General features: G+C 33.4%; 1 protein-coding gene across 3 annotated transcripts; it reads right to left on the reverse strand.

Moving 5' to 3' along the window:
- Positions 1-15,608: 15,608 nt before the first annotated feature.
- LOC118181840 (uncharacterized) lies at positions 15,609-86,144 on the reverse strand. Of its 3 annotated transcripts, none has more exons than XM_035351041.2 (5): positions 85,913-86,144; positions 47,983-48,126; positions 42,866-43,380; positions 29,263-29,364; positions 15,609-19,005 (listed from the first exon to the last, which is right to left on the reverse strand). In XM_035351041.2, exons 2-5 carry the CDS (start codon positions 48,123-48,125, stop codon positions 18,857-18,859), a joined length of 909 nt encoding a protein of 302 aa, XP_035206932.1. In that variant the 5' UTR covers position 48,126; positions 85,913-86,144; the 3' UTR covers positions 15,609-18,856. The 3 variants fall into 3 exon arrangements, with proteins under 3 accessions (XP_035206932.1, XP_035206931.1, XP_035206933.1); XM_035351040.2 differs by having other exon boundaries at positions 47,983-48,129; positions 85,913-86,143; XM_035351042.2 differs by lacking the exon at positions 85,913-86,144 and adding an exon at positions 85,805-85,908 and having other exon boundaries at positions 47,983-48,129.
- Positions 86,145-144,179: the final 58,035 nt, after the last annotated feature.

Below are 144,179 nucleotides of genomic sequence, written 5' to 3' on the forward strand. Positions count from 1 at the left end.
TGCCGTTTGGCCTTTCAGGGGCACCGCCAACATTTCAGCGATGTATGGACATTGTGCTAAGGCCTGTTCTTGGAAAGACCATATTTATCTATTTAGACGATATCATTATTACTAGTGATAATCTGGACCAACATGTACAGGATTTAAGACAGGTGTTTTCATTATTAAATGAGGCCGGTCTAAAAGTTAATGTCGAAAAGTGCACATTTGCAGCCCTTGAATTAAAATACTTAGGTTACAAAATATCTCAGAAAGGAATCGAGACAGACGAATCAAAAATAATCGCTGTGCAAAAGTATCCGCCGCCAAATACGGCGAAGAAGCTCTCTTCTTTTCTAGGACTTTGTTCATATTATTGGTCCTTTATAAAAGATTTTGCAGCTATTGCTGAACCATTGTTAAAATTAAAAAGGAAAAAGGCAAGATTCTCGTGGACGGCCGAAGCCAATAGTGCTTTCGAAAAATTAAAGCAAGCATTAACGCAAGCCCCTGTTTTGAAATTTTCTGGAAACGATGAGAATTTAGAAATTTCAGCGGATGCTTCGGATTATGCGGTAGGAGCGGTACTTTCGCAAAATCAGCAGCCTGTGGCATTTTTTAGTAGAACTTTAAATCAAACACAAAGAAATTATTCCGCGACTGAGAGAGAGGCACTTGCAGTTCTCTTAGCAGTGCAAAAGTTCCGAGTCTATTTTGGAAGGGCACCAATAACAATGCATTCTGATCATGCGGCGGTAACTAGATTGTACTCAGGGAAAAACTTATCCCCAAGGTTAATAAGATGGGTACTCAAGTTACAAGAATATAATTTGGTAATTAAGCACACCCCCGGAAAGGAAAATATCGTAGCAGATGCCCTATCCAGAATTAAAATAGATGAAGAAGGTAATACTGTAAAGGTGGCAATGCTCACAGCACGTACGATACATTCCCGAGAAACTGTAATAACCGAACTGGGTAAGGATCCTGAATTTAAAAATATTTATGAGTATTTAAAGGATCCTGAAAATTTTAGCCACAAAGATATTGTGGCGATAAGAAATAGGGCGGCCCATTACGAACTAATAGGTGGTCTATTATTTTATACAAATACTACAAATTCCAACAACGAATTTCGACTGTTATCCCAGCTAGTCTTAGATTAAATATACTGCAGAAGTTACACGACTCCCCTATAACTTCTCCTGCTGGTATTCGAAAAACCATCCAACGCGTACGCGAAGCAGTTTATTTTCCTGAGCTGCAAAAGTTAACAAGGTCGTATGTCCAGTCCTGCCCAACATGTCAAGCAGTTAATTATATTAATTTCCGCCCGACCGGGTTTCTAAATAGCATTTAATCGGAATTTCCAAATGAAATAATTGGCATCGATTTATTGGGCCCTTTCCCAAAAATGTCAGTTAAATAAAAGTCGGTATCTCCTTGTTATGGTTCATCATTTTAGTAAGTGGGCCGAAATTGTTCCCTTAAAACGAGCCTCTGCGAAATTAGTTACTGATTCTATTTTAAATAAATATATTTTAAAATACGGAGCGCCCTTAAAAGTTATATCGGATAATGGTCCTCAATTTGTAAGTAATATATTTGAAGACATGTGCCAAAAACTGGGCATACGTCATTTAAAAATGGTCCCGTATCGGCTGCAATCAAATATAGCGGAACGGGTCAATAGAAATATAGTGAAAATTATCCGTAGTTATGTTAAAAAGTTTCATAAAAGCTGGGATAACTATGTCAATGAATTTGCTTTCGCCTTTAGGACCGCAAAACATGATACGACGGGCAAAACTCCTGCTGAGTTATTTTTAGGCAGAAAGATTATAACGCCGTTAGATAAATTATTTTATGTTCAACAAAGAGCCCCAGAATTTAAAATGGGTGATATAGAAAAATTAATTAAAGAAGCAAAAAAGAACACTGAAGTAGCACAAAGAAAACAGAAGCTCTATTATGATATGAAACGACGGGGAGAAACTTATAAAGTAGGGGATGAAGTGTTAAAAATTAAGCATTCACTTTCTTCAGCACCAGAAGATAAAACTGCCAAATTTTATCCACGATTTGAAGGACCATAAGTCATAGAAAAAGTAACTCAGGCTGTAGTGGTGTTAAAAGCCAGGAATGGTGAAACCTGCACCGCAAACGTTGACCAGATAAAACCATTTTATAATCGTAATAAAATGCCAATATTTCAAGATCTTTTGCAGGATCCGGCACGGCAGGCACAAGCTCCAGAGGTGGAACAACGACAATCACAAGGGCAAGCCATTAGTAGACAGGAGCAATTGAAAAGAAAGTTCTCCCGTTGGAAAACTGAAGGTAATAAGAAAAAGAAGCCGTTCCACCGACCAGAAAAGAGAGGGCACGACCACCCCCAGAATGAAGAAGGGAGAAGTACGACTAATGCAAAGAGAGCCAGGAGAAATGGCAGCAACTATAACACGGCTCCAAAACGGAAGATCTACCCATCGGATAAGAGTCTACTCAGCAAATGTCGACGAATTGATGAAGGAAGACCAGCTGCAGATGCAAAGAAGCAAGAAAAATTTGAGCAGTCAGCAACGAGATCCAGGCAAGAACGAGAGAGAGTTGTTCCGGTTCCGCCAAGACTAGCTGCCATCAAACGGCCGAGACCACAAGCAGATGCTAAAAAGAATGTCTTCAAGGGTGACCGAACTGGAAGAAAAAGAAAGCTCATGGAGGAAGGAATTGAAGGGCGAACCCGCACAAGAAGGAAGATAAACCAAACGCTAGTTTTCGCTACTTTCCAGGACAGGGCAGAAAAAAGGATGTCTGAATATCACAAAGATAAGTAAAACTTTATGTTACTTTGAAACCTTAAGTTAATTTTTCATTCTTACTGCAAGTGGCAGAATTCAAGAAGTTTTACCTCATGTGAGGTCTACCTTAATCACCAAAAAGGCGAGAAATGAGTTGTTACCTATTTTGGTATTATGTTTTTCAATTACTCGCGAGTAAAACTAAAATTAATGTATAATAGGAATGTGTAAATACTTGAATATTGTAAAAGCATTGATAATCTTTGAGAAAGGTACCTTAAGAAAATCGTAAAAATTATTGTATAAAATTTTATTTAAAAGATTCTGGCAAGAAGGAAGTTTTAGTCTGAAAGACTTTTGAAATGTTGTATTTCAATGTAGAAGAATTGGCACTTCCTTGGAAAGAATAGAAGTTAACAATGTACTACTAATGTATGTTTTAAAATGCGTAAAATTAACGGCATGTTAATATGTCCTTATATATACAATGTGAACTGTTATCTTAAAAGTTAAGAAATACTGTGATATGTTAAAAGTGAAAATATTAGAGTAATGCCAAAAAAAATTTTTAACTTATTGGTGTGACTGTAAAAAGAGCAAATTATTGTAAATATGTGCTAAAGGTTGAATGAATGTAGTTAGGCTCTCTGACGCTACACTTCAGAGTTAGCCATTTTTGAGAATAGTACCTCAGGGTTTAGAGATGAATATAAGGTGTGTTCTGAGGTCTTGTTATGTTGAATTTTAACACGTTAGTGTTTTGATTGCAGGCGGTAGTGTTGAACACTTGTACATAGACACGCTCGTGTTTGGTGTTTTTCTTTACAACACATGTCAGAGAGCACGGGAAGATAATTAAATAACGTCATGAATGAAATAAGAATTTTAAAAGAGAAATATAAATATTCATGTTACTTGCCATTTGATTGTGTAACATTTCATTAAACTAGTTTTCCTTCCAGATCTCTGGAAGGAACCAGATTTCAACTAAGAAACTCCTGTTTATAGATGCAGTACAGATGAAAATGACTTGTCCATGGAGTTGATAATGTAAAAACGACTTTTTAATTTCTAGTTTCTAGAGAGAAATGTTTGTAAAAGATTGGCCTCGCGTTGGATTCTAGAGCTAAAAGTTTTCAACAAGGTCGTTTTAGACCTCAGTTTCAAACTAATTAACTCTGGCGGGAAGTATGTAAGGATCCTAAATTTTACTAACGTTTATTTTATTTTTAAACCTTTACTATCACTTCTTATTTTCTACTTCCGGCCAGAATTAAAAGCTTTAACTTATTTATGCAAATTTGTCTTGCTAACGCCAAGTACTTAAGTTGTGGCTTTTTGCCAAGCAAGAGAGAGGAAGGAGTTATTAGAAGCAGGCCGCTTGCCATAGGAGTTTTTACTCGGTTGCTGGTTGCCTTCAAGGCTAGAGCTTTAGTCCTCTTGATAATTTCAAACGTATCGTAGTTTTAGCAGCCCTCTGTACTACATACGGATTTTGTTAAATAACGGCCAATCTTAAAGTTAGGCACTTGTATATTAATCCAAAGTTAGTTTTAGTTAGAGTATTAGTTAGTAGTTTTATATTCTTACGTTCAGACCACAAGTGGTTGGTCTCTGTATTCCGAAGTTCCGAAAATCTCTGCAAAGATAGAAAAATAAAGGGTTTCGTATACCCTTCCTGTGTGTATTGTCTACTTCACAATTTATTGAACATAGCTTGAGTAAGCTCCCTGTTCCGAGTCAGGACAGTTCATGTTTCCAAAGCAAGTAAAGAGGAACACAAGTCCTGATACATTAACTAGAAGAAATAAAAAGAATATGCCCAGCTTCTCCACGCGACCTACAGCAAAGCCAGTATTGGGCGTTTCTGGAGTAGCAGCGATACAACTATAGCAGCGTGGCAAATAGTTATAACAATAAGCAGCTTAGTTTGGCAGCATGGGATTAGCTGTACAGTGTATAAAGTCTATGTCTCATTGGGAACATAAACTTTTTAAAGGACTATTGAAGAATTATCTTCTAGCCTTGTGAAACAAAACAGAAATCAGAAAATAGGTTTATAAGACCCTTTTATTCAAACATAAATTTAACAAATGACCCAACTTTGGTTACAAGAAGCCACGCTTAACAGAATAACGTAACAAATACTAAATTTCAAGGTGTGGTAGATTAGCCTAACGGCTCACAGGATACTTTAATGCGGAGGAAGAGCTCTGATTTGTAGTAAAACGACGAGACAAGCCTTATTGGCTAGAACACTCAACGCAAATCGCTAATAATCACAGCACAACGTGGCCTGAAATAGGCAGACACGCTCTAAAACTAACTTCCGAAACACTTCCTTAAATAGTACTTCATTCTACCTTTTAATCTGAATAAACTCTCGCTATATCATTTACATTCTGGCATGAAAATTATTAGTCAAAACAGAGTATTAAGAAAGGCTTTTCAACTTAAAATGAACTATTGGTAAAAAACAAACAGATAAACTCACAAGTGAAATATAGGCACTGTCCCCAAACAGCATTCCATTATCAGGTTGCAATCCCACGCGGCACTCCACCATCACTCCCATTCTCAAGAACTGGATTCATGACACTTAGGCAAAAGGATCAGCTTGCTTACAGAGAGCTGGAACTCGGTTTTAGAAATCTGAATCTTAGCTACACAGATAAAGCTATCCTCTTCTGGATATACCTCCACTATTTTTCCTAATGGCCATGTAGCTGAAGGAACATCTTACTAGAACGATATCGCCAACTACTAGATTTGGTAGATCAATTGCCCATTTTGATCCAGACTGCAAGGTATGTATTCACTGCGCCAAAATCCCTGCTTTATTTGTTTGCAGATTCCACCAGGAACCAAGGTCTTGAAGGCTGGTACAGCTATATTCGGAAACACGTGTAATGAGCTCCTGCTCAAAAACAAAGAAAAAAAGGCAAAACACGGAATAAAAAACTATTAAATGGATATGTGTGAAATTGATCCAAATGACTGGTGCGACATTACTACACCACGCAGTAAACAATAAAGCAAAGGCATACAAAAACACATGTATCACAACCATCACATCGTAAAAGACCAATTGGATCCGAAGAATGTGCAGTAGAAACATCGCTAATAACGGGTATGATAATCTCTAGCTGAAATGCATACTTGACATCAGGCAAGCTGACAACAATGTCGTTGATCGCTTATTGTGACAGTTGAGCCCATTCCTATAGTATGTCGAAACTCCTGGAGGTTGTCTGGCAGCACATCGTGACCTGCTATATTTCGTCCCAGAATGTGCCACATACGCTGTACAAAAATTCAACACTGGTGATCTAAAAGTCCACGGCAAATGTAGAATGGTTTTACTCTCCAGACAACTCCGCACCACTCGAGCTCTGTGTGGATGGAGGTTATCGTCCATAAATATCCCATCGGACCCATTACAGCAATCAAAGGGGGCACCAGATGGTGTTAAATTTCGTCGCGATATTGGACGACTGTGACAGAACCACCAGCAATCATGTAGAAATCGTTGCTATCCTAGCTCATACAAGTACACCTCCCCGTCTGTAATGGCTCGTTTCTTTGGACTCCAATAGTGCGTCTTTGGCTCTCACAATATCATTGCTGTTCGGGAATCGTTCCGTATTCAGCCTCATCTGTAAAGAGCATGTGGCCCACAGGGGCGTAGCTAGAGTTTCGAGCGCCCGGGGACAACTGAAAAATTTGCACCCCTTTCTGTGCGCCAAGAATGGAAAACATTTCATTAAAAAATTTCGTATCATCAATTTGGCGCCCCTTGGATGCTGCGCCCGGGGACAGATGCCCCCCTTGCCCCACCCTAGCTACGCCACTGGTGGTCCAAGTGCTCTGGTATTCAAGTGCGATGCTCACGGCCAAAACCGTGCTCTTACATGAGATGAGGACAAAGGAACACAAACGACAGGTCGTCGGGCGTATAGTTCACCCTCATGCAGTCAACGCTACACAGTTTGCCGGGATTGGATTGGATTGGATTATTCAATTATGGCAAAGCACACGAGGGCTATCTGCCTAAAGGGAGAGATGCCTTAGCGGAGAACTTTCTAAGGAAAAATGACTCGTATACACTTTACACATGGGGAAAACCGCAGTTTTTCCCATGTGTAATACCCGCTCCGGGATACGGAGCGTCCTGCAGCAACAGAGCGATGGAACCCCAGCTGTCGTGCTGTTAATGATCTACGGCGGCTTGCACATAGTAACAGGAAACTATCGTCCACCGGCGTCCAGACCCACGTCTTCTACAGGAATTTTGATCACTTTGGTAAAGATTTCCCAGCCTTTTGATGACACAGCGAAGCACATTCAACTCTCTCGCAACAGCAGATAGTCTTGTACCAGCTCGCAACATACTGACAGCCCTCCAACACATTTCATTGTGCAAATGGTGTTTTCGGCTCATGCTTTCCACTTTATTTATCTCAGATTACACGGAACTATCGCTCCTTGAGAAGTGACGCGTAGGTACGGCATACCGCTTTTTAACACGTTGAGAGCAACGTCAGCCATCTGTGGCTGACACTAGAATTTCCGTTTAGGCCGCGTCAGCCATCTGTGGCTGACACTAGAATTTCCGTTTAGGCCGCGTCAGACGTCTGTGGCTGACACTAGATTTTCCGTTTAGGCCGCGTCAGCTATCCTTGGCTGACACTAGATTTTCCGTTTAGACCGCGTCAGCCATCCGTGGCTGACACTAGACCTTTTCGTTTAGGCCGCGTCGACCGCCGCTGGCTGACAGCGTGTAACATGATATATAACTATAAAATTTACACTGTTTTATGAAATTACACAAAATTTGTTTAAAATTTACTTAATTTTGATTCATGATTTAATTTTGATTCATTGGATTTCATTGAAACACGGTAAATATAGAACGGTTGTCCATTACAGCTATTACAAAATGTGACAACACTGTTTTAGTCTTTTTTCTGGCCATTACTCTACCAGCTTCTGTTGCATTTTTATCATAACATAATTTACAATATTTTCGTACTTCAGAGGCTTTTCCCGGTTTTCTTCGGAGTTTATGTTGTCGTTTTCTAGATATTCTTGCATTTTTGTTCGACGGAATGTCTTCTTTTTCACAACTTGTTGCTATCTTCTACCGCGATACGAATCACTGGCCCTACAATACCAGCGCTTTTAAGCGAAGCTCGTGGCCTGAACGGGATTGCCTAAAACATACGCGTGGCGCTCGACGTGTTAAAGTATCGTGATGTGATTGTGGGATTGCGTTTTATGCTAATTTTAGTTGCCTATTAGCATTCAGCGATGCAATCTCTACCTCATATGTAAATTGTATGTTTCATTTCCCCTTTTTTACATACATACCTTTTCTTTTAGCGTTTATTGTTTATTTTTTTTAGCAGGAGTATAGTTTCGTCTAGGAGGAAATGAGGAAGGGCTAGTACATCTATATTTGATACAGTCCCGGATCTAGCGGGGGCCAAGCCGGAGTTCCTGCTTGTAGGCGGCAAATTCAAATATAACGCTGGGTCGTATTTGGTATGTTGTTCCCTAAAACAGCTCTCTAATTTTAATACAATGTTAATAGTTTTAAGGCCATGTTTAAAAACCTCTTTTAAGAAGATTTATAATTAAATACTAGGAACTCCTTTAAAGGAACATGCATTAAAATAAAGTTAACCAAGATCTTCTAAGCTTTTTATTATTTACTAATGTTCTGTATCACATATCCAGTCTCTGCCATCACTTTCAATGGGACTTAGGTTTACGTTTTCTGTATGTTTACCGGCTAACAATACTGACTGACTGCTTCAGAAAAATTGTTGGTGATCGTTCATTTTTTTCTATGACTAGCCGACTGCATGGGTCCGTACAGCCGATTACAACTATATAAGATCAAAAAGAGGCCAATAGAAGGACTCCAGGCGTCATGTTAGAATCAGACTGACCCTATCAGTAACGTCTGAAGTCCATCGTTTCCGGCCCGGGCGGACTGTATTCAAATGAGAAATAGAACGATAGCTTGTTGAAGAAGTCGCCTGGTTTCCATAGCAACGTCTGCTGGGAATTGGAGAAGCATAGTAACTATTTTCTAAGAGCTAACTCCAAAAAAATAATCTTGGGACATCCCGGGCAAATGAAATAATTCAAATTAGTATTCGTCGAGTATATACAAGACACCGTCATTATGTCTTCAAGATGAAGCAAGGCATTTAGATTTTTTTGCAGCCAGTCGGCAACTTAGGCTCTTCTTTGGTTTGTTTCGGAACAGTTGATCGCATTTTGGATTTTAAAGCTACATTTATTATTTTTATGCTTTCTTTTTAGTTTTCAAGTGTCTTCTGTACTCTGGCCCACCAGCGACCGAGCGGTAAAGTCGCTGAACACTGGTAGTTCGGTCCAAGGTACGAATCCCGCGAACGGGCTGGCTGCATGGGCGTTTTCGTGGTTTTCCCCATGTGTAACGTGTATATGAGCCAGTTTCCCTTAGAAAGTCCTCCACGAAGGCATTCCTCCCTTTAGGCAGATAGCCCTCGAGGCTTTGCCATAATCCCACACACACACACACACTTCTGTACTCTTTTATCGGTCCTTTTTTTTTTTTTTTTTTTGTTTTTTTTTTTTTTTTTTTTAGATATGCTTGCTTTTAATAGCCCGCACTACATTTAGCGAGACGCGACCATTTATTTAGGACGGTTCAGTGTAATTACGTCAGTTCTTAGTTATTCTTATTAAGGAATTCATAGCGAATTTCATTAAGATTAAAAGAAAACATCTGCGCGCCGAGGCGGAGAAAAGAGGAATATATAAAACGAGCCAAAGATAAGGCCAAACAGAGAAAACAAATTTCAGCTAAGATGAAAAAATAACTCCACGGAAGAAGTTAACCGTCAGACTTTGCCGCAATTCCGATTATGCTGAGATTCTAGACGGCATTAATATTTCTTGCAATTTGCACGATCAAACATGTCTCCATATATCATCACCAAACAATCTACAAGTCAGCATTTGAAAGAACAACCTTCTTCATCGACATCAAACGAATAGCTGGAGGACATGAAACCATGATATAAATATCTCTTCATTTAGATGGGGACGGGCAGCAGAAAGACGAAAAACTAAAAATTTTTTATTTGTTGGACCCATGCAGTCGGCTGGTCAGAGAAAAAAATGAACGATCACCAACAATCTTTCTTAAGCAGTCAATCAGTATTATTAGCCGGTAAACATCCAGAAAACGTAAACCTCAGTCCCATTGAAAGTGATGGCAGAGACTGGACATGTGATACAGAACATTAGTAAATAATGAAAAGCTTAGAAGATCTTGGTTTACATATTCTATAGACAAGAATGGAATTTTTTGTACACCCAGCAAGATTTATCAGAAACATGGTGCTGCCGCTACACCATACTACAGGATTCATTAATTGGAAAAACGTTCTAGCAAGATTAACTGAGCATGAAGCGTCTGGAATCCGCAGAGGTGCATGATTAAGTGGAAAATTCGAGTACAACAAATGAAATCGTGCCAAGGCATCGATCACGACACTGAGCGACTCATTGACACAGAGAAAGAAAAATGGAGCGAAATTCTATATAGTCACGGATGCGACCCTGTATCTTTCAACAAACTGTCGTTCTTTTTTTGGATCTGATGAAATCCCAAGTAGGCTGTTCACAAAGTGTCCTCGACCTAGCCAAGAAAAATTTCTGAATTTGATCTCTCTGATTGCCAAACATAATTCAACTCTTAGGTACCAGTCAAAGCACCTAACAAAGGGACAGGAATCATATTTATCAAAGATAATTCAAATAGGTTATTAACGTAAAGGCAAAACAGTCTGAAGTAGCATTTTAAATGATATTAAAGAAACCAAATACTACACAATAATGCTCGATTGCACTCCATATGTGTCTCATACAGAAAAAAAATTAACCAGGTGATTCAATACGTAAAAGGGCATGATGATGTGTGTGAGATAAAGGAAAATTTAATTGATTTCATAGAAGTTGGTGGAAAGACAGGAGAATGTATTTCTAAACGCATTGTAGAAATCTAGTGTCTAAATTGACATTTAATGGTTTAGTTATTGGACAATGTCGGTATCAGTCTTACGATAACGGGTCTAATATAGATGACATTTCTAAATCAGTACAAGCTAGGATTACAGAAATGAATAAGCTGGAGGAATTTGTGCCATGTTTGGCTCGCTCCTCGTATCTTGTCGGTGTGCATTCTGCTTCTTCGTGCACGGAAGCAGTTAAATCTGTTTGCAATTACTCAGAAAATACTTCGCTTTTTTGTCGGATGCACTACTCGATGGTGTATTATGAAACAATGTAGAAACTACAACTTAAAAGGAAGCAGCCAGACGAGATGGTCGGCAAAATATGTGGCTGTGAAAGTCATTCTAATAAATTTACCGTAAATATAAAATATTTAAGAGAAATTAAAGCTATTTCTCTCGATGCACAAGGTAGGACATCTCGTACATGCTGTGAAAAATTTTGAATTTACTATCAACCTGAAAATTTGAGCTAATATTTTTCCAGAATTCAATCGAGTAAATATAGATATTCAAAAGGAGTTCCTCTTCCGCATTCTGTGTAGTTAACGAAAGAACTGACCAAAACTGAGGATTTATAAAAAAATGAGAGGAAAATCCTATGGAATATTAGATACAAGAATCTGAAACAGTAGCTGAAAGAAATGCATTTGAGTCTATTCTGACAAAAAACGATTTCCAAAGCACAAAAAAGTAATCTGATGAACTGTTTGAGGAGAATCACGAACACTTCAACCTGTTTAGATTGAAGTTACAGCAAATTAAAATATACTAAAAAATATCTACGATCATCGGTGAGCCAGGAGCGTTTATCAAGTCTTGCGATTCTGGCAACCGAAAATCAAACCGCAGATCAAATTATGACGATTCCATACATTTAGTTGCAGAACAAAAAACTTAAGAGTAAAATTTTAATTTTCGTTACTAATTCCGTGATATTTTAATAGCGTTAAGGTAAGAATTAAAATTACTTATGAAATAGGAAGTATGAAAAACAAGAGAGAAGCACGAATACTCTCGGTAATAACCCATATTCTGTATAATTTCAGAATATTTCCTTTCAGCGATAGGCATTTCTCGGCGATTTTCCCATTAGTGGCTGAGCAATAAAAGCTACTGAGCACTAGTAGTTCGATCCGAGGGTCAAGTATATGTGAATGTGCTGGTTGTATGAGCATTTCCGTGATTTTCCCCGTGTTTAGCACAGATACGAGCTAGTTTTTCTTTCAAATTTTTTCCACTGGGCATTCCTCCTTTCCCATGCGGTGCTTAATGGCGAAATACATAGTAAATAATCAGACAAATGTCCTCAGCAGTGCCGAGTGATTAAGACCGCTGAATACTGGTAGTTCGACATTGCCTGGGTTCAAACCGAGGCGAACGGGCTGGCTACATGGTTTGTTTTCGTGGATTTCCTCATGTGTAACATGAATACGAGCCAGTTTCCTTTAAAAAGTTTTTCCACGAAAGCACCTTCCTCTAACAGATACGAACCAGTTTCCCATAAACAATGTTTCCACGGGGCAAGTAGGGAATGGGGAAACCGGTTTAGGGCCACTCCATCTAACTTCCTACCTCCATGGCGAGGACTGGAGGGTTAGAAGCACTCAGGATTAGAGTTAGGATTAGGATTGAATCCGAAAGTAAGCTCAACAGAAAGGCGATTCTCCTAGGAGGGGATGATTTTCTAATTATGTAACTTTGGTACGTATTTTTCCTTTATAACAAAAAAAAAAAAAAAAAAAAAAAAAAAAAAGGGCATGTAAAGAATTTAGTATAAACTGCAGCTTAGGTTTTTATCTCAAACCCTATCTATTTCTGTATTTATTAAACACATTAAAATCTGTTATAGAAACTTAAAGAATTATGGGTGAGGGCGGAAGTTTTAGCTTTTGCCCCACATCAGAAAAATCAAAGATCCGGCACTGATTTGATACATCTGAATAAATGAATAATGTTTCTGCAAGTAAAGTAAAAAACTCATTAAATATTAGAAATAAAATTACATTAAATATTTAATATTCTGAGATGAAACTTAGATTTAGAAAGATTTAACTCCGCTTTCGCATACACCGCTAAAGTGTCGAGAGGCAGGAGGATTCGTTATGCCACTGATTGGAAAAAGTGGCCGAAACACCACTGAATTCTTCTGACTTACTTAGTTCCCTTAAAGCTACTTCCACTTCACGCAATTTTCTTTCCAACAAAATTAATCACATTATCAATGAAAATGTTTTGCGGTAGCCATCAACGCTCAGCAAAACTCTTCAATGCAGCAATAAAGGAATAAGTTGTTAAATTTGAAAGGTGATGAGCTTTTACTGTCATGCAAACGAATAATACAACATAAGCCTTAGTAGTCCTTGCACCACGTCCTTTGCTATTTTTATAGTTATTGTTCCTGCATAGTTTGACAGTACATTTGAAAAATGACCTGTTCCTTTGGAAAGCCAGCGCACACTACAGTGAGCAGTTATTCACCATCCTGTTCCGGAAAAAGGCTTACAAAATCGTAGTTGATTCAAAACTCGAACTCGTATTTTGTTGATTCAGTGCTCTACAGGACCATCAACAGAAGACAGGTTTAAGGCCCATTGGCACAAAGAACTTCTTGATACAGTGATATACTTAAGAACTTTTCTTCCCAAATAATTTTCAAAAAATGTAACAAAACCTTTTATTCTAACAACCATTATCCTACCAACCATGCAAGACGCCCCATCTGTGTAAACACTATCTAATTTTGTCCACTCTACTTTGTCAATTTCAATTACATTTTTAAGTTCTTCACAAATTTCCTCCCGAGTTAAATCTAGTTTGGCGCAAATCAAGATCGTTAACACAATATCGAAATTATTGTTCATGTAAAACCGCTATCACATATGCTATTCCTAGACAGAACACGGTGTCGAAAGTAACGTTTCACTTGGTAAACACAATTGAAAGCCAAGAAAAAAATCGGTTATCGCTCAGATTGTCAAAAGGGACGTTTACTTTCAAATTACATGTTGTATCTTATATCGCACACACTCTTTTCATTTTAAACTTGTTTGTTATTTATGGAAGATAATGGAACTGTAGTGGAAAGCATAAAAAATAAATAAATAAATAAACCTTTTACGACAAAAATCTATATGGCTGATATTTACATCCTCATAGCCAGCAGATACTATACAGCAAAATGAAGATTAAATAAAGCATATAAATACACGAACACTCAAACATGTGTGTTAGTTACTGTCCCATATGAACACTCGATAACATACCCAAAACACATTAATTTTACCACCTCTTAAAATCAGGAGATGTACACAGTGCCCTATATGTTTTAATTGATCAAATGCTTTATAAATGCATAGCTGTTAAATTTCTTGTTATTCATAAGCCATGCTGATACTGTGTGAATCATACGTAGGTTATAATTGTGTATTATCCCAAAAATAAAAAGTGTACATTCTTTTGTATCTATGTTCATCAATTATCTTTCAACTGTGTATTCTATAGCCATGATAATGAGCAGAGAACTCATGAGTTCACTTGCTGTCAATTACATCATCATTATATGAATTAGAAGTAACTTCTGTCATTGTTTCACAGAAGATATCTTTACCAAATTATCATTCAAATTCATCTGGAGACATTCACTTCAAAAGAGTGGCCTTTAAGATCAAATCAGATAATTCTTGATTTTCTGAGAAAGGGCTTAGCTCAACCAATCCTTCAACTGTTGGCTTTTATCCTTTCAGCTTCGGTATACGTTTCATTTAACAAAACTTTAAATTAGACCGACTTTTTTGTTTCAAGTAAAAAACTTTATCCCCTTTTTTTGTTTAGTTTCTTAATGAAACTTTTAGATTCTTCTTTTTTTAATTAAAGTTGTTTCTAAGCATTTAAATTAAACAAAAAGCAACATCAGGTGGACATTTTATTGATTTTGAGGGTGTTCAGACTCTGCTTCAGCAGGGGTTATGGGTAAGATCTGCATTGTAACAATTACTTTCACTTTGATTTCTTGTTCATATTGAAATGCTGATAACATCTCATCATCATTCAAAACCTCATATTTAGGATCATTTGAAATAAAATTCATTAATTTCACATTTATCATAGTTTAGATTCTTTCCAATCCTCTTTACATTTCTGAATCATTATCACATCCTTCCCCTCTCATTTAAAATTCCATTCCAGGATTTCGAAATGCTTTATTAGATTATCTTGATTGAAAAACATCAGCTTCTCTTCATCTCAATCTGATTTCAGTTTGACTTTAAAACTGGAGTGTTTGATTAATTGACATTCATTTATATGTGCATAAGAGTCAAACTGTTCATTTATTAGTTACACTACAAAATACTAATATCATAAAACTAAGAACTGTATATTAAAAAGGAGGCAATAAAGTTATTAATTAATTCAAATTCCTTAAGTTCATAATTTCTAACCAAAAGAAAAACATCACAGCTTGTACAATGATTAACACTTAAAAAATAATAGTAAATTAGAGGACATTTATGATATTCTCAAATACATATGTGCCAAGTGTGGCCACTACACCATGAAGGCATATTTTCACATACATATTATCTACACCCTTTATTTAATTTTAAAGCTATATCTATATAATTTTCTTTTTACTTATGTCAAGACCGATTACGTTATACATTTCCATCAGTCTTAAGATTAAAAAATAATTCCTAGTAATTCTTGCCTTCTTCTGTGAGTTGAAAAATAAGGACTTAAACAAAATACATAAAACTCCTCATTATATATATATTTATTTAAAAATGCCAAAAATAATAACAGCAGTTCTAGTACATACTACAAACATCTAAAACACAGCAGAATGCCAATCTAATTTTTCCAAAACCAAAATTATGATATTTGTTAAATACGTCGAATGGAATTTCACCTGACAACCTTTACAAAAAATGATGATCTTATAATATATACATATATACAGTTGCTACATAGCTTTAAGGCAAGTGTTTTTCACACAAGTTAAACAAAAATTTCTGCAGAAATTTCAATATCCAAAATCTTGCAAGATCTTTATGGATTTCTTTTGCTTTCATTCTTATGAAATCTTCTTTAAAAAATTCAGTATTGCACATTTATTATTTTTATGCCTTGAGTTTTATATTTTTAAATGCTTTTTTTCACTGTATCTTTGTATCACAAAATAAGCACATACAGCAAAAAAGCATAATAGTTTCAATATACTATCAAGTATACCATATTTACATTAAGAAATAATACCACACAATGCATTTCCAAGATTTAATATTTCAGTAATTTACATAAAGCAATTCAAATTTACTTTGAAATACAATATTCTCTTGAGAATTTTATTACATATTATAAATAAAATTAAATTTTTATAAAGTTAAGCAAAGAGCAATATATTTCCTTAATATCACACTATCAGAAGGCACTAAAACTTACAGACTACCACTTTATAGTTGAACTATGACAATTTTTTAAAGCATTTTTCAGTGTAACGTGCATGCCACGACATTCCACTAAACAGAAAATAAAGGGAAGCTTACATATATAAGATATTACCTAAAGCAGGATTTCTCAAAACTTTCTTCATTTGTGACTTTTTTTGACTAGATGATTTTTTAATATCCCTTCACTCTGTTTACTTGATTCCATATGAATAAAAATTTAATATACTAAAAAGGTTTATGTTGAGATTAAATTTTAAAAAGTTACCAAGGTCACTGAAAAATGAAAAAATAACTAGCAATGATAAATCACACACATGCAATGAAATGCTAATTATGAATAACGAATTGTCTTGTGTTTTAATATATTATAAAATTATACAGTACAGGTAAGAATTTTAATAACCTAATTGCTTATTTAAAAACATTAATGCTTAAAAAATCACTTAATAATTTCTATTCAAGCCCAAATTTGATAACCCCTCATGCAAACAATACTAACTTTAAAAGATTGCCATACTTTCTAAAATACTAATGTTAATACATAAAGACCAACAAAACAATTCAACATTAAATCCTTATACATGCAATATATATATATATATTATACTAAATGATAATATATGATCAATCAACATCTATTGAAAAGATAAAACACAAATTAAAATATTCCTTACAGTGAACAGATTCTTATATGGTAAAAAAAAGGGGGGGCCCTCAGATGAGAAAAATAGTAAATACAATAAAAAATTTATATTATAAATGTATAGCTTCATTAATAAACTGCATAATTTAAGGAATCACGAAAACAGAACATTCATTCAAATAAAAATACTATTTCTAAAGAAAAGAAATATTTCAATGCATATTCATTATCATGGAATTTCACCCTAAAGAATATGGAAAATAATACTTTGTGCATGGGAAAAATTTACAATATCCAGATACGTATTACATACAGAAAACCAAAATTCTTTTAATCAAATGAGATTAAAAAAAAAGAACTAAAATCCACAAAAAATGAATAATCTAAAATTAACTTCATCTTTCAACTCCCAATGTACTTACAGTTGCATACAGTATTGTTACCAGTGAATATAATCAGCAAACTGGAAAGATTTCTGCTCATATTAATAAAAAATTTTTTTAAAAAATACAGAACAATGAGTTATTTTGTACTAAAAAAAACTACAAAAAATACTAATTTTTCTTAATTCTACAAGCACATGCCTGTTGTATGGCTTTACACAACCTTTCTTTTCCCTTTGCATAACAATATTTCACTCGAAATTTTTAAATTATGTAAGCAACGCATTTGATTTCATGAGAAAAAATAATCAGTAGCAAAAATTTTGCAGTTTCAGAAACTAACTTTTAACTATCTGGCTAGGAAAAATATATTTTGTTACCTAGACTATGACAACATGCTTCTACAAAAACTTGTTTTTAAATATGCACAGAAACAAGTAAGATTTATTCTATGCTCATAATAACACATATTTGTTCATCTTAAATAACATTTTTACATCAGTAAAATCTACATTGCACGGTACTACAAACACATGCAGACTTTGATTTATATTTAAAACAATATGCAACATCAACACTATAGAAAAAAATCATGCACTCATAAAGGATTGCAGACAAAATTATAAACCGTCATGACAAATGAAAAACATAAAAATTTTAAAAGTCATTAATACAGCACTGCAATTTAAAACATTAACAAAAAGCTATTAACAGCTCTAAGAAATTCATATGACAACCTTTTGGCATGTACAAAGTAAGATTTTAAAGAAGCTTGGTAACAAAGGGAGAATGTTTGCTCTGAACTATTTAAATATTTTTTGGATACCTTCCAGTGTTTCCCCCCCCCACACTTTTTTTTTAACCAATCTATATCTGAAAATAAATCTTAGGAAAATGTAAATATTAAAAACAAGAAAGTAAGGATACATTTTCATACATGAAAATTACTCAATTTGCATTTCATTTAACCACAAGTACCTTCTCAAACCTCAGAAGTACCAAGAAAACAGGTCTGAGTACCAACAGTTTATTATTACACACATAGTTAAGATCAAAATCTAGATTTAAAAAAGTATTATTGAGAAGTTTATAATACTTAGAAGTGCTGTTAAAACATTAAATGTGAGATATAGTTAACTATTGCTTATACAGGAATGCCATCCAATGAAAGACTTCTAATGGGATTGTGAGATTGAAACAGTTCTATAAATCTGTCTCAGAACTTCTATTATAAATGCTATAGAATATAAATGGTAATTAAAAAAAAAGTCAGTTTTCATAATGGTAAGACACTAACAGTATATAACATACACTTTTTCCTTAAAAATAGTTATAAGCAATTTTTAATAGAATTTAAATTATGGCTTCCAACATTACAAATAAAAAACTACCCCTAATTCAAAGTTAAAAAAAAATAGGAATTCTCTCATCTGTGTTCCTTTACCAACAGCAGCAGTATTAAAAGAAACATAAAAGCTACAACAAATATATTAATACATAATCAGTTTATAAATAAATATTTCTAAAATTATGACAAAATCTCTGGAGTCTGATGCAAAAACTGAGGCTGCGGTGAATTTGGAGAATGAGTTGTCCTTACAGGATCAGTTGCAACTGTCTTTGATTGTTGAAGTTGGTGCCATGTATCTCCTAACGCTTTTGCAAAGTGATCATCCACTGAAAATTTTGAAATTTAATCAAGAAAGAATTCAAAGAAAAAAATTACAAGACTAGATATGTCTATAAAAGATCACTTTTTTAATTAAATGTAAACATTTTACATCCCAGAAATTACTTTCAAATTATTTTTAACATAAATGAATAATTATTGACAGTTTATTTGTCTGTGTACAGTTGCATACAAATTTCTGGAGGTAAGAATTATGGAAATTCTATCCTCTACTGTACATTATGAATATAAGAGTGATTGTAGTAAATTTGACTCTACGGTACAAGTACACTTTGCCAGAATAGCCAATTCCTAAATTTTCTGGTAAATATAGCAAATGGAAATCGAAATTTTTATTGTGGTTAATATTCAGTTAACAGAAGTATTAAATGATGAAGGGGAAAAAATCTTGAAACTGCTCATGAACTTTCAGAACTCTATTTAAAGCTCTTCAAGATGAGTATGAAAATAAAAGAATCTTAACCGAGAGGCATATAAAATCAATAATGGACTTACATAAATTAACTTTCGAATCATTGAAGGGGATAAGATATGTATTAGATAACGTTACTAAAAATGAAAAGATTCTGAATGCATACTTGCCAACCTATAACACTCAAAAATCAGGAGACTTTTTAAAATGTTACAAAGACTTTTTAAATGATAAAAATATAGTTTTTAATAATGAATTAACTTTAAATAGTTACTAATTCTTAAATGCAAGCAACACAAAAATAACTTACACATAAGAAACATTTTTAGTACTTGCATCGTTTAAGGAAAAAAAAAAGACACTTTTCGTACAAATGTTATGAAAACTGGCAGATTTTGCTTTCTTTAAGAAAGAAACTTCATAATTTTGTTCATAGCAACTGCCACATAGGCCTGTTTTCGCTAATAAAAGTTTTTCTAATGTGTCATCACTAATATTAGTTATGCAGCTGTTGGAACTGTTTCAATTTTTCCTTCATTTTAAAACTCCTTTCAAGATAATAATAAATATCAACAATGTGATCATCCACATTTATTTGTAAAGAAGCTGCCCCTTTTTTCAGCTGCTAAATTTAAGAGGTGACATGTGCACCTCATAATCTGCAAATCTGAATTTTCCTTTCTTAAGATGATTGCAACAACAGTCTTCAAGCCTATCATTACTGGTGCATTATCGGCACCAAGTGCTAAGCAAATTATCCAGAGGAGCTGCTTTTTCTTTTAAAGTTTTAATAATTAGCTATGCTATATTAAAGCCTATCAAATCTCCTTCTAAAGTGGGGACAGAAAGTAAACTACACTCAACTTCTGAAGACTCTGAATTTAAAAAAAGAAACAACTGGATACAGTTTTGAATCCATCCGAAATTTGGCTATTATTGCTTCCATCCGAAAAGAGGCAGAACGGAGCTGTTTTAATGCAATCAATAACTGAAGATTTTTTTTTCAAACCCATTTCTTTAACAATTGCACCTGTTTTGGTCCTTGAACTTGAGTATTTCTTAGCGATTTTACTATCAGGGAAACATTTTTTTAAATAAAGCTGCAGCGTATGCATTCAGTGGCAGGTTAAGGCAGAGAACAGACATTCTGCATTAATAACTTTTTGGTCCTTTGTTTCCGAAGAAAAATTTAATTTTTCGCTTTTTTCAAAACAACTCATGTTGTCCTTGTGTTTTTGTGTAGGCACATGTTTGAGAACATCCGCCCTTCCACCATGCGAAGCCGAAAAATCACAACGACAGGCAGTACACATCGCAAATTTCTTACATTTCCTTGAGGAAATAATGGAAGGATAGTCAACTGTGTATGATTTTTGAAACATACACGAGCATTTCACCTTTCTCGCAGACATAACAAAAGATGATAATTTCTAAAACTATTTCCCGAAGGTACGTGTACTCTCACAACTCAGGACAAAATGACCAAAATAACTAAAGAACATACAAATAACAGCCTTGAGCTTGCTTTGTGCTCATTAGCTGATATGTGCCAGATGACACGTAGTGGAGTTCAATGCCCATTGGAGAACTGGAGAGACGTTTTTGGATACGTATGCTGTCACTCACAAAGTAGAAATTCTCATCTGATTCACAAGGTTTTGTTTTAGATATAATCTAGATAAAATTAAACTGCTTTCAGACGTCCAAAATCACTTTTTTTTGGGGGGGGGTTCATATAACGAAATATTAAGCCAAGTTCCATAAAAATCGCGAGAAATTTTAAAAATAAGAAAAAGTCGGGAGAAATATATTGTAAATCGGGTTGGCGGGAGGGCAGTCGAAAATCGGGAGAGTTGGTAACTCTGTGAATGTTTTAAAGTATGAAAAAATAATTTATTGAATATTCTGGTTATTAAATATTATACTTCAGAAACTTATTAAACTTAAATTTCATTTCTAGAAAAAAGATGTCAATTATTAGATAACATTAATTGAAATACTAGCACAGTGAAACATCCGTTAGAAAAAAGTTCAAACTCAAAGGCTCTGATGATATTGATTAAAATATTTCAATTGGAATTAATGGTTTTTGTCAATTGGAATGATATTATTCATCATCAACTATCCGGAATAGTCAGCTCCTATTAACAGTCTGATATCTGGCGCATCTCTACCAGAATCATCGATTGATTTAGTGTTATTGATTAAAATCAATAACACTCTGACCTGCCCCATATGCAAAAATAATCATCATCTTCTACAAAAATATGACTCATTTTTAAAATTAAGTCCAAATCAAAGATATGAAATTGTTAAAAACAATAAATTGTGTTTAAACTGTCTTGGTAAGGAACATTTAATCATAAAATATAATTCAAGTTCATATGTTCCAAATCCCATAAAAACTTCATTTATTCATCATAAAATATAATTCCAAGTTCATATGTTCCAAATGCCATAAAAACTTCATTTATTAATCCATCACCTACTCAACAATGGTGCCATCAATCAGCAGTAAACCAAAGCAAAGATGGAAGCATCGAGATTATAAATAAGAATGCATGTATGTGATTTTCACAAAAATCAATCAAGCTGTCTTTTGACATGGAGGAAAAAAATGTGCTATTAGGAAATGCAATAGTATGTTAGTAATTCAGAAGAAATAAGAATTCCAATTCGCACCATTTTAGATGCTGGAAGTCAGAGCCAGGAAAGGGGTTAAGCATGTGAGGCACTTGCCTCAGGTGAAGATATAGAAGGGGCACAAAATTAGCTGCAAAATTTTATAAATGTATTAAAATATAAATTATTGTCAACATTCATTCAATTTTAAAATGTATCGAACGGCAGTGTTAAAATATTGTAAAAGCAATAAAAAAGGTGCTATATTTTTGAGCATGTGTACACTCAAGTGCTTTTATTTAATCAATAAATCAAATCAAAAGATTAATTAATTCTTAATGATTTAATATTTAAAATGAGACAGAAAAATCCTTACCACATTTTCTATAACTTTCAGCTCATTATTACTGTTTTACATTTGTATAAATCCCTTAAATTTATATAAAGGATCAAATGCTTATATCATTGCAATGGTTTGAAACTAAGAGCCTCTTTAAGCAAATCAATTTAAAATTTTATGTGTGAAATTTAATACTGCAAGAGATAAAAAAAGGCAATTAAGATACCACAATCTAAAACTTAACTGAACTTAAAGCTTTATGCTTAACCTAATATCAATTCCCAACAAATTAGTTAGCTGCAAGGGTATTTTTATCGTTTTACCAGTGTGCAAATTAACATCAGCATATTTCTTGTAAAACGTCCTCCACAACGACATCTCTCTCCTTAGGCAAATAGCCCATATCTTGCTATGCCATACTGAACCAAACATGTAAACACGATAGAATTATCTCTAACTCTTGATCAATATATCAGCCAAATACGAAGAAAATGAAAAACAAAAAAATTAGTAAATCAGGTGATCAAGAATCAACTGATAAAAGAACTAATACTTTTTTTGTAGTGGAAACATAAGACTATACGAATATTAGTTCACAGCTAAAATGGAGATGAAAAATTTAATGAGACAGCTTCCAATTTCCAGTTTCTAAATGGTGCAAATTTAATATTATTGGATTAAAGTATTTTTGAAGAGCATCTTAGCACTTGAATATCCAAATGATATAAATGCTGAAGGTATTCATTCCTGCAAAAATACCTAGTTTTCAAATACCACATTTCAATAACTCTCATCACTAAAGCAAGATCAGATCTTTTAAAGATGATTCAAGAATACTGTTTAGTGCAATCATATCTGAATTCGGAGCTTGCATTAAGACTATTTTTAGCATTGCTATTTACTGTTGTTTCGGTAAGAGAACTTCAGAAAGCTTAAAATTTATTACAAGATTACACCTATGCTATGATTTAGTACTCTTATCTTTGTTCAATATAAAAATGTAAAAGACACAGTTAATGTTATTGTATATAGGGGTACACATTTACCTGTTTGCCTCAGGTGAAAAAATACCTAGTCATGGCTCTGCTGGAAGTATGTCAAGTTTTATGACACAAGGAATTGCCAGTTTGTTTATTATAAAGAAATAAAAAATTTATCATACTTGCCAACCTATGACACTCAAAAATCAGGAGCTTTTTCCACAATGTTAAAAAGACTTTTTGATTTTAAATTTTGAAAATATAGTTTTTAATAATGAATTAACTTTAAATAGTACAGTCAAAAGTCGTTAATACGGACTCATCGGGACTTCAGCGATTCCGGATTATCGATTTTTCCGGATTATAGATCATCAGTTTAAATCTGGTAAGATGGCATGCAGAAATTACAAAATTAAAAATATGAAACCATAATTTATGAAATAAAGAACAATTATGATCTAAAGGGTATCAAAATTTACAAAAAGAAAAAGCTTAATATTTATTTGTTTACTTTATTAAACATTTCTTTCAATGTAAGTTGTTTCGTTTCATGTGATAATACTTTCTCTTTGATTCTATTAAACAGACATAATTTCTTGTTTAGTTACAAAGTTCTGCTGTTCAAGTCCTATAATTGCCGTGTTGAGAATACCGACTAATTTGTCAATCGAAATTTTTTCGTTTTCAATAACCTCTGGGTCACTTTCTTCACTATCAGAAGCGAATTATAATGACGAGGAACTTGATTTAAATCATATCAAAGACGGAGTACATCGAGATGAAATACTACATTTAGTAAGGAATTATAAGCCAAATAAAATAAAAACATCTGCCCTGAAGATAAGGATAGTGCTGACAGATCAACTTCCAATTCATTGCGCGCCGCGGCGTGAAATTGATAAACAGATTTCGGATTTTGAAACATACTTTCGCTTTGTAGATCTTTTACATATTAGTAAATATATATGGGAAATTCTATTTGACATAATCGAAAGTTCAAGCTTACTCTTATAAAATTGCTCTAACAGTCTGCAAAAATAATAAGCCAGATCCAACTTGAAGATTAAGGAACAACGCAATCTGCAACATTAACTGAATTACATAATTTTAGCTTAGCTTATACCGTCCGTTACACATTAAACGCACATGCATATTCACAGCCGTAAAGGTCTTACACGCACTCGTAAACGCCTCTGCACATCCGTGAATGCGACACATGCGCAGAAAGTCTGTAGCTTTGAGGTCCGGATTATGGGTGTCCAAATTTACGACTTTTGACTGTAACTAATTCTTAAATGCAAGCAACACAAAAATACCTTACACATAAAAAAAATTTTATTACTCACATCATTTAAGAGAACAACGAAACAAAAAAAAAAAAAACTTTAATCAGTTTTTGTACAAATGTTATAAATAGTGGCAGATTTTGCTTTCTTTACCAAAGAAACTTCATAATTTTGCTTATAGCAAATGCCACATAGGCCTGCTTTCACTAATAAAAGTTTTTCTAATGTGCGATCACTAATATTGGATATAAATTTAGTCCTCGTTTTCGCAACAATACTGAAAATCCTTTCACACTCTGCATTACTACGGGGAACTATCAAGATGGCCAACATAATTCTAGACAGTTCACTATATTTTAAAATTCCATCAGCATCTTTCAGTTTTCCAATTAAACTCCACTGGGTGTCAATCCTAGCTGATTTTATAACTTCCTCCAAGTTTTCTAATTGTAAACTGCTGTTGGAACTGTTTCAATTTTTCCTTCCTTTTAGAACTCCTTTCAAGATAATAATAAATATCAACAATGTGTTTATCCATATTTATTGGTAAAGAAGCTGCCCCCTTTTCAGCTGCTAAATTTAAGGGGTGACAGGTGCACCTAATCTGCAAATCTGAATTTTCCTTTCTTAAGATGCCTGCAACACCAGTCTTCCCAAGCCTACCAATACTGGTGAATTATCGGCATTAAGTACTAAGCAATTATCCAGAGGGACTGCATTTTCTTTTAAAATTTTAATAATTATCTGTACTATATTAAAGCCTGTCAAATGTCCTTCTAAAGTGGGGACAGAAAGTAAACTGCACTCAATTTCTGAAGACTCTGGATTAAAAAAAGAAACAACAATTGGATACAGTTTTGAATCGGTATTATTGCTTCCATCCGTAGAGAGGCAGAATGGAGCTGTTTCAACGCAATCAATAACTGAAGATTTATTTTTCAAACCCATTTCTTTAACAATTGCACCTGTTTTGGTTCTAGCACTTCAGTATTTCTTAGCGATTTCACTATCGGGAAACATTTTTCTAAATAAAGCTGCAGCGTGATCCGATGCATTCAGTGGCAGGTTGTGCTCCAGTAAAAAGACAGAGAACAGACATTCTGCATTAATAACGTTTTAGTCCTTTGATTCCGAAGAAAAATTTAATTTTTCGTTTTTTTCTCAAAACAACTCATGTTGTCCTTGTGTTTTTGTGTAAGCACATGTTTGAGAACATTCGCCCTTCCACCATGCGAAATCGAAAAATCGCAACGACAGGCGGTACACATCGCAAATTTATTACATTTCCTTGAGGAAATTATGGAAGGAAAGTCAACTGCGTATGATTTTTGAAACGTACACGAGTATTTCACCTTTCTCGCAGACATAACAAAAGATGATAATTTCTAAAACTATTTCCCGAAGGCATGTGTACTCACACAACTCAGGACAATATGACCAAAATAACTAAAGAACATCCAAATAACAGCTTGCTTTGTCCTTATTGGCTAATATATGGCAGATGACACGCAGTGGAGCACGATGCCCATTGGAGAACTGGAGAATGTTTCTGGATACATATATGCTCTCACTCACAAAGCAGAATTTATCTAATTTGCAAGGTTTTGTTTTAGATATAATCTAGAGAAAATTCAATTCCTCTCAGACTTCCAAAATCACTTTTTTTTTTTTTTTTTTTTTTTTTTTTTGGGTTCATATAACAAAGTATTAAGCCAAGTTCCATAGAAATCGTGAGAAATTTTAAGAATAACAAAAATTCGGGAGAAATATATTGTAAATCGGGAGTCTCCCGCCTAAATCGGGAGTTGGCAACTCTGATTTATGCTTCCATATCCAGAATAAATGAGAACGTTATTAAATATTAATTATCAACTAGCTGCACGGATTTCAAATAAGGATTTAATGTGTTAAGATCAATCAACAGCTTGGTTATTTATAAAATTACCAATGTAATCCCATCAAGGAGTTCAGATGCATAGTCTTTACATATTTGTACTGATGTTCAATAAGCTGATCTCCAATTTGGAAGTTGACATGTTACTAGAGGCCGAATAGTTGCAATTTTCAAAACTGGAAAATTTTGATCGAAAATCAACCATTAAGATTCCAAGAAACAGTTTTTGGATGCATCACATCTAGTTCATGTAAGAGTAATTCTGAAGTAAATTTACTGTGGCTTAGTTCTAAATAGTGAAGAATAAAATTTTGGAAAGATTTCGAAAAGCTGAATGCACAGAAAATATCAAGGATGTTTTGAGTGAAGAAGAATATACTGTGAAACATACATTATCAACAAAAGTGACAGATGGAAGATGACTAGTACAATTAATTAGAGAAGATATGATTATTAAGAGAATCTAAAATCCTTTCTGAGAAATGACTACATCAACTGTGGAATCAACTAGAAAGTGATTTGGACATGAAAACGTGGTATAAGGATTTTTTCAAGGAATATAAGGATTTCAATCACACAGAAGAAGTTAGATAAGTTGAAATATTGACCTGCAATGATCTCAGTTATCATGGAGTTTATCGACTGGAGAAAACTTTTACCAAGCTCTGCATTGCATTTACTGCATCAACAACTACTACTAATGGCAAGCCACTTAATTCAATATTAATGTAGGAATGAATACCCCACGTTCATTTATTTTCTATTATTATTAGATTTGAAAGGGTAATTTTGCACTAGGAGCTATGTTCAGAAGATGTGTAGACAAATTCTTATTGCACCATCTTAAAGAAACCTACAGCTGATCTTACAGAGAGAATTAATTAATAGGCCAGTGCAGATTTATAGTTCGAAGACTGTAACATACGGAACAGCAAGTGCACCATTCCTTGAAATAAGGTTCATGAAGCAGTTAGCAATGGATGAAGTGATTGAATTTCCTTGTGCCTCAACAACCATACTCAGACTTATGTAGATGACATTATAGCTGGACTAACACACTGGAAGAAGCCAGAGAGTTGCAGGTAATCTGTCTTCCAGAACATAGTGGAATGCAGTTATACAAATGATGTTGAAATAATGCTGAACTATTGAAGAATAGAGAAAGTGTAACTCAGAATTATTCTCTTCAAGTTACTAATAAGTCTCAGGTTACAAAGGCCTTGAAAATGTCATGGAGTATGAACACAGACAGTTTCTCTTATGATTTAAAGATACCTAAAACTGAAGAGACAGTAACAAAAAAGGATGTCTTATCAACTACATGATAGCCTCTTTGATCCATTAGTTTTAATTGGGCCTGTTACTAAACTATTTTTGCAAAAATTGGGCCTGGTACTAAACTATTTCTGCAAAAATGCTGGCTCTTGAAATAAACTGGAACACACCCCTTCCTAAAAATAATTCTGAAGAATGGAAGACATTTTCTGCATAGTCTTAAAATAGTCAACAATTATCGCATTCCTAGATTTGAGCTAACTGATGAAGTACAGTAAACAGAAATAATAGGATTCATCAATGCTAATCAAAAAGGCACTGTACTTAAGTGTTAAATATATGCCATCTTCAAATGAATGTACATCAAGTCTTCCTGCAGCAAACCTTGTGTTTCACCTTTGAAGTCAATTACCAATCCTTGTTTGGAATTTTGGTGGTGCAGTACTATAGGTAAAATAGTGAATAGAATATTAGAGGCCATTAGTCTCTCCATAGACAAGGTTAATGATTTATGGTGGTATAGACCAATGTTCTTAAATAAGGAAGTAATGTGAAATAATTTCATCTGATACAACTGATGCTGAATATGTCAAGGAACTCAAAGCTAAGGACAATGACTCAGTTAATCTGAATGTGAACTCTAATTCCCTTATTTTAGGCCATACCCTTAATGTTAGTAATAATTATGTTCACATTATATGTGTATTTTGTTTGTTTTACTTTTTCTTCAAAACACAACAAAATTTTCATGTCTCACTGTGAAAAAATGTTATTTTGATACTTTTAAATCAAAACAGTTAAAATATTTAGCCTAGTAAAAGTCGAAACTGAAATGAAAAATAAAACACTATTAAAAAAAAAACTAAATGCCCAGACTTTGCACCACTATTTTTAATACTATACTAATTTTGAAATCGTAGCTAAATATTTCTGCATATATCTTTAAAAGTTTCAATTAAAAAATATCTCATTTTGTTGCAGAGGGAATTACTAAAAACTATTTTCTTTGAGTGAATAAAATTTTTATACATAATAATTCAAAATTGGGGAGAAATTTATAAAAATTATTTTAAATTAAAAAATCTAGGTACCATGAAAAATGGAAGTTCAATTTTGTCAATCAGTTTATTAAAATCAGGTGTATAAAACACTACTACCCCTTTTTTTGTTTAATGCACCCAAAATTAACAAATACAGAAAAGTGCCATAAGTTCATTAGGAATTTATACCACTCAAAACTTGAAGAAAATCAAATTTTCAGTCAAGCAACAAAACAAAAACAACACTAAGAAATTATTATATTAACAGTAACATAAAAATAATTACAAACTAAAAAGTTAGTGTTTTAAATTTTAAGTTTTCTCCCCTTTTCCATAAAAGATTAATTTCAAGACACTTTTTTTTAGATCTTTTAAATAAAAAGTATTTTTTTTACCAGTAATAGAAACACTATTTCCTGATGTCTTTGAAAATATATGTTGATAATCCTTTCCTAATGAACGTCTAAAATGTTCATCGATGACAGGATCACAGGAACCTGCAAATATACAAATTTAACAACTTTTCGACACAGTATATAAATTATGAGTGAAAGCATACAAACTTGCACATTTTTATGTAATAAAATGTGTCAGAAAGATGACATTAATTTTTTTAAAATAATAAAAGCCTCATACATCTTTACATTACAGAAACATCCATTACTAAGATCAAACATATTTCATTTTTAACTGCCATAGAAGACAGAATTGATTAAATATTCCTTGTTACTACGCAAAATTTGCTAATACTGAAAGGAAAGTGAAGATAATCTTTTAAACTCATAATTATATGAGCTCAGAATTAGGCCTATCATTTACTTTCTGCAGAAATTATCCATGATTCATCTCCTTTCCTATAAAAAAATCATACATTTTCTCACTTTAGAGTATAACATTAATATAAAAACAAGCATCATGTACTTCAGCTACAGGACCCAAAAAAAAAGCTGAACTCCCCCCCTTCTGGAGAGCATGGAGGTTGGAAGTTCGATGGAGTGGCCCTAAACTGGTTTACCCATACCCTGCTTTGAAACACTGGCGATCCCTTCTTTGGTGACCAAAACATTGGGTAATTTACCATTGAGTTCAATGGGTTTTGACACAATCGAATGTAGATATTTTGTAATTACGTCGTAAATATGCATATAAATAGATGTATTTTCTTTTTCTACAATACTTCAGAGTCCTAAGTATATGAAAAGAATACATTTTTAAACAACATTTCGTTCTGAACGAAATTAAATGCTATACTCTTCACAGAACAGATTGCTCAGAACAGTTTAATTTGAAATATTTTCACACGTTTTCGTTAATTACATTAGAAAAAAAAAATTAAGGTAATTCAATTTGATTCGGTTAAGGATTACAAAAATTAAGATCAAAGTTTATTGTATTATTAAAATTATGCATTATTTCTTTTCAATTTGTAAAGCTCCTTCCTAAAATACTTTTTTAAATAAGACATGATTTTTTAGCTTCTAAGGCATCTTTTAAATCGAAAACTATAAGTCAATTTATAATTAATGCTCCATTCGGTCCATTTCAAATTAGAGAAACTTTTAATTTAATAGCGAAATACTTTAAATAGTACTTCACTTACTCTGAATATTTCTGAAAGGGAATAAAATAAGGATTATTTTTAAAATATTATTTAAAACTTGTAAATGACTTATTATAAAATGTAAGAAGAATAATTCTTTTAATTATACTTATTAGATTTTTTTACCCTTAATTTCAACAATAAATATTCCAAAACTCTTCTGTATTACATTCTCAAGTACACATCTCATATAAATTACTTTACAATACCTTTTAACACGTTGCTTTCCAGTACAAACAATTCTTGCTTAAATAGTTTTATAACATGTTTGTCAACAGGATGTCAATTTATGTTTACAATTCAATGTTAAGGTTATTATATTTTTAGATAATATTTATAATCATTATAAATTTAGATACATTTAATAATTAGATTTCTTCACAGTAACTTTCACAGTTATTTATGAAAGAACGAATCCTTCATTTCGAATACATTTATAAATAATATAAATATTTACATATTTTGTTAAAGGCAGATACATGCTTTTTGGAAGCACATGCATAAATACCCATACATATTTCATATTTTTCATTTCCAGCATGTGGAAATCTTTAATTTCTGTGCATTCACTATATTTTTTGAGTAAAGTAATTTACACTAATTTTAAAAAGTACATGTTACAATAATATGTGGATGTGAAGCATTTGAAACATAAAATAAAATCGCTGTTGTTAGTTATCGAAAATTAACCAAGATGTGATTTTTGCATAAATGTCGCTAAACTATACAAATTGCTATTATCCACCATACTAGGAATGTCTTTTTTATGCAGAAGTGTCCCGTTTTTCGATTTGTATGGAACTGTCATGTGTCGAAATACTATCAGAGAACTGTCAAGCGAGCTTCTGAATGTAAACAAAAAACACCCATCTGGTGCCGAAGATTCAGAGCAGTGCTTCACTTCTAATGCCGGTTTGGCCACTCCTTCCTTTCTTACCTCCATGCTTGAGAGAAATACTTGAGGATGATTACTTTTCTGTAAGACTTTTAAGAAACTACAAAAGTACATAGTTGAAAAATAAGTTTCCCCTGCCAACCGTGGTCAGAGTTGTGTATGAAAGTCAAAAAATAGAATGAGACATTAAAGATATGACATACCTTTATTTCATTATTCTCGTACAATTATGTTGAGACATTTGTCATATCGCTTGATAAGCTTCAAAAAGACCTCCAAGAAAAATTCACGCTTTGCATATGGAAGAAGCGTTGAACGGCTATGGGCGAAAGGCGACACAGCAGGAAAACGTGCAAGTCACCGATACACCATTGGGTAGAGGTCGCTGCAAATCAAGCAGATGGCGCTGTTGCAGTGCCTGTGCAAAGTGGAGACCAGCCTCTCATTTGAGCCCCAGTATGTATGGAGAGAAGGTGCGTTTTGAATTCGTGGTCAAAGGAGGAAGTGAGAGCGGTTATCCACTATGAATGGGCACGTGGAGTATCAGGAACAGAAATTCATAACCGCCTCGTGGAGGTCTATGGGCCAGGTGTGATGTCGAAGCAAATGGTGTGGAGATGGTGTCGTACATTCAGTGATGGACGTCAGCAAGTGGAGGACATACCGAGAGCTGTACGGATGCGTACGGCCACTACAGATGCAAATGTCAGGAAGGTGGATGACATGATTAGAGCGAACCGGCGTATCACCATCGATGAAGTAGCAGAAGAACTTGGAATCTCACATGAGCGAGCTCAAAACATCATCCACGACATTCTTCGGTACAGAAAAGTGTCAGCACGATGGGTGCCCCAACAATTGACCTCGACACAGAAGGAACAACGCATGGGGGTCAGCATGGAACATCTCGTGCGTTACCATGAAGATGGCAATGACTTTCTGTTTTAGATTGTGACGGGTGATGAAACGGGAGTCCACCATTTCGTGCCAGAATCGAAGGCCGCATCTATGGAGTGGAAACATCCGTCATCACCTGTCCGAAAGAAGTTCAAGACAACTCCCTCTGCAGGTAAAGTGCTCCTCACAGTTTTTTGGGATGCCCAAGGAGTTTTGTTGCTGGACTTTTTGGAGGTTGGAACCATCAATGCTACGTGCTACTGTGACACCCTATTGAAATTGAAAGAGGCGATTCGGAAAAAGCGGCCTGGCCTTCTCACATCTGGCATTCTGCTGTTGGATGACAAAGCCAGACCACATTCGGCGATGGCAACGCAAAACCATATTGCAACTCTTGGTTGGGAGCGCCTACACCATCCGCCATACAGTCCTGATCTCGCACCAAGCGACTTCCATCTGTTTCCGGCTTTGAAGAAAAATCTCGGGGGAAGGTGCTTTGGAAGCAATACTGAAGTGAAACAAGCCGTTCAACGCTTCTTCCATATGCAAAGCCCTAAAGCTTATCAAGCGATATGACAAATGTCTCAATGCACTTGGTACCTATGTGGAAAAATAAAGGTATGTCATATCTTTAATGTCTCATTCTATTTTTTGACTTTCATACACAACTCTGATCACAGTCGACAGGAAAAACTTATTTTTCAATTTACCCTCACCTTGAGAAAATCTTGAATCTCCGAATTCTGAGAAAAAAGACAATTAAAATATACAGTAGTCTTAATATTATTTCAGCTGTTACCAGTCAAGTGATACTTCTTGCTGCAGTAGCAGAGGACATACTTCACCGGTTGCTTAGTTTAAAGTAAATAATGACATTGCTTTAAAAAATTTGCTCATCAAATTCTGATCTCATAAACTCTTTATGACTGTAGACGGAAATATACTCGTGCTTCTTACACTTTTTTCATTCCTGACCCCTTTCATAATAGATTTTTTTCGCAACACCAGTCATTAAATAAAAAATAAGCATATAAAAAAAATTTCAAATAAATAATTTACTTCTTTCGTAAACAGTACACATATGGAAAGTTGTAGTTTTAGGCATTGTTTGAAGTGTGAAAAAATGAACTAAAATTCTTGTTTTAATAAGATAGATATGCTTGCTTTTGTTGCATAACAAACAAAATTTTGGTATAATATTTGATCTGCTGAAGGTGATGGAAGAACTTTAATGATTTTCAACACTGAACGATTTTTTTTTTTTTTAATTTTATTTAAGGTCTTTAAAGCTGAAAAAGTTCACTTCACACAAGTATGTGGTGCTGAATGGTAAAAGAATATTTAACCCTCTGGCTGCTCATCACGCAATTTCCACGGGCAACTCAAATGTAGCAAAATCTGCTCATACCGCTATTTCCGTGAGCATGTGTTTTCTTTCCTTTATTGATGAGCACATCCCATTTTTTCCCTGTTTGACCACTGAAATAAATTATACACAGTATTAGACGTTTAGTTTACGTTTCAGCCAACAAATATCGTTAGTTGTCCACTAAATTGTGGTGTTTGAAGCCATGTGATATTACCGCTCAAACTCGACATTTTGCCACTTTTTTCTTACAGAAATGGCTGCTAGAAAACATTCAACGATTATTTAATTATTTAATTAAATTATTAATTATATTTTGATTAGATTAATAATTAGATTGATTACTAATTAGATTTATTGAATCTGGTGCAAAAACTGTAAAGTTGGACTTTGCCTTGAGCCCTATTTTGAACTCTATCATACTAAACTGCATTTCTAAGGTATTTTTTCCTCAGAGCCTTTTTTTTCCCTTAAATTTTATAATTTCACTTTTTTATATTATGCAATAAATAGAAATTAACTGTAATTCGACTGAAATTTATTTTAATTTTTTTTTTTTTTTTTTTTTTTTTTTTTTTTTTTGTGATAACATCTGAAATTGGTATTTCTGGCAACTTAGTTTCTCATGATAAAAATCTATATACAAAAATATTTTCTAGAAAGGAAAAATGCATTTTTCAATTCTCCAATATATATAGATTTAAAATATGGAAAAAAAAAATTACACAATTTTTGAAGTGATTTCAGTCCACAAATTGAGCAGTCAAAGGGTTAATGCCATTTCAAAAATTCCTAGAAATCCAGTTAAAGCTCAAATCCAGAATTCAGACAGTTCTGAGTCTTTCAGTAGTTCAACAAATTCCTCTTGGGCTTTATGTAACAGATGACTAATGTCATTAATGACAATGGAGAATGGTTTTAACATCCAAAGTAACGTTTTGAAATCGTAATTTGAAATAAAGTATTTTCAAAACTGTTCTAGGGGTTTGAAGTGATCTATAATATTTTTGCAATTAAAGTTTTATTTATTTTTCAGTTAAACTATGCTTATCAAAAATATTTCAAATTAATCCTTTTGCACCTTATTCTTCCAAATGTTGATCTTTTTTTAATAAAAACCTTCATTTCTATCATTTGCAGTAAACGTATTATTTTTCCCCCTTGAAGAGATGAATTTAAATCATTTAGTTTCTCAAATAGCATCACTTTGATAGCACTAAGTGACTTAAAACACAGCAAAATCAAATTTTTGCTCGTTTAAAATTATTTCGTCTTATAATAACCTTCTTATACTTCACTGTCAGAACATTCATGCTGCTTCTGTATGTAGTAATAAATTTTTGCATTTGGAGCCCATGTCTTCACAGAAATTTGAAAATAAATGGCTGTTAAGGCTATTAAGAGCACAACTTTTAATAAAATGCATAATTTCAGCATCCTGAAGCACATCATTTAATTCCATTGTTAATTTTTTTGCTGTAAGGGCCTCGAGAGATCACAAAGAGTGTAATATTACAAAATCATTACTAACAACTTAAGCAAAGGCCATGAAACCAATATTTTTGTCCCATACCATTTTTGCACCATCTGTGCATATTCCAATGCAATTTGCCCTTTTAAACATTGTTTTAAAAAATTCATCAACTTCATTAAATGTCTTTCTTTCTTGTGTGTCCTTCCAAAAAGTAAGAGTACATTTAGGGTTGCCACTCAAACAGGAAAATGAAACTCCCTGACTTTTCCACGTTTTCCAGGTGTGTTTTAAGAAAATTCGAGTCCAGCTGCGTAATGCACATTGGCTGTGCTAAGAGATAAATTAATTATGGTACCACTTGAAAACACAAAAATTTGCCAATTACATATGACTTAGAATATATATTCCCCAAATCATTGCTATTATAGCTATAATAGGAATTGTTTTCTCCACTGAAGATTGAGATTAGAATCTGTGCAATCTGGATTAAAAAATTTCTTTCTTTGCAGACATTTTGCAGCTAAGCAAAAGAAAAATCTATTTAATGATATTTTTTAATAAATTCAAATATTTTATATCTATTTAGTAGCATACATAAGCAAAAAATATGTGCATTAAATTCCGTGATGGTATGTCATCATACAGCTAGAATTAATTTCAGGAGTATGCCAGAGAAAATTTCCTGAAATTTGAAAGCATTATTTACTAATAAATAATAGATAGATTTAGAGAGAAGCAGCAACATTAAATGACACAAATAACATCAAAATAAAGATAATTATCTAAACATTGAATTAGAATAATCAAAGATGACTAAATCTATGCTGACTAAATTTTTACTGAGGATATCTACTACGTGCAGCTCATAACCATACACTACTTGGCGAATACTTCACAGGTTCAAGAAAGAATAACAGACAAAATTCTTTGATCTATTCAAACAAGTGAAGCTTTTCAAAATGCTAAACAATAGTCACAAAATGCTACACTAGCACATTCCTTCACCAAATGCATCTCATAATTCTTTTACATTGATTCATATCACTATGCTATTGGTGGATTTCTAAATCGAGCAACTATCACTGGACTCAAACTTCTAGCACGTTTTCCTCAAAACTCACAACCACTAAGGCAAAACATACTGCACATGATAGGGAATCATTAGCAATCCATGCATCCATTCAGAAATTTGGATACATTCTAGAGGGACACAAATTTACGCTGTTTACTGATCACATCTTTGCATTCAAATGAAAACCTGAAAAACGCTCCCCATGTCAAAATCATCAACTAGACTATATTTCACAAGTCAACTGATATCTAATACATTGAAGGAACTCATAATGTTGTTGCCAACATACTTTCTCACATCCATGAAATTAAAATGATTGGTCCTATTAATTGATTATGAAAAACTGCTAAAGCACAAACAGATAATGCATTAAAAAGAAATATTAAATAATAACAATTCTTTGCAAATAAAAAAGGTAACCTTCCAAATTCAGAAATAAAATTCAGATAAATCTACTAGAATAGCAAGACCTTATACTCCCCAGGTATTCTGAAAATTTTGCTTCATGTTCATAATTTCGCTCATCTACTCATTCAAACCATGCCAAAATTAGTCCACAGCTAAAATGTGTAGCTACATACTGTTGCGTGCATACAGGTTTATAATAGATTGAATGGCCACGAGTCCGATGATAGGTTAATTATTTTATCAAAAGACACACTTCCAAGTTCTGGAACTTTCCACAGAAACAGTCACACAAAGCTTCACAATATCACAGATTACAATCAGTAATTACACTTCAAACTACTGTGAACATTAAACACAATGCAATGCAAAATGTAAGCTAAAGAGAAAGCTACCCGGAGATATCTCAGTACTTCGAACTCACAGTGAAATAACAACAGCTAAACAACTGACAGCAGATGCTCTCTCTCTCTGACCTTATATAGTTTTCACCTGACCGCTTCTCAAAATTATTGGAAGTCAATATGAATAATGGTTGCAGCTAATATAGCGATCAATTACATTCATTCAGTAACAATACTTATTATGGTGTACAGGGGGCTGGACCAAATTGTTTCCAAGTCTGGAGAATTTTGGTGATAAATCGCCAAATTTGCCGACAAAATAAGTCACTAAATCTGCTGCCAGCTTGGCGATATATTGCCAAATTTGCAAGACAACCATTTCTTCATTGTTAATATACTTTCCCCTGTACTTTTACTTTTCGGGCAAACTTCGCTCCTCTACATTCTCATGTTAGATTATACAAAAGAAATACAGTCAAAAGTCGTTAATCCGGATGCCCATAATCCGGAATGATCTATAATCCGGACCTCAAAGCTACAAACTTTCTGCGCATGCGTTAACGAATAATGCGCTCATGCATGCACGTAATACCTTTACGTATGCGCATATGCATGCACATAATACGTTTACACATGCGCGTTTAATGCATAACAGATGGTATAAGCTAAGCGAAAATTATCTAATTATCTATTTCAGTTAATGTTGCAGATTGCATTTTTCCTTAATCTTCGAATTTTACCCGGCTTATTATTTTTTGCAGACTGTTAGAGCAATTTTATAAAAGTAAGCTTGAACTTTCGATTATGTCAAATAGAATTTCCAATGCTGGATACTGCCAAAAAAAATGGATAAAGGCATATCCTTTGTTTCTCTAACCATTCCGAAATCTGTTTATCAATTTCACGCTGCTCTGCGGGGGAGGGGAACGTCGCGGTGCGCAATGAACTGGAAGTTGATCTGTCAGCACTATCCTTATCTTCAGGGCAGATGTTTTTATTTTATTCAGCTTACAGTTCATTACTAAATGCAGTATTTCATCTCGATGTACTCTGTCTTTTATATGATTTAAATGATATTCATTATAAATATCACGAATACACATCAAATAGCTTTTTGGTTGCAATTTTCTAATTTCGACTATGCGTAATGTACGCTTTACGCATGAGCGCGTTGAAAGAAATGTTTAATAAAGTGAACAAATAAATATTAAGCTTTTTTTTTTTTTTGAAAATTTTGATACCCTTTAGATCATAATTGTTCTTTATTTCATAAATTAGGGTTTCATACTTTTAATTTTATAATTTCTGCATGCCATATTACCAGATTTAAACTGACGATCTATAATCCGGAATCGGTGAAGTCCCGATGAGTCCAGATTAAACACTTTTGACTGTATAACAATTTCACATATTATATATTGTATTAAAATCATCTATGTACAGATTTGTAACAATATCAACAAAGATGTTGCGAACTGGGCAAAATAGCACATTACATGCCAAAAAGTTAAAATCCACAAATACACCTTTCCCCATCACAATAGTTTAGTGAAACTTCTAGAACTCTATTTTAACACATTCATCTAGATTAGGAGTCAGCAACCTATGGCATGCATGGTACAATTCTTAGTGGCACTCTTCACCACTCTACAAAGTTATCAAGGAAAGATAAATCACCCCATCTCTCTTCTCTGCACCATCAGGAAAATTTTGGTGCCAAAATTTCATTACAGCACTTAATTTCTGTAATGAACACTATTGTTAAAATAGTTTCATAGTGTCTCGGTTCTTCATTGGTACACAGGCAATTTAAATCTCTTTTAGAAGAAATGGAAAGCAAATATGTGGATCTTCCCTTACACAGCCATATTTAGCGGATTAGTTGAGGGGTAATGTCTTGACTAAAGTTTATGTCATGCTTGGAACACATTAAAGTTTTTCTTAATGGGAAGAATTAGCATTTAACTGAATTGAACGATAAAGAATGGTCATCCAAATTGATATTTCTGACTGATATGACTAGATATCTCAATGAACTAAAGATTTTTCAATATTAAAAAATTATTATTATTTTCCTATATTAAAAAAGTTCAAGGTCCTGAACTTTTGAACTTTTTTAATATTGGAAAAACCAATGCCTTTCTACAAAATTAAGTATCTTCTTCCATGATATTAATACTAGTACCTATAAATACTTCTGAAATGCAAAGCGCTTCCAAATACATCAACCTTAGACAAAGATGAACTTCAAACATACGTTGAAACAGTCAGCAGGAATTCTCCAGAAGATGAAAAGACTGAATCTTGTATGCCTATATTTTCCTTCCTAATCACACCAGGTTTTGTAGACCGATTAATAATCCCATTCAATTTGTCAATTTTTGAGTGGCTGGAAGTTGATAATTTTGAAATGGAACTTGCTGAACTAACATTTACAGAATTGTGGCAAGAAAAATTTACAGAATTATGAAAAAATCTGGAAGATAACTCTAATGATAAGTCGACAGCTATTTTAAATTGTTGTATGTCAGTGCTGGAGAGATTTAATTGTTTGAAGAACACTGTACATGCTCTGCTTTCTACTTTTGGTTCCACATATTGATGAGAACAAATCTTTTTTGATATAAAAAATACTTCGAATCCACTAAGAAGTTGTTTAATAACTGAATATTCAGAATCATGTGACAAACTGGAAGTCACAAATTATGCCCGATATTGCAACATTAAATAGAGTGGTACAGGGAAAAGGTTTGCATTACAATTTTTATTTAACTGTATTGAAGGAATACTTATATTTCATATCATTTCGCTTTATTTTAATAAATACATTTAAATACATAATATATACATACAATTTTATGTTTTATTTATGTTGAAGGAATAGTTAGTTTTTTTTTAATGTTGTTCATTTTTACGTTAATAAATATCTTTAAATGATGCATAATTAATATATAATAAAATTGAAAATCTGTATTCTTGCCCTCTATTACTCTGCATACACTGCGACAGGAATTGAATTGTTTCAAATATTTCTTATGGTGCAGCACCCCAAATCATATTGGTAGATTGGTTTGGTACATGACAGCTACAAGGTAGCAAACCCCATATCTAGATCATATCGGGCCATTTCTAGCTTCAAATGGATTCACATATTGTGCAACAGTTCTGATCAGTTCACTAAATGGACTGAAGCTACCCCTATTATCGATATTCAAGATACAACAATACCGGAGGCTTTCTACACAAACTGAATCTCTCGCTTTAATGTTCCGCCTATCATCACAACTGATCAAGGACAAAAATCCGAATCTTGTTTATTTAGGCTCTAATAAAACTCCAAGATATACAAGGAATACACACAGCTGTTTATCATCATCAAAGTGATGGCTTAGGTATTTCATCATCATTTAAAATCTAGAGCAATGTGTTATGAAACTACAAAATGGATTACCAGCTATGCTACTTGATCTGAGAATAGCTGTCTAAGAAACCACTGGTTGCACTCCTGCTAAACTTGTAAATGGAACTATAATTAAACTTCTGGGTAACTTTTTTCGATAAATGAAATGCTGATACTGATCCTGCTGAGTACATCAAACAACTTAGAAGCTGCATGCAACAGAATTAATCAAAAAACTGAATCACATGCTACAAAAGAAGTATTCATCAACATAGATCTGAAAGCATGTTCACATGTGCTAGTGCAACGTGATACAGTACGACGGCCTTTACAACCATTTTTATGAAAGCCCTTTTAAAATGAACAAACATGGTGCAATTTCTTCCAATTATCCATTCACAGAAAAACAGTTTCAGTCTGAATTGACCATGTGAAACCAATATTCCTGTCTAATACGGGCATAGATACTTTCTCTTCTCATACTTTAAAAACACCTATAAACCTTGCCTAACAAAGTATTTGTCAAACTCACTACGGCAGACGTGATTTTTATGTATCATCATAATGATACTGGATGGGCAGTATGTGGCAGACTACACGAAATTTATGTGTGCTTTAGTCGCAGTCTTTGAGCTGTTTTGAAGTGCAAGACAACATGCTTTCACACTGCAGGAACAGTAAATTGAGTGCTTACATATTATTGCAATCTTGGCGCAATTTGATGATTTTTTACAGATGAAAATGTAAAAGTTGCTTAGCATGTGCGAGCTGGTGGCTTTTGCACTTTCTTTTTTTAGAAAGATTCCCAAACTACTTATATTTATTTATAGCAAGTTTGGTAAAAAATATCAACCTAGGAAAAGAAAACATACTTTACCAATTTAAAATACAAATTTGAATTATTAAATAGGGATTAACATCACATATTTTAAAAAAAACTTGTATTCTTCTTCAAATCTTTATTTTTTCCTTTTTTGTCTTTCTTCTCCTACAGTACACAGCGATCTGTTTTCACTTGAAAAAAATCAAAGATTTGCGAAGACTCAACTTTATGCAATCTTAGGCAACAGCTGCTATCTAGAAAACACATTTTCTCGTTCCCTTTACCTAGTTTTCAGCAAAATTCTGTATTACTGGGGAAATTTTACTATAGTTTCTTCCACTGCTAGTGAATTCCACCAGCTCATATTTTAAAACTAAGGCAAAAAATATCACGTTTTGTGTACAGAAACCATTGGAACGTGGAATAAAACAAAACAGAATGCATACGAAAATGGCAGCGTTGCTTGACTGAAATGATTGTTATCAGCATGGCTGCTCGAAGAACAGTTATGCATGCAAGGTTGCCAGAGTTTGGCACTTTTTAAAAATTTGGCTATTTCTACTAAGATAGTTGCAACAGTACGTGAGAACCATAAAGTTTAGTAATGACATTACAAGAGTCATAATTTCACAGCCAGTGTTGGGGAATTCCAGTGATCTAAACTATGTCATCAAGGCCTCACAAATTCAGAGGGTCAACTGACCAATGATTAGTCTTCAATTATAACAAATGATAGGTCATAAAATACAACCAAAAAATTAATATGGTATAACTAATTCGGTCTACAAACTGTTTCAGACAGAGCAAGTACCAAGAATACTCTAAGATTCCTGACAGAGAAAGATTTGCCACTGGCAAGATCCTCAGATAACAAGGACAATAATTTAACATCCAACTAATTTTCCAATGCATTCAATATTCACTGTCAATTGTCATTATTGTACTGTTAATAGTTTCTTGTAGATGTATAAGATATGTGTTTTTAGTTCAACATACAGTTTACATGCAACCTAAACAAAATGCAAACCAGTCAGCTACCTCCACTATCATGGAATTGCCCTAGCACATTACAGTCATTTATTACCATAAATCTGTATGATCAATAATTTGGCTTAGATGCAAATATTTTGCTTGGCATACATCTCAGATCGAAACATTCTACTAAAGTTAACTGCTGATTTTATACATATTGAATAGCATACATCCCAGATGGCAACCTTTTTTTTTTTTTTTTTTCTTTTCTTAATTTTCATCACGACTCTCAACTCATACCAACTTCAGCAATGACACAGATAGTAATACTTTATCTTTTTCTTAACAAAACAAAATATCACTAACTGTATGCCAAATAGCATGGTAAAGCAGCTTTAAACAACTTACATTGAAATAAATATTTAATAAAGCAAACATATAAATACTTTGTTTTAATTCTCATTCTCTTAAGATCATAAATCTTTCATTATTTTATAAACAGCTATTTTATGCATTTAATTTTCTAATTTCAACATGTCATCTTATAGATTTTTTTAACCTAGTAAGATGGCATGTTGTGATGGTCTAAAATTTCAGAAAATTCCTAAATTCGGAATCACTGAAGTCTCACTAAGTCCAGATTTTGGACTTTGTACTGTATTATATATATTTTATACGTAAATTTTCATCTATATATATAAAAGCACTGTTTTAAATATTTATACGTAAATAAAAAGGAAAAATGTCTACCTGATACAATCTCTCGTCGATGTCCTGGTCTCACACCTTTTATTTCACTATTAATTCTTTTACTGTTACGATGATCGGTTATGCACTGATTATCATCTATGCCGTTGCTGTTACAATCATTCACATTTGCAGTACACATGTGATGAGCCAAGTCAGAAAGATTACATTGAGTTCTGAGTAATGCCGAAGCACATGTTATCACAGATGGCCTCAGTTGCTGCTGATGGGAGTTCTGACACTCCGTGGATAAAATTTGTGAGCGCTTCCTGCTCATGTCTAATGGCTGATCATAATCTTCATGCTCCACAAAAGCTGAAGAGTGATGAGCAAGATGTAATGCTTCACATGATTCATTATTGGATTCACTTGCAATAGGAGAAGACGGTAAAGAGTTTATACTGGTAGAAACTTTATACCTAGCAGGTCCAAAAACTGGAGAAAGGTCTTGGCTTACACTGTCTGGAGAAGATGACACTGATCTATCTGAGAAACACTTATCAGTATCCGTCTCGCTACTGCAAAATTAAAAAATAAGATTTACAATGAATTGCTTATTCAGTAACAACATCTCTTTCAACAAACATTTTATACTGATGTGATATATTTTTCAGAAAAGAAAAGGAAAAAACTTATCACGAAATGGGAAGTTAAAATGGAAGTTGAACACATATTTAAATTATCACACACACATATTTAAAAAAAATCATCCTTCCTGTTTACATCACTAATTATATAAATCGTCCCCTCTTTTGGTAATCAGCAGCTTAGCTTTATGTGAACAGAAGAGCAGAAAAAGTTATTTATTTCAGTCAAAACTTCAGTTCAATGGCTCTCATTCAGCACTCCATGCATGTCTTACAGGCTCCTCAGCCACTTCAGGAAAATGAAATAAGAACTTAATAAAACTGAAGTATAAGATACAAAAGTAGAATTAATAACAAATTTAGAAATTACATTCTGAAGGCAGAAATTCGCCAAGTTGAATTCTGTACATCCACTAGCACATGATACTTGGCCATTACTTGGAACTGCACATTCAAGAAACTTTTCATTAATTCTTGATTCTTTGAAAATTCTTGGAATCTACTAGAAAGCATCTTGAAACTTAACCTCAAATAAAAACAAGGAGCTTGTCATTTTGGAGTCAACTCACACTGAAACTTCATAGTGATATTGTCATGATTTCTAAGCAATTTTCTCATGAGGTTTCTGCACATTTCTTTCTTTGTGAGTGTAACTAATAGGTGTTCATTAATAAAGATGATAGGAAAATAATAAAATGTAAAAAACTGTGACATCATAAAAGTTTATTCTATATACTAACACATGATCACAAAAGAGGTAACCGCCGATGTCTTAATAAATATGTTTATGTTATGTATTAATTTACATCTACAGTGCACTATAGTTGTACAGTCAAAAGTCTTTAATCCGGACTCATCAGGACTTCGGCGATTCCGGATTATAGATCATCAGTTTAAATCTGGTAAGATGGCATGCAGAAATTATAAAATTTAAGATATGAAACCGTAATTTATGAAATAAAGAGCAATTATGAACTAAAGAGTATCAAAATTTACAAAAAAAAAAAAAAAAAAAAAAAAGCTTACTATTTATTTGTTTACTTTATTAAACATTTCTTTCAATGTGTGCATGCGTAAAGCATACATTACGCATAGTCGAAATTAGAAAATGGTAACCAGAAAACTATTTGATGTGTATTTGTGATATTTATAATGACGAGGAATTTGATGTAAATCATATCAAGACGGAGTACTAGAGATGAAATACTACATTTAGTATGGAATTATAAGCCGAATAAAATAAAAACACCTGCCCTGAAGATACGGATAGTGCTAACAGATCAACTTCCAGTTCATTGAGCGCTGTGACGTTTTTATGCCCTTTTTATGAAGTCAATACAAATTTTAAGTACACTGATGCATCAAAAGGTGTTACAAGTTTATCCTATGGTATCTTTCCATTGAGATTTTCTTTTAAATCCAAATGCGAAAGCAATACATGACTTCCTTAGAATTTTGAATGCTCTTCCTTCATTCTCATTTCGATCTTGTCAAACTAAAGTATTTTAATGCTTTAATACTACTAATTTATGAGCCCAATTTTATGTAATCTACTTCTTACTTTAAGATCAACAATTTCTGTGTCATTTCTAATCACAAAACATTCACTTTTTTATAGAACAGTATCAGAACAGAAAGTGTATCAGAACAGACAAAAAATTATACATTCTATAACTGAAAAACTTCTGCACATGTGAAAAAAAATGTCTGAAAACTTGCATGAAAATACCTTTTACCCAGACATTCAAATGATAGAACATTGCTAAAGAATGCACAACCAGCTCTAAAGAGGACTAGAAATAAGCACCTCAACAAACACTTAATTCCTCAGATATAGTTAGTCTGTTTATACCAAAGTGCTGAATTAGCAATAGGTTATTTTGAATAAAGTAAACCATATGAATGGTATTTGCTTAAGGTGAGTGAAGCCTCCTCCATGGAGAGCTTTCTAAGGGAAACTAGCTCATATGAACTTTACACATGGGGGGGACCACAACCATCCATCTGGGATTCACAACCATCTGCCTGGGCACATCATCCACCTGGGTTCAAACCCAGGCCAAATTACCAGTGTTCAAAAATTTTAACCACTTGGCTACTGGTGAGGCACATTAGTAATGAAAAGCCTAGGATCATAGCACAACAAAACTCAGAAAGTATGGGAGAAGTCACATTACCACCTTCAGAAAAAGAGTATGGTAGAAATCCTCATTGCACTGAGTGGCAGAAATTATCTTTGCAGTGCAATATGCAAGTGCTTGCCATAGTGTGAGGATAAAAAATTGAAATTTTTTGCCAGGACTTGCTACTTATTTCTCACTTTTTGTTGCCTGTTTGTGGACTATGTCTAGCATTGACTTGTGTGTGTATGTGTTAATGTTTAAATATTTAGCCTCTTTGAGATGTGCTTTCCTCTTTTCAAACGTTAAATAAAATTGATTTTAACTGTTAGCCGAAGTTTGTGATTTTGAGGCCTTTCTAATGAAATCTATTGGCAATAAAGCATTGCCATATTTGGTGATCTAAAATAAGAACTGCACTAGTGCACCATACATTGTAGCTATACATGCCTTGAAAACTGTTTGTGACTTTGCTCATGCAATAGAAGATGCTTCTCCAGTTATAAAATCTTGTAAACCAGAACTTATCCAAATGAAATATGCTGCAGTTTTATGTACTGCTGGAGGAAGTTTTTGAGCAACCCGGATGGTGGGCTTTCAATCTTTTAAACTTTTTTTCAGTCCTCACTTAACAGAGCAGAAGTAATGGGAGAAGAATCTTTAAGAATGTCATCTCAAATTAACAAATTGGTCCCTGCATTTCACTATGAGTGGGTCTTATTCATAAACCTTTTGCAAGTTCTATGATAAGTTCTTCTTTAGGTACTTATGCATAAACACAACCACCCTGGCACTCACTGGCAGTCTTACTGATGAAAAGGTAAAAATTTATCATGTGAAAGAAGGTGATTTTCCAGACTTTTTAAAATATTACCTAACAAGGCAAACATTATCATATCATACAAAAAAAATTATTACAAATTTTAATTATTACATAAGGATTATATGAATTGATCATTTTTCACAAAATCCTCCTTTAATTTTTTAGTACTGCTGTTCTCCTCATGTACAGAGTGATCTGTACACACACACACACAAAATTGCTTAAACTTTGCATTGTGCAGTGGCTATCTACCAAACTCACCTTCTCATTGTTCCCGTTAGTGATTTTGCAGCAAAATATTGTATTCCTGCAGAACTTTTATTGCAGTTTCTTTCATCAATGGCAAATTCCACAAGCAATATTTTTAAATTGAGTTAAAGGCAAGACATATGATTTGTCTATAAAAACAGTTGGAACTTAGAATGCAATGAAATGAGCATGTACTAATATGGTGACATTACTTGAAGGTTTGTTATGGGCATGGTTGCCAGAGTACAGCATATTCTGATTTGGCAATTTGTACTACGGTAGCTGTGATAATAATTAAGTAACCTTCTAAAATTCTAGCTGTTACTGCAATAGCGGTTTTCAAAAATATATACCTAATACAATTTAGTACTGCTCCAGTTGCTCTGTCATTGCAATGTCTCATTAACAAATATTTTTTCAAAAATTGTAGAATGTGCAAAAGACCCCCCCCCATAAAAAAAACCTTCCGCTAAAATTGGGAGTTAAAAACATAATACTAGTAAGAAATAACAATACAGCAAAGTGATGTTTTATTCTTTCACTAAATTCAACGCCTTCTCAAATCATTCTTCTCACTTTATTTAATGCCATTTTTTATACATGCCTTTTCAAATTTCACAGAAAGGTGTGGGGGGGATTCTTTTGCATGAGAAATGGCCCAAGTTTTTTTAACAGAACTAGAAATGATATTGTAAGTGTAAAAACAGTAATAAAGAAATAACATATTGAAATGACAAGAAAAATATTTAAAAAATTACATCATAACAAGAGTGGCATGACCCGTAAGTTCCCAAAATTGCACAGCTGGGAGATGCCAAATATCAAAATACAACAAATTTGGATAAAATTCATAAAGAGCAAGAAAATTCTAACAAATTGGGTACCACTGATATTGCTGCCAGAGTTAATGAGCAGAAATAATATGTGCAGATGATGTCTCGACTGAAAGGATTATTAAAGGACCTATCACAAAGAAACTTGATTGGTGTTCAAGTAAAAGAATATCTTGAAGATAAAACAAACTGCAAATGAAAAACCTCATGGAAGTAATAAGTTAAGCACTTTAGTCTTGAATATTCCATTTCTTTTAAAACTATTCCCTAATAAAACAAGTAATTCAAGATACAATGTAAATTCACATATATAAAAAGGAATATATTCAATACACCAAACAAAACAATAGGAAATATGCAAATTTTAGACAGAAAAATTTACATAAGTTAAATTTCCGAACTGTAATATTTAAAAAATTTCAAATGATGTAAACATGATAACTTTACCCCCAAAACACAAAAATTACCAGCTTATATGAACTTTAACAAATACAAAATACAAGTTTACTTCAGAGGTGAAGTATTGCTTTTCAGTCTCAGTCTAACTGGTGGAATGGTTGGAGAATCTCTTCGCACTTTGTGACGTTTTAATTTCAGTTCTCTTGTAGGAAGCTCCTTAAATGATGACTCCCGACCATCCACAGTATCCATACTGCTGAAATATGTGAAAAAATTTAAGTAGTAACAAAACAGAAAAGTGTGCAAAATATGCAAGCAAAAATTACTTTATAGTATTTAGTATGTAAATTCTTGAACAGTAAAATCTCAATTACTTGAACTGTGTGTAAAGAAAACGCTCAGATAAATTATTTTTAGTTAAAAAAAGTAGTTATACCGAGTAAAAATTTATTAATAAACATTAAACTATTTAAATTATTATAATTTATTTGTCATCTGCAATTTGTGAAAACTGTTTCAGGACATTGCATTCCATATCGAGACGACCCACACAAGGTCAACCAAGAAACATAACGAATGAGGATCATTATTTGTCACTTCACTCGTCTGGTTAGTAGAAGGGACCACACCCCATATTAGACTCATTTTGAATTCAATATCACAACATGGATTTTGGACATCGCTAAACTATGAACTTAACTCAAATCATGTGGATATAAAATGAATTTCTAGTGGTACATCTCTTTCTCTGTTGTGTGTGAATTCTCTTAATTTTGCACACAAGTGTACCTTAGGTACTAGCAGAATCGAAAGTGTAAGTCCATGAGTTATTTATGTATGTATGTATGTTACGGTAAAAGTAATAAATTCAGTGATTATATAAAATTACCGGTGATTATACATAATCACCACTAAATTTACCAGTTAGTTTATAAAATCCCCAACTCATAATAAGGAATTTGATAAAAGTCCCAAACTTTACGAAAATTCTATTTCATATTTATCAAATTTACCAGTTAGTTTATAAAATCCCCAACTCATAATGGGGAATGTGATAAAAGTCCCTAACTTTACAAAAATTTGTTCAGTTTGCGCAACTGCTTGGCTTCTATCAGCACGTGACAGCCACGTGATTTCAGAAGTAGTTATCATTTCGTTGCACGTAGACGTTTCGTCACTACCCTCTCGTAAAAAATAAAACATTGAATAATGGCTGATATGCTTGAGCGTTTTAATTCCAAATTACTTAATATTATGGATACTAAGAAAACAAACAGTGGTTTTCTGATGAAAGAAAGATATGATGATTTGTTAAAAAAAGTGAATAATAGTAAAAACAATAGTGGGGAAAAACCGGGAGATTATCAGAGACTAAACAGATATGATGTAATGAAAGTAGGCAATGTTGAAAACTTATCTTTCCTGTAAGTGAAGACAGCTCCAATGTTAGATTTTACGTGTACTTTGAAGAAATTTTTACCATAATTCATGAGGTACACTTATCAATAGGCCATGGTGGTAGAAACAGGATGTTAAAAAGAACTTCAAAAAAGTACAAAAACATTACTACCGAAGAAGTCGTGATTTACTTAAATTAGTGTGAAAGCTGTCAAAAAAAAAAAAAAAAAAAAAAAAAAACCACCAAGGTACCTAAGAAAAGACTTGTTGTTAAGCCAATGGTCTTTCAAGAGATGAACTTGATGCCAGGTGGACCTAATTGACATGCAGTTCAACCAGATAATGACTTTAGTTTATATTTGTCTATCAAGACCTATTGACGAAGTTTGTACAGTTGCGTGCTTTAAAAAGCAAACGTGCAGAACAGGCTGCATGTCATCTAATTGATATTTTTACTATATTTGGAGCCCCTAGTGTACTCTAAAGTGACAACGGTCATGAGTTTAGTAACAAAATCATAGAAGCTTGTGCAATGTGGCCAGATCTGAAAATTGTGCAAAGAAAACCTAGGCACAGACAGACTCAAGGTTTGGTTGAACGTGCAAACCAGGATATTGAAAATATGCTAGGTTTTTGGTTGGAAAACAATCACACCAGTAAATGATCCGAAGGGTTACGTTTTGTGCAACTTATGAAAAATAGAGCATTTCATGAAGGCATCAAGTGTTCTCCTTATGAAGCAATGTTTGGGATGCCTGCAAAATTTGGCTTGAAAACATCTTCATTCCCAAATGACTCTATCGAACATCTTAGAACTGAAGAAGAGCTTCAGGCATTAATCGAGACAGTTAATAATGCTCCTGAAAACACCAATAGCGAAACAGAAAATGTTTCTAATATGGAGAATAACAATCTATCTCAAAATGACCTTCCATCTGAAGTTAATTTTACGACTCAGAAAGAGCATGAAGCAGCAGTCACTCTAATCCAGACAGATATTTTATGCAGGCAAGAGCAAGTAAGAAAACATAGAATGAGTGCTAAAGAAGGTTTAGAATTACAAGCAAAAAAAAAAAAAATGTTGAAGGTTTCAAATCTTAAATTTCCTGCAGGTAAAGTTGGTGACACAGTGAAACTACGAATACCAGATGCTGACAGAGCAAGAAGTGATCCCCAAAATTTATTAGTGGTGACATCAGAAGTTCAAAATGAAGAGTTTTATCAGTTAAGAATGACACAAGGAAGACTTTCACAGTTGTATACCAGAAATCAATTCACAATTTGTGAAGAAAAATTTATTTTACTTGACGATGTTCCAGATCTAGCAATATCACTTCGAGAATGCGTTAGAAAGACATCTGTATCTGGAGGTCAGGGATATCAGCGATGTGTTTGTAAGAAACAACGTGAGTCTGATAGGTGCAAATGTAAAAAATCTGGCAAACTTTGTAATTCTAAACATCATAATAGTCTAATATGCTTAAATAAGTAGACTTAAAATATTTAGTAATTTGTAGTAATAGCATTTAATGTTATTTGAAGAAATGCTTTTTTTTTCCCTCTAGAATATGGGCTTAGTTTGTTTTTTATATGTAACTTCAGTTTGTTTTTTATGTGCAACTGTTTTGTACAAGCTCGTGTAAATTGCATTTTTTTCATTTCACACCTGTCAGACCCTTATTCAAATTTTGTTCAGGCTAAATAAATGTGTGACCTAAAATAATTTATTGACTTTTTAATTGTAAAATATAAAATATTGTAATTTATGGTCTCTTACTCCATATTGTCCAACCAAAAAATATCTTTCTGAGTAGTAACTACTCAAAAAAACCTGCACTCTATTCTACTGGCCCAATAAGTCATGATATTTATCACATTTACCATTATGAGTTGAATATTTCCCAAATTTAGTGGTGATTATGATGATCAGTGCAAATGTAAAAATTCTGACAAGCTTTGTAATTCTAAAACAGTCTAATACATCTAAAGAAGTAACCTTACATATAAATGCAAATAAATGATTCTTCCCCCATAGAATATGGATTTGGTTTGTTTCCACAAAATAATCCGAATTTATTACCTTCCCCATTACAAGTTGGGGATTTTATAAACTAACTGGTAAATTTGATAAATATGAAATAATTTATCATATTTACCAAATTCAGTGGTGATTATGTATAATCATCGGTAATTTTATACATTCACCGATTTATCATTTTTGCTGAAACATATACACACATACAAACACGTATATACATAAATATGCACAATCTTTCACTAAGTTCCATTTCATCAGTTAAGCACTTTTCTTCACAGGAATAGTATGCAATCATATCAGTCCAACTAATTCGTAGAGCTTCTTAAAAGAAAACACAAGTGTTAGGAATTTGTGTAGTTTCCACCTCACCAACTGTTTCATGGTCATAACTAGTTTTGTTACACATGACTCGCCTGCTCTAATATAACACCATGACTTTTTTATGAGTAATATCTCTACAAACCACTAATTTTTTATCTATCTCCATCATTTCTTATCATCTTCAGTTGGCAACAGATGGACCTAACTCGTTAAATGCAGGATGGGGCTCATCCCCAAGTGCTAGTTTACATGAACATGTTCACCAAGTCTATTGGTTTTATTCTAATTCTGGAAAGCTAGTTTTTCCTTCCTCTATCAATAATTGATGAGAATTACAAGTGCTTAGTGATTACAAGAAATAAAAGATATTGAAGAAGTTATAAAATACACTAAACCGTATAACTGTGTAGAGTTTAGGATCTTCAGCATAAAGATGCAATTGTAAATATACACACAATATATATCACCTCCTCCCCCCAAATTTAATTGTTACACTGGTCTGCATTAAAAAAAATATAAAGTATATAAATAGATTTATAAACATGTTAATAAATTTGGTATATTATGTAAAGCATATTATCGAATGGAAAGAACATAAAAATATACTTCCATATATTGCTTTTATACAATGAGTGTTCTAAAATTAGCTGAATGTGTTAAAGCTTCAAAGCATTAATTGAAGGCAAGAATTTTCTTTTGGTTGATTTTTTTCCTGCTTGCACTTTCTATCTTTTCAACATGCAGCAATAATCTGCCATCGTGTTTTTATTCTACTTTCCTTGGTACCATATTTCAATGTCTTTTATATCCAGATGAAATCGTTTACCTTGTTCTTCACCAACTTTTCCTACATTTTCTGGAAAGTAATCAATGTGTTCATGTAACAAATGTAATTTAATACTCATTTTGCATCCAAGTGACCTTAATTTTTTTTTGCATGTCCTCTACAATGTAATCTGAATGTTTCCTGTTCCCTAAAAAATGTCCATTCTTCTTTTTCACTTTTTTTTTTTCCCCCCACAATCATTCATTGTTGCTTCAGATTTTGAATGCAACATAAGTTTTTGAATTTGCGGTCAAACAAAAATCCCCTCCTTAAATTTAGCATCAGAAATAGAAGGAAATTTGCCAAATGTACTTAAATCTCTATCATTTTCTTTATTTAATGCTTTGACAAACTGTTTTATAATATTTATATAAATATTTTTGCATTCCACTAGTGGTTTGTAAAGAATATTTTTAAAACCAGGTGATAAACACTCTCGGGAAAACCTTTGTTTTTTTTTTTTTTTTTTTTTTTTTTTTACAATGGTTCTTTTTATCCTGACTAGCCCAATTGCATGAAAAACATGGAAATTTAATGTACAGATTGTTGTTGAACTAACATTCTAATTATGTTGAAGTGATTACATAAAAGCCATTGATGTTAGTTATAATTCACCTTGTCTAATAAAAATGTGCTGTTTTCATATGTTTCTTTCAAATAAACAGAGTGTGCCACTGGAATTTGATGCATATCGATTTCCATTATGAAGTAAAACTCCCTTCAAACTTCGTTTTTGAGGAATCTATAAATAGTCTCCCATCAGAAGAAGTGTTATTAATAACAAAAAAATTCATTATTGCATTTACATCAATGCAGAACAGAAGTGAGCCTTCTTCTGAAAAATATAATAACAATTCTTTAATTCTTTTTAACAGTGTCTATACCATGAAAACCGTATTTGTGGTAGTAGTAAATTTTTAGCTTTAAGGCATGAATCAAGAAGTTCAGCACTTTCCTTTGGAAAGTTTAGCTTTCTTACTAAATCAAATAAGTTAATAAAGAAATATAAAAAATACTGTTGTATTAAAGAAATTTACAGTACATATCAAGCAATTTACTTTTTTATTTTGCTTTATATTCTTTTTCTTTTGCTCTTTGATAATTTAGAAGCACTGTAAGTGATTTACTTCAAAATAATATTGGTATAGTTTCACTCACTTTGAAATAATATTGGTATAGTTTCATTTGTTTCAGGTATATACAGATCTTCCTGTTCTTCAATTACTTCCAAATCTGAATAAATTTCTATATCACTTATGTTTTCCATATTAGCTTCAGGATGAAGAACAGGTAGGCACCTATAGGTCTTTTTGCTGAAGGTAGGTTTGGATATACAATACCTCCTTTATTTTTTGCATTATAACCAGTAACATTTGTCACACAAAAATAACAATCATCATAATGATTTTTTGTTCTCTCCACACCTTGGAATGGCAAAAGGCATTGAGTTTTTCTTAGTCCAAAGGTACAAAGCTTCAGCACAAGTTCAACATATTTGACCCATGATGTCTCTTGATCACCTAATGTAATCCCAAAATATGCAAAGTATAAATTTTTAACAAATTCTGTGATATTTTGTCTTTGTTTTATAGGTACATTTTGCCTTTGTTTTAGCGCATAGTTTCCTCAAATATAACTTGAAACTTAGCAAACAATTAATTTAAGGCTAAGGAAAAAATATGACAATTTAAAAAGAGTTGAGTGATTAAACTATTCTAAATAAATTGTTGTAATCTATTAGAAAGAAAATTAACTGCAAATGTATATTTTCCATATAAATCACTCATTAAAAAAATCTTTAGGATAGGGAAAAAATATTTATATTTTTGAAATCAGCATCAAAAATATTTCTAGGAACAATGCAAAATACAGAAACACCAAAAACCATGCTGACCAGTGTTATCTTTCCGATCATGTAAGCAACACACTGATGCATATTTTGTATAACAACAAAGCAAGCTAGGGGAAAAAAATTACAAGAGAAAAATACACCAGTAAAAGCTGTACAATACCTTTAAGTTATTTGTTTCCAAAATAAATCATCTATCATATGCTTACATCAGTGCTGACTTACATGATATAAAATACTGTGGGAATAACACATATTGATACTAATAGTACTTTTTAAAAATATAACGTGAAAAAAGTTACTTTTTTTATTACACTGATATGAAAGAAAGAGCAATATAATTTATTACAGCAAGGCAAGTGCACCTAATATACTTGTTATGCAATAGTTTAGCCTAAACAACATATAATAAACTACCCAAACCTAAATAGTATTTAAAGCTTACCTTGGCAACTACAAAACTGCCACCAATCACAGCAATTTAGTGCCAATTATGGATGTATGATATAACTGTACACTCAGAACATCAGCGCTTTTATCTGATGCAACCATATTCGATTCTTGATTTTAAAAAAAAAATTGTTTTTAATCACAATGATATAAAATTGGCAGTTACTGCAATATTTTTCCCTTGCACTCTGAAAGAACTGATTAAAATTTGGGATCCTGTCAGAAAACTGTGCGTTATAGACAAGATATGATCAGCTGAATAGGTCGATAAAGCAGTAATAGATTGGAACAATTACCTGAAGTTTTACTCATAGCATCCGAAACAGTTTCTGGTAAAATCAGAGTGCCTAACAAAATAATACAAATCAACAGAAGACTTTCTAAGAACAGCAGATACGAAGTGGGTTAAATAGTGATTGTTTATTAATGAAGAGGTACCAGTTCCCTCAGAAACAAAGGATGTAACTTTGTTGGAATCTCCTCCAACTTTCGTGATCGACAAGAGTATATATATACATATATATATATATATATATATATATATATTATAGATATATTTAAACCCCCAAAATTTCCCATAAAATTTTTATGACAGGCAACACTAAATTTATAAGAAATATAAAAAATACTGTTGTATTAAAGAAATTTACAGTACATATCAAGCATTTCACTTCTTTCTTTTGCTTTTGAGGTTATTTCCAAGACAATTTAAAAGCACTGTATGTGATTTACTCTGTTATTTAAGGTTTAAAGTATAAGGCATCCTATAAATTTGGAAAGATTTTTAAAAAGCATATAAAGTCAGCAAAGTGGCATATATAAGTGTAGTTTCCACCTAAAGATTTATGATATAAGCAGACTTTTGGGGGCAGAGAGTGCATAAGGTAAATTTTACTTCATATTTTCACAGCTAGTGGTGTATTACCAATGATGTGTAAAAATGAAAAATATTTTAAATAATTACGTACAGGTAAAAGTTAAAGACTGACTCCTGCATTTATTATAATATGCTTTTACAGGCAAATAATAATAATAAATATAAATAAATGCTGTAAAATTTATTCCTTCTATTTATAGTATGATGCTAGGCTATGTGATGCCTAAAAAAATAATAATCTTTGGTTGCAGAGACAAGATTGATACACCTATCTGATGATGGCATTTTATTTTTTGAAAAATGTTAAATTTCTGAAACACCCTATGCACTAAACACAATGAAACTAAGCAAGAACTACAGAAGATAATGTCTTGCTGCTTAATTTTATACAGATATGATTTATTCATCTGTTTATTTGCATCTTTCTCACTGCCAATGGCACTATGTGAATAACCTTTAATAAGTTATATATTTATTTTATAGTAGTAAATAACTAGACTAACATATACATGCATTTTGTGTATTTACAGTATACCTAATTTCCAAGTTTCTCAGTGTTTGTAAGGCATATATATGCCTTGTCAAACAATTTTTTTTTTTCAATAAATTTACTGGAAAAAAAAACATGCTTATAAATGGGCCTATGCAATTTATATCAAGGTTTAACTGGAATAGAGAAAGTAATAGAACATTTCATCAGCTTTTACTCACTGCAACCATACCACGTTTTGCATGCATTTTCCAAAAACCTCTCTGACATCTGTCCAAACAAATTATCAACAACATTCAAACACAAAGTCTAAACACTGAATGTGGAAACTACTGAGGATGCACTATCTCTAACATGAAATTAAGTTTTCTACATGAATTCAATGGCAGGGATAATATAAGAAGAAAGAAAAGAAAGATAATGATTTAAGCTATTGATAATACAAAATGCAGTTGGAGAATTCTTAAAATTTCACAGCTACGGAACACCAGAAAGATTTTAATTTTTTAATAATAATTTTTTTTTCATAGTGTCATTTGCATGATGTCTGGAAGGCAAAGCAGATCAGACAATTTAGTTTTGAACAGCTGGTCTCCTAGTGTTAGAACCCAGCCTCATTTGCTATTTTCTTTTCATAGTTTGTCACTGCAAGAGTGGCAACCATCTGATCTTTGTTGTAGTTTGTTGCAGTTCTACGGATTTTGAAAATAAATATGACGCTGTAGAATTTTATATGTAAAGTTATTTTATTTTAAGTTTATTAGGAGAACGGTTAGTTCTTACAAATCTCGAACAATTTTGGTGACGACGGACGTGATCGGTAAAACAAGTCAAGGTAATTTTGTTTGTTTTATCGAATTTAATTCTATTTGACTTTATTGAATTTATTTTTATTGAAATGGAATCGTTAATTGAGAAACGAAAACCTGTCAGAGCATCTTTTACGAGAACAATTAATGCAATTTTGCAAGAATTAGAAAAGGAAATTCCTGATGCAAAATACGAAAAACGAAACTGTAAAAACGAAACTTGTTACTTTAGAACGTTTATCTGTTGAACTTAATGCATTTGATACTCAAATATTAAATTCAGAATTTTCTTCAAAAGATCAGTTTGAAAGTGAATGGGCAAAAATTGAAGAATACAAAGAAAAATTAGATTTAATACGAGTAAACGGAATTATTCTTCAATCGCCAAACGAAACTATTCATAGGGAGTGTTCCGCCGAATTCGAACAAGCGGAAACTGAAATTACCTAAAATTGAGTTAAAACAATTCGGTGGCGAAATTAAAGATTGGTTACCATTTTGGGGGCAATTTCAGCGAATACATGAAGATAAAGAAATTCAAAACGAGGATAAGATGCATTATCTCGTTCAAGCGACCGTACCCGGTACGAGACCACGGGATATTGTAAACAGCTTTCCCGCAACTGCCGAAAATTATGAAAAGGTTATAGAAAGCTTAAAAAATACGTTCGGCAGGGAAGAATTGTTGGTAGAATTCTATATTCGGGAATTATTAGGTTTGATTATTAAAAATGTCACTGATCAAAAGGGAAAATACAGTATATCAGAATTGTATGACAAGTTAGAGTCGTATTTGCGTTCGTTGGAGTCAATAGGAATGACAAGCGATAAATACGCTGCAATGCTGTTTCGGCTCGTGGAATCTTGCATTCCCGAGGAAATTTTACGAGTTTGGATTAGAAATTATGCACCAATAATTACAGCAGAAAATTCTCACTCTGAGAAATTGAAACAATTATTATTGTTTTTAAAGAATGAAGTGGAAGGAGAGCAGAGAATTTCTTTGGCAAAAGCTGGATTTAAATTAATTGATTCGGGTGGCAAGAGAGAAAGTAGAAAAGATAAAAAGTACCAGAGTGAACATTTCGTGCCTACAGCAAATGATTAATTCTCAGGCCAAAATAAAGCAAAGAATTATAGTGAAAAGAATTCTTGCATATTTTGTGGAAAATTTCATGAAAGTCGAGATTGCTTTGTTGCTCAGAAGATGCCTCCGAGTCAAAAGAATGATGAAATTAAGAAAAAGAAGGGGTGCTTCTTCTGCCTCAAAATTGGGCACAGGGCCAAGCAATGCAAGACAAATGTACGATGTTTGATATGCTCGAAAAGACATTGGGGGTGTCATGTGTCCAGATTTGCCCACCAATCAAAAGAGCAATAATGTTGAAAATAATAAAGGAAAGGAAACACAAAATGTATCACTTGCGAGCACTAATTTCCTAGATGAAGTGTTTCTTCAAACACTATTAATTAATATAGACGCAAACAAAAAGCAGAAGACAGTAAGAGCACTTATCGATACAGGATCGCAACGCTCATACATATTAAAGGACACTGCTCTAGACATAGGGTGCCACACAATTGGATATGAATCTTTAATCCATGCACTTTTTGGAGGAGTAACAACAAAGAGAGAAATTCACTAACGCTATAAAGTGAACGTTAGAAGCTTAAGAGGTGATTTTTCTAGACGACTAATCTTGTTGGAACAGTCGAAGATTTGTGGACCAGTAGTCAGTTTACAGCCTGGACCATGGATAGAAAAACTAAGACAGAAGAATATCCATGCATCTGGTGTAGGAAAAAAGGATTTGAAAATAGAAGTTCTTATTGGAGCTGACGTCGCAGGTGTTCTGTTAACCGGAAGAATTCAGAAATTAGAAAATGGGCTGACTGCTGTGGAATCACTACTTGGATGGACAATCATGGGAAAGATAAAAGATAACGTTTCAAAATGAAACTCCTTGTCCATGTCTTCAACCATAATGTCGATGTTGACTCACAGCAGTGACATAGAAAACTTGTGGAAGCTAGAAGCACTGGTAATTACAGATGCCAAAGAAAGTAAAACTGACTCAGAGTTAGAAGAAGCAGTGTGGGATCACTTTCACAAGACTCTGAAGAGGGTGGATGATCGCTATGAAGTCAGTTTTCCTTGGATCAACGATAAAGAAGCTTTACCAAGTAATAGAGAAGTTGCTGAAAAGCGATTGATTTCCACGACAAAGAAGCTCATGTTGAAAGATAAATTTGAAACATACAATGCAGTGTTCGAAGAATGGCTCAAATCTGGAGTAATAGAAGAAGTAATAGAAGAAGAGGAACGAGTTAACAATCATTATCTTTCCCACAGACCGGTCTTCAAAGATAACTGTACAACAGCAGTAAGGCCTGTATTTGATGCTTCGTGCAAGCAAAAAGATTTCCTGTCACTTAATGACTGTTTAGCAAAAGGTCAAAATTTAATTGAATTAATACCTAGATTGCTTCTTGAATTTAGGCAAGGAAAAATAGGGATTATCTCAGATATTAAAAGAGCTTTTCTTCAAATATCTGTTCAAAGATCTGATCGTAATTTCCTAAGATTCCTATGGTGGAAAAACACTCGGAACAAAAGGAAATAAGAAAATTTCGCCATTGCAGAGTAGTCTTTGGACTAAAATGCAGTCCATTTCTTTTAGGAGCAGTGATAAACTCTCATTTAGACCAATGTGAACCTTCTTTGAAGGATGTGGCTACAAAATTGAAAAATTCCATGTTGACAACTGTGTCACTTCAGTGAATTCGAATGAAGCAGCAGAATACTTTACTGCAAAATCAACTCAGTTAATGGCAAGTGCTAACTTTGACTTAAGAGGGTGGGAGCAAACAGAACTGAACAGTGGAAAATCTACAATGAGCGAACCATTGAAAGTACTTGGTTTTCTGTGGGATAAATATGAAGATTCTTTGTTTTGTAACATCCCTACTATCAACTTGATTGATCTCTCAGTGACAAGACGAAACATTCTATCGATTGTAGAGAGAGTTTTTGACCCAATAGGTTTCACATGCCCTTTTACACTCCTTCCAAAGTTATACTTGCAAAAGAGCTGGGAAACTAAACTGAGCTGGGATGCAGAGCTACCTGAAGATATTAAAAGAAAATTCTTGAAGTGGGTCAAAGAATTGCCCTTGTTATCCTCTGTGAAGATTCCCAGACTACTTTCATTGACAGAAGGACAATCTTTTAGTTTGCATACGTTTGCCGATGCTTCACAGGGATCTTATGCAAGTGCAGTATATTTGAGAAGTCAAAATAAAGAAATCAAAGTGACCCTAGTGCAAGCCAAAGCACGAGTGGTTCCCTTGAAAAAAATAAGTATACCACGACTTGAATTGCTTGCTTGTCTTATTGAGGTGCGATTAGCATCATTTGTCAAGAAGAACCTTAAGGTCGAAATTTCAAAGGAATATTACTGGACCGATTTGTCAACAGCACTGTTCTGGATAAAGAACGTAGAAGTTTGGAGCACTTTTGTGAATAACAGAGTTTCAGAAATTAGAATTCTATCAGATCGTGAAAATTGGCATCATGTACCAGGTGCGGAAAACCCAGCCGATATGCCATCAAGAGAATGCTCTGTGAAGAAACTCATTGAATCAAGATGGTGGGAGGGCCCACCTTGGTTGGCACTGCCGGAAGAAGAATGGCCTTGTTCTATCCCAATCGATAATAAAGAAGAGGTTGATACTGAAAAACGTAAAGCAGTTATAGTTTCGTTAAGCAATGTTAGCGATATGTCTTCACAATTCATTGGCTATTTTTCAAAGTATAAAAAAATACTTAGAATGATTGGGTGGATACACATATTCATAGGAAATACCCGAAAGAGGAAAGAAGAAAGAGAATCAGGAGAGTTAAAAGTTTATGAATTGATAAGGGCTGAGAAATCTATCGTGAAGATTATTCAACATGATTCTTTTTCATCTGATGATATTAAGAAGCTGAAGTCAATAAGTGTGTTCAAAGATGACGAAGGCATTTTACGTGTCAGGTCTAGGTTGACTGAAAGGAAAGACCATGAAAATTTTATTTATCCAATGTTACTTCCGAAGAATCATAAGATTGTGGAGAAATCGATAATTGATAAACATCTCTATGTCTCATGCAGGAATTCACGTACTGATGTCAACACTTAGAGAGACGTTTTGGATCCTGAAGAGTAGAGCTACGATTCGAAAAGCTTTATATGCATGTGTCAGGTGCAGGAGACATGGAGGTAAACGACTACAGACTGTGTCTGCTACTCTACCAGAAAACAAGAGGCTCGTGTTTTCGAGATTGTCGGCGTTGATTTAGCTGGCCCATTAATTTTGAAGGATAAAAGAAAAACTTGGTTTTTACTTTTCACATGTGCTGCTTTCAGGGCGGTCCATTTGGAACTAATTTTGTCCCTTTCAACTCAAGGATTTTTACTTGGTCTTAGAAGATTTATTGCTCGTAGAGGGAGGCCATCGATAATTTATAGCGATAAGGGAAGCAATTTTGTCGGATCCAATAATCTCTTGAGATCGATTAATTGGAATACCATTGAGATAGAAGCCACCACAAACAAGATCGACTGGAAGTTCAGTCCACCCGCAGCATCATGGTGGGGTGGCTTTTGGGAACGACTTGTTCAAATGATTAAGAAGCTTTTGCGTCGAGTCCTAGGCCAGTCATGTCTTAATTATGAAGAATTGATGAGTGTGCTGTGCGACTGCGAAGCAACTGCAAATGCCAGACCACTCACTTATGTGTCAGAAAACTCTGATGATCTCATCCCTTTGACACCGTTCTTGTTTTTAGGTGAAATTCCAGTCTTTGGAGTTCCTGACTTGGATCATCTTGATAAAGTTGATTTCAACAAGAGACTGAGACATTTACAGAATTTACGAGAGCTCTTGAGAAAGAGATTTAAAAATGAATATCTCGGCCTGCTAGTGCAACGTCCATATACAGTGCCGATTTCTCAACAGATAAAAATCGGGGATATAGTTCTTATCGAATGTGATGACAAATGCAAGGTGTTGTGGCCTCTAGTAAAAGTAATTGAACTCTATCCCGGAAAGGACGGCAACATTCGAGTAGTTTGTGTCAAAACCATGTCTGGAGAATTAGTTCGACCAATCCAGAGAATATTCCCTCTCGAAATACCTTCATCTTTGGAGTCAGATGAGGCAAATAAAACTGAGACACAGGGTGAAGACAGTTTAGTCTCAAAATTACCAAAGAATAATTCAGCAGCAGATTTATCAAAAGACATTAAGACTGTCGTGACTAGAAGTGGACGACAAAATAAAATTCCATCTAGATTTCTAACTTGAACACTACTTGAGTTATTTTAGAGTAGAAATTTAAAACCTTAATTTTTTCTTTTGTTTACTATAGCCTTAATATTTGTATGGACAGTATTTTTTATTATATTTTGTTTTGATTGATTAAGTATATGTCATCAATCAAAAGGTGGGAGTATTGTTAGAACCCATTTGTTATTTTCTTTTCATAGTTTGTCACTGCAAGAGTGGCAACCATCTGATCTTTGTTGTAGTTTGTTGCAGTTCTATGGATTTTGAAAATAAATATGACGCTGTAGAATTTTATATGTAAAGTTATTTTATTTTAAGTTTATTAGGAAAAAGGAGAATGGTTAGTTCTTGCAAATCTCGAACACCTAGGTCTCTAGACATTATTCCTCACAACTTCTTCCTTTTGAAGTATTAAAAGATTGTGCACTTATGCCATCTCTAAATCCACAAGCCTAAAACAAATGTAAACGAAGTACTCTGTTGCTTTAAAAGCAGTTACCACTGCATACTAGAATATATAATGCAGAAATTCTCATGCTACCTCACTTCAAAGTTAAACATAATGAGTTATTAAATTGAATCCGTTTAACCTATCTATGCTTAGATGAATTCTAATTTCAACACTTGCTTCAACAATGCAGACCAGAGAAAAAATAAACTAAAAGGTCTTGTACTACAATTAAAATTTGTTCTGACTTATCTCACTTGTCTGACAGTAATATCAGAACATGCCTACGACGTTCATCGTGGCAAGGAGTACAAGATTGCACCTGTTGTTGGCAAAAGCCCTTGAGCACCATACAGGTGACAGTACGACTTCGCTCAGTTCCGCCCCCAATTCTGATGGAAAGCATCCCCCAGGGAGAGGACAGGTCCAAAAGTCTCCCACCTCTCTTCCCATACCATTGATCTCTAAAGAGAACTCTTTGCTCACCACATAATTCGAGTAACCCTATTCTGCACAGACATATGACATTTACAAATATCCATGACATTTCCAGGATTCGAACCTGGGCCCTATGGTACTGCAGTAGGCTCCCCTAACCACTATACTGTCCGAACAGCACAATTAAAATTTAGTAAAAACAAGCCTTTGTTACTTGCAGGTCTCAAAAACTAAAATATTTAAATTGTAAAATAAAGAATATTTTCTTCAGCACCTCACTAGCTCAGTTCTAACTATGATGGCTTTTTGCATGAGAGTTAATACAAAATTAATTATTAAAATACAAACTGGCACACACGCATATGTCTAGGATAAATATCTTTCTGGTAAATGGCTACAGTTCTTTCTCTTAGCTATAGATTTACTTACTATTTAAATTTAACCTAATCTGCACTCTAGATATGCCTGATGGAAGAAAAACCAAACTGTTCAGAAAAGAATAAACAAAAATAATGTATTAGCTAAAATAAACCTTACAGTCACTACCACAGAATTTGGCTGATTCAAAAACATAAGCCTTTAGCAACCTTAATTGAGAATTACTAATACTAAAACTTTTCACAGGGAGCCATGTTTTATAAACAAATTTATATACAGTCAAAAGTCGTTAATTCGGACACTCATAATCCGGAATGATCTATAATCCGGACCTCAAATCTAAAAACTTTCTGCGCATGCGCCGCGTTGGCACATGCGCACAGGCGTTTTACGCGTGCGTGTAAGACCTTGACTACTGCGCATATGCGCGTGCGCAAGTGCAGAATACGTTTTCGCCTGCGCGTTTAATGTATAACGGACGGTGTAAGCTAAAATTATCTAATTATCTATTTCAGTTAATGTTAATGATTGCGTTGTTCCTTAATCTTCGAATAGGATCCCACTTATTATTTTTTGCAGACTGTAAGAGCAATTTTATAAAAGTAAACTTGAAATTTCGATTATGTTAAATAGAATTTCCGAAGCTGGAACTTCCAAAGGATCTACAAAACGAAAGTATGTTTCGATGTCCAACAAACAAAAAGTGGAATTGCTGCAAAAAATGGATAAAGACATGAAGAACATGACAGAGAGGTTAGTGAAAACGAAAAAAAATTCGATTGACAAGTTAGTCGGTATTCTTGGCACAGCAATTAACGGGACTTGAACAGCGGAACTTTGTAACTGAACAAGAAATTATGTCTGTTTATAGAATTAAAGAGAAAGTATTATCACATAAAACAAAGCAACTTAAACAACTTACATTGAAAGAAATGTTTCATAAAGTAAACAAATAAATATTAAGCTTTTTTTTTTTTTTTTGTAAATTTTGATACCCTTTAGATCATAATTGTTCTTTATTTCATAAATTATGGTTTCATATTTTTAATTTTAGAATTTCTGCATGCCATCTTATGAGATTTAAACTGATGATCTATAATCCGGAAAAATCGATAATCCGGAATCGCCGAAGTCCCGGCGAGTCCGGATTAACGACTTTTGACTGTATTCCCTTTGGAATTAACACTTTTTTTTTAATAAACACTTTTATTCTTGATTAAAATGCATTTGAATCACATTCTTCCATGTTTTCTGGTACCAAAAAAAAAAAGTTATTTAGTGCAGTTTTATGCTAAACACATTAAAGTAACTTATTTGTTTTAATTAACAGTTAATTTTATTTATGTGCATTGTGGAGCTAAAATTATATCAAAATTCTTTTTCTCTCTGCCTTTCTGAGCACAAACATGTGTGTAATCAGTCGTATGACATGAAGCTTCTACCTCCTAACATAACTGAAGTCTATTACTTGAAAATAAAAATCTGATGTGTACACCACATGACTTCCTTGTACGGAATATTAAATTATACACATTTTTTTCTTGGATTTCATTTAAAATGATTGGATTGAATTAAATCTACTTCGTCGACAGCACATAAACCACAATAGAATAAATGCACTGTTTAAAATTCACTATATTTGTTTACTATAACGACACTCTGAATGTACAAAATTTATATCATCGGAAGAATTATCTTATCGTTGCCACATGTTCTATTCAAATACTATAATAAAGCTAAAACGATGTATGAAAGAAATTAAGCAAACAAAACAGAAAAGAACAGTTTTTCACAGATGATTTAGTATTTCTCATTCAATTAATTCAGTTCTCACTTCGCGACAAGGCAAAAATACATAAAAACTCAAAATATCTGTATTAAAAATTACGAAGTAAATCTTAAACACTTATTTCCTCGAAAAAATTCCTAAAAGAATTAAGCATGATTTAATTCGCAATAATAAATGAAGGCGTTACTTTTGTTGTTGCGAAGCTTAGTCTCTCTAAATTGGCCACAAATCTACAATTCTGCTGTTTCAAATGTAAACAAATATGTCCGCCATGTTATTTAAAACTTAACTGCACTTAAATAGCTTTTAAATTCTTGATAATTGTACAAATATTGCTTCCAGAATGACGAAAGATAGGGAACCGGAAGATACGGAACCTTAACCGGAAGATAAGCACTACATAATTCAATCATTTTTAAAGCAAAAAATGTACAATTTACAAACATATAAGAATAAAGAAAGTGAGATCATTGTGCCGAGTAATAGAGTTGATATATATATATAAATATAGTATTTATATACGTTTGGTGCGGCCGATAGCAACCAAAATACAAGGTGCACATCTACATGTTATAGCAATCCTATATACAAAATTTCAACGTTCTGAGGCTACTCGTTTTCGAGTTATGCGAGATACGCCACGAAAAATTCTCTTCAGAATTAATTTTAAAGCTGTTTTATAATTTTTTTGGAGGAAACCAGTCTTTTATTCTGTCCTTATGTACAAATATCATGCAAAAACATCATTAAATTGCATTCGATGGTGGTCAAAATGGATATTTTCGTTGAAATATGCTGCCTAAAACTTTTCGCGATTACAATACTTTCTTTTTACTTCGTACAAGGAAGTAAAAATAAATAAATAAAAAAGAGGGGGGAAATTTAAAAAAAGAGAGAGAGAGAGGATGATGAAAATCTCGAAATTTCGGCTGATGCTTCGGATTTCGCTGTAGGTGCAGTCTTGGCACACAATAAGCAGCCCGTGGCGTATTTTTCAAAAACCCTGACTCAAATGCAACAAAATTATGCTGCAACAGAAAGAGTACAGAAATTCAGAGCTTATTTTGGTAAGGCACCGATAGTTGTGTATTCAGATCACACTGCCGTGAGACGACTATACTCCAGCAAAAACTTAAGTCCACGACTCATAAGATGGGCATTAAAGTTGCAAGAATTCAACTTAATAGTTAAACACACACCGGAGAAGGAAAATATCATGGCAGACGCATTATCTTGAATAAAATTGGACGAAGAAGGAAAACAAATAAAATGCGCCATATTAACATCAAAAGTATTACATTCCAGGGAAACAATTATTTCCGAGTTAAAAAAGGATCCAGAATATAGGCATATTTATGCATACTTGCAAAACCTGGATAATTTCGAGCATCCGGATATAGTGGCTATAAGGAATAGAGCAGCAAACTATGAAATAGTCGATAAACTATTATTTTACACTAAAACAACAAATTAGAATAGTGAAATAAAGCCAGTCATTCCAGCCGGGTTGCGACTCAGTATTTTAAAGGAATTGCATGACACGGTTACAGCTGGACACCAAGGTATTCGTAAAACAATACAAAGAGTGAGCAAGGCGGGTTTTTTTCTGCAACTTCAAAGAGTGGTAACCGAATATGTCAGCTCCTACCATACTTGCCAGTTAGTAACGATGTAAATTATAGCCCGGCCGGGTATCTAAATAGTATAAGAGTTATTTTTCCTAATGAGTTAATTGGAATAGATCTACTGGGCCCATTTCCAAAAAGTGAAAGTAATAGATATAGCTATTTACTAGTTATAGTTGAATGTTTCTCAAAATGGTTAGAAACAGTCCCCCTTAAAAGAGCCTCAGCAAAAATTGTAGCCGATTCTTTTTTAAATAAATACATTTTAATATATGGTGCACACTTACGGTAGTATCAGATAATGGCCCACAATTCGTTAGTCAAACTTTCGAGAAGCTATGTGCAGGGCTTGATATCCGCCACCTTAAGATTACCGGGGTCAGACCGCAGTCAAATATTGTCGAGCACATGTACAGAAACATAGTTAAAATCATTCAGAGCTATGTAAAAACGTATCACCAACGCTGGGATGACTGTGTAGATGAATTAGTGTATGCCCTCAGAGCGGCCAAGCATGATACCAAGGTAAAGGCCCCTTGTGAACTTTTTCTGGGGAGGAAGATAATTACCCCTTTAGATTTTTTTTTTTTTTTTCCAAGAAAAAGGAGGCAGAATTTAACTCTTTTGCATCGAAGTCGCCTGTAAAGGCCGTTCATTCAGGCAACGGCAAACCGCCCTAACGCCTCGTTTATTTTCTACCTAATGCTTTCCCCCTCCACGTTAGTGTATGGCTCATTGGTTTCGTGAGTTGTTAAGAGACATGTCAATCATTCTTTTGAAGCAAATAAAGGAGAAATACGGAAAGCTATTGATGTTCGCAGGTGCAATCCGGCCCTAAGGTGAAACTGCATACAATGGATGAAACCGCAGAAAAACCAGCAGAGAAAGAGAGCAGCAGTCATTTCACTTAAGTAAGTTATTGTTAATGCTGTAGCTATCTACCAGGCAGGGGGAAAGGAAAACTATTCCAAGACAAATTCATAAACACGGGCGTTTTCAATGTTTGATGAAAACAGATTTGGTCGTCTCTCGATGCGAAAGAGTTAAACAAAAAGATATCCAAAAATTAAACTATTCCAAGACAAATTCATAAACACGGGCGTTTTCAATGTTTGATGAAAACAGATTTGGTCGTCTCTCGATGCGAAAGAGTTAAACAAAAAGATATCCAAAAATTAATTAATGGTGCAATCAAAAATTCAGATGTAGTTAGAGAAAAACAGTCACTCTACAATAATAAGAAAAGAGTTTAATTTTAAACCTGGGGATAAAGTACTGAAAAGAAAATATGCATTGTCTTGCACCCCACTCGGAAAAGTGTCAAAATTTTTCCCGAGATTTGAAGGCTCCTACGTGATTGAATATATTTGTGGATCAGTTTTATATTTAAAAGGAAGCAAAGAAGGCAAGATCACTGCCAATGTGGATCAAGTGAAAAAATACCATGATCATAACGACATGCCTATTTTTAAAGATCTTTTTCAGGAAACTTCAAACATAGGAGAAGGGTCCTCAACAGCACAAATCATTCTTCCAGGAACCAAAAGGAATGAAGACAGAGTCTTGGAGCCAGATGGAAAGAAGCGTCGACTAAAGAGCCTAGATGTATGAACAAAGGCAAAATAGAAAAGCCCCATTATAAGAGAAATAAGGTCCTGAGAAAGGAAGGAGAGACTACACCCCACACAAGATCGACAAGCAGGCAAATGGAGAGGAAACAGAATTTGAGACATCAGAACTTACGACGCCAGCCACTAAGGAAGTCAAGAATAAGTTAGCACCTCAAGTTCCACATACGAAACGTCCATTAGACGAAGAGCCGTTAAACAGAAGGAAATACCTAAGAAATGGAAGAGAGCCTACGGAGGTCCAGCGAAAAATTCCCTGGCCAGTCCAAGGAGGTTCCGCGGCCACAACCAGAAAGCATCCAGCATAGCTGAAAGAAACCTGCGTAGGGCCGAGGTATCAAAAGAAAATGGCCGACAGCGGAGAGCAATAGAAACTGTCAGTCGCCAGAGGCTACTGTGGGAAGACTTCGTCAAAAAGAGAATGACAGAGTACGCCAAACAAAAGATAAGTCAAAATTATTCTATTTTAAAATCTAGTACGAAGTTGGTTGAAAATATGTATGTCAGTTTTGCCTCAGGAAGAGGACAAGATTTGTTTAATTTAGCAAGAAGCTTACAATTTTGTATTTAGTAAGAGTTTACAATTTTGTATTTAGCAAAAAGCTTACAATCTTGTATTTAGCAAGAAGCTTACAATTTTGTCTTTGTAAAAATGTTTGAATTCTGAATTACTTAAAGTATTTTGTATGCTTGAAATTGTGTTTCGAATGAAAGAGCAGTCTATGTTACTGATAAGAACTAAAAAGAAGATTAAGATTATTTGAGAATGAATGTAAACTAAAAGGTTAGGCTCTCCAAACAACACTAAGTTAATTTTCACTAGCGTTAGCACCTCAGGCTGAGATATGATTGTAAGGTGTCTGTCTAGGTCCAGTTGGTTTAATTCTAATAAGTAAATGTGGGGTAGTCTTCAAGTGTTGTACTCATTTTACATAAAGCACGCTCGCATGTTACGGTACACTATGCTGGAGACCAAGGAGGGAGTTTCAAGGTTATTTAGAAAGACTGAATTGAGTAAATGTAGAAAATGTTGAACTGTTAAAATATATATATATTAAAAGTGTGGCAAATGTAATATGTATGTAAGCACATACTAAACTTTTTTCCTTGAAGGTAACAGAACAAGAATTGCTAAAGAAAGAAGATATTGTAATTATGTGCCACTTTTCTCCATCTGTAAAAACCATTGAATTTAGTTTAGATTAAGATTGTAAAGGCTAACTCACATGTAGATTTTGAATTTAGCTATCTTATGCAGGCTTTTAAAGCCTTTTTATGCGATAGTTAAATTCTGGCGAGGGAAACTGTAGGGTTTTCTTTATTTTGCATAACAAATTTATTTTAAATTTTCCTGTTCTCAACTTCTCAAACTTCCCCTCACATTCTCTTGCCAGGATGTAAATTTAAAGTTAAGTGAAGTACTATATAAACGTGTGACTATCTCAGTTTATTCAGAGCGTGTGTTGCTAGCCTAGCACATGTTTCGTTGTTATTTCACGGTCACGCTAGTAAGCCTCTTGGCCTTATCAGTTTAGTATCACGCCGGTTAGATTTCTGCGAGTCCATCTCTTAGGAGTAATTTTGAAGTGCGTACTTGCACTCGTTTATTTTTCAGATTTGATTTGTATTCTATTCTACGTTTAGTTACCGCCGCTAGTAAACGGTGTTTTGTAACGCACAAAGTCCAGGCTTTCTGTCAATTTAATAAAGGGTTATTTTGCACCCTTCTTCTGTGCTGGTATTTAATTCACGCCTTTGCGAGAATTCGCCAGGTTCATTGTAGGATCTAAGTTAGTGTATGTGGAAAAGTAGAGATAGATCTTACATTCTTAGCAGTTTGAAATGGCAACTACTGATTGTGCTCTGTCATACTTAGAATAGCTGTACAAATACTTTTGTGTGAAGAGTTCCAGAACTGTAAAGTGTTTTTGGAAAAATTAATTTCATCTTACCATCATAGGTCCTATGTGTATACAATCCTATATGAACCTACATGTACATAACGCTGTTTTTATCAACTCAACAGCAGAATGGCACTGCAGGAAATGAGGGCAAAGGATTCAAAACTTAAAAATGGTTTGAAGGATTGAAGTTCCCTTTCTTTATAAATGTCAGGTATATCTATTTTTAGTGTCAGAAGATGATATCGATCAAATTTTGTGAACTCCAACTTAAGATGAATCATTATACAAGTGTAAACTAGAACAGTTAAAAGGTGTGTGCCACAGCTTTAATTGCTAAGCCTTTGCTAAAAATCGGCTGATGCAACAAGATTACTGAAGTAGAGAAAAGCCTTTTCACTTGAAGAAAAAACATCAATGGGCATGTTCTTCCACCACAATGGACCTCTGTCAAAGTGTGCTGAGAATCAAATGAATGATTGCTAGTCACTGTTTCAAATCAAACAGCTAGAACTTTATTGAACATTTGCAGAAGGAAGCATTAAGTATAGAATGTCTAAAAAGTAACCAAGCTTTCACCGGAAAAAGTATATTACTTATGTGATGGGATTGAGACTCTAATACCCTTTAAAGTATGCCCTTTTGCCTCCACACACTTAGCCCACCGATCTTTACACTGCTGAAACCACTTCTGGAATGGTGTTCATCTCCAGCATCATGCCTTTTCTAATCTCAAAACAGGATCCTTTTAATGTCATTGCCAATTTTGGAAACAAGAATCATAAGGAGCCATGCCTGAGAAATAAGGAGGTTGGTGAAAGACTGAAATTTCATGTTTTGCCAAGAAAGTCTGGATTGTGTGCAATGAATAGACTGGAGCACTGTCATGATGACTAACATTTTTTTCACCAACCAGAGGTCTGGTCATTTGTGCCGAACTGCAACACGAAGTTGGCAGAGAACTTGTTGATGGCACTCTTCTGTTCGTATTTGTCCTCCCAGTGCATATTCATTATGCACAGTTTCACAGGGAATCTTGCTTCACACCTGTTGTACTTTTTTTTGGCCTTTGGGACTCTGAACGTATCTATTGTGACAACTCTGCTTTTGTTTTCAGATCATACTCATATGAATTAGCTCCAGTTATCACGGAGTTAAGAAACTCAGGATCAGTGCTGACAGTATCCAGTAAGTCATGTACAGCCTCAAAATGGAATTATTTCTGCTTCCCCCGACAGCAACTTGGGCACAAATTTTGTTGCTCTCTGTGAATGTTCAAATCAACAAACATACATGTGTGGAATCTTTATTGATACCAACCTCTTCGACAATTTCTCATATGATCAAATGATGATCTCCTTTTACCAGATTATTCTCCTTCTCAAGCAACAGCTGTATTCTGAGCAGTTTGTAGCCTCTTAGAATGTTGTCGCTCTCCACTGATATGCAGCCATTTTTGAATCAGCTGAACCACTCCTTAATTTTGTGTTACCCCCATAGCTATGAATTGTTTCACTTTGATAATCACCAAACTTTTGACAAAATTTCATGTAGTATCTTTGCTCAACTTGTTCAATCATCTTGAGAGAAACCAAAAATCTAACAAACATGTATAACAGCATCTGACTCGGTGGCAAGCAGGCAGCAACTGGCACAATGGAACACAGGGAAAAAAATTCAAACATGTGCATTAAACTGTCTCCTTTCACTGTGCACAGTGACGCCGCCCTAGCATTATACTTTTGGCGGAAAAATTCAAGGATGGATACTTAGACAAACTTCATATAATTTGGATGAATTTTGAGATGCCAACTTGGAGCATTTAATCAAAAATATAATTTTGTGGACTCTGAAAGTGGATGTCATATGCAAACAGCAGAGCAGCTGTGGGACAAGTACTAAATGGCATGATAAGTACATCAAGGCAGTGCTTGACATCACCTCAATTCTTATTTGCCCAAATTTATGAGAAGACATTTACACAAAAAAGAACTGAAATTTTCTCTGCACTGTTGGAAGAGAGAAAAAATACCATGCCTCTAGTTTAATTTCGGTTATGTTTGGAAGTTTTACTTTTTTTAATGTATTGTAATACAAAATGTATCAAATTAACCTTTCATGTCAATTAATATTCTTAGGTGATTATTTTTTGCACCATTGGCATCAACAATAGTTCGGCGATTTTTTACAATCCTGAAAACGGTTGAAAGCTCCCGCAAAAACACTTTTCTGAGCTGAAGTTGCTAGCATCACTTTTCTAAATTTAAAAACTATTTGAGGCTTAAAATCTTAATTCCATTATAACATGATCAAAGTCATATTCAATTCTGGTAATTCCCAATTCAAAGTCCTCATTCGAAGTTAAATCACTGATCTAGCATCTTATAATACACTATTCATTTTTTTATGATTATGAAGGAAACTTTCACTTTTGCTTTTCTGGATTCTTTCACTTAGCTTTAGATAGCTGGACATGTCTCTATGTCAAGCTCACTCCTTTCTTCTCAGGAATCCATCTAGCTTGGCCATTTGTTGACCTGATTAAAACAAATCTGGTAACATGGTCAGTCAGTTTCCTGTTTTGTTAGATATGGTTGTTTCCTGATCAAGTTCTGCCATTTTTGTCTTTTCATCCTCTCTTACTGATTTACTGGCTTCATGTCTCTACATTTACCCTGTGACTGCTAACTTCGGCTACTGGGAACTTCAAAAGATGACTGCTTTCTGTTACTCCCTCATGGTTTGTCTGCCTCTCCCCTCCATTTGGGGATGGCTACTGGCACCGATGCTCATTTCCAAGAATAGCATCTGCTTTTTCTGCTTCGGAAAGTCATACAATTTTCTGCAGCGTTCCTATTTTCACCTTCACCTTTCAGTCACGCGGTCTTCCTTACTTGGCACCCCCACCCAACAGTGCTTTGATCTTTTCCTGATCTCTGGCTGCTGCTACTTAACACAATACTAGGAGGAGGATCAACACTGCTATTTTGATTTTGATCACCACCTTCGCCTGGGCGACTGACTTTCCAAGGAAGAAATCTGCCTAATTTCCTACCACACTACAAGGGGTCTGTGACACTTAACACTAGTTAGACTAGTGGACACTAGTTAGCCAACAGGACATTGAGCCGACACGGACACTTAGCCGACAGGACATTTAGCCAACAAGGACACTTAGCCAACAGGACATTTAGCCGACATGGACAGCTAGCCGACAGGACACTTACCCGACAGGACATTTAGCCGACACACGGAATTTGCCGTCAGGACATTTAGCTATGGCAGAGTTAACTGTCAAGACATTTAGTCAACGGAACACTAAGCTGACAGTGACGTTTAGCTGACGCGTGCCCAATGATTACTTAAATTTATTACCAATTACAAATTTCTCGACTTCTCCATAAGTTCAATATTTAAGTTATTTTTTTCCGCCTATCAGTAAAATTCAGTTTTCGATTCTTGAAGATCCCATATGTGCTTTTAATTATTGTGTTAATTTAGCATTGTTTGATATGTATCGTGCTGTTTGGTGTATTTTGGCCAAATTGAAAAAGCGCTGAAATTTCTCGTCAGGGAATATAAATCAAATTTCGAAAGGAAAAAGAATTTTTTAGCTAAGTATGGCAGTCACTTAATTACATTTTAATATGGGATCTTCAGAAATTATCCGTAAAGCTTTTTCATTTAATCAACTTTCACATCATTAATAATTTTTCTTGTTTACATAATGATATTAATTTTCAAATCTCGCTTTCAAATTTCTAATATCTTTACGTTTCATTACTATATTGCACATCACATCATGTTACATTCCTTCCCTTAAAAAATCATTTGACTGCTCCCACTAATGAAATTTCCTTTCCCTGTCATGAAAAATCTGAATAATGAAATAAAAATTATTGTTATTCTTGAATTATACTTTTTTATAGAAACATATGGCGGTGAGGGTTTGTTCAGCAAATATATTTTATTTTGTTATTAAAACTAATTTAAAAAAGTGAATTTTTAAGACCAGCAAAGGTATAAATTATTTGTGACCTCTATAATTTGCAGTTCATGCCACCATTCTTAAGATAAAAATAAGCAACTCTATTAAAATGTCGAAATCGGGCAAACTCCTTAATTAATCTTCTGTTTACTAGATCAAAAGAATAACTATGTACGCCTTTCCTAATGACTTTGTCACCTCAATCATTTTTCGCCTTCAGGTGCGGTGCTCACGCGCCGCTGAGCTAAAAAGAATAAAAGTGAATGGCTTAGGCCACAATAACTATAGGTTAAAACCCGTGATGGTTGTCACCTAGTGTGAGAATGATGATTCTGATTTTGGCAAACTCATTTTTACCTACTAGCTATGGCCATTATGATAAAACTTCAAAAGTTAATACTGAGAGAGCTGATGAGAGAAGAAAGATGATTGTGTGTGTAATACAGTCAAAAGTCATTAATTCGGACACCCATAATCCGGAATGATCTATAATCCGGACCTCAAAACTAAAAACTTTCTGCGCATGTGCCGCGTTGACACATGCGCATAGGCGTTTACGCTTGCGTGTAAGACCTTTACGACTGCACATATGCGTGTGCGCAAGCGCAGAATACGTTTTCGTGTGTGCGGTTAATGTATAACGGACGGTATAAGCTAAAACAAAAAATGGATAAAGACATGAAGAAGGTGACAGAGAGGTTAGTGAAAACGAAAAAATTTCGATTGACAAGTTAGTTGGTATTCTGGGCACAGCAATTACGGGACTTGAACAGCGGAACTTTGTAACTGAACAAGAAATTATGTCTGTTTATAGAATTAAAGAGAAAGTATTATGACATAAAAGGAAGCAACTTAAACAACTTACATTGAAAGAAATGTTTAATAAAGTAAACAAATAAATATTAAGCTTTTTTTTGTAAATTTTGATACCCTTTAGATCATAATTGTTCTTTATTTCATAAATTACAGTTTCATATTTTTAATTTTAGAATTTCTGCATGCCATCTTACGAGATTTAAACTGATGATCTATAATCCGGAATCACCGAAGTCCCGACGAGTCCGGATTAACGACTTTTGACTGTATTATGATTGTGAAAGATGATTGTGAGTACATAATATTATATACAAATTAGTTACGAAAAGAGAAATCTATGTATATTTTTGCAGTGTACTAAAACATGCACTATCCAATTCCGATAAATCATATTTATAAGGCTTCCGCGTGACCTTAACACAATCCAAATCATTTAGTAGGCACGGTTAGAAGTTGCACATCAGCAGCGTTTTTAATATATGAAGAGTGAAAAGTGTAGTTTTCACGAAAATGTGTTCAGTTCTGAATAAAACAAAACCTTAAAGAATATTTTAATTCTAAATTAAACATTATGCAACATTATAGTGTCATATACATTAACCTATGTAAGTATTTTAAGCGAGAGGTTCGCCAATAAAATATTACAGAATCGCGCTTTTAATTTCCTACAAATTTGAAAGCATTAAGAAGAGCCAAATTGGAAAATTAATATCATTACGTAAACAAGAAAAATTATTAATGATGTGAAAGTTGATTAAATGAAAAAGCTTTACGGATAATTTTTGAAGATCCCATATTAAAATGTACCGTATATACCCGCGTATAAGCCGATACCGCATATAAGTCGACCCCCCCCCACTTCAACATAAAAAATTCGTAAAAAATAACAAACCCGCGTATAAGTTAACCCCCCACTTCCAAAATTGATCGAGAAACTTCGAAAATTTTTTTTTCAAAATCATCTGAGGAAAAAAAGTAAATATACGATAAAAAATACCTTGGTGAAGAAACAAAATCCTTCAACGTGCGATTCATGGTCAGATTCGCCAAACATTTCATAGAAGGCTTTTGTCGTCATTGGCTCATCATCATACATATTTTCAGTCTCGAACTCTGTATTGTTACAATAACTACTAGAGCCTTCGTCGTCATTTTCACTTTCAAAAACAGCATCATCTTCTGGGCAGTCCAGTTCATTGCTAATACAACATTTTTTAAATGATTTTATAATCATTTCAGAGGGTATTTCGTTCCAAGCATCTTTAACCCACTGAGCAATTAATGTAATATCGGGCTTTTTAATGTTGCATCCCTTTGTAAATGTTGGTTGACCAGAACTAATCCACTCTGCCCAATATTTTCTAACATTTACTTTGAAGGGCTTATTGAGGCAGACATCTAGGGGTTGAATGACGGATGTCAATCCTCCCGGAATTACGGCCACAGTCGTTTTTAGGTGTTTTGAAATATTCATAACTGTTCAGTTATTGCGTGGGTAAGTGACTTATTTGATAAGTCGTCCAATTTGAGTGCGGGAAGAAAACAACTGCATTATATAAAGAAATTTTTGAACTTAAGATTCTTTTAATTTTTTATAGCCCCGCGTATAAGTCGACCCCCCCCCCACACACACACACACTTTGAAGTCTTTTTTATGTCCAAAATATCTCGACTTATACGCGGGTATATACGGTAATTAAGTGACCGCCATACTTAGCTAAAAAAATTCTTTTTCCTTTCGAAATTTGATTCATATTCCCTGACAAGAAATTTCAGCACTTTTTCAATTTGGCCAATATACACCAAACAGCACAATACATATCAAACAATGCTAAATTAACACAATAATTAAAAGCACATATGAGATCTTCAAGAATCGAAAACTGAATTTTACTGATAAGCGAAAAAAATAAATATTGAACTTATGTAGAATTCAAGAAATTTTGTAATTGATAGTAAATTTGAATAATTTTTGTGTACGTGTCAGCTAAACGTCACTGTTGGCTTAGTGTCCTGTCGACTAAATGACTTGACAGTTAAGTGTCCTGTAGCTAAATGTCCTGACGGCTAACTCTCTGTGTTGGCCAAATGTCCTGTCGGCTAAATGTCCTGTCAGCTGTCTTGTCGGCTAACTGTCTGTGTCGGCTAAATGACCTGTCGGTTAAATGTCCTGTCGGCTAAGTGTCCGTGTCGGCTAAGTGTCCATGTCGGCTAAATGTCTTGTCGGTTAAGTGTCCCGTCAGCTAAGTGTCTGCGACCACGCTACAAGTTATGGTACCTTTTACAACAAGTAACTTCTCTCTCATAAAATAATTTCATCTGGTTGAAATCTGCAATGCATTTCATACTTTCCTTTCCTTTAAAATACAGGATGGATACACACACTTGTAGTTGAGATGATACTCAAATGGTACTTCTGTATTAACGCAGCCACCTTGACGCAATTCAGTGATTTTTTTACAGATGAAAAGTAAACGTTACTTAACAGATGCAAGTTCGCTGATTTTGAGATTATTCAAAAAGATTCCTGAAGTATCGACAATTATTATAAGCCACCAAACATTATCAATGTATGAAAAGTCAACTTGCTTCTTAGCAATTTAAAATTAAAATTTTAATTTTTAAATAAGGATTACATGATATATTAAAAAAGAACACTTACATTCCTCTCCAAATCTTTTTGTATTTTCCCCCTACTTGTCTTCTCCTCAAATTCAGAAGTACCAGATATTTACCAAAAGCATCTCCACATTGTTTCCTTCACAGATTTTGCATTAAAATTTGATACTCCTCAAGAAATTTTACCACAGTTTGATTTATCGCTGGCAAAATCCAGAAGCAACACGAAAGTACCACTCAAATCCTTCATGGTACGTTCCTAGATATTATCAACTGCCCCAAAATGATCCATTTTCAGGTCATCTCAAGTCTCAAGAATCAAAGAAATTGTATGAAATTAATGAGGTAAATGAGAAAGCACTGTGATATTTTTTAATTCAAAATTTCCTTTATAACCAACAATGTACAATACTTTGTTATTATGGTAAAACTATAGTGAATTTCTGCCTTGCTAACTGTGTTCTTCTGTTGCAGGCAGCACATCAAGCTAATGGATGATACTGAATCCCAGTGTTTTCATGCTGGTTTTTCATGTTTCATACAATGAAAAAAAAACTAGCAGCTCTACAAAACAACTACCTATTTGCTCAAATTCTTGAGTATTCTTCAGTATACTTGCAATAGTCATACACTTCTTAGTTCTTGAAGTTATACCCTGCATGCTCCTCAAAACCAATGCTCTCCTTTTCAGTATATGAGTGCCTTATGTTACTTGAAGGCTAGAGATGAAGACAAACCAGCATCATCACAAGTTGAAATCAAGGAATCCAAAATTTCAAAATCAGATCCTTTTGTCAGATTACACTATTTTGATGTGGCAAAGCACATGAAGGCTATCGGCCAAAGGAAAGGGATGCCTTCATGGTAGACTTCCTACAAAAATTACAGCACATTTTGTTTCAATAGAGTCTGCAATAAAGGCATGAATTCAACAGAGGAAGATCAAACTAAATAACTGGATTCTCTCACTACTGTCTTGAACCCCACATTTTCCATAGAAAAATCATTCTCATTATTTTTGGGAGAAATCACGTAAAATTGCTATAAATCAAAATTTGATAAATTAACAAATTTATAACAAATCCAAAAAAGATTAGAATTTCATCAAAGTTTAAAAAAAAAAAGTAAAAGTAAAAAGAAAGAAACTTGCATGTTGAAAATTTCAGGTTGCAATCTAATATTTCAGAAGGGATTGAACAAACAGTAATTACAGTACAAAGTACCTAATCCGGACTCATCGGGACTTCGGAGATTCCGGATTATAGATCATCAATTTAAATCTGGTAAGATGGCATGCAGAAATTATACCATTAAAAATATGAAACCGTAATTTATGAAATAAAGAGAAATTATGATCTAAAGAGTATCAAATTTTACAAAAAAACTTAATATTTATTTGTTTATTAAACATTTCTTTCAACGTACACATGCGTAGAGCATACATTACGCGCACGCGTAGTGCGCATAATGTATGCATGCGTATTCTTTACGCACATGCATAAAGCACACAAAAAAAAAAGTTTGTGGCCCTTTGAAGTCCGGATTATAGATCATTCCGGATTACGGACATTGTACTGTACTACTATTAATAAAATAAAAACTAATGTTTTCTAATGTCAGCTGCTAAATCTAACTGTTAAAGGAAATTCACACTTAGTTTGAAAAAAAGATTTCGACTTGGGAAAATCTGGTTTTGTTTCTATTTCTTTTTTGGCTATAAAATGATATGAGTAGAAAAATATTAAAAAGCAGATCGACATTTGAAAAAAAATTACCTTTTCAATAATATTAACAAAAAGAAAGGACTGCAATCTACATATCACTGAAAATCATTATTAATCATTATAATCACTATTATTAAATTTTAGATTTTATTTTAGATGCAAAATGACAGTATACACAAGACGGGGTTGCCACTCCAACAGGAGGATGAAACTCCCTGACTTTTCTGGATATGTTTCAAGAAAATTCCAGGCTATCTACGCAGTGCACACTGGCTGTGCTGAGGGTAAATTGATTGTAGTACCGCTTGGAATCACAAAAACTTGCCAATTACATATGACTTTATATATATATAATTCCCAAATCATTACTTTTATAACTATAATAGGAATTGTTTTCTCCACTGAGGATTGAGATTAGAATCTGCCAAATCAGGATTTAAAAATGTCTTTTGTGCAGACATTTTGCAGCTAAAGGAAGAAAGAAATATATTTAATGACACTTTAAAATAAATTCAAGTATTTTGTATTTAATTAGCAGCAAACATAAGTAAAAATATGTGCACTAAATTTTGTGATAGTATGTCATATTACTGATAGAATTAGTTTCACAAGTATGCCAGTGAAAATTGCCTGAAATTTGAAAGTATTATTAACTAATAATAAATAAACTTAGAAGGAAGAAGGCATATTAAATGATACAAATAACATTAAAATATAATTACTTAAAAGATTAAAAACTGACTGACAAAAATCGACATTATTTTGGAAAATATTAAATGGTTAGCCTAGATGACTGACTATTTTTTTAAAATTATTTTACTGCAAAATGACAAATAAGGCATTTAAGAAAGAAGAACAGGTTTAAAAGATTTTGTTTTGCACCAGAATGAGGGAAATTTACTTTCATTCAATATGCACTGCACATGCGCATGGGAATCTGGATTCTCAAAGTACTAGAAACTTGCTTTGCCTTTCTAAAAGATAATCTGATTGGTGCTGTGAAAATTGGCTTTACGCTAGCTGTCTGAATTATGATAACAAAATACATGATTCGCCAAGAAAGTGATTGCTTCCAAACTTGGCGCGAAAATCGCCATTTTGGGGAATTTCTCACCTTTTCCAGATTTTGACTAATACATATATAATTCCCCGACCTATTTGGTTAATTTTTAAATTCTTTGAATTTTCACAGTTTTCCAGGTAAAGTGACAACCCTGGCAAAAACAAGAGTGGCATTATAAGATATATTTTATCCAATATGGTAATAATATTAAATAAGAATTGCTTTAAAATGTTATTAAGACAGCGATAAAATTATTGGTTAGAGTAGATTGAAGGGTGCCCCTTGTATTATCGCGAAGTTGTTGTTTCATTTATCATGAAGTTATTGTTTCATTTATGGTAACCTAAGTAGTTTAATGTTATGGAAACCCTATTATGGCATAATCGGTTGCATGACTGAGGTAAATTTTGAGTGATAGGAAAAGATTTGTAAAGGCTTGTGGTGTGTGTTGGTTAGGAAGTACATTGCTTGTTTTGTGGTTTAGACAGTAGAATGGCTGAATGTGGTACGATTAATTTGAAGTTTCTGTATGATTTGGAACGAAAGGGAAAAGAGCAGTAATTGGCTGGTGTGTAAATGAAGGCTTACTTAGTAGCCATTATAAGTGTCCTGTTTGTAGGAAGGAAATGCATATAGTCGAACGTCGGAGGATACATGCACTGCAGAGGATATTTTTGACTCTATTTTTTTAATTTATGTGGTGATGCTGATATACAGATTCTAGTTCAGATAATTTTAGGAAGTTTTTGGATGCTTTTAAGGAATTTTGTTTGACTGAAGACAGAGAAATTTGTAAATAAGGTAAGTGGATATTTCCTTTGTGTAGTGCTAAGATGAATTTCCTTTTTTATGTTATTTCATTGTTTGATTTAAAATGTACATTATTGAGATTATATATTTTTTGTTGGTTGCTCCTATGATTTTTTAAGTGAATATAAGATCGATGTGCACGTGGACAAAGTCAAAAGGGTGCACAATGTCAAGTTTCTGTAATTCTCTGATTTTTTTTAAGTGAAAATAGGTCCATGTGTACATGGATAAAGGGAGTGCACAGTGCCAAGTTTGAGCAATTCTCCGATTTTTTTTTTTTTTTTTTTTTTTAGCGAAAATAGGTCGACATGTACATGGATACCTAGTTAGAACAATTCTTTGACTTGTTATTTTGTTTTTGTGTTGGGGCATTTTTTGGCATAAAAATCACCGCTCCACAAAGGCAAAATAACAAGTCAAAGAATTGCACAAACTCGGCATCCTTGTACCACCAAAAATCGCCAGTTTTCGCCAAGGGGCACCCATAAATATATTTTTACCTAATTATTCTTTAAATAACTCATTCGACTACACTAATGAACAACACATTCATATGACATGGAAAGCAAATGAGCATCTAAGATTTCGAGTGATAAAAATTGCTGATCTTTATTTGCAAAGGATGGAAATAAGTATGTAAAAATAAAAATACTCCTCTCCAAAGTTAAAATTTCTAAAAAATTTGAAATTACTACTTTTTAATGTTACTCTGCTAATTCCAAGATATGTCAACCCTTTTTTAATTTGAAAACAAATTAGTGGAAAGAACTTACTATATTCAGAAGACTTTTGAATAATGCAGTGCTAGAAGCAATATTCAGAAGACTTTTGAATAATGCAGTGCTAGAAGCAATATTCCCTGCACATGGTATACGAGACAAAGTTTTCAGGAAAAGCAATATGTAACAGAATTATGAAAAATGAAAGGATTGCAAGGACTTCAAATAATCAGCAGATAGCTGTCAACCTGGGCTTCTGCAGACAGCTGTGTCCAGTTGTAGTTAGGTCAGGCACTAGAAATTTTGCTGCTAAGCGCAACGTCGGTAGCTCCTAAATTCTACCACCTGGTACTTCCTCGCGTGCTAAAAATTTTACCGCCCCTAAATTCTGCTGCAAGTTGAAGCTACACTACAACATCAGCTTTTGTAAATACCCTGGTCGTACTACAGGTTTTCTAAAAAAAATGCAAAATGTGTATATGGGCTGGAGAACGTACAGATCATAACAAACATGAAGTTACAAATAAAAGGAAAATTATTTTTGCTATGTGTAAATGATTCTCCACACGCTCATATTTAAAAAATACTAGTTTCAAATTTAAGAAAAAAATTCGGCAAAAATACATTTCAGGGTACCCCTTGGCGAAAATTGGCGGCATTCCTGTTTACGTCCAATGCCCTTCCCAGGAAAATGGCATCCAAAACATAATGTAATAAAACACAGTTAAACTAAAAAATATATAATCTCAATAAACTGGTTTTAAATCAAACAAGGAAATAACATAAGAATGAAAATACATATTATGTAATCTACACAATACAAAAAAACAAATATTGACTTACTTTAAAATTTCTGTTTCTTTAGTATGCGAGACAAACGGAATTCCTTAACAGCATCCAAAAACTACATAAAATTATCTAAACTAGAATCTGCATACTGCCATTGCCACATAAATTCACAAAAGTAAACATGAAAAATATTCTCCATACTCCCGGACTATGGATGGCATTTCTTTTGAAAATCCCTTTTTATTACACCCCACATACCTTCCATAGTGTTAATATAACCTCCAGTTTCCAAATCCTTAAATCTCGCTGCACAATTTACCAAGAGGTGAACGAAGCCATTAAAATTTTCATTTACACACCCATCAATCAGTGTTTTCTTTCCCAGTCATTCTGTAGTGTACAGAAACTTCAGGTTAATCAAACCACCAGCAGGCATTTTATGGCGTAAAGCACAAAATAAGCAACATACTTCTTAACCAACATAAATAAGCCCTTACAAATATTTTCCCATATGTCAAATTCACCACAATCACGCAACCAATCACATCATAATAGGGTTTTCATAACATTCAACTACTTAGGTTACCATACATGAAACAACTTGGTGATAATCCAAGGGATCCTAAAATATAGACTAACCAAAAATTCATATTAGCTACAATTATCGGTGGATTATCACCAAGTTGTTGTTTCATTCATGGTAACCTGAGTAGTTGAATGTTATGATAACCCTATTATGACACGATTGGTTGCATGAATTTGACTGATGGGAAAAGATTTGTAAGGGCTTGTTTGTGTGTTGGATGTTAGTTAGGAAGTTGCTTATTTTGTGGTTTACACTATAAAATGGCTGAATGTGGTTAGATTAATTTGAAATTTCTATAATATTTAGAACGAAGGGAGGAGCATTAATTCACTGATGTGTAAATGAAGATTTACTGAGTAGCAATTATAAGTGTTCTGTTTGTACAAAGGAAATGCATATGGTAAAGATCGTTCAGATGGCTTTGAATGGGTTTGTCGCAAGAAAGGTTCAAATGGTCACCATATAAAGTGTTCCCTTAGAAAGGAAACATGGTTTGAGGAAAGTTTTTGGATGCCGTTTAGGAATTTTGTGTGTCACAGACTGAAGACAGAGAAATTTCTAAATAAGGTAGGTGGCTATTTTCTTTGTGTAGTGCGTAGTGCTTTTTTATATTATTTAATTTAAAACGCAGTTTATTGAGATTATATATTTTTTGTGCGCAATGCCGAGTTTGTGCAATTCTGTGATGTTTTTTAAGTGAAAATAGGTCGATGTGTACATGGATACCGAGTTTGTGCATTTCTTTGACTTGTCATTTTGGCTTTGTTTAGCAGTGATTTTGGACGCAAAAATCGATGCTAAAATAACAAGTCAAACAATTGTATAAACTCTATGTCCATGTACCGCCAAATATAGTTTTAAAGTTTTAGACAAAAATTCATATTAGATACAGTACCTTTACAGATAAAGCTAATATTATACTTCAAATTTTAATCAATTAAATAATCTGGCCATGTTATTTCATATTCTGCAATATATGCTGTCCTAATAAAAATACAGAAAAGCAAAAAATTATATTTTAATGATAAAATCCACCTTTAGCACAGTCATGTGCCAAATGAATTATATTCCTTTCAGTAATTGATAATATAAATATACACATTATTCATCCAAGTAACATTCAACAACTGGAAGAGCAGGAACTTCTTTAAACAAATGGTGAAAGTGCAGAATCGCCCATTGCTTGGCACGTTTTTAAGAATTGCACATATGCGGTATCCATGTGCACGCCGACTTATTTTCACTTAAAAAAAAACCCAGAATTGCACAAAAATGGCATTGCGAACACTCTTGACTTTATCTATGTACACATCGACCTATTTTTTTTTTTTTTTTTTTTTTAAGTCAAAGAAAATTGACAAAAATCCAATTCTTCTTACTCTTGTAAAAAGCGCCAAACAAATAAGTGGGCAATTCTGCACTTTAGCCAAACAAATAATTTTCTTTCAGAAAAATAATATTCATATAATGAAAACCTGTTAAATTATATATTATCACAGATCTCATTCTATATGAATATAGCTGCATCTTACTAAATCATAATCTCGTCCTGTTACTTTGAATTAGTTCATATTCACCTAATAGCTGGAAAAAATAAATGTTTCTGGAGTAACCCAAATATTCTGCACTAATTACATTGAAATTATGACAATATGAGAAAGAACTCGCAGAAATCTCAACTTATATTTTCCAACACACTATTTCAAACGTAAAGGATGGGAGCAATAAAATAAGTGAATTTAGAATCTGAGAGAATACTTAATGCTGGATATTAATAATCGCTTTGAATGGTAGCTAGTCCATTCAAGAGTTCCCGTTTAATTATATCAAATCCATATTATATGTTTTTCACTTTTCGCACCCAAAAATACATTTAATATAAGATTAGTTGCTCAGAATTCGCATATAAAAACTATATTACATTTGGAAAATTGTATACCAAATATTCTTAAGATAAAAACTGACAAAAGAAATCTTTCGTAAATTAATTGCTTTAAAAAGTAACTAATTGCTTTACTTCTTTGCGTGCTTTCTGAGAGACTTTTATAAAAAAAATTACCCTCAGCAATCAGATAATTAAAATTACTACGTATATTTAAGCATAAAAATAAAGAAAAAATAACAATACGGGTGCATTAAATCAATAAAATTAAAAAACTGTTAAAAGCTAGATAATCTGATGTTTTCAATAGTTATTAACAAGATGCTTTAATTAATATACCACGACAGTTAAAGATTCCACTCTTTAACAAGTGATTATCCGCCATTCATCTGTACAAATCTTACTTTAACGGTCTGGGAAATCACTAAATTACGTAAATTCACTTACTTGGATTCGTACTAGACTCCTAAACACATAGCACGACCACAGCGATGCTAAGCACAAAAATTCACAAACATATCAAGCATTCCTACGCAAATTCCACATTTACTTCACTTCAATCACTGATTTAAATAATTAATTTTAAAATAAATCTTGGTTATATAAATTAAATAAAATTACTCCATTCATGGCATAAGAGATTTAAAACGACTTTTTATTGACTTTAAATTACGTTTTAGGTGTATCTGCTGAAGAATGAAGTATTTCACTACAGTTAACTAAATAATTAATATGACAATTATCATTAATTAATGCACTATGAACTAAAGTGTAAAGGCATAAAATGTAAATAATTAATTTAAAAGTAACTCAGTAATATTTTAATAATTATAAATAGTTACTCTGCATATTATATATTATCATTTTGGAAACAGTTTTAATATACTACTTCTAAGAACGTATAGTGAGTTAGAGCAAGATTAGTAAAATACTAGGATTTTAGAAACCTTGAATTAGAGTGTCAGAAAGCAGTACTTCTAGTACACTATAGCAGTACTTCCGATGCATCTGCTGTAAAACAAAATGAATAGTGTGGAGAAAATAAGACGAAAGTATTAAGCCGCCATCAGTCGACGAAGAAGGTGAGTTTTTGGTGGCAGGTCCAAATCAATGACTTGAGGAGTCTAGTATGAGTAAAATATGTTAAGGATGGAGAATATCAGTTGGATACTTGTGTTTTTCTCCGGAAAATGGAGAATATCTAAGACAGCTGATGCAGTTGCTAGGATGAGTGAGAAGTGAATAGAAGAAATTTCTGCCAGTTTTTTAATGTAATTTTGAATTGTGTCTACTTTGAAATCAACGGTAGATATACGAATTTAGAACGAACCATGGCGCGTTGATAATCTTTCTAAGTGCTTTTTTTTTTTTTTTTTTTTTTTTTTTTCAGAAGAAGAATTTGGATATGTTCAAGGTGAGTTTTGTCAACGCCGCCTCAGACAGGACTAGCATAGAGTAATGCTGGTAGCAGTATAGATTTATATAAGAGGATTTTATTTCAACTGACCATATGACTTCTTCATCCAAGAAGTGGGTGCATAGTTTCAAGCGTGATATTAATTTTTTGCTCAGTTTCTCTGAGATGTTTCTAAAAAAATCAAGTTTTTATATAGAATGGCTCCTAGATATTTGCTTTCGTCAACCCAGTCAATTTCTTCATCAAACAGAAGAGGTCTTGGTGTGAAATTTGTTTGTCCTTTGCGAAAAATTATTGCTTTCGATTTTTCAGTATTAACTGCAATCTTCCAAAGAGTGAGCCAATTTTCTAGAAGATTGAGGTAACATTGAAGAAAAAGCTGGACAACTGTAACAAAAGCTTGGATCATAATTGCAGTATCATCTGTAAAAAGAGGTATGGTAATTTGTGGGTCTTTAGGAATATTGTAAGTGTAAATGTTTTATAAATATGGCGAAAGTACTGATCTCTGGGGCATCCAGCGAAAATGTTTCTCGTGGTAGAAACGGTATTGCCGATTTTCACTGTAAAAATACTGTCTCGGAGATAGGAAGCAATAAGTCTAATACAATGATCGGAGAAGTTTAACTTGACAAGTCTCTCAAGTCCCCGGTGCCATATCCTGTGCAGAATTTATATATAAGCTACGCAAGCTGGAGCTTAGGGCCCCCACTTTCTTGTGGGCCCAAAAAACATTTCCGAGTAGCAATTGTCATATATACTTCGCAGCATTATTTGTCCCAATGGCCGCACGTCCAGAACGTCCCATACTCTTCATCACTTTTCTACCCCGTCTTATCGAAGAACAAAGAAATGCTGTGTGTAAGGTTTGCATTACTGATAACCGATTAATTATGACTACGAACTTGCTAATAAATTTCGACAGCAAATGCTGCTAATTTCGGTAGTTTTCAAAATTATTTCATTATTATTTCATAATAGAAATGGAACTTGTAAAATATATAATTTCTTTTTCCCTGTGTTATTCGCTACACTAACTCCGATGGTTGCAAATTGCTTAGGAGAAAGATCTTTTTCTCAGTTGAAGAGGGGAAAAAATGAATTTAAACACCAATGATTCAAGATAAATTATGTTTCCTCAGTCTCATGTGAATAGAGAATGACAAACTATGAGGTTTATCATGACTTTGCTCTGGCAAAGACAAGAAGTAAAATATTTTATTTTAATATAATTCCTCAATCCTTATAACATGCTTTCAAGAGATTAGGTAATAAGTCTTTGTAACTTGGGCATTTTAAGGGGGATTGTTGACAAATGTCTTCCTATTCTTTTAACATTAGCAAATTTAGAAACACAGTATCACATGAAAAAAGCTCAGTGAAGTAATGAAAAAGTCTGCTGTTACATAGAATACATCTTCAAAATTCTGCTACAGTAAAAAAAAGGGCATGCTTTTTCCTATTATTAATAAATATTTGCCGAATATCACTTTTGTTTTTTTAACGTTTTTTTCGATTAGTATCAATATTGAAAAATAGAGGGCACCACTACTCCATACGGACTGATTGTCAATTTCTATTTTGGGGAACATTTGATTTTTTCTGCATTAAAATATAATTTTTTACTTCAGGGAACGAAGTAACATTCACCATCATTCAATTCATTCATTAAAATGTCATTCTTGCGCAGAAAAATATGCATGTACATCAATTTTGTCTAAAACTTAGCAAACCTAAAACGTAATTGCGTCTTTCGCCAAGCAGAAAACTTGGCGAACTTTTTCACGCCATTTGTTGTCGATCGTCTCCAGTTTTGCGTCTGCAGAGCTGAACAGGTTTCACTAATGTACCCTCTATTTTTGCCCTCTCCCCCAAGCAATTTAGGACGAAACATTGAATGCTTTCAATAGCCATTTGCAGAATCAGTGGAAATGTTTACTTCCTAGGTCCTTCAGCTAACGAGTCTCTCATTGAACGAAAAATTTCTCAAGCGCAATGTTTGTCTGCTAAATATAATTCAAATAATAAATTATTTTACTAATACCATTAATAAATAAATATTCATCTCAGGGTTATGAGAGAACGTCGAAAAATCATTCGATATTTTTTTTATGAAGCGTTAAGATTACCTTTAAAACTCAGTTACCAAGTTGAAATCATTCTACATAAAAACTTGAATGCTAAACTGATATTTATTTTCGGGTAATTTATAGAACTTAATCATAGAAACTGGAGGCCTTCAAATTATACGTATATTTTCCGAATAATCTCATCATATATTAGGTCAGCACTTCACACTGAATACGTTGAAATTAAGCATAACTGAAACGCTTTTAAAATAGTCTCCAGATATTAGGGATAGTGTGATATACGTTAAATTTTGCCTCTTCAATAATTCTTATAATATGGCACTTCTTGTTGAATATTTCAGTATTATTTCGTGCATCACATAGTACAAGTTATCTCATTGCGGAAAGGATGGCATAATTTGATGGAAATTTAAAAGGATAGAAAATTAATGGAAATTTCTAAGAATAAATCGCAAAATTCTGCGAATATTTCGCAGCCGATGAATTTCACTTACACTTCCAAAGAACTTGTCAGATAATGACGCATTATGTTAAATTTATTTTCAAACAGCCAAGCTTTGTCAGTACTAACAGAACCGTTATAAGCGATCAAGATCTTGATTTAAGCTGATAGCACAATTTAATAAGTTTACGTCACATCAATAAGTTACGTCACCTTTTTATTTGATATCTGTTATCATGGTTAATTTGGTTTATTTATTTAATTATAGCAAAGCACACAAGAGCTATTGCGTAAATGGAAAGATGTCTTCATTGAGAACCGCTACGAACGGCAGAGCGGTAAAGTCACTGAACACTGGTAGCTCGGTCCGAGGTTCGAATCCCACGAACAAAGCGGCTGCACGAGCGTTTTCATGGTTTTCCCAAGTGTAACTTGTACACGAGCCAGTTTCCCTTTGAAAGTCCTCCACGAAGGCATCGCTTCCCTTAGGCAGATAACTCTCGAAGCTTTGACGTAATTTCGTAAACCAAACCAAACCTTAGTTAAGGACTTTTTAAGTGAAACTGGCTTGTACCCATGCTAGAATCACGAAATAATCCATTCAATCAGCCCGTTCGTTGCTATTCGAGCCCTTCGAACTACCAGTGTTCAATGGTAGCAGCTCCTCACCGGTACCGCTCGGTCGTCGGTGAGCTAGTTTGCTGTTATGTAACGTGGTTAAATTCGAAAATGGATTGTTCAAAATGTCAGCAAATATTAAAAGCCTTTCGAAATTTCCATAGAAATCTACAGAAAATTCGTGATTTTTTTTTAATGGTGTAAAATTACTAAAAATCCTTAAATTTTGCAGAAATTCCTGCTGTAATAAAGTAGGTCTTGTGGAAGAATTCAAACAATGAGTAATAACTTTACTTTAGAGGCGTTTTTTCAATTTTGTCAGATCTTTGAATCATCGAATATTGATTAATGTTAAAGCAGATGAAAGATCTTTATCTAGGTAAGTATACGTGCCTAAATTTCAATGACCATTTAAACTTCTCACTGTACATATTAGATCAGGGATGGGTAAACTTTTTCGGTCGCGGGCCAAAGATCGAAAAAGAAAAAAAAAAAAAAATTGAAGGGCCAAGATAAATTTTTCTAAAATTTTAAAAACAATATACAAAGTACTACAACTTAAATATGTTCATGAGATGAATGAAATTGCCATTTCATTTTTAAAAGTTCCTCATATTGAGGTTCGAAAGGAGATGTACTAATTCTAAGGAACGAGGCTAAAATGCTCGTCTGTCAGTCTGCTTCTGAAATAATTCTTTCTAATTTCACAGTCGAAAACACTTGTTCACATGTATCAGATGAAGAAAAACCTAGCACTGATTTTCTGGGGATGAGATAATAGATTTTGGAAACTTATTTTCGATATGCAAAACTCTAACTTTGGCAACTTTGGCTCAGTTAGAAACAACCGCTCGAGATGATTGTTAGACTGTAACTCAATTTATTCCAGCTGAAAATCTGACCTCACTGCTTCACAGTTTACTTCAAAGGCATGGTAAAAATATCCAATTCTGTTTGAATGATATTGAAGTCTTTAAATCTGCTTTCGAACTCAAAATGCAGTTATTTCAAGCCATCTTCATAATTCTTTTGATTTATGTTTTGCAGAACAAAAACGGAGAAAGTATTCATCAGTCCTTTAATAAAAAATAATAATATTTAAACAAATTAGAAAAGGAGATGGATATTTAATATATCAATATATATTTCTTTTTATTTGCCACCGAATTTCTTTTTATTTGCCACCTTTAAATTCTATTGCCGGCGGGATAGGACCTTCCGGCGAGCCGGAGTTGGCCCTCGAGCCGTAGTTTGCCCATCGCTGCAATAGATGAAAATACGTGTGGATAATATTTTCATATGTTATCAATAATTTTAGTAAGATATAAAATTTTAAGCAATATTAAAAAATAAATTATGATGTCTATTTCTGCTAGTTGCAGAATTTTCACCTTAAACCTTTAAATGGACAAAGAAATTTTTTTCGCCTTCTGGCTATCGAGATCCAAAACCTTACTTATTCTAATTAGTTCTTATTAATAAATATTTTGTGTACATCAAACTTTTTCTGTACAAGTTCTTGGAAAAATCTTGATAATACCAGGGATAATAAGCTTTTTGTAAAAAATTATACTGAATAGGTCAATATTGAGCAATAATAAGTGAAAAGAGCCTTTACATTAAATGAATAAATTTATTATGTTCTTTGTTATTAAATATGCATTTACCTTTTTTATTTCCTTGTACGAAGTAAAAGAAATATTACTATTATTAAAAATTACTGCTATTATTAAAAATTACTACTACTATTAAATATTACTATTATTAAAATTTACTATTATTAAATTATGTACGAAGTAAAAGAAATTAATAATTTTGACTATTTTTTGGGGTGACTTTTGCCACCCGTACGTACAGAATAAAGTACTCCTCCTCCGGAGGTTTTCTAAAAATGCAACTGGCTCGTATCCACATTCCCGTCTGAGAAAATTCACGAAAACTCCCCTGCAAGAACTTCTCTGAGGAACTAGTCGATTTAGCAATTTTCAGCTATTTTACCGTTTAACGGCTAATGAGTCTCAAGAATTATTAAACAAATGCCAGGCCTTTTACCATCAGGTCATTAGGCGACGAACTCTCCAATACTTTTTAACAGTGAAATAAAAATCATTTATTGCAGAACACTCGTCCAGACAAGCAGCGGTCGTGCCTTGTTCAGAGGCATAAGCATTCCGTACCGTGCCCATGCGCATAGGTTAAAAATCTGTTCTCAATGCTTGGAAAAGGCTGTCAGCTGAATTCATTTCCTATAAAGTTTTAGGTATTGGTGTATGTGCTTACGGCAAAGCCTCAAGGGCTATCTGCCTAAGGAGAGGAATGCCTTCCTGGAGGACTTTCTAAGGGAAACTGGCCCGTATACACGTTACACATGGGAAAAACCACGAAAGTCCCATGTAGCCAGCCCATTCGCGGGATTCGAGCCTCGGACCGAACTACCAGTATTCAGCGACTTTACCTTTCGGCGGCTGGTGGGGCCTTATACACTTTTAGGAGCGCCTTGACTTTGCTTAGGCTCGAGAGTACACTTCCTTACCGTTTGCACTTTTATAGGAGTACCGAAAACATTATTACAGTTAATGATGTGCGTTGTATTTTTGTTACCATAAGATTTAATTTATATAAAAAAATGTAGTGAATTTTTTTTCCTGGAGAGAGAATTATTTTTTCCAGTTCGCTAACTTCGTAAATATGTATAAATGTTTTTAATAAATGTATTCTTTATTTAAAACCATTCATATTAAAGGTGTTGTAATAATTAATTCATTATTTCATGTTCATTACAGGTCTACCAACAGCCGAGCGGTAAAGTCGCTGAACACTGATAGTTCGGTCCGAGGTTCGAATTCCGCGAACGGACTAGCTGCATGAGGTTTTCCTTATATGTAACGTGTATATGAGCCAGTTTCCCTTAGAAAGTCCTCCACGAAGGCATCACTCCCCTTATGCATATATCCCTCGAGGATTTGCCATAATCACATACACCACCACCATGTTCATTACATATCCTTTCTCTGCAGATGCAGTCTTCGAAGGTAAGACAAATCAGCTTTCGCAAATAGCAAAAACGTTTAGGAGGTAACATAATGCACAGTTAATTCTCGATATTTGTAACCAGTCTGAAAAAGTAAAATTTACTTTTGAAGTTAGATAACTATAGATTTAGAAGAGAGAAATGGACATACGTTATCTTTAAATTGAATAATATTACTTTGTGAATATTGCCCGTTTTTTCACGTGTAACATGTTTTGTACATTTGTATGCAATTAGTGTTTATCAGAGAAGGAAGTTTCATTTCTTACACACTTGTATTAAATTCAGCGATAACACTGAATGCATTTTTTCCTTACACAAACACAAAATATTAGACATGGAACATTAATATGGAAATAACGTATAAAGTTGCAAAGGAAGTATTTTCTGCAATGTGTAAAAAATCAAAATGTGCTATAAAATATCAATGATAATGAGCTTTACATTTGGGTCGAGATCGTCTTGTAATCTAACTTGTTTCGGTTTTTGTACTAAATTCATAAATTCAGCTATTTATATAACCTAAGCACTTAAAATTGCTTCTGATATAACAGCGTCTTTGGAGGATTTTATAATTTTATTATTTCATGAAACAGGAAAGCCATCAGCATAAAGCTCCATGTAAATGTTTTCGTCTGGCATTATTATTCAAAGAACGCAAAGGATAAATTTCACTCTTCCGTGTCACTCATGCGCTTCATTCAACAAAACAAAACCATAAGAACCTAAATGTCATTACGGCAAGAGAAAATGATGTCATTGGAAAATATACCTAATCATAAGTACGAATTTTTCCCATGCGTGTGGCGCGGTACGGAAAGGCTTATATGCTGTTCGGAATCATACATCACGTGTTCAGGTGAATTATTCAATTTAAAACTAACAAATTAGGTACTAAGATCATCCTGAGCGGGGACTTGGTGGGTGAAGGTTCACCGTCTGAGATTGTGCCTGCTTCCGATCTGTCTCTACGAGTACGTCCGTTCAACGTGGTTTGCCTGTGCGAACACGTGCCTTGCTTATCTGACTGCATCAGCATTTTTTTAATGCTATTTTGTGGTTTGTATGATTTGTGAAATGCTGAAACGCTTTCACTAATTTTTTATTTTCGATTATTTTTTGGCCTTTTGAGTTTTATTATGAAATTTAATACCGCGTGTCTCGCCAAATAGCCTAATTGCTGGTTACTTGTTTTCTGCCATTTTACGTTATATTACGCTTTACTGCGCGATTTAAAATAATCAGATAAATTTTTCTCTGTTCTGCACGACTTTTTTGGATTTTATAACGCATGTAGTTACCCCCAAGCTTTCACTTCAGGTGACTGTCAGGGGCCTCGTGTGTTCTCCGTCTACACATCCGTCTGTGGAGAAGGCTGTCGAGCCAGGGCTCCATTCCGGGGTGTAGGACTAGTGCCTTATGGGCGCTGGATTTCTGGATTTCTCTGCGTTTTGCTTTGGCTTAGCGCGACCATGGAGAGGCTCGTAGAAAGTTACAAATTACAAATACATGAGTTGGAACAACTCAAATTGGATAAAGGTGAACTAACAGAAATTGAAACGAAATTCTTAAATTTTTTGTTAAGCTCACTAGAAATTGTCAATGCACTACTTATTCAAAGCAAAACTGACTCAGTTTTAAATCATGATAAAACACAACCTCAAATTCCAACCACAAGTAAAAATTATGAGGAAAATGAGAGGGCACGTAGCCCAATTAGTATACATGATAGCACAATTGTAACTGATGATGAAAAAACACTTGATAAAGATTCTAGCTCTGAGGACGACTATCCACAACGTTTTGGAGACAAAACAGTCCGAACAAGAAATCCCAGACAGGGTATTAAGAAGATCAAATTAGACAATTTCACACAAATCATTTCACCAGTTATAACTCATAAAGATAACAATGGTACTAATGTACCGCAGGAAAATTCATAGAGTACTAGTCAGGAATCTGTCATTCCTGGTACTAATGTACCGCAGGAAAATTCATAGAGTACTAGTCAGGAATCTGTCATTCCTGAACAACACACTACCTCTGATAACAATGAAATGGACACCACTAATGCTGAAGATCAGCAAAATATCACAAATGATAACAACGCACAGGTTAAAACACCTAAAAAGAACAAACTACCTCCGATAATTCTCAAAGAAACTAAATTCAAATATAAAGCGTTAACAGGGTTATTCCATCAACACAAATATAAGTTCATAGGACTATTAAGGATGGTGTTAAAATTATTACTACTGATCCTGAAAGTTATAAGGGAATTGTTAGGATCTTAAAAGAGATGAAAGTGGAGCATCATTCGTACATTTTGCCAGAGGATAAGAATCTCAAGGTAGTAATTAATGGACTACTTCTCACGACTGAAATTGAGGAAATTAAGGATAATTTAACAGAATTAAATTATCAGATAATTGAAATAAAACAAATGTCACGACGCAGAGGCGGTGAAGTTCAGAAACTTCCACTTTTCCTGGTTACCCTACCTAAAAATGAAAACTCTAAACAAATATATCATGAACGCTATTTATGCGACCTCAGAGTCAAAATCGTAGTAGAGGCCGACAGGGACCATTACAATGTTTTCGATGCCAGGGTTTTGGCCACACTCAGGCGGGTTGTAATTATGAACCGAAATGTGTCAGGTGTAGTAAAAATCATTATGTAAAAGACTGTCCGGACAAAAATAAGAAAGATGTTCCCTTAGTCTGTGTAAATTGCGGTGTCAACCACACATCTAGTTTCAAAGGATGTGAAAAATTTCCGAAAAATAAAACAGAAAAGCCTAAAACTTTTTCTAACAGAATAGTTGAAGGTAAATCTTTCGCAGCTGCTCTTTCAACAGGTATCTACACAGATACAATTACTGAGGCCAAAAAAGTCTTCACTGATCTCGCTGAACTGGTTTCAGCAATAAAATCCGCTGGTTTTTTCCAGCTCACACAAGTTAAGGACTTGAACAGAAATCATCAAGAAAGCAATCAACGCAACAATACTGATAATGGGCCCGCACAGAATTAATAGAGCTCCTATCCAAATCATGATTTGGAATGCTCATAGCATCTTAAATAAAATCCAGGAATTTCATAATTTCATATTGACCTATGATATTGATGTTGCTCTAGTCACCGAAACGTTTGCGACACCATGTATGAATATTAAGATCGCAAATTACAACTGTTACAGGTGTGACAGACTGAGTCACCGTGGTGGGGGGGGGGCCGCTATCTACGTAAAGCACTCCTTGCAATCATGCCTGATTAGTGAAGATAGAGGAAACGGCTACGAAGCTGTTACAGCTTCTGTTTTGTTACCAAATTATGGCATAATTTATTTTGTTGCATTGTATAACCCTCCACACACTCCTATAGATGAGCATAAACTCGCACAGTTACTGCCCAATTCGGAACATATCATCTTAGCTGGCGATCTCAACGCGAAGAATGTAGAATGGGGATGCAGACGCACCAACAGAAATGGAGAACTTTTACTTGAATTCATTAATAATTATCCTATATATTTTTATGCTCCAGCTGACTATTCCTATCTTCCTGATGACCCTAGAAAAGGAGACATCCTGGATGTTATTCTTACCACCACTTCTATCCCGATTTATCTCGATGTGAAAGTTGAATTAACTTCGGATCACGTGCCTGTTTTAGCTACGCTAGTTACGAATAAAAACACTGATGAAAGGTTTAAAATCTCTACAGACTGGAATAAATATCATAATTACCTCATTGAAAACCCTCCGGCTATTAAGCACCTTAAAACAAAATTTGATATTGATTACGCAATTGATGTTCTCAATAATAGCATACTTAGTGCATATAACAGGGCTACTAAGAAAATTCCCGCTGATAAGTACAGTGCTAGATTGCCTAATGACATTAGAAACCTGATATCACAAAGAAACAAACTACGTAAAAGATGGCATATTGCCTGGGATCCTAGAATCAAAAAAATAAACTCAACAGAGAAATAAAGAAAAGCATTTATAAACATAGAGATGAGTCGTGGAACGCAAAAATTGAAACATTCAATGAGCCGAATAATGCATTCTGGTCTTTTGCAAGGAATCTTCGCGGCAAAAAGCCGAACAATAAACCAATTTACGGAGATAATACTATAGCCGTCACCAATAAGGACAAAGCCAATGTAATGATTATTTAGAAAAGCAACTTGTTCCTAACCAAGATCCGAGCGACCCTTTATTTTATCCGAGCGACCTGTATTTTATGACACAAGGTATTTTATTCAAGACTGGATTAACGGCCCGGGACCCAAAAACAAGACTAATTATACTTCACCTAATGAAGTTAAGGAGATTATCAAAAGAATGAAGAATAGAAAAGCTCCTGGTTTTGATAACATCACCAACTCGCTATCAAAAACATGCCTATTAATGTTATCACGAAATATGTCAGCATTTTAAATGCCTGTCTTGAGAGAAATTATTTCCCCGATAAATGGAAAAATGCTAAAGTTATTTTATTACCCAAGCCTGGTAAAAATGCTACCTCCCCGGAGGGTTACAGACCAATTAGTTTACTGCCCGGTCTGGGCAAAATCTACGAACGAGTTATCTATAAGAGAATCGAGCCTTACATGGATAAGATACCTCCTGAACAGTTTGGCTTCCGCAAGAATTTGTCTACGACCAGGCAGCTTGTCCGACTGTGTGAATACATCGGTTCTGCACTTTTCAAACATCAGAGTGTCGCCTTACTCATGCTAGACGTGGCGAAAGCTTTCGACCGCGTCTGGCATGAGGGGCTTATTCTCAAGCTTATTTCCTTGGATTTTGACAGAGACCTGATCTTACTTATTTATTCTTTTATTAAAAACAGAAAATTCTTTGTCAATATTGGTAACGACAACTCTGATCCCAGAAGACTCAACGCTGGTGTAGCACAAGGATCAATTTTAGGACCTATTCTTTTTATATTTTATGTTGCTGATTTCCCTAAAATATGCACTGACCCAAATTTTTACTTAGGATGTTACGCCGATGACACGGCGCTTGCATATACGTCTCACAACCAAGAACTTGCCATTTCTAAATTGCAGGATAAAATTCCAGAAATTGAGCAATGGTGCACGAAATGGCGCATAGCCATCAATGCACAAAAATCCCAGCTTATAATCATAGGAAAAAGGCACTCTAGAAGTCCTTTTGTAAATAAACTTAAAATCTTTAATGTCGAAGTTCCGCTTGTGAACAAAGCTACCTACCTTGGTGTTGTGTTAAACAATAAATTCACATGGAAAGACCATATCCAAAAAGTCAGAGGCAAAACAGTTGCGGCTATCAGAGATCTTATTCCATTAATCGGAAAAAATTCAAAACTCGACTTACGAAGAAAGAGGCATATTTATACTGCCATTATTCGGCCTATCTTTTCTTACGCGTCTCCAGCCTGGGCGACTTATTCGAAAAATGACCTCAAGAAATTACAGATCACACAAAACAAATTTTTAAGACAAATCACGAATGCTTATTTTTATGTTTCTAATGAAACTCTTAATAGAGATTTAAAAATAGAGAATATCGAGAATTTCCTCAATAATGCAAATCGGAAATTTTTTGATAAGGCGAGAAACTGCTCGCACATGAAATACTTTAAAGTTTTCGACTATACTGTGTTTCCTGAAAATGTCAAAATCAGACCTTTAGCGGCCTTCCTCACCAGGGACACTAATTTTCCTACTTAATCAGTCTTTTCATGCAACATCATCTTTTCTGTATATATTGTACATAAACTTTCGTATTGCAACTCGAACTCTTTTGTATTTTGTATTGTATATGCTCATTTATTGTATTTATTTTATGTAATAAAATTGTATTTGCTAATATATCATGTTTTTTCTTAGCATACCTATCATGAACAACTTTAACTCTGACACTCCACACCTTGCTGCCTCTCCTGGTCTTGGGCTTTAAGTTCGATTCTCTGCTTGTGGCGTCCTGTGGTCACCCCCTCTTTATCTCATTTCCTATTGCCTCCTATCACTCGGTCCAGACACTTTTATGTCATGTGCCCCTCGGGCATACTTGTCATGAGCCGGACACGTTGCATCAAATGCAATATTTCGGCATAAATTGTAATGAATGAATGAATGAAGGTACTAAAATAATCATATTCGGCCAAACGTTCAAAGTGGGCCAAAGCGGCAGATCTGGGACATTGTAAGTTCCAAGGTCCTTACAGTTCATTTTACTAACCTTGGTAAGTTGCACAAAACACACCCCAGGGCTTATCACCAGAAACGATTCGATAATGAAGAGAGTGCGAGAAATTCAGACTTCAAATCATAGGCTCCGCAGTGGATGGCGTTGGGCCAATACCCGTTTATATATTTTAGCCATCAGGTGTGCCCGTCTTTCTTTACTTGTCACTTGCATACTTATCGCTTGTTCTAAATTTAACTTTAAATTAATAATTGAAAGTTAATTTAACCATACAACGACATTACGCAGAAAAGAGCGGAAAGACGGAAAATAAGATGGAGATAAACTTTAAACCTTGAATTGAAAAGCAAATGCAAATTAGCTAAACCAAGTACAAAAAAAAATTATACAAAATGTAATAGATTTAAGTGTTATTTTACTGTTTCCTTCTCTTCTAGCATGCGCGCAGAATGAAAAGAATTGTACAAGCTCCTTTTGTAGGTTAGTTCTTAGTTCATGCAAGAAAATATTTTCCTCTCTACCTTTTAGATACTTTATACATAACAGTAAAAAGTATATTACTTCCTTTGGGAGAGGATCAGAGGGCAACAAAACAACTTTTTCGGTAAGCGAAAAGACTTTTTGCTTATCTCTAAATGCCATGCAGGTATCCTGAGGCGGAGAAGGGGCAATTACGAACAAATAGAACTTGCGCGATTCCTGTTTTCAATTTATAATGCTCCAATCAGAAGCTACTTCATTAACTGAAAATACTCCATAGAATATACGTGATCCTATTTCTTCACATTTTCGTGATCAGATTTTGCATTCTTGTTTCATTCTTAGCCTTTATATTTTGGTTACTGTATTATTATTACTTTGCTTCTATACTTCCAAAATGGGTAGGCGTAAAGATGAAAGTAGTCGTCGGAGAGTTCATCCACTGCATTCATTACATCATCAGATGTTTATGGGTGTATGTGATTATGGCAAAGCCTTGAGGGCTATCTGCCTAAGGGATGGGATGCTTTCGTGGAGGGCTTTTTAAGGGAAACTGGATCGTGTACACGTTACACACCGGGGAAAACCACGAAAACATTCATGCAGTTTGCGCGTTAGCGAGATTCAAACATCGGACTGTACTACCAATGTTCAGCGATTTTACCGCTCATTCGCTGATGGGTTCATCAAATGTTTAATTTTGCATTTAAGAAATAGTTCTGTATTATCAGCATAGTGTTCTGTAATAGGTAGTTTTGAAATCAAATATAATAATAATGATATTTTAAAAGGATGGAGTTAAAATTTTTCTCCAGAAATAAAGGAAGATTTTTTTAATTTATTTTCCTCTGTCATTTTTACATTCTTTAATGTCATTTGATTATACCAAGAGGAGTGAGAAGTTCAAAGGCTGCCCAGGCAAACAAACTCAGAACCAGCCCCGGGCGATGAATGTTCTAGTTATGTCATTGCTCAGATATGACATATATATCATCTTCAATCTCTGATTTTTCATTTAAATTGAATAAATTTACAGAATAGAATATAGATTTTCTAAGACAATCTTCTACAATTCCAAAATTTCGTTTTCTATGAAGACGATAGCCTAAAAAGAAATGATATTCAATACCAATGTTTCATGTATATTTTTAGAAAGACTGGTCATTTTCAGAAATGGTTTTTTTAAAGGAATAAACAAAAACAAAAGGTTTAGTAACAAAAAGTTTGAGTAATACGATTCAGGTACATTTTTATTTTACCTCTCTTACTACTTTTAATTTGGTAAAATTTTATAATATTCGATGCTTAATAGACAAATCAAAATTCCTAAATAAGACAAAAATTAGAATATTACCAGTACAACACATTTGCTTTCTAAAGGGACCTCCTTCCCCCCCCCAAAAAAAGAAAAAAAAAAAGCTTTGATAATTAATAATTGTTATCCTGGAGTTTTTAATCCTATGGAAAAGCGAAGTATTGCAAATGAAAGTTATTAAATTTACAGAAGGCAATGAAGAGCAGAAGGTATTAATTCATTATAGCGCTTAACATTACACAAGTAGTAATATTTTCTGTGACTATCCCCGAAATTATTTTCTTTCTACTTTGAAAAAAGCCTATAGACCGGTATTCGTAGGTCCAAGTTCCGCTATTTTTGCTGGAATATCACACTATTTGTGCGACGTTGTCCAGCCAAAGAACATCCATACATATTCTTTGGCCCATCTCAGTTGATGTAGTGCCCTGGGGCGCATGGCTAACAGTGTTTTCTGGAAGTGGTTCTCCAAGGAGAGAGGCAATGATGGGTAAATGAGAGGACAGGCCTGGGAAGTAGTATTCATTGCTTCAGGCGTTGCGTTATTTAAATCTTATGCGGTGTTGCTATGGTTACCTGAGTCATTAGCTTCAACTCTCTTTGGCAAAAAATTCCAAGCACCTGGCCCCAGCCGAAGAATATGTATTGTGTACGTGGATATTCTTTGCCCAAGCTCTTGTGATGTCATGCAGGGACGAACCGAATTTCCGGCGGCATTTTTGCGCGCGAAAAACGTGAGCCGAGGCCATTTTACAGCTGAAACGGGCGAAACAATGGACCACGATAGAATAATTTGCCATATTTTTGAAAAAAAAAAAAATAAATAAATAAATAAATAAATAAAAATAAAAATCAGCTTCAGAAACGTATTATTCATATATATGGTATTATAAAAAAAAAGGTGTAATTCGAAATAGTATCAGAATTAAACATCCATAAAAATCACTCTTGCAATGACACAATCATTTATAAACTTAAAAAAAAAATCTCTCTTGTAATGAGAAATGCATAATTGCATGTAGAATATGTTGTTTCTTTGCATATAATTGTACTTGTTTCGATTACACAGTTTCCAATAGCATGTGCAGACATACATGCTGCTGTCATCTCAGAAAATCAGCAGTGTAATTACACTGACACATTTTAATACTTCTGCAACAAGTATTCCATTAGAAGTAAATAAAAATAATTCAGTTTCTTTCGATAAAGTCATTGATGAGTACAACTCAATATATATTCAATCAACAGTATATTCAAAATTAAATTCTGCACATGTTAATAGTATGTCAGCTCAAAAAATGATGGAACACCTAAATGCCATTGAATATTTATTGCAGATTGGCCAACTCCCAAATACACAGGATGAAACTTCAAATAAGAACAATTTAGAACCTGCAAATAAACTTTTAACTAAGCAAAAATGCTTTTTTTTATTTATGATACAAAACCAAACAAAAAAGATGAAAGTTCAAATCCCATTAATTCTGAAACCATAAAATTGAAAAAAAAAAAAAAAAAAAAAAAAAAAAAAAAAAATTCATGAGCCAGCCACTTGTGATTGCTTGATTACTGATCCTTATATTGATCATTTATAATTTAAAAGGGAGGCTACAGATTGGAAATTAAACTTTAAATGTACCCTAGTCTTTATAGTTTCTACATATAATTACTGACATTTGTATGATTTTGCTTTTTGTATGCAATTATTTTAATGGGTGATAATATGTGATATCCTATTAATTCACAAGTATGGTAGATAATTATATATGCATCATGGTGAAAAGTTAACATTAATGTTTCTATCTCTATGTCCCAAGTTTGTTTTGTTATTTTTATGTCATTAGTTTGTTTTATTTTTATGTAGCATTTGTTTAAAGTAGTTTCAATGATTATAAATTATATATATATTTTTTCCATTTGCTTGATAGTAAATGGAAGTATATTGTGTAATATTGAAATTCTAAAAGTAGTGGTTAAATCTTTGATAGAAGCAGCAAAAAAATTTTAAAATAATGAAGTTTTATTTTTGTATGCTATCTCTAATCATCTAAGTGAGTTATCTGACTTTGAGTGAATATTTTTGGATAATATTCTATTTTTTGATATGAATAACCATAAGTCTTTCTGAATTATGTATTGAATAATGTTCTTGTTATCATTTCAATTATCTGAAATCAGTTTATAAGTGACTGAAATGTAATTTTTACTCATTAATATGCATGGTTATCTTCAATTTTTCCATAAACTAATAAGTACTGAGAAAGAGTAGCAAATTGCTTGAGTTTAAAAACTATAAATAAAACTGATAGTTTAAGAAAATATCAGAATTTACTATTCAAAGTAATTGCGAAACATCATGTGAATGTAGTTCACTTTATATTCACCATACAAAAGGTGTGATTCATCTTTATAACCTCAATATTATAACAGCTATTCTAGAAATATCTGCCTTGGGCAGCAATATTTTTAGAATTTTGAGAAGCACTAAGTAGCAAAATTTTCAGGAGGAGACAATGGGCTGCAGAATTTAGGATTGCATCGGGCAACAGAATTTAAAACTGGCAGCAAAATGCCTAGTTCCAGCCCATTTTACAACTAATGTAGTTACTAAGGATACTGGGTTCATATATGCCAGATGAATAATGCATGTCTTATAAATACTGTTTTAATAATGGAATAAATTGCATACAACATTATTAAAATAATTAAAATCTAATTTCATATTAAAAAATTCATATTAGTAAAATCTAAATTCATTACTGAAATTAAACTGAAGATTTCATTCAACTTTCAGTCTTCTACTGAAACATTTTGAAGTGTTGAGAATATTTCATCATGCTATCCTTTAGCTTTTCTGATATCTAACTTTAGAGAACATTGTAAATATAAACATCCACTTTCTAATAAAGAAATGTCCTACTTTGATTGTTCTTTCCTAGAATTCAGCAACAGAAAGTATCCTGGTCTTGCCTCAGGGAGTTCATGTAACTATACAAATAAAAGACCATTTGACATAGGTAAAAAAAAATTAATGCTTCATTTTTACTTAACATGTCATTTTTTCCAGAGTTGCAGTTTTCAAATTATAGAGGCATTTTTTAATCTACACTAACAAAGGCTGATACTAAAATTCCTATAGTGAAATACAGTCAAAAGTCGTTAATTCGGACACCCATAATTCGGAATGATCTATAATCCGGACCTCAAAACTAAAAACTTTCTGCGCATGCGCCGCGTTGACACATGCGCATAGGCGTTTACGCGTGCGCGTAAGACCTTTTACGACTGCGCATATGAGTGTGCGCAAGTGCAGAATACGTTTTCGCGTGCGCGTTTTATGTATAATGGACGTATAAGCTAAAATTATCTAATTATCTATTTCAGTTAATGTTGATGATTGCGTTGTTCCTTAATTTTCGAATTGGATCCAGCTTATTACTTTTTGCAGACTGTAAGAGCAATTTTATAAAAGTAAGCTTAAACTTTCGATTATATCAAATAGAATTTCCGATATATATTTGTTAATATGTAAAGGATCTAAAGCGAAAGTATGTTTTGAAATCCGAAATCTGTTTATCAATTTCACGCTGCTCGGCGGGGGCGTAATGAACTGGAAGTTATCTGTCAGCACTATCCTTATCTTCAGGGCAGATGTTTTTATTTTATTTGGCTTATAATTGAAGATCAGATGTTTTTATTTTATTTGGCTTATAATTCCTTACCAAATGTAGTATTTCATCTCGATATGCTCCGTCTTTGATATGATTTAAAACAAGTTCCTCGTCATTATAATTCGCTTCCGATAGCGAAGAAAAGTAACAGAGGTTATTGAAAACGAAAAAATTTCGATTGACAAATTAGTCGGTGTTCTTGATACAGCAATTATAGGACTTGAACAGCGGAACTTTGTAACTGAACAAGAAATTATGTCTGTTTAATAGAATTAAAGAGAAAGTATTATCACATGAAACGAAGCAAAACTTAAACAACTTACATTGAAAGAAATGTTTATTTAAGTAAACAAATAAATATTAAGCTTTTTCTTTTTGCAAATTTTGATACCCTTTAGATCATAATTGTTCTTTATTTCATAAATTACGGTTTCATATTTTTAATTTTAGAATTTCTGCATGCCATCTTACGAGATTTAAACTGATGATCTATAATCCGGAAAAATCGATAATCCGGAATCGCCGAAGTCCCGACGAGTCCGGATTAACGACTTTTGACTGTATTGTGAAAACATTAGCATATTCAGTAAGCATTGGAAATGTGAATTTTTAAATGTTGGGCATTAACTTCATAAGCTTACGTGAAAAATAGGCATAATAAAATTTTAAACTTAATCAGCATGCAATTTTCATAATAGAAAAGGAAAATTATATTCAATTTCATAAGTTATTTTACCTTTTATTTATTTAACAGTAACTTTTCTCCAAATAAGTTATACATTAAAGAGACTATTAAATTTCTCACAATTCTAATTGCACAATTTTTTTTTTTTTGGCAAGAATTCAATATTGTAAAAATCTTCATTAAGAGGAAAAATTAATCAAATAATAATAAAATTTCATTTTACATTTATTCATCTTATGTATGAATTTTACTTACATGGTGATAGCTTCATATCCACAGATTCAGTATGACTGGGGGGGAGGGGATTACTAAATGGTTTCATAAATTACAAGTTTCAAAATGTTATCAGAGTAACAATTCTTACCATAGCTGAAGTACAGAACTTCAGACATGTACACTACTGTCTTCCCATACATCCGCATAATTTTTTGGGACTGATGTAGCTAAAATATAGGAAGTTAACATGTTCACTGCCAAACTGTACCTGCATTCTCAGTTTACAGGAAAACTTTGTATTAACATCCCCCCCCAAAAAAAAAACCATAAATATGTTAGTAGGCAATTTCAGTTATATGTATTCATTCAAGAGAAAGAAAGTACTTAACTTATCTTTATTTGATGACTCATACTTTTTTTAGACTTTCTTCCATTCTTGCTTCTAGTACTCAACCTGCACATAATAGAAATATGCTATTGCAACTGTCTTGTTTTCTAAATTCTAAAAGCCAATGGCTTGAAAACTACTAGCATATTAGAACATGCAAAATGAAATGTTTCTTCTTTTAACACTTTTGCCATGATGGATGAGATGTTTCATCTTCCAAGATTATCCATTGTGCACTAGAGACAAGATATCTCACCCTCTACCCAATAATTTTTTTAATTGCTGCAACCATTCTTGTGACTTATTTATAACCTTTGCATATCAGTCTCTAATATTGTTTTCATAAAATTTCTACAAGATGGCACTAATCACAATGTTTTGAGAGCTTTGGCACAATTTTCATATCTGCAGAACTTGTTATGTTTGATACACATTTTACACAATTTTTGCATTTTTTGAAACGAAAAATGAATAAACAAAATCTTCTTTTGATTGACAAGCCAATAAAATATCTCAATTTATTTGATGAAGAGCTTGTTGATGAAATCGATTAAAATGGGAAAAGCAGTTGTAAACTTACTGACTTGTTTCCTATTTAAGCACCAAAGCTCTATCTTCGAGGCCATGATGATGACTTTGAAGATAGAGCTTAGACATCGCCTTACACACAAAAATAGTAATGGTGGCTATCCACATTATTGGTCATGTGAACAGTACATCACTGAGATATGTATCCAATGGCATTCTATACTAGCAAACCAGATGCTGGGCCCATATGACAAATGCAAGCTATCTACGTTCATTCTCCTCAGTGCTTCCATGTACCATCATGATGCTGTATGCATAACTGTGATTTATCTGACAAGACGATGTGGTACAACTCCTGTATCCAGCGTTGTCATTCATCATACCATTGCAGATGAACATGTGTCTGCTGTAAGCATCAAGGTAAGCAACAGCAATGGTTGCTGTGCTGACAGTCCCTGATGCTTCAGATTTCAGCGTGAACATTTGTCATCCTACATAGAAACCACATTCCTTTCCTAGGAAACATGATGTTGCTGTACAATCCTGAAATGCTAAGATGATATATCTGTTCTCATGGGTGCTAGTGGATTGGAGCCACTGAAATCCTGCATGACATTTAGTCTAGCCCTCCTGGACCCATCAATTCCATATTAGCTTAATAATTATAGCATCTCAACCAGTACTATCATGGAACAATAAACCACAATTCTGTGGCAGTTGAAATTTAACAGATGCTGATAGAAGTTTCTTCTTTTTACGTGAGGCATAACATAACCTTAACACAAACCACCAACATTAAAATGAAATTTCTGAATGAGAAATTCACCATGCAGTCTTTCTATTCATACATAATTCCCACACAAGTCTTTCTATTCATACACACAATGTAGATTACTCATACCTACTTTATGTACATGCGCTGGAACGCTTATCATTTGCACCTCCCAGCATACAGTATTTTTCATGCAAATCTCTCATTGGTACATGCAACCTTCATGGTGCAGCAATCTTAATGGCCGCTGTGTATGTGTGTGTGTATATAGAACATATATAAGTAATTCAAAATGTTCAAATCAGACATAAAATTCATAATTTGCACTAATGCTGCAAATTAGCTAAATAACATATTTATAATGATTAAAAATAATATTAAAGAAAATTATCTCTGAGGAATTAAAGAAAATGAGAATCTTATTTAATATATATAAGCAAAATACATAAAATACATCAATTGTTATTACAATATTATATAATACTGACAATTATTTATTCATTCATTCTTTCATAACAGTGACAACTTTTTTGGCTAATCTTTATTGTACAGCACTCCCTGGTTTTTCTTAAAAAATCGCCAAGGGTTTGGTTTTTTACCAAATCTGGAAGCTTTGCTGTACCAAACATGTTTTTGGAAGCCCTAATGTTGATAATGCTGTAATTTGTTCTGGGTACCATCATTTGAGTATGTGTGCTAATGTTAAGTATGGCTGAAGTAAGTACAAGGATGAATGTTGACGGGTTATAGTATGATGAAATTGTAAATTTGAGATTTTTGTATAGGTTAGATGATGGATGACAGACATTTTATTTTTGCATGAAAGCTGGTTTAATTGCTGAGAGATATGAATGTCCTATGTGTAGCATGATATGAAATTGTGTGAAAGGAAATATGTTGTTTGAGTTAATCGAAACGAAATTTACAACGCTGTTCCTAGGCCATTGGCTGCCTGTGTACTTTCCTAAGATTGTCGCCCCTCAAATTAAAAAAGTGCTCAATACTTAATAAAATTTTAGAGTCCAGCTGCCCGTCAGGAACGGCCCAGAAAATTTATGTTACAAAAATTAAAATTGTTATTTTATTATCATTCAAAATTTATATTTTTGGTTATTTATTCCGCTCTATCTGTTAAGACAGCATTTTGATGCCATCTTGGATTTGGCAAGTTATTTTAAAAAATTGCCAAGGGTACAGTACAAGTATAACACTTTTTTTGGAGGAGGTATTTTATAAGCATCATTGCCAAAACAAGTTTATTATTGGTGCCTTTCATTCTAGGTCACACAAAACTAAACTTGATTTAGCAAATTTCTGAAAATGATTCAACCTTGAAAGATCATTAGAAATAAATACAGGCATTTCATCTGCACTTTTCTTTATACAATTCAGAACTCTTTTTTTTCTTTTTTTTGGCTAATATTTAATTTATATGTGAATTCCTTGTAAAATACATTTTAAAGATTTTTAAAGAGATGCTTTAAAATTATCATCAAATGTTAAATCTTATCAGAACAGTCATTACCAACAGAAAGATCTGCTTATCATAAATAGTCATACTGTGGTTTAGAGAAATAGTTGATCATCAAACATGTTACAAATAAGTGAATCATAGCAATATTGGAAAAAAAATACTACACGGTAAATAGCATTTACCTAACTTAAAATATGCAAGCTGTCTGTATATCCGGTCATATATATTCCAAAATATATAATTAATGTAGATACACTGAAAAAACACACAAAAATGTTTGTCTTCTTAACTTTCAGCATTCATTTCTTGTTTATAACTCTGCTTGAAAAGGAAACATTCAATTTTATTTCTGAGAAGCATAACAGAATGAGAAAAAATTAATATGCAGAATTCAAAATATTCATTTACTTATTTACATTTGACAGAAAATTGCAAATACGTGTCGAAACTGGCTAATATTCAATCTTTTCATTTTTATTTATTTCCTAAATTATTATTATTAAATCAAACATTAATTATCTATCAGGAAGCAAATTTAAAATAATAAATGCTAGAACAAAAGCATAATAAAATCATTTAAATTATAGTTTAGCTTTACAGATGATGAAAGAAAAATTTCTTATATTATATTGATGGAGGGTGTACAATGTGGTGTGCATTACTCTAATGTAAGTATACGTAACCTAATTTAATTATGCAATATCAAATTTCAATCAAATATAGATTTCTGCAATCTAGATTAAAAACAACTGCTGAACAACAGACTGAGTTAGTACATTGCAAACCTACACAGCAGTAATAAAATAAAACATTACCCTCTATATCAGGGGTCTCCAAACTACAGCCCGTGGCCCGAATTTGGCCCACGAGCCTTATCAATTCAGCCAACCAATTTGTAAATAGTTTTATAAAATTTAAAAGAAGCAAGATACCATACACAATAACTATTTCATATAACAAATAATCAATAAATATATTTACAGTCATGCATGTTCTTTCTAAAGCATATTATAAATATTATACTACTGTTTCTAAATTTACAATGAGTAAAATACAGCCAACACTCTATTATAAAATTTGTCATATTTTTTTATGAGAAAAAAGGTTCCATACCCACTTTCATAGTAGTATTCTAGATTTGTTCATAAAATTTTTTAGCAACAATTTTGTTTAAATATTCAAAAATTTTTTTAATGTATATGTTAAAATTTATCATCACATTTTGAGCCCCCCACAAATATGAAATGCCTATGAGCGAGTTTTCATCTGATCAAAATGTGATGCTAAATTGTTACAACAAGCAAGGAAATCCACTTATAAGTAAAATTACATCGCAAACCAAAGAAATCTTTGATATGCTGCGACAAGATTGTTTTTGCAAACGTTTAAACAATTTTAAGAAATTCATGTTAGGTGAAACAACATGAAAGTCTAAAAACCCCATTTCTTCGGATTATCATAGCAATATAGATTCAAATTCATTATATTACATCACCACGGAGTGATGAATTAACTACGTATTGGCCGTCAAAAGATAGTAAAAGAGGTAACATGTCCTACAGGCTAAAGAAGTTTGGAGACCCCTGCTATATATGTAGCAAATTCATAACATATAGAATGCTTTCATATTATGTAAAAATTACTAAACTGACAGTGCTGATTAATGATAGCTTTCATTTTAATTTTAAATGCTATTTCTGAAAACAAATGTACATTGTGTGCATAGAATAAACACATTTTATAAGAAATAAAAGTTAACAAAAGAACACATAAAAAAAATCATGATCTCTCTAATTGATAAAGGTAAAATAAACTATGTTATTAAGTGCTTTAAAAATATCGCATCAGTTTACCTAATTTTTAACTATAAATGAACAGAAATTAATGCCTACACATAGCAAGTAAAAATTAATTTGATTATCAAATAATACTGATTACAAGCAATCACTACATAACAAAGAATTAACAAATAGAAAGAAATATTGTCCAGTTAACAAACAGTTTATGAATAACTAGCTTTTACATTTACATCGCTTTTAAACAGCATTTTTGTAAAACAAACTGCTAGTTTACGAAAACTGCTGGAGACAAAATAATTCTTAAATGCTATAATGATAAAACTTAAATATTCAACAGATAGCATTAACTTCTTGCATGCTAAGAAGCAAATCTTGTTTAATGTCTCCTTTCAAAATATTCGGATTAATGTCTCCTTTCAAAATATTCGGTAACTGAAAATGTTTCAACCAAAAATTAAATAACACGTCTAAATATCAGTATAGCGTGAGCACTTTCACTACTAATTGCATTGAACACACATGCTAGGCCAAACGATCTTTACTCACCATAAAAGTTTTATTTATTCCAATTAATATGATTAAAAAATTTTGATGAAAAGTACGTAATATGGACAATATAAAAATACTACCCCCGAATAAAAAGAACCCTTACTTACCAGAATGCTTTTCTTATACTGTCACGTTTGTTTTACTTGCAAATATTTTGTTACGTTGCACAAATTCATAATAAAAATATGGCGCCAAGAGCTTGTATTTTAACTTGAGCGAAAATTTCGCCAAAGATAGCAACACATAATTCTGACGTCAGAAATCCAGGGCAACGGTCAGCGCCATCTATTGTCAAAAGGTAGCATTCGTAATTCTCAAAACTTACTCTTAAAAGAACTTTTTTTTTTCCTTCTGCATTTTTAAGTTTGCCATGAATAAAAAGGATTTTAAGTTAAAGTTTTGTTATTTCACTGTCTATATACTTCTTAATTGAATTTCAGTTTAACCCTCTAGGTATCCGAAAATCATATTTGGCACTGACATATAATATCTGGGATTAAAAAGGGACCCATATCTCAAAGGCCATACCCTATCAAATATCAAAAGCTTCAGCAATGTTAAGGAATGTGGTTCCGGTAGTGAAGTTACAATTGAAACCGTCAGTAATATAGTTGATGATTAGTACTATGAAGATGACAGAAGCTGAACTGTTCATCTGGAATGTAGGATCTCTTTGGAATAATTTTATTTAGATGATATAGAATATTTTTTTAGCTGCTTTAGAAAGTTGACTGAGAAGGCTAATTGGACGGTAGTTCTGTGGAAACCTAGAATTTTGATGTGGTTTTGGGGAGATGAGGACGTTGGCATGTTTCCTTGTTTTCATATATCAGGAAAGTAAGAAAACTTGATGATATAATTAATTATCTTAGTAAGACATGTGATAGCATTGATAAGAAGCTGTTTCAGCGTTTTGGTAGCTATACCATCAACACCTGGAGCTTTTGGGGAGTTTTAAAGCGTATCAGCAACCCCAATACCGACAATGTTAAATTGGAAACCTTTTCTCAAAATCTGCTTTAGATACACTCTTGAATTTTTTTGTGTAATTAAAGTATACCTATCTGATTATACTGAAATGGGCTTTTGAAACATTTTGAATTTTAGAGTACAGTAACACCCCGCTTAACGCGGGGGATACGTTCCATCAAAGTAGAGCGTAATGCGAAACAGCGCTAATCGAGGCTATCTTTACATGTAAATATTGGGGTTAGGGGAAGATGGCTAGGAAATTGGTTAGGTATTAAATTTAAAAAGTATTTTTTTTAATAAAAATAAAACCAAACATTTATTTCTTAAAGCCCAAATTAATACCACATTATTATTTCTTGCAAAAATAGAAACAAAATATAAATAACAAAACGAATATTTAAAAAAAAAAAAAAAACAAATATAATTCTCAGTCAGTCATATTTAGTTAGCCTTCCGCGTTTTCAGTGTTCTGCCTTTTTGTGACAAAAGCATCTAATGTTGTTTGCCTTTTTCTTTTGCGTTGTTCTCTTAAAAGTTCTTCATAAACGGATAGAGCATCTCTAACACCACGCTTTACTTTTGAGCTCCTGTCAAAATTCGGATCATTTTCAATGAATTGATCCATTATTTCAGTCATGGTAGACAAACTCCTTTTTACAAACGCCATCGAAAGTTCTTTTTGCTCTTCTTCTGAATCACTGCTGTCAACATTTTTGTTTTCTTCTTGTTCAGTTAATTCCTTGAGCTCATCATTAGAAAGAATAACCGCTGCTTCTTGAATTATTTCTTCGACATCTTCCACATTTACCCCTTCAAAATATGTCTGTACAATACCGCACCAAACAAGAAATACAAGTACACTCTTTCGGATATGCATTTGAAACCTATCGCTGCATAGGGGATATGCATTCGGGGAATCCCCGAAACATTATGCTGCGAGCGATTTCGTGGAATCCTCGGGTTGAAATAAAAGAGCGCTAAACCGAAACAGCGCTAAACGAAACGGCGTTAATCGGGGTCTTACTGTAGTTTACAGAATATTTTGTTAGGCATAGTAAAATTTAGCACTTTTCTCATACAAAGCATTTAATTATTTTTTTTTTTTTTTTAAGTTTATCACAAAAAGCTCATTTCAGTAAATATTAGGAAACCTGATAAATAAGCCATAAAATTTTTATATACCTCTGAGCAGTAGTTCCTGAGAATAGGTACATCGAGTATAAAAAAATCACGTTTGGAGAAAAACGCGTTTTCATGTAAAAGTCCTCATTTATCCAAGCATTCGATGACAATTTTTTTACAGTTCTAATTTTCATAGAGATTAAAGAATTGTGTTTTTAGAAAGATAAAAATGTAGAGAATTTGAAAATGCAAAAATTCGAAATCACCATTTTTTGAAGATTTTTGGGCTCCAACACCCCTTAAGGATCTGATATATTCGATAACCAACATAGGCGAGGCGAGAAATATAGGGATAAGTTTCGGAGAACAGCCTTAACGCCAAAACGGGGAGAAACATCATATTATGGTAGACCACGTTATGGATCGATGGATAGATTATTCAGTTATGGCAAAGCACATGAGGGCTATCTGCTTAAAGGGGGGATGCCTTTCGTGGAGGACTTTCTAAGGAAACCTGGCTCGTATACACGTTAAACATGGGATAAACCACGAAAACGCCCATGCAGCCAGCCCGTTCGCAGGATTCGAACCTCGGACGGAACTACCAGTGTTCAGCGTCTTTACCGCTCGGCCGCTGGTAGGCCGGCAGAGTGATAAAAAAGCCTTTTTCTTGTTAGTAGAGTCGGTGTTGGAATTGGTGAGCTGGAATATGCCAATGCCAATGATTATAAGTTACGGAGTACCTACGGTTCAAAACCATGTACAGTATGTCAAAAAAGTATTTGAACACCGGTACCCATCTTGAAAACGCAAAAATCACTAAAAGCTGTTTAACTTACCAAGTGAGTGTAATTTGCTTCTTATTCGTTAATGTTTCAATATTTGAAAACTTTTTAAAAGTTAAACAAAAAGACAAAATAACAACACAAAATTTCCGTAAAAAAACAGTTTTATTGAGTTCCAATAAATAAGAAGATATATATACATTTTTTTTCATTAAATATGATTCTCAATGACTAAAGTCTAAAATCAATGAATTATATTAAATATATAACACAATGCTAAACTAAAGATGAGGAAAATGACATAAATTCTTCCCACATTTTTTCTTCTTCAGGATTTGTTTCCGTAAAAGAAGGTACTTGTACAACGGTCTGTGATAACTGTGATGACGAGTTATAAGAATTAATGTCCATCATCAAAAAGTCCCAGTCATCAGACAATGAATTTGTTTGAACATCACTTGTTGTATTGTCGTGTACCTCTCCATGTAATAAGGCCTTCTGGGTTTCTGTAATTAATGAAGGTTGCGAAAAAGAAGCTCCTTGTACAACGATATACTCTAATTGAGATGACGAGTTGTACGATTTAATGTCCATATTATAATCGCTTAGAGAACCCGTCAAAAAGTTCCAATCTTCCACGGGTTTCATTGAAATTAATGCAGAGTCCCCCGATGTAACAGTTTGAGACTGAACGTCATTATAACTAGTTGTGGAATTGTCGCTTACCCCTGCTTGTAATGAGGTGCATTGGGTTTGTTTTAAACATAAAGTCTGCTGAAAAGAAGATTCTTGTACCTGTACTAGTTGTGGTGATGAGTAGTTGAACGCTTCAACGTTTGTATTACTATAATCATTTAAAGAACTCATAAAGTTCCAGTCATTAGTCGTTTCGGTTGAAACTAATGCACAGTCACTTGGTGTAATATTTTCAGTCTGAACACTACTAAAACTTGTGGTAGGATTAATACTTACCTCTACTTGCAATGAGGTATCTTGGTTTTGGATTTCAGAGTCCGTATAATTAGACGGGGTACCTTTTCCCCATGTTTGTTCGTCTAAATTAAGTATTATGGTACTGTTAATGGGTTCTATAAAATTTTCCGGTACCAAAATAGTAGTTGATGTTTCAGTACAGGCTGGTTTCTTGACAACAGCAGGAGGGGGTGGAAGTGGCTGTTTAAATACTTCTACCATCTTTTCTCCTTCTTCCGCCCTCTTGTTGCTCCCCGTTTCCTCATCTGATAAATACTGGTAAAATTCGGATTCTGCCTTATCAAATAATTTTGCAATTTTCGCTTTTGATTCCGCTTTCTCACTTTTCCTCTTTTTGGGGATCGAGGTTGACGTCCACTTTGCCACTTCGTCTAAATAGGGAGTCGCAGGTGGTTTCTCATAGGGGTCGATAGGTTGATCCTTTGAGAGTTCAAATTTCGTATAACTTCGTGGGTTTTTGTATTTTATGTTCAGCTTCTTTTTTATCTGTACTGCTAAAGCAGCAGCACACCTGTCCACCGCGAACAATGTTTTCTGCGTAGTTAAAATCGTATATGCCCTATCTGATGGGATAAGGTACAGCCTATTCGGTTGAAAAATGTACCTTTTAAATTTGAGTTCGTCTACAGGTCTAAACATTCTCTCTAACATAGAGGAATTGTTGGGAGAAGGGCAAAGTTCATAATATACCATAGGTGCTGCAGACGTTTGATAAATATGTACTTCTCCCTTTCCCGTTCTTCTAAGTCCAAAAGTAAAGTAACTTTTGGTTAGAAACATATTGTTCCACCTGAAGCTCGTCCTAGTGTCCGTATATTTCTTTTCTGCACTCGAGGATTTCACAGGTAGACGAAGTTTCTGATCGATTTTGTTCCATTTATAAGGATCACACTCACGAGCTAATCTTGAATCGAGCATAGTCCGTTCAATATTTTGCAAAATTAATTGAGTGGTATTAAATGGCTTGTAGTACAATTTTCTCTTATCCATGGGTATATGAGGTATAAATGCGCAGCAGTAATCTTTAAAATAATCATCATTAAAGCTGGACAGTCGTTTAAACTCGTCAACGGACTCGATACATTTGGAAGGAAACACATCGCATAACTTGTCCATAATGGCTTTCAATATGTAGCTAGTTAAAGAAGCTCAGCAGGCAATGACTCGTAACGCTTTCTATCCTCCCGTTTTATACCGCATTTCCAATTTCCTGTTTTGAAGCTCTTTCTCAGAAATCGAACTGTATTTTTAGTTTCCTGTTTTCAAGCTCCTTCTCCCATTTCCTGTGTTAAAAGATACTTATCAAACATGAAGAAAAATGGCTTAAACTTGACCGTTTAACAATTAAACATGTTGTATTGTTTTATTTTTTTAGGGGGGGGAATCGGAAAAGTTGAAAAGAAATTTTCATCTTGAGGAAAAATTTCTGAGTCTAAAAACTTTAAAAAATATTGGCACCGTGACAACAGAAAATTAGAGGAGAGTATAATAATATTCCCTTCTTTTTTATTAATTAATTTTTTTTCCAAAGTACTGAGAGGAAATAAAAGAATTCTTATTGTAATCTCATGTCATTAATCCATTGTTTTACTCCTAATTGTCAATCATTTAGTTGATTAGGCCGGTCCAATAGATATTCCTTAAGATAACGAAAAAAGACGACGGCACCTTGTAAAGCACAATAATTGTTCAATCCTAAATGTTTCAGGCAAGAATATGAATCTGAAGCTAAATTACTCTGACATACATTAATGGACATTAATGATAATGTATTCTCAACATCCCGATCAATTATTTTTTGTAAAAGATTAGCTTTCCAAAATTCTGGACAATAAATTTTACTATAACCTGCCGTTAAAGAAACGAGAAAGGATTGTAACGCTTTGTAAGGAAGATTGCCCTCATTCCACGAAAATCCGTGTGTAGAATCGGCTAGGTGGAGGTAGGTAGAAACAAAACGTCGTCTTATGGAAGGTGTTAAATCACTCCATGCTTTTGGCGATTTAACGTATACAACTCCTCTGGCATTATCACTCGAGATATATGCAAGTTCCTTAATTATATACATTCCTAACATATCATGGTAATTTTCATCATTATGTTGGACCAAATCAAAACCTTCTATGTTAAGAACAATGAAGGAATTCATAACAATAAGTTGAGCAGACTGAATACCAATAAAAAAATCCTTTATAAAGCGATAATTTGTATACCATACATTATTTTTTTTTTCTTTGCAAATGTCATTACTTTAAATTAATCTAAAAAAAAAAAAAAAAAAAAAAAAAAAAAAAAAAAAAATTGGGTTCTAAAAATAGATTTCCATTTCAAAGTAAGTAAAAAGTTTAGACATCAAATTATAAAATAGAAAAAGGAAGAGTTTTTTTTTTTTTTCTTTTTTTTTTTTTTTCTCCTGAGAAAAATTTCTCCAGCCGATTTTTTACTTTACCATTTTTTACATTGTTGACCATTTTGTTTACATTGTTTACCATTTTGTTTACTTGTTTACCGTTCAGATATTTTCCCTCAAAAAAGCTTTCTTTTCTACTCTTCTAAAGGGAACCTCCTTACCTAACCGAGATTATCTCGATTCGTCTCGGGGATTCATTTTTTTCTCAAGATAACTACCATTGGGTCTTTTGCTTTTCATGCCAAAACCTTTACAAAAAAATACATTTATTTATTTAAAGAGATAAGATACTGATAAATATTTCTTAATTCCAATGTTGGGTGAAAAAGGAACCCATTTTTTTTCATCTCCTTATCAAACTCTCCAGAACTTTGAATAGGGAAATGAGGAGAAAATTTTTTTATCCTTTCACCAATCCACAGGAGATCAGGAATCCTTTTTGCGTTTTCACCATTTTGGGGGACGTAGTAGACCTCCAAATGAATTAGGAAGGAGATGAGAATTGACTTATTTTGTTCCTTAGGATGGTCAGAGCTGAAAGAGATTGCTTACATCTATGTTTTGATCTCATAATGATATATTTCGGGAAAAAAACTAAATACACATATAATACTATTCAAGGAACGCTTATTTGTTCACACAGGTAGGCAGTATCCAACAGTTCCAGAAAATTTTGGAATTTACAATCTGATTCAGTTTCCATAATAGTAAAATAGGGTTCTCCAGTCACTCTATCTTCATTTATTTGAAGCGGTCTGCTTAACACGTCGTTTAGCCAGTTTGAGAACAAAATTGCGTCTTGGCCAAACTTCTCTAGGAGGCTCTTCAATTTTGGATACATCAGGAACCTCGTATTTCTTAATATCCTCGTTTGGTACAAGATGGGTTCAGGGGTATTTCCTGTATCTCTGAATGGAAGCGTTTCATTCGAGATAAATTCGTTTAAGACTGATTTTCCTCTGTTACTCATAAATAGTCTTTTGAGGCAGTTTGAAATGTCTAAAGCTTTAAACCATAAACATCTTTCTATAATGAAGATTGTCACGGGTATATTCTCGAACGTGAAGGGTAAAACTATCGATTTTCTAGTACAGATATCCTCCATGGCAGGACTAAACTCCTGAGTAAATGTAGAACCAAACAGCCCTAGCAGGGGGAAATATTTATAAAAGGAGAAAAAATGAGTCTACGTATACATTGGATAAAAGCATGGTTACAAGCAATATGTTAAAAAAAAAAAATTGGGTTCTAAAAATAGATTTCCATTTCAAAGTAAGTAAAAAGTTTAGACAACAAATTATAAAATAGAAAAAGGAAGAGTTTTTTTTTTTTTTTTTTTTTTTTTTTTAATGTATTCAAGGTCCTTTGCTTTTTAAATAATGGGTATATCTAACCACCTTCTGCAAAGCACAATGATGAAATCCTTTTGTATGATTAGGGCAAGATACCGATTCAATTTCATCATATTTTTTAATTTCTTCTTTCGATCCTGAAATATTATAAACGGGTCTCCCAAGCCATTTTTCCAAGAATAAGCGTTTTCCTTCCCCTCGACAATAAATTGGAAATTGTTTAAATGTCCTACTCAACATGTTTAAAATAAATTGTAAATGGTAATAAGGTATTTCCCCTTCGTACCAAGATAAACCGTGATAGTAATTACTTGCCCAAACGGCTGTTTTCTTTTCTTGGTCATTCATATAATACTATGGAAAAGGAGGTTTAAAAACAAATATTCCTCGACACGTTCCATTTAAACTACTATATGCTAATTCTTTCACTACGAATTGCATCTTGGAATTGTAAAAACCTTCGAAATCAAGCACAAGGTAAGACATTCTCCTTGATAAAGAATCCATCTTTCTTTACTTTTTAGTTAATTACTATATGCTAATTCTTTCACTACGAATTGAATCATGGAATTTTAAAAACCTTCGAAATTAAGCACAAGGTAAGACATTCTCCTTGATGAAGAATCCATCTTTCTTTACTTTTTAGTTAATTACTATATGCTAATTCTTTCACTACGAATTGAATCATGGAATTTTAAAAATCTTCGAAATTAAGCACAAGGTAAGACATTCTCCTTGAAAAGTGGTTCTATGAAAAGATATCCTGTTGCGAATTTGATTTCTAGAAACTGATAACAAGAACTGGGCGTGGTAAAGTAACCTCAATTTTTATTTTTGGCTTGTTATGAATACTATTCTAGGGTATCATTTCCTCTGATAAGATCATTTCAGCGCATATAAAAGGAGGTGGTCTGTTAGAGCTCCTCACTACTTGCTCGAGTTGTTAAGGAGTGAACTCTTGAGATTTTTCTTAACTGGCTGTTGGTAAGTGCTTCTTTTTATTTTGAATTATTTGTAAAAAATTCCTAAAGTTAATAATTTTTAAATAATAATAATTCCTAAATTTAATAACAATTTCTTTCTTAATTTTGAATTATTTGTAAAAGTTCTCAAATTTAATAATAATTTCTTAAAGTTAATAATAATTCTTAAATTTAATAATAATTTGTAAAAGTTCTTAAAGTTAAAAATAATTCTTAAATTTAATAATAATTTCATTTAATAATAATTTCTTAAAATATTCCTTCTCCCCCCCCTCTAGGTTCCTTATCCACGCTAAAACATAATGTCCAGTCATTCGTTCATAGTACTAACGTTAGAAGGTTTTCAGCATAAGGCTCCTAACAGTGTTTACAAGTACATTTTGAAAGAACTAGGCTATGTTTCATGTGATTTAAAACACACAGGGTCCCTTGTAGTTGGTCCTCCCTTTACTTGGGATAAATTATCCCCAAAAGATAAGAAAACCAATGAATGGTTAACGCGAATGCGTCACGGAATTCATTGGAACGATGGAAATATTCCCTACAATAACTTAAAAAACATATTGCAAAACTTAACAAAAAATTTTAAGTATATATATGTAAAAGGTAGTGAAAATGCTAAGTTTTTTTTTGGATACATTAAAAAGGGAAATTCATGAAGTAAACATTACAAATTATACAAATAGTGATTTATTACAACCTACAAGTAAATGCCCTTTACATAGTAGTAAAAGACATTATTTCTGTGCGGGAAAAAAAGCTTTAAAATATTGGACGAATATTTCCGCAGGAAATTTCGTCGTTAATAAAATACATGCCCCCAATTCGCAAAGGAACAAAAATAATTACTGGGAGCACGGTACTACAGGGGACAACTCATATCCTAATCTTTCAAAATTTACTAACTGGGAGCACGGTACTGCAAGAAACATCATACCTCCTCCTCATCTACCTGAAGAAACATTCTACAGGAATGATACTGCAAGAAACATCATACCTCCTCCTCATCTACCTGAAGAAACATTCTACAGGAATGATACTGCAAGAAACATCATACCTCCTCCTCATCTACCTGAAGAAAAATTCTACAGGAATGATACTGCAAGAAACATCATACCTCCTCCTCATCTACCTGAAGAAACATTCTACAGGAATGATACTGCAAGAAACATCATACCTCCTCCTCATCTACCTGAAGAAAATTTCTACAGGAATGATACTGCGAGAAACATCATACCTCCTCCTCATCTACCTGAAGAAACATTCTACAGGAATGATACTGCGAGAAACATCATACCTCCTCCTCATCTACCTGAAGAAACATTCTACAGGAATGATACTGCAAGAAACATCATACCTCCTCGTCATCTACCTGAAGAAACATTCTACAGGAATGATACTGCGAGACACATCATACCTCCTCCTCATCTACCTGAAGAAACATTCTACAGGAATGATACTGCAAGACACATCATACCTCCCCCTCATCTACCTGACTCCAAATATCTTGTAAATCAATATTTTCATCATTTTTAATGTGTTCATTTTTTTATTGTGAATAAATACTGAAAGTATTATTTACCAGATGAATGTAGTACTTTTCAAATTTTTGTAATGTGAGGGAAAAATATCTACAAACAGAACAATTTCTTTCTTTTTTTTACCAAATTCTTACATTTTTTACTTCTGAGTTGCATGTATGCGTGTTCAGAGCGTAATTTGCTATTCACTTATAATGCATGAAATGGATATAGTTTTAATATGTTTTAACTAGGAAATGAATTTAGTACTAAAAAAACTCTAATATTGGTCAGAAAGAAACTGATCTTGGCTGAAGAAATATGTTTAATTAGTAGTTTGTTTACAATAATTTATTTAGTGTTAATGTAACTTGGAAAAATTTTACTACTCATGAGATTTCTCTAAAAAGTTGAAATTTGGACATAAGATCTGCTGGAAGACTTTATACGTGAAATTTCCTAAAGCTCTATGCAACACCGATTTTATAATGCATGAAATGGATATAGTTTGAATATGTTTTAACTAGGAAACGAATTTAGTACTAAAAAATCTAAATGATATTTTCAAGTATTGGTCAGAAAGAAAATTAACTGGAAGTTGATCTGTCAGCACTATCCTTATCTTCAGGGCAGATGTTTTTATTTTATTTGGCTTATAATTCCTTACTAAATGTAGTTTTTCATCTCGATGTACTCCGCCTTTAATATAATTTTCATCAAATTCCTCATCATTATACATATCACGAATACACATCAAATAGTTTTTTGGTTGCAATTTTCTAATTTCGACTATGCGTAATGTATGCTTCACGCATGCGCGCGTTGAAAGAAATGTTTAATAAAATATAAAATAAATATTAGCTCTTTTTGTAAATTTTGATACCCTTTATATCATAATTGCTCTTTATTTCATAAATTACAATTTCATATTTTTAATTTTATAATTTCTGCATGCAATCTTACCAGATTTAAACTAATTATCTATAATCCAGAAAAAAACGATAATCCTGAATTACCGAAGTCCCGACGAGTCCGGATTAAAGACTTTTGACTGTAGTTATTTTCTATTATATTAACATATTAATAAATAAATATAAGGGAGGAGGATGGATGTGATATTTGCCATTAGTAATTAAACTGATTCATTTAGTTACAAATCTTACTGGTAAATTTAGGTAAGCAGCAACAGCAGCAAGAACTCCTAAAATTGATGCCATTTTTAAGAAACGAGCAGGAAAAGGAGCAATTATTGATCAAGTAATGCGATAAGGAAGTACATATTTGATGATAAAGAGGTTTTTAGGAGATGTTTCATTAACAGAAAGATTGTGGAATGATCTTGCATTTTATAATGCATGAAATGGATATAGTTTGAAGTATTGGTCAGAAAGAAACTGATCTTGGCTGGAGAAATATGTTTACAATAATTTATTTAGTGTTAATGTAACTTGGAAAACTTTACTACTCATGAGATTTCTCTAAAAAGTTGAAAAAAAAAGTTGAAATTTGGACATAAGATCTGCTGGAAGACTTTATACGTGAAATTTCCTAAAGAATTTTGCCATTATATGTTTGTATGGATTAAAGACTTTTGACTGTAGTTATTTTCTATTATATTAACATATTAATAAATAAATATAAGGGAGGAGGATGGATGTGATATTTACCATTAGTAATTAAACTGATTCATTTAGTTACAAATCTTACTGGTAAATTTAGGTAAGCAGCAACAGCAGCAAGAACTCCTAAAATTGATGCCATTTTTAAGAAACGACCAGGAAAAGGAGCAATTATTGATTAAGTAATGCGATAAGGAAGTACATATTTGATGATAAAGAGGTTTTTAGGAGATGTTTCATTAACAGAAACCCTAATGTTTCACTAACAGAAAGATTGTGGAATGATCTTGCATTTTATAATGCATGAAATGGATATAGTTTGAAGTATTGGTCAGAAAGAAACTGATCTTGGCTGGAGAAATATGTTTACAATAATTTATTTAGTGTTAATGTAACTTGGAAAACTTTACTACTCATGAGATTTCTCTAAAAAGTTGAAAAAAAAAGTTGAAATTTGGACATAAGATCTGCTGGAAGACTTTATACGTGAAATTTCCTAAAGAATTTAGCCATTATATGTTTGTATGGATTAAAGACTTTTGACTGTAGTTATTTTCTATTATATTAACATATTAATAAATAAATATAAGGGAGGAGGATGGATGTGATATTTACCATTAGTAATTAAACTGATTCATTTAGTTACAAATCTTACTGGTAAATTTAGGTAAGCAGCAACAGCAGCAAGAACTCCTAAAATTGATGCCATTTTTAAGAAACGACCAGGAAAAGGAGCAATTATTGATTAAGTAATGCGATAAGGAAGTACATATTTGATGATAAAGAGGTTTTTCGGAGATGTTTCATTAACAGAAACCCTAATGTTTCACTAACAGAAAGATTGTGGAATGATCTTGCATTTTATAATGCATGAAATGGATATAGTTTGAAGTATTGGTCAGAAAGAAACTGATCTTGGCTGGAGAAATATGTTTACAATAATTTATTTAGTGTTAATGTAACTTGGAAAACTTTACTACTCATGAGATTTCTCTAAAAAGTTGAAAAAAAAAGTTGAAATTTGGACATAAGATCTGCTGGGAAAGCATAAGTTGCTTAAGTTTTTCTAAGTTATCGCAGGTAACTTCCAGATTTCTGTGATTACACACAGATTTGATACGGTTTTCGATCACCTCCTTGTCCATGATATGCATGAATCCTAACTTTTAATCCACCTAAGGTAAAAAATGGGTCTATTTTTTTTCACTTCAGGATAAAATATAGATAACAGTATGTCATGGGTTAAAACATTTCCGTTAGGGTAAAAGTATAAAAGTGGTTATGAGATTGGAACATTTTAGGGGCGGGGGGAGTCCATTGGAAAATTCATGAGAGCCTTTTGAATAAGATGCTTTGAAATAGTTGAATTGCCAGTTGAAAAATTTCTAAAGAAAGAGAAGGTTCATTTAAAAGTATCAAACTCTCATAGTAAACCTTAATACATGAAAAAGATACAATCTTTAGTACCAAAATGTTACATTATCATTTTTAAAATAAAACGTCTATTCTGCTAATACATAGAAACTCTTAACAACTTTCATCATAAATAATCTTTGTATATAGAATTACTATTTCAGAACATTTTTCTAAATATTAATAACATGAATGATATGAATTAGTTTTTGTATATAATTGAAATAGTTGAATTGCCAGTTGAAAAATTTTTAAAGAAAGAGAAGGTTCATTTAAAAGTATCAAACTCTCATAGTAAACCTTAATACATGAAAAAGATACAACCTTTAGTACCAAAATGTTACATTATCATTTTTAAAATAAAACGTCTATTCTGCTAATACATAGAAACTCTTAACAACTTTCATCATAAATAATCTTTGTATATAGAATTACTATTTCAGAACAGTTTTTCTAAATATTAATAACATGAATGATATGAATTAGTTTTTGTATATTAGGTACAAAACTTCCATTTTTTACAAAAAACCCTAATAAGTTTAAAGAGTACAATATACTAATACAATTACAATTATTCAAATACTCTTGATATAATTTGAAATTTAATGTGACAACAAGTAATGCATAAAATACAACTTACCTTCCGAAGTGATGCTTGAGCTGGAGCTTGCTTGAGCTGGAGCTTTCTTCTCCTTGTAATGTGATAACTCTGATCAGTAAGGGGGTTTTTATATGCCTTAAACAAGGACAAATATTGGTCACTTAACTAGTTTTTTCATAATTAACCTAGATGTGTCCTTCATAACTAAACCAGATGTCCTTCTGTAAGATCTAGAATAATAATAAACAATTAGTTTTCCTTGAACTGGTTTCTTTAATTCTGTTATGAAGTCATTCTGCAAGAATTTGAATAATTATATGCAAATAGTTTATTCTGCTGGTTGTTAATAATGTCAAAACCTTCAGGAAAATGAAGGTTATGCATTAATAAATAAAAATTAAAATTTATTATGGACATTTATTATTTTATAACAATTAATTATTAAATACTAATTTCTAACATAACAAGGGATCTCTTGGATTATTCAAAAATCCGAGTTATATTATCAATTAATTATTAAATACTAATTTTTAACATAACAAGGGATCTCTTGGATTATTGAAAAATCCGAGTGATATTATCAAGTATTAATAAAAGTCTTTAAATTTAACCTGTGTATTATACTTCTTGCAGTATCATTCCTGTAGAATGTTTCTTCAGGTAGATGAGGAGGAGGTATGATGTTTCTCGCAGTATCATTCCTGTAGAATGTTTCTTCAGGTAGATGAGGAGGAGGTATGATGTTTCTCGCAGTATCATTCCTGTAGAAATTTTCTTCAGGTAGATGAGGAGGAGGTATGATGTTTCTTGCAGTATCATTCCTGTAGAATGTTTCTTCAGGTAGATGAGGAGGAGGTATGATGTTTCTTGCAGTATCATTCCTGTAGAATGTTTCTTCAGGTAGATGAGGAGGAGGTATGATGTTTCTTGCAGTACCGTGCTCCCAGTTAGTAAATTTTGAAAGATTAGGATATGAGTTGTCCCCTGTAGTACCGTGCTCCCAGTAATTATTTTTGTTCCTTTGCGAATTGGGGGCATGTATTTTATTAACGACGAAATTTCCTGCGGAAATATTCGTCCAATATTTTAAAGCTTTTTTTCCCGCACAGAAATAATGTCTTTTACTACTATGTAAAGGGCATTTACTTGTAGGTTGTAATAAATCACTATTTGTATAATTTGTAATGTTTACTTCATGAATTTCCCTTTTTAATGTATCCAAAAAAAAACTTAGCATTTTCACTACCTTTTACATATATATACTTAAAATTTTTTGTTAAGTTTTGCAATATGTTTTTTAAGTTATTGTAGGGAATATTTCCATCGTTCCAATGAATTCCGTGACGCATTCGCGTTAACCATTCATTGGTTTTCTTATCTTTTGGGGATAATTTATCCCAAGTAAAGGGAGGACCAACTACAAGGGACCCTGTGTGTTTTAAATCACATGAAACATAGCCTAGTTCTTTGAAAATGTACTTGTAAACACTGTTAGGAGCCTTATGCTGAAAACCTTCTAACGTTAGTACTATGAACGAATGACTGGACATTATGTTTTAGCGTGGATAAGGAACCTAGAGGGGGGGGAGAAGGAATATTTTAAGAAATTATTATTAAATGAAATTATTATTAAATTTAAGAATTATTTTTAACTTTAAGAACTTTTACAAATTATTATTAAATTTAAGAATTATTATTAACTTTAAGAAATTATTATTAAATTTGAGAACTTTTACAAATAATTCAAAATTAAGAAAGAAATTGTTATTAAATTTAGGAATTATTATTATTTAAAAATTATTAACTTTAGGAATTTTTTACAAATAATTCAAAATAAAAAGAAGCACTTACCAACAGCCAGTTAAGAAAAATCTCAAGAGTTCACTCCTTAACAACTCGAGCAAGTAGTGAGGAGCTCTAACAGACCACCTCCTTTTATATGCGCTGAAATGATCTTATCAGAGGAAATGATACCCTAGAATAGTATTCATAACAAGCCAAAAATAAAAATTGAGGTTACTTTACCACGCCCAGTTCTTGTTATCAGTTTCTAGAAATCAAATTCGCAACAGGATATCTTTTCATAGAACCACTTTTCAAGGAGAATGTCTTACCTTGTGCTTAATTTCGAAGATTTTTAAAATTCCATGATTCAATTCGTAGTGAAAGAATTAGCATATAGTAATTAACTAAAAAGTAAAGAAAGATGGATTCTTCATCAAGGAGAATGTCTTACCTTGTGCTTAATTTCGAAGGTTTTTAAAATTCCATGATTCAATTCGTAGTGAAAGAATTAGCATATAGTAATTAACTAAAAAGTAAAGAAAGATGGATTCTTTATCAAGGAGAATGTCTTACCTTGTGCTTGATTTCGAAGGTTTTTACAATTCCAAGATGCAATTCGTAGTGAAAGAATTAGCATATAGTAGTTTAAATGGAACGTGTCGAGGAATATTTGTTTTTAAACCTCCTTTTCCATGGTATTATATGAATGACCAAGAAAAGAAAACAGCCGTTTGGGCAAGTAATTACTATCACGGTTTATCTTGGTACGAAGGGGAAATACCTTATTACCATTTACAATTTATTTTAAACATGTTGAGTAGGACATTTAAACAATTTCCAATTTATTGTCGAGGGGAAGGAAAACGCTTATTCTTGGAAAAATGGCTTGGGAGACCCGTTTATAATATTTCAGGATCGAAAGAAGAAATTAAAAAATATGATGAAATTGAATCGGTATCTTGCCCTAATCATACAAAAGGATTTCATCATTGTGCTTTGCAGAAGGTGGTTAGATATACCCATTATTTAAAAAGCAAAGGACCTTGAATACATAAAAAAAAAAAAAAAAACTCTTCCTTTTTCTATTTTATAATTTGTTGTCTAAACTTTTTACTTACTTTGAAATGGAAATCTATTTTTAGAACCCAATTTTTTTTTTTAACATATTGCTTGTAACCATGCTTTTATCCAATGTATACGTAGACTCATTTTTTCTCCTTTTATAAATATTTCCCCCTGCTAGGGCTGTTTGGTTCTACATTTACTCAGGAGTTTAGTCCTGCCATGGAGGATATCTGTACTAGAAAATCGATAGTTTTACCCTTCACGTTCGAGAATATACCCGTGACAATCTTCATTATAGAAAGATGTTTATGGTTTAAAGCTTTAGACATTTCAAACTGCCTCAAAAGACTATTTATGAGTAACAGAGGAAAATCAGTCTTAAACGAATTTATCTCGAATGAAACGCTTCCATTCAGAGATACAGGAAATACCCCTGAACCCATCTTGTACCAAACGAGGATATTAAGAAATACGAGGTTCCTGATGTATCCAAAATTGAAGAGCCTCCTAGAGAAGTTGGGCCAAGACGCAATTTTGTTCTCAAACTGGCTAAACGACGTGTTAAGCAGACCGCTTCAAATAAATGAAGATAGAGTGACTGGAGAACCCTATTTTACTATTATGGAAACTGAATCAGATTGTAAATTCCAAAATTTTCTGGAACTGTTGGATACTGCCTACCTGTGTGAACAAATAAGCGTTCCTTGAATAGTATTATATGTGTATTTAGTTTTTTTCCCGAAATATATCATTATGAGATCAAAACATAGATGTAAGCAATCTCTTTCAGCTCTGACCATCCTAAGGAACAAAATAAGTCAATTCTCATCTCCTTCCTAATTCATTTGGAGGTCTACTACGTCCCCCAAAATGGTGAAAACGCAAAAAGGATTCCTGATCTCCTGTGGATTGGTGAAAGGATAAAAAAATTTTCTCCTCATTTCCCTATTCAAAGTTCTGGAGAGTTTGATAAGGAGATGAAAAAAAATGGGTTCCTTTTTCACCCAACATTGGAATTAAGAAATATTTATCAGTATCTTATCTCTTTAAATAAATAAATGTATTTTTTTGTAAATGTTTTGGCATGAAAAGCAAAAGACCCAATGGTAGTTATCTTGAGAAAAAAATGAATCCCCGAGACGAATCGAGATAATCTTGGTTAGGTAAGGAGGTTCCCTTTAGAAGAGTAGAAAAGAAAGCTTTTTTGAGGGAAAATATCTGAACGGTAAACAAGTAAACAAAATGGTAAACAATGTAAACAAAATGGTCAACAATGTAAAAAATGGTAAAGTAAAAAATCGGCTGGAGAAATTTTTCTCAGGAAAAAAAAAAAAAAAAAAAACTCTTCCTTTTTCTATTTTATAATTTGATGTCTAAACTTTTTACTTACTTTGAAATGGAAATCTATTTTTAGAACCCAATTTTTTTTTTTTTTTTTTTTTGAGATTAATTTAAAGTAATGACATTTGCAAAGAAAAAAAAATAATGTATGGTATACAAATTATCGCTTTATAAAGGATTTTTTTATTGGTATTCAGTCTGCTCAACTTATTGTTATGAATTCCTTCATTGTTCTTAACATAGAAGGTTTTGATTTGGTCCAACATAATGATGAAAATTACCATGATATGTTAGGAATGTATATAATTAAGGAACTTGCATATATCTCGAGTGATAATGCCAGAGGAGTTGTATACGTTAAATCGCCAAAAGCATGGAGTGATTTAACACCTTCCATAAGACGACGTTTTGTTTCTACCTACCTCCACCTAGCCGATTCTACACACGGATTTTCGTGGAATGAGGGCAATCTTCCTTACAAAGCGTTACAATCCTTTCTCGTTTCTTTAACGGCAGGTTATAGTAAAATTTATTGTCCAGAATTTTGGAAAGCTAATCTTTTACAAAAAATAATTGATCGGGATGTTGAGAATACATTATCATTAATGTCCATTAATGTATGTCAGAGTAATTTAGCTTCAGATTCATATTCTTGCCTGAAACATTTAGGATTGAACAATTATTGTGCTTTACAAGGTGCTGTCGTCTTTTTTCGTTATCTTAAGGAATATCTATTGGACCGGCCTAATCAACTAAATGATTGACAATTAGGAGTAAAACAATGGATTAATGACATGAGATTACAATAAGAATTCTTTTATTTCCTCTCAGTACTTTGGAAAAAAAATTAATTAATAAAAAAGAAGGGAATATTATTATACTCTCCTCTAATTTTCTGTTGTCACGGTGCCAATATTTTTTAAAGTTTTTAGACTCAGAAATTTTTCCTCAAGATGAAAATTTCTTTTCAACTTTTCCGATTCCCCCCTCTAAAAAAATAAAACAATACAACATGTTTAATTGTTAAACGGTCAAGTTTAAGCCATTTTTCTTCATGTTTGATAAGTATCTTTTAACACAGGAAATGGGAGAAGGAGCTTGAAAACAGGAAACTAAAAATACAGTTCGATTTCTGAGAAAGAGCTTCAAAACAGGAAATTGGAAATGCGGTATAAAACGGGAGGATAGAAAGCGTTACGAGTCATTGCCTGCTGAGCTTCTTTAACTAGCTACATATTGAAAGCCATTATGGACAAGTTATGCGATGTGTTTCCTTCCAAATGTATCGAGTCCGTTGACGAGTTTAAACGACTGTCCAGCTTTAATGATGATTATTTTAAAGATTACTGCTGCGCATTTATACCTCATATACCCATGGATAAGAGAAAATTGTACTACAAGCCAATTAATACCACTCAATTAATTTTGCAAAATATTGAACGGACTATGCTCGATTCAAGATTAGCTCGTGAGTGTGATCCTTATAAATGGAACAAAATCGATCAGAAACTTCGTCTACCTGTGAAATCCTCGAGTGCAGAAAAGAAATATACGGACACTAGGACGAGCTTCAGGTGGAACAATATGTTTCTAACCAAAAGTTACTTTACTTTTGGACTTAGAAGAACGGGAAAGGGAGAAGTACATATTTATCAAACGTCTGCAGCACCTATGGTATATTATGAACTTTGCCCTTCTCCCAACAATTCCTCTATGTTAGAGAGAATGTTTAGACCTGTAGACGAACTCAAATTTAAAAGGTACATTTTTCAACCGAATAGGCTGTACCTTATCCCATCAGATAGGGCATATACGATTTTAACTACGCAGAAAACATTGTTCGCGGTGGACAGGTGTGCTGCTGCTTTAGCAGTACAGATAAAAAAGAAGCTGAACATAAAATATAAAAACCCACGAAGTTATACGAAATTTGAACTCTCAAAGGATCAACCTATCGACCCCTATGAGAAACCACCTGCGACTCCCTATTTAGACGAAGTGGCAAAGTGGACGTCAACCTCGATCCCCAAAAAGAGGAAAAGTGAGAAAGCGGAATCAAAAGCGAAAATTGCAAAATTATTTGATAAGGCAGAATCCGAATTTTACCAGTATTTATCAGATGAGGAAACGGGGAGCAACAAGAGGGCGGAAGAAGGAGAAAAGATGGTAGAAGTATTTAAACAGCCACTTCCACCCCCTCCTGCTGTTGTCAAGAAACCAGCCTGTACTGAAACATCAACTACTATTTTGGTACCGGAAAATTTTATAGAACCCATTAACAGTACCATAATACTTAATTTAGACGAACAAACATGGGGAAAAGGTACCCCGTCTAATTATACGGACTCTGAAATCCAAAACCAAGATACCTCATTGCAAGTAGAGGTAAGTATTAATCCTACCACAAGTTTTAGTAGTGTTCAGACTGAAAATATTACACCAAGTGACTGTGCATTAGTTTCAACCGAAACGACTAATGACTGGAACTTTATGAGTTCTTTAAATGATTATAGTAATACAAACGTTGAAGCGTTCAACTACTCATCACCACAACTAGTACAGGTACAAGAATCTTCTTTTCAGCAGACTTTATGTTTAAAACAAACCCAATGCACCTCATTACAAGCAGGGGTAAGCGACAATTCCACAACTAGTTATAATGACGTTCAGTCTCAAACTGTTACATCGGGGGACTCTGCATTAATTTCAATGAAACCCGTGGAAGATTGGAACTTTTTGACGGGTTCTCTAAGCGATTATAATATGGACATTAAATCGTACAACTCGTCATCTCAATTAGAGTATACCGTTGTACAAGGAGCTTCTTTTTCGCAACCTTCATTAATTACAGAAACCCAGAAGGCCTTATTACATGGAGAGGTACACGACAATACAACAAGTGATGTTCAAACAAATTCATTGTCTGATGACTGGGACTTTTTGATGATGGACATTAATTCTTATAACTCGTCATCACAGTTATCACAGACCGTTGTACAAGTACCTTCTTTTACGGAAACAAATCCTGAAGAAGAAAAAATGTGGGAAGAATTTATGTCATTTTCCTCATCTTTAGTTTAGCATTGTGTTATATATTTAATATAATTCATTGATTTTAGACTTTAGTCATTGAGAATCATATTTAATGAAAAAAAATGTATATATATCTTCTTATTTATTGGAACTCAATAAAACTGTTTTTTTACGGAAATTTTGTGTTGTTATTTTGTCTTTTTGTTTAACTTTTAAAAAGTTTTCAAATATTGAAACATTAACGAATAAGAAGCAAATTACACTCACTTGGTAAGTTAAACAGCTTTTAGTGATTTTTGCGTTTTCAAGATGGGTACCGGTGTTCAAATACTTTTTTGACAGACTGTCTTATTTATGCTATTATAACTGTAAAATGGGAAAAGTTATGAGTTTTGCAGTTGGTTATAATATTTTATTCTTTTTCTCACGCAGCGATAAAGTTCTACCTGCTATTCTGTGACTTTTTCGGCACTTTTTTCAAGTTCCAGGAAGACTTCTATAAATAGGTAAGATTTATATATTTTTTAAACCAGATATTTCTTAATTACCATAGAAGAGTTTCCATCTACCTCTGCAGATTATTAGTTTTTGAATGACCAAATTTCTGTGACTTTCACATTTTGATAATGTACATTTTAAATTTAAGATGGATTGATCTAGAAAAATGATGATATTTTAAAACAAAAAGACAGAGAATTAAAGTGGTTTAAATTATAATTTTTATTTTACATATTTATACATCTTGTGTCAAGAATGTTTTAGATATTTTTTGGCCACGGCTACTCCAGAGAGATGACTGTTTCTTTTATTAACACGACATGCTCTTAATGTTCCAGAGGATTCCTTGAAGAAATGTTAGGTCTTTTGAATGTTCAATTGGGGGGGGGTAGGTTCACCTGTCGAAGAAGAGTACTTGGCACTTCTGAATGATCTTAGAGTTGCGGGGTTAATTCAAATGGCATGAAAGGTATTACACATGTCCAAAGTATCGAAAGGTAGTGGATATACAGTCTAATAAGAGAAGGCGGTCTGGTAATTGCCCAAGAACTATTCGCAATGCTCTAAGTTCCAATAGCCGACGATTTCTTTTTATTTTTTAACTGAAACTTTTCCTGGAGCTACATCCTTAGATTTTACAGTACAAACTTCCAGTTCTTTCAAATTTTGATATTTTATATTGAATAGATTAGGTAATGCCCCGAATGCAAAACTTATATGCATTACATCAACCGCAAATAAAGTATCTTTCTTCTGTACCGAAAGAATATAGCGTGTACCTGGTAAAACGTTGTAAACAGACTTGCTTCGTAATAGATATTTTTTACACTGAAATTTGTTTTCATTTACTTCAGCTGTTGCATAAAAAATAGGTTCATTGTGCGTTTGAATAATATGACATTCTTGATTGGAGACATATTGAGGTTGTATGGCAAACGGAACATCCTTAATGAAAAACATGTTATGCATTTTAACTCCAAATTCGCTAAGGTAAGCTTCTTTCCAGTAAGCGAGATATGGTTTATAGAATCCATTGTCATTAAAAAAATCTCTGATTTCTTCTCCATTCGCATCTTTCAATCGATATTGCATATTCCACACTATAGAAACATTTAGCTCGTAATCTTCCATATAATCGATATTTATGAAAGGTAATTGAACCCAAGTTAGTGGATTATAAGTTTCATGTACAGACCCTTTAAATATGAACCATTTCTTCTTATCGGTTAGTGAGGCTTTAGGTTGAAATATGGAATCCATTCGCTCATTAAAATCACAGCGATAAAATTTTTCCAGCATGCGGCATTGAAGGTTTGTCATTTCATCCACAGCAAACATTGTATCCGGCATAATGACTGATATCATATACATAGTGTCCGAAGGAATTGTGTGAATGGATAAAGGCTTAATTTGATAACTCCGGGTCTTATATTCATCTTGAGAATCTACAACGACAGTTGTGAAAAGTATAGGATCCTCGTATGTTTGAATAATATGACAATGATCTTTTGGAACCTTTTTCACTATTAATTTAAAAGGGGTTCCTAGAATATAAAATATATTACGGAAACGAAATCCAAAAGTTTCTATGCTTCCTTCAGACCATACAGGACTGTTGAGATTTTGTAAGTGAAATGCTGAAGTCCATGCCAATAAAGCTTCCCTCAAACATGCTTGAATCTGATCCATATCTGACGAAAGTATGAAGAACCACTGATATGGATCGTCTACCTTATGCACCATATCTTCGTATGCGATATTCCATGTCATTGTATCCCAGTAATTGTCCGAGGTAAATTGCAAACATAGTCAGAATAATTTTCTCCTGCGTAGAAACTAGTTAGTGGCGGCTTTTTAATCTCTCTCGAGTTACCATAAAAAATTTAAAAATTTCCTAAAAAAAAAAAAAAAAAACTACTTTACTTTTTATTAGGAAACGGTGCGAATGAAAGTTATGGAGTCTCCTGTACAAATGGGTTCGTCCGAAAGAAGGAATGAACTGCAACTAACTCCGTCTTCACCTCTTCATAATGAAAGTGGGACACCATCCTCACCTCTTCATAATGAAAGTGGGACACTATCCTCACCTCTTCATAATGAAAGTGGGACACCATCCTCACCTCTTCATAATGAAATTGGAACACCATCCTCAACTCTTCCTAAACTAAGTTGGTCACTGCCCTCAACTGTTCGTGTAGAAGACTCACCCTCGATTGTTTATGCAAATGAATGGAGTTCACCCTCAACTGTTCATGCAAATGAATGGAGTTCACCCTCAACTGTTCATGCAAATGAATGGAGTTCACCCTCAACTGTTCATGCAAATGAATGGAGTTCACCCTCAACTGTTCATGCAAATGAATGGAGTTCACCCTCACCTGTTCATGCAAATGAATGGAATTCACTGTCACCTCATCATTTGGACAGTTGGGATCCATATTCACCTGTTCATTCGGAAACATCACAGGAGCAATTTCCAACAAACTCCCAGGAGGAACCTTGTACATCCCAACAGCCTGCTTCATTTCCTAATCGTGGTAGAAAACGAAGTGAAGAAGAAGATACTAATACCAGCAAAAGAAGATTTGATAACCTTACATATCGACTAAAAAACTTGAATACAAATTCTTACCCTGAAACTTTTAAAACGTTCCATTCAAGATCTTTGCATATTCATCATCATCCTAGAATCGTAGGGGCATTAGCTATGTCTTCTAAAGGATATACTTTAACTAATGGAGTGGTATTTATATCCAGAGACTTTAGACGGAAAGGGAAATGGATAAATACATTGAATCATGATATACAGAAATTGAGGATTAAGAGACTGTACACGTCAGATGTAAAAACGCGAGAGAGAATTGAAAAATGTATTGTTATACCTTATATACGAATTGTGATGAAAAATACTAGAAACAATTTTTGTTATTATTGCCGTGAAAAAGATTGTCACCGATCTAAAGCTGTGAATATTTTTCAAAGTTTAGTTACCTATCGTGTTGATAGACTTAAACACTAAACATTTTCTGTAACGTTTTTTCCCTATAGTACTAAATAAATCACTAAAATATTTTTTGTGTTTTTCATTTAATCTGGTACTTTTACATTGAACATATCCTTTTAACCTAATTGCAAGTTTTAATGAGAATAGGAAAAAGTGCAAATACTCAAAAATAAGTTTTAAATACGGTAGCGAAACTTGTATATTAAAAACTGTAATTATTTAATGGACTTTTTTGTACAAGTCGAGTTTTTAAATGATAAATCTAAAACTTATACTAGAGTATAATAGAAGAAAAGGTATAGCATGGAATAAATAAATTATTAAATATGTTCATGATATGTTTTGGAAAAAAAAAACTAAATACACATATATATTATTTAAAATATTTTTATTTTCATATAAAAGCAGGATAAAAGATGATAAAAGATGATGATGATGATAATAATAATAATAATAATAATAATAATAATAATAATAATAGGATCCGTTCAGCTTTTTAAAAAATTTGAAGGAGGATACAATTTTTTTTTTTCCGATCACCATCCCGAATCTCTGAAGTAGAAATACATACGAAGTTCTGCTATATCTCTGATAAACACACACGAACTTAGAGACTCGGGTCGCTCAAAGCTCATCTTGAGCACAGTTAGTCCGTCTATATGTTTGCCGACATCTTCAAGTGGATAATTTAAGCAATGGAGGATGACATCATAAGCATTCGCGCTTAATTTCTCCGTTGTGTATAAGGCTTGTGGCAAATCGAACCATATACTGTTCGAATAGACGTTTTCGTCTGTAGAAAGATCCTTCCACTGAAGCAATTTAGGATACTCGGGTTTGAGGAGGTCCAGCATTTCAGTGTAAAGCCATTTGCCATGTTCCTTTATTTGTATTAGCTCGGCAAGAGATAGAGCACTGAAATAAATTTTGAAGTTGGAGATGTATACCTCAAATCTGGTACCGTCATAAAATGCAAGGTGGTAGCGCATGACTCTGCTCGGGAGAAAAGATCACCAGCTCTAATAAAACCGAAAACGACGAATCCCTTTTATACCTCTCGTTTTGGAATAGTGCCAAGTCACATGAAGCAATCTATTTAGAGATCACCAGCTCTAATAAAACCGAAAACCACGAATCCCTTTTATACCTCTCGTTTTGGAATAGTGCCAAGTCACATGAAGCAATCTATTTAGAGATCGTGACCGTGACATACTTTCTTCCCGATCCTCTTTTCTGAAATAATGAGTTTAACAGCGTTTCGACACGGGTTTATGTTTATTCATTACTGTTCTATAATCTGACGTCTAACTTTTTTTCCTGAAATTGGAATATAAATTCTATAAATTATGATAGCTCACCAGTTTTCAATAATACATAAGCTCTCCTGACCTCTTTCTTTTTGTTTATTTATTAATTTAATGCCTACACATTTTTTACTTTGGAATCACAATCTATTTTTAGTTAGTTGAGAGTTGAAAGAACATATCCATTGTACACCCCCCCTTTCCATTATTCAACCAGACCCTATATGAAAAAAACGAATATACAATGGTAAATAATAATTATTTGTACTTTCATAAACACCTGCATATTCTGTATGCTCCGGACAGTTTGTAAAAATAGCCTCGGTAGTCAAACCACCTGTATTTGTAAATTCTACAGCATTCGTTTGCATGCAAAGATGATGGTGTGCAGCATATGATAATAAGCTTCTCAAATATTCCATGGTTTTAAAATGTCCGACCAAAATGGTTCTGTTACTCTGTATATTGTTTTGTAACATGACCATATTGAATGCTTCGATCATATCTGTATCTGTTGCTGCTGGTCTTACATCAATGAGTATAAACAAAACATTCATTTTCGGAATATACATACTAATTGTCTCTACGCAACCATTAATTTCGTACTTGCTGTAACACTGCTGATTGTTTTTTTCACAGCGTAAATATACATGAGCGTTTGCCAGTGACATGAATCCAGGTATTGATTCAAATGCCTTTCGAGTAAAAAGTAAAACATCACTTTTCATAAAACACGGATCACTCGAAACATCTCCTTCTCCATTGTGCAAGTACATTATTTGTAATAAATTTAAAGGTTTGTAAGCATTATGTAAAAATTCAAATCGCGGTACTATAATATTGTCTGAGGCTCGAAGTCGATTCAATTCCTTCAAGATACAATCGTTCGGTTTTGGTAATGCTGGTGGCTTGTACTGATCCAAAATATACAAATCAGTGGGTTTGGTTACCCGTGAAAATGCAACATATTGATGAAATCTGCTCATGGAAGTTTTTAAACTAACCGCAACTGTTTTCAAAGTTGCTCCTTGAGATTTATGAATAGTCATAGCTTCGGCCACTATAATTGGTAGTTGGCTACGAAAAACCGACACTTTGCTAGTCGAGACTTTATCAATATGTTTCGAAATGCGGTCAATGGGTGTCCATTCGAAAGGAATATTTCTTTTTTCCGTGTACTGCCGAAATTTATTTCTAAGTTTAAATCCAACTGTATCTGTAGTAAATTGAATCCATACTCGTCTTACACTCTGATCCTCTGGTTCCATTTCAATGTATTGTAAAATTCCAACAATTCCATTTATTAATCCATCACTCATATCAATTGTACAGGTCAACATGTATCTGGCTCCCGGTTTAAGTTCAAGAGTCCATTCAAGATTAGCCGTCTCATGTCGTTTCAATCGCAATAGTTTATTTAGCCGGCTAGTAATTATTTTTGGCTTATCAGAGAGCACGGTATCATATGCGTTGCATTGAATCATCTGGGATGGTAACATGGAAAGACGTTTAGCATTATAATCGTCTACTTCCTTGTTAGAATAGCATAAAATAACAGATTCGCGAGGTAAGCATTCAAATGGTCTTTCCCTGGATGCTAAAAATTGAACATGTTCCGGTTGTAAGGGTCCATTTGCCAAATCATCCAGTAACTCCAAATATTCTTTCTCATTTTTCTGTCTCATTATTTCATCGAGTTCATGAAACTGTGTATTGCTACACCACCACAAATCAGAAGAAAACATGTAAGCATCCTTAACGGGCGGTAATTGACGTAAATCCCCAAATTTGATGACATGTAAATTCCCGTAGCGTTTATTTTTAACTCCTCGAATTTCTCGTAAACGCCGATCCAGTCGAGAAAGTAATTTCAGCCCCAACATTGAAATTTCATCAATAATTATCACACGTAAATGAGCATACATTTCAGCGTATTTCTTTCGAGTTTCTTCTCTTATCCGTCTTATACATTTTGATTCATTCAGTTGTAACCCGAGTGCATGATGAAGAGTATCTCCTGTAATGTGTAATGCTCCTTTACCAGTAGGGGCTAATTTAATGACAGAGTTTTCTTTAGAAAAAGAAGGTAGTCGGATGAGAGTCTGGTATAAAACTTGGATCAAAACAGATTTGCCAGTGCCTGCAGCTCCTTGTACAAATATATCTAGAGGTTCACAATTATCATCACAGCGACGAAAGTAATATAGCATGTGCATTAGGAAATCAAATTGTCCAGAGTTACACTGACGAACGAGGGATTGATATTTTTCTTCGGGATATTTCTCCATTATTTGGAATTCAGAAACATCATCTTCAATGAATGGTTCGTCCTGGTACGCATTCAAATACTTTTCAAATTTTAAAGACAAGTCTAAAGGCTCACAGCAAATTGGATTCTTCTCTATATTGGAAGTTTTAGTTGCAGATTTTGATGATTTTTTTTGTCGTCGACGTTCATGTAGACGTTCAAGCTCTCGTTTTCGATTTTCAGGAAATGACCGCCATCTTCTTTTAGCTTCACAGCGTTTACGTTTTTTCAAGTTGGCCTGCTGTTGCTTTTCAAGCGTTGTGAAATTATCATCATCTTTAAAGTGAGATTTTTGCTTAGGCATAGTAAATAATGATACTGGCTGCAAAAAGAGAGAAGAAAATAGTTACGAGATGTTGCTTCTTTAGCAGCACAAAGAACACTAACTATAGTACAAGGCAATATAAATATATAACCATAAAAAAATACTCTTATCAATTCCTTTTACTCTTCATCCTGAATCTCTCTCAGTAAGATAAAAAATAATTTCAACTCATAACTAAAAAAAAAAAAAAAAAAAAAAAAAAAAAACTCTTCCTTTTTTCCTTTATTAATTTGATGTCTACACTTTTAGGAACCCAAGGTCAAAAAGTGTAGACATCAAATTAATAAAGGAAAAAAGGAAGAGTTTTTTTTTTTTTTTTTTTTTTTTTTTTTTTTTAGTAGTTATGAGTTGAAAGAAAATTTTCTTTCGAGTGTTCTTCTCACCCTTATCTCATTATTCTACAGTATAAATATTTCCTTATACACCCTTTTCTTTAACACAAGACATTTTCAACTATTTGTACGTGTCTGTTACCAGTAGTAGCCGTCTTTGAAAAGAAAATGAGTCGAAGCAAAATTATTGAAACTCGGCATGTTATTCACCACCTTTTTAGCTTTAGTGCTCATAGATCTTCTGATATTCTTACCGACGATTATTTAAACGTTTTTCTTAAACTGGTCGAGAGTGTGTTGCGATCAGATTCCCGCCTGGATGTGTATCAACTCATTCTAGAGTGCCGGAAAGCTGAATCACCTGGTAAATTTATAGAAAAGCTCGGTATTGAAATATTTGAAATCAATCATCCGGATTATTGGTGCTGGGATTGGAAAACGGTTGCAGCTTTTGTTGTATCCATTTCAGAGATGGTGCAACTTGAACCTCAGTGGTTTGATGAACTTGAAGAAGCAACTATCAAATTTTTGCAAGATCGATTGGGTATTCGTGATTGGACAAGTTTCATATCTCCAAAATTAAATTGCCAGGATAATGTTGGATATATTATGACTCCTCAGATAAAGGCCTGTGTGACTTCATTTGAGAACGCATGTTTCTGGGTATGTTTAGTCAGTATGATGAGCGTATTGGTTGGACTAAAATATTTATTTTTTAAGTAACTCTTTTATTATTACTGTGTTTCGAAAATATTCCTTAAATGACTGAATGAATTTTATCAACACATCTTCATAATTATTGTAAAAAGCAGGCTGGTACATTGTGAGGGTAAGACTGAACGCTGCAAGCAAGAAAAGTATTGTACATACGAATGTTACAAAAGCAAATATTATTAATATTATGATAACTGGATAAAATATATTACTTTTTGTCATTTTTTTTGCTCTTTTGAGAAATAAAAGATATTTTTCCCATCATAGATTATTATATTTTATTCTGCAAATGTTATAAGGAACACTTTAATTTATATTTTTCTTTAGTGGTAAATTTTTGAAATGGTAATTTGTTTTAGAAAGAAGAACAAATTAATATGATCAAGAAAAAATATGAGTTCCGTTTATAGGATAGATGAATCTGGGAAAGAACGATATCCCATTGATCCAAACAGGCCAAACCATGAATTATATCTTGTAGACAATGAAGGAAAACCTATTTTTGCTAGAGAACAAAATGGAAATCAATATTATGCTCGCGAATATCGTGGGCACGAATACGTTCCAGATCCAAGAAGGTACGCTCAATTAATATCGGGACGAGAAATTTATCCTAAATTTAATAATGGGACAGAATACCCACTGTATTCATTAGATACATCGTTACATGTTTATGCTCTTGATAGTATGGGAGAAGAAATTTATCCAAAAAATTCGGTTGGAGAAGAATATTGTTTAATGGATAGGGAAAACGGGGAGTGGAACAGTAATTATTATCGATATGCACGAGATGAAGTTGGAAATGAATACTATCCTAAAGATGGAGATGAAAGAAGAGAAATTTTATGTACTTTCCTAAACTATGCCAAAAAGGTCAGCGGTGATGAATTTTATCCAAAAACTTGGCCATAATGAAGAATCAAGAGCGTATATAGAAACGATCATGGAATATAGTATCTGGTGCGTCAAGTGTCGTGAAAAGACAAACACGTGTGAAGTTAAGCATCGTATGTCTAAAAACCAACGTCCTATGGCCACTGGTAAATGCGTAAACTGTGGAACCCAGAAACAACAATTTATTAAAATGTCATCAGTGGAAGAAGAAAAGAGTTGTATAAATTGAGAGGATTGTTTTAAGTTTTTCATGAAAAATTTTTTCAACTCTCACATTTCCAAAACTCACTCAAAAAAAAAAAAAAAAAAACTCTACCTTTTGTCCTTTATTAATTTGATGTCTACACTTTTCACTTCGGAATGGAGAAAAATAAGTGTAAGTATTGTTAACTCCTCATATTACCAATTTTTAACATGGAATCTTTTATCGTCCTCAGTTTTCAAGGTTTTGATTTAATTCAACAGAAACATAATTATGACGAGGATACAGTGGGAGATTATATTATTAAAGAATTGGCATACGTATCTAGTGATCATGCTCGAGGTGTTATCTATGTCAAACCACCCAAACCCTGGATAAACTTATCACCTTCCATGAGACGTAGTTTCGTTTTCAATCAGCTGCATCTAGCAGAAACAACGCACGGATTTACTTGGAATGAAGGTCAACTTCCTTATACACATTTAGAATCCTTTCTCGTTTCTCTAACAGCTGGGTATAATAAAATTTACTGTCCTTTACCCTGGAAAGCAAAATTGTTAGAGAAAATAATTAAACGTGACATTGAAATGGAAGACCCATGGACGGATCAAGATCAAGAAGAAGACTGGTTAACATTATGTTTACCACCTTCCCCTTGTCTCAAACATTTAGGCTCTAATAAATATTGTGCTTTTCAAAGTGCAATTGCCTATTATCGTTACATTAAGGAATATATAATGGATGAACAGTCCAACCGATGGGCTTTTCTTTCAAAAAACAAGGATAACGAAACTTGGACTTGTAATGAATCCACTGAAATATGTAATCGGCAAGAAGATGTAAATGATTATTGGTCTTAAAAAAATGAAATGTTAAAAACTGTATTTGTATGTTTAAAAATAAATAATTATTCTATTATTAAAAAATTTTTTTTTATTTTCCTAACAGGAAATTCACGCTCAGAATAGAGTCGTCACGTGATTCGTTGCGTCATATCTCTGGGTGTATATAAAAGAGAGACCTCTGCACGATTCATTATATCTATCGCACTGTCACTCTGAACAACTGTCCGTCATGTTTTACATATTCAAGTATAATCAATTTCTCAGCGTTCGAGTCTATGTGGAAGGGGGATCGCTTTTCTGGAATGCCAGCGACCTGATGAAATTATTGCCTTCAGATAGCCCTTGCACAATGGACTTATTAAGTGTCTTCTTCCTCGAGCCAGAATTTCGTCGCTTGAAGGACTTGAAATGTTTCCAAGGAGAAACATCAATGTCTTGGGGAAGTATGGATAGTATTCTCCTAACAACTCAACAAGCTCTCCATGTAGCCAAGACAGCTCCAAATAATTGTATGCTATTACCTTGGATGTATGGTATGTTGACTCAAGAACTATATCAAGAAATTGCTGATGGAGAAATTGTAATCTATTTAAAGTATCCAGGGGAACCGTCAAACACACATCCCGGTTCTTTGTTCATCAACGATTTGGGAGTTGTGAATATACCACCCCATCCCTCAAAAGAGAAAGCAGTTAATATTAGTTCTCCTACTCAAGAAATGGCCACACAAACTGACCCTTTTAAGCTTACTGTGTGGTATCCTTGAAGAAAGAAAATGGATTAGTAAAGGAAAATAAACCTCCTCATATTTTCCTTTTATTTAAACAACTATTGTCACCTCTTCTCTAATAAATGACAGAGAAACTGAGGAGGCAAAAAAAAATGGGCCTGGAAAGTAAAGGTGCATGGGGAAAGAATTATTCTTTCCAAATGCACTTTTCCTTTCCAGGCCCATTTTTTTTTGGTCACTTCTTCTAACCAACCTTGGAGAAAAGAAGAAAGGAGAATTATGTATAAATGGATATAAGTTTCATATGTCTAGTATATAAATGGATATAAGTTTCATATGTCTAGTATATAAATGGATATAAGTTTCATATGTCTAGTATATAAATGGATATAAATTTCATATGTCTAGTATATAAATGGATATAAATTTCATATGTCTAGTATATAAATGGATATAAATTTCATATGTCTAGTATATAAATGGATATAAATTTCATATGTCTAGTATATAAATGGATATAAATTTCATATGTCTAGTATATAAATGGATATAAATTTCATATGTCTAGTATATAAATGGATATAAGTTTCATATGTCTAGTATATAAATGGATATAAGTTTCATATGTCTAGTATATAAATGGATATAAATTTCATATGTCTAGTATATAAATGGATATAAATTTCATATGTCTAGTATATAAATGGATATAAGTTTCATATGTCTAGTATATAAATGGATATAAGTTTCATATGTCTAGTATATAAATGGATATAAGTTTCATATGTCTAGTATATAAATGGATATAAGTTTCATATGTCTAGTATATAAATGGATATAAGTTTCATATGTCTAGTATATAAATGGATATAAGTTTCATA

The sequence above is a fragment of the Stegodyphus dumicola genome, chromosome X1 (genome assembly GCF_044657685.1).
Source record: "Stegodyphus dumicola isolate Sdum_Otavi_A_Nest chromosome X1, ASM4465768v1".
NCBI classification, from domain to species: Eukaryota; Metazoa; Arthropoda; class Arachnida; order Araneae; family Eresidae; genus Stegodyphus; species Stegodyphus dumicola.

Excerpts from the sequence above, each read along its gene's own strand:
- LOC118181840 (XM_035351041.2), bottom strand. The coding sequence starts at position 48,125 with ATGGATACTGTGGATGGTCGGGAGTCATCATTTAAGGAGCTTCCTACA. Across the intron at positions 29,365-42,865 it reads TCGACGAGAGATTGTATCAG|GTTCCTGTGATCCTGTCATC; the intron begins GTAGACATTTTT and ends GTATATTTGCAG. Across the intron at positions 19,006-29,262 it reads AAATAGTGTTTCTATTACTG|TGGATGATCACTTTGCAAAA; the intron begins GTAAAAAAAATA and ends CAAAATTTTCAG.